The 133,627-nt window shown below is 41.9% G+C and overlaps 7 protein-coding genes across 11 annotated transcripts in view; 3 read left to right on the forward strand and 4 right to left on the reverse strand.

The window, feature by feature from the left end:
• The window catches only part of hps1 (HPS1 biogenesis of lysosomal organelles complex 3 subunit 1), an 8,011-nt gene extending 2,114 nt beyond the window's left edge, over window positions 1-5,897 (reverse strand). For 2 of the 4 annotated variants that reach the window (XM_070978214.1, XM_070978215.1), the window contains exons 1-14: window positions 5,731-5,897; window positions 4,223-4,398; window positions 3,990-4,124; window positions 3,582-3,724; window positions 3,189-3,297; window positions 1,924-2,084; window positions 1,723-1,825; window positions 1,530-1,614; window positions 1,329-1,387; window positions 1,076-1,243; window positions 775-954; window positions 500-576; window positions 269-406; window positions 77-142 (exon numbers count right to left, since the gene is read on the reverse strand). In XM_070978214.1, coding sequence (XP_070834315.1) covers window positions 77-142; window positions 269-406; window positions 500-576; window positions 775-954; window positions 1,076-1,243; window positions 1,329-1,387; window positions 1,530-1,614; window positions 1,723-1,825; window positions 1,924-2,084; window positions 3,189-3,297; window positions 3,582-3,724; window positions 3,990-4,124; window positions 4,223-4,339 — 1,541 coding nt within the window. In that variant the 5' untranslated portion in view covers window positions 4,340-4,398; window positions 5,731-5,897. The remainder of the gene's footprint in view (window positions 1-76; window positions 143-268; window positions 407-499; window positions 577-774; window positions 955-1,075; window positions 1,244-1,328; window positions 1,388-1,529; window positions 1,615-1,722; window positions 1,826-1,923; window positions 2,085-3,188; window positions 3,298-3,581; window positions 3,725-3,989; window positions 4,125-4,222; window positions 4,399-5,730) is intronic. The other 2 variants (XM_070978217.1, XM_070978216.1) reach the window with 2 other exon arrangements.
• Window positions 5,898-10,574: 4,677 nt separating this feature from the next.
• Window positions 10,575-62,639, reverse strand: hpse2 (heparanase 2). The gene is made up of 12 exons (XM_070977986.1): window positions 62,331-62,639; window positions 60,088-60,242; window positions 59,144-59,305; window positions 31,847-32,020; window positions 30,741-30,912; window positions 25,366-25,413; window positions 20,072-20,165; window positions 19,239-19,345; window positions 18,917-19,031; window positions 15,577-15,722; window positions 13,241-13,387; window positions 10,575-10,737 (listed from the first exon to the last, which is right to left on the reverse strand). The coding sequence occupies exons 1-12, from the start codon at window positions 62,609-62,611 to the stop codon at window positions 10,575-10,577; spliced, it is 1,764 nt and encodes a 587-aa protein (XP_070834087.1). The 5' UTR covers window positions 62,612-62,639.
• Window positions 62,640-67,040: 4,401 nt separating this feature from the next.
• Window positions 67,041-81,672, forward strand: cnnm1 (cyclin and CBS domain divalent metal cation transport mediator 1). The gene is made up of 10 exons (XM_070977923.1): window positions 67,041-68,712; window positions 72,129-72,272; window positions 73,457-73,597; window positions 73,804-73,973; window positions 74,212-74,311; window positions 75,604-75,749; window positions 76,233-76,476; window positions 77,801-77,905; window positions 78,748-78,849; window positions 79,311-81,672. The coding sequence occupies exons 1-10, from the start codon at window positions 67,242-67,244 to the stop codon at window positions 79,388-79,390; spliced, it is 2,703 nt and encodes a 900-aa protein (XP_070834024.1). The 5' UTR covers window positions 67,041-67,241; the 3' UTR covers window positions 79,391-81,672.
• A 111-nt stretch (window positions 81,673-81,783) lies between these two features.
• Window positions 81,784-87,166, reverse strand: got1 (glutamic-oxaloacetic transaminase 1, soluble). Its single transcript, XM_070978228.1, has 9 exons — window positions 86,949-87,166; window positions 85,091-85,272; window positions 84,868-84,991; window positions 84,464-84,576; window positions 84,260-84,364; window positions 83,961-84,111; window positions 83,643-83,808; window positions 83,405-83,547; window positions 81,784-83,089 (listed from the first exon to the last, which is right to left on the reverse strand). Exons 1-9 carry the CDS (start codon window positions 87,055-87,057, stop codon window positions 82,950-82,952), a joined length of 1,233 nt encoding a protein of 410 aa, XP_070834329.1. The 5' UTR covers window positions 87,058-87,166; the 3' UTR covers window positions 81,784-82,949.
• An 8,999-nt stretch (window positions 87,167-96,165) lies between these two features.
• On the forward strand, window positions 96,166-103,646 carry nkx2.3 (NK2 homeobox 3). Of its 2 annotated transcripts, XM_070977854.1 has the most exons (3): window positions 96,166-96,614; window positions 102,393-102,641; window positions 103,017-103,646. In XM_070977854.1, exons 1-3 carry the CDS (start codon window positions 96,239-96,241, stop codon window positions 103,547-103,549), a joined length of 1,158 nt encoding a protein of 385 aa, XP_070833955.1. In that variant the 5' UTR covers window positions 96,166-96,238; the 3' UTR covers window positions 103,550-103,646. The 2 variants fall into 2 exon arrangements, with proteins under 2 accessions (XP_070833955.1, XP_070833954.1); XM_070977853.1 differs by lacking the exons at window positions 102,393-102,641; window positions 103,017-103,646 and adding an exon at window positions 97,747-98,387.
• A 13,392-nt stretch (window positions 103,647-117,038) lies between these two features.
• Window positions 117,039-123,629, reverse strand: slc25a28 (solute carrier family 25 member 28). Its single transcript, XM_070977598.1, has 4 exons — window positions 123,107-123,629; window positions 120,358-120,586; window positions 119,445-119,501; window positions 117,039-118,987 (listed from the first exon to the last, which is right to left on the reverse strand). Exons 1-4 carry the CDS (start codon window positions 123,449-123,451, stop codon window positions 118,419-118,421), a joined length of 1,200 nt encoding a protein of 399 aa, XP_070833699.1. The 5' UTR covers window positions 123,452-123,629; the 3' UTR covers window positions 117,039-118,418.
• Window positions 123,630-126,280: 2,651 nt separating this feature from the next.
• Window positions 126,281-133,154, forward strand: pyroxd2 (pyridine nucleotide-disulphide oxidoreductase domain 2). The gene is made up of 16 exons (XM_070977789.1): window positions 126,281-126,427; window positions 126,802-126,821; window positions 126,965-127,058; window positions 127,607-127,680; window positions 127,776-127,931; window positions 128,094-128,247; window positions 128,334-128,395; window positions 128,482-128,579; window positions 128,673-128,814; window positions 128,914-129,048; window positions 129,126-129,198; window positions 130,106-130,259; window positions 131,403-131,554; window positions 131,854-131,960; window positions 132,349-132,469; window positions 132,679-133,154. The coding sequence occupies exons 1-16, from the start codon at window positions 126,304-126,306 to the stop codon at window positions 132,747-132,749; spliced, it is 1,737 nt and encodes a 578-aa protein (XP_070833890.1). The 5' UTR covers window positions 126,281-126,303; the 3' UTR covers window positions 132,750-133,154.
• The last annotated feature ends 473 nt before the right edge of the window (window positions 133,155-133,627 follow it).

Here is a 133,627-nt window from a genome sequence, read left to right on the forward strand (position 1 = left end):
ACTTCATGAAATATACACATTTAGATCAACACAACACGACATCACAGGGAGCAGGATTATTTTGCTGACAGGATATGACACCATGGTGATATTCCTCTTGCTTTTCACCAACAGGAAGTCCTTCCAGTCCATCAGTTTCTCTCTGGGAGAGAGAGAAGTCATGAACAGTGAAGGATGCCGTTGTGTCTTGCAGGTATGTGTGCACTAAAAACTAGTTCAAATAATTGTGTGCAGAAATAGCAAAGATGTTCATCTGACTGATACACACTGCACCATGGACTGGGCTCGCTCCTGCAGACTCGGGGAGAGACGTCGAGGAATGTCAGCTGGTCCAGGGTCGAGAAGAAAACACTGTCGGTATATTCCACACAGCTGGGTCTTCATGTTCTTACACCATGGGATGAGACTGAAACAAAAACAACAGCATAATTGTTGTAAGGATTGTCTGACAGCTTTGCTATGACACATTTTGGCCAGCAGAGGGCGGCAGCAGACTCACTCTTTGTTGAACCCAGGTCCTCCTCTGGCGAAGGCTCGGTTCTTGAACTCTGTCCAGACGTTTTGTAACTGTGCTGACTGGATCACAAGTGAAGGAGCAAAAGCAGATCTCATTTGTCTATTTCATGAAATCGGATTGAAGGAAGGCTGACAGTTCACACAGTATTTTAAAGTAATCTATTCTTAGCTGATGTGTTTTAAAAGGAAATTCTACTCACAATCATTTTCGGTTGTACACTCTGAGTCTGTGCACACAGCATACATAAAAACACATACCTGAATCTCACTGGGCCCCAGAGCTTTAATGAATTTATCCAGTTTGCTGCGGACGTCATGGATAGTCGGCTGGCCTCTGGTAGCAGCAGACCCTTCCTGGCCTTCACTTAAACGCTTCTCCAGCTTGGCGAAGGCCTCCAAAAACTTGTAAACCGACATGGCCACTGCACTCGTGGGAATCTAACAGGGACAGGTATTGATGTTTAAGTGGTTCAACACGGGAGCAAACATGTGCTTAGGTAGTCAATTTGTAGTTAGTTAGTCCAGATAAATGTGTCCAAAAAAACACAACATGACAAACCTTAGTGAGCAGCACCAGTGTGATGCCAGGCCACAGTGGCAGGCAGTACATGGAGTGAGGCATCATGGGATACAGGCCCTCTTTGAGCAAGACCTCCAAGAAAACTCTGCGGGGGGCTGAGGGGTCAGGTGGAGGAACCTCCAGAGTCTGTAAACTGTCCTCTGCCATCTGAAGACATTAATCCACTTGTGAGGTCTCATTCCAGCCAAAACAGTCACTTGATAAAGAATGAGACGCTGAAATGTACTCTCACCTGGATGTCTGGGTCCACAAATTCAAACACCGGAGGACCTCCTCCCACCGGCTTGTCTGCTGACGTAGAAAAATGAAGACAAAGTACAACATACTGTAGCAGTAACAGGAGAAGAATACAGTCTGCAAACACATCACGTTACTGCCCTCTGGTCGTTGATGCTGACCTTTACAATGGAGAGGAGCTTGCTAGACAACCCACCTGAGCTGCTTGAGTCTCTGTCTGTCGGGGAGGGCTCCGGGGTGTAAAAACTTTCAGGACCAGAGCCGGAAGTACTCTCAGCATCCTTCAGAGACGAGCACACAAGATGCACAAAAACAGAAATAAACGATCAGAGACAAGACGACCAAAACGCTGTGGTGGTGTTGTGTGAGCGACTGGCAGCATTTTCTACCTCAGGACCAGCATCATCCAGGTCTACGCTGCTGGGATACATATTCTGTGCCATGATGATGAGGGCCAGGAGGTCTGAGGTGGCGAGCGTGCTTGCATTACGGCTAGAATGAGCAGAGTACAGTATATTTAAATAAGGTCTGCTCACTGACTCACACATCATGAGTAAAAAACAGTGCAAGCTGTGTGTGTTGATCTGTACCTGGAGTAGAAGGCGAGCAGTTTGGTGTGAACCAAGATGAAGGCGTGCAGCACCTCCTCTCCTGCTCTCTCCACACTGCTGTTGAGCTGCTGAACTAAACGGCGCTCCAGGAACTCGATGCACTGCTCACACAGCGTGGGGTGGATCAGCCTCTCCACCGCCTGAGACAGGGAGGAGACCGCAGGGGAGCGTGGATGATGGTTTGAACCGTTTCCATCCTAGCTTGATATAATTTGCCCGTAAACATGCGCGCACTGGCTTTCAAACGTTTCAGACTATGAATTGACCACTGCCTCTAATGAGAAAGAGATCTGAAGGATAGCCTGAGGGGTATGACTCATTGATCTTTGACTGGATATTATGAAATTATAGCCTGAAATTTGTGCTTTCTGCTTAGAATCTGAATAATCCAAAAAAACCATCTCAATGGGACCACGGCTACATTTTTAAGATAACAAATTAAATGTCAAGACTGCATTAAAGTCCTTTCAGATACACAGTTCTACACACATATCCTGTAAAATAATAAAAAAGTGGAGACAGCACACAGAGTAGTACCAATGCCCAATTACAAGGGTTTTCATCATCATCATCATCATCAGCAGCAGCAGCAGCAGCAGCAGCAGCAGCAGTCTTCTAGCTGCTTCTGCCATCTAGTGGTTAAATAATGCCACAGATAGTGGCGCATTGCCAAACAAACAAAACCAAAACAAAAGACACTTAACATAGCAAATATGAATAATGATTCAATAATAATCATAACACAGGAGCTGAACAATGATATTTTGTGCATTATTAGAACATAACATCTCTGGCTTTGCTTTATTGCAGACCTAATGCTGTGGTCCTTTTGATTAAGACTGTTATCATTATTAAAGCTGGTGTTATTGTTGTGGCTGTTGATGGCCGTCCATTCACAGCCCAGTTCTGTTTGAGGTTTCTGTCTGTTAAGAGAAAGTTTTCCTCACTGCAGTTGCCAAGTGGTTGCTCATGGGGAAACTGTTGGGTCTCTGTTGTCTAGAGCGCTCTTGTTGTGATTTGCTGCTACATAAATAAAACTGAATTGAACTGAATTGAATTTATTGCTCACAGGACTCGTGTGGGGATGAAGATATTAGGTTTAATCTGAATCAAAAGTCTGCACTCCACTGTAAAGCTGTGTCTTTTGATATCAACAATTCAGCTGGCGGGTGAAAAATGTTGCGTAATCCAAAGCAAAATTGGCTGAATCTAAAAAAAAAAAAAAAAAACCCAATGCACTGCACCTCCACTAGGAAGCTCTGGTCGTTCTCACGGAGGTGGCTGTAGGTGTCCAGCAGACTCTGGAGATGCTTCCACAGCCTCGCTCTTTGCTCCGTGTCCTGAGGACGCAGCCTGGAAAAAAGAAGCACAGTTCATGTCACCACGCTGCCTTAAAACCCAGCATCAAGAAGTAAAACACACACACACTAACACCATTCAGACCTGGTATTCAAATGGAATCTGTATCCGGATGCATTACAGGGACAATAAAGGAGCTGATCTTGACTTTGTCCGAACAAAGCGAGCAAAGACTACCTCCAGATGTGGGCAGATCCAGTCACATCCTGAAGTGTGAAGCGTGTCTGGACACGGATCACATTTTAATACCAGGTGTGAATGGAGTCACAATGTCTTACTCTTTTCTGAGGAGGTTGCTGCTGAGGGTGACCATGCCAAACAGGACCTCAATCATCTTCTTCATCACATAGATCTTCCTCCTCAGATCATCCTCTCCCTCCTCACCATCTCCATTCACAGCGATGTAGAGACACTCATCGAACTGAGGGGGACACAAAGCGATCTCATTGGCTTGCACTGCCTCGGGCGTGAGAACGAATCGGAAAGCAACACGAAGACGGTTCTATTCAAGGATCTAAAAGGCTGAATGGTCCTCAAACTCGTGTTTGGAGTCGCTGATTGCATCATGTGCTGCAGCAGGACAAAGAATGGTTTGATATCTTAACAGGACTCATGAGACAAACATGACGCTTCACTGTAGGAGAGGCCTGCATGCAGGTCACAGTGCTATGACTGCTGAACAGAACCTGGTGCAGGACGTAGACGTGGTTGTTTTCTGTGGTGAAGGAGGTGTAGCTGTCACCCAGCCTGTCCACCATGGTGCTGCAGGAGATGATGATGGGGGCAAACAGGGTGCTGATGCTGTCCTCGAAGGCTGGAGGCTGAACATTCAGACAAACAAAGGAGGGAATAAAAGATAGAGATTAAGGGTTTTTCTAACAGCTCTGGGACGTCATCTGTTGAACTACTTCCTCCTCACCCCCTGGCCCTCCTCTTGGCTCGCCCCATACTGCTCCTGGATACTCTGCTGAAACTCAGGATCAGTCCAGTGGAAGAGGACCTCTGCGCTCTCACTGGCAATCAGCAAGCACTTCATCTTCCTCCCCTGCTTCGCCGAGCTGTCCTGTTTACTCCAACCGCTCCACGTGCATTATGCTATCAAGAAAAAGGTTAAAAGCATTGAGGCAGAAGACAAAAAGAGTCTGGGGAGCACAGGGAAACTTTTCTTCCCACACTCCACTGTCTTTTGACCTAAAATAAACACTCTCCCAGAGCTGATGTTTTATCAGTGACAACCTCTGGTGAGAGCACAGATAAAAATGAAAGTGAGGTCAGAGGCAAACATGCCAGCAGGGAGGGATGTCAGGACACACAGCTGCACTCCCATTCACAGAAGGCGGCTTGTGTTTGAGAGTGATCGGGTGTTACTGATCAGCCTTCATCTGTTGATAAATGTGGGACTGCGCCTTGTGAACTTACTGCCCTCTGAAATCAGCTGACTGAAAGGCTCAGTTATGCTAATTCTACAATCCTCCACTTAGTCTTAATCTTGTCTAAATGGAGTTTTAGATTAAGTACCTTGCAGATGCTTAAACAATCATCAGAAATACCAGAGTGAAAAATGTCTGGTCTTCTTTCACCATCACAGACAGGCGGAGGAACATGACTGCAGCACTTCCTTAAAATTGCTAACTGTCATCAAAGCTGTACACAGAGAACTCACATAATACCACACTGAAATACACGCTAATAAGTCAAAGTCCTGCCTTGAAAATGTTAAGTAGTAAAAGTATGTGAGCTTATAAAGTATTTGCTATAATAGATGAATCTATTACTGCTGCATTCATGTCGGTGCTGCATTTAAGGCTGTAAATATTTAAGGTTGAACTACTTTTAACCACTTTAGCTAGTTTAATATACAGTAATGCATGAAAATTCAACTTTTCATGAGCTGTCTTCCAATTGTGCCATTTGCATTTTGCTGCTGGAGTGTTTTTAAATAGCTTATTTAGTTTAAGAAGCAGGTGAATTTCCTCAAGTCATAAAGAAACACGTCACTCTTCGGTTTATTATAAATCAACACATTTGGAGATACGTGCTTTTCACTGGGCATGAAGGGTTTGAAAACTGTCATCTGAGAAGCGACAAATCAAACAGTATTCGCCTCTGGTGAAGTACAAGTATCTCAAAGTTGTACTTACTTACATTCCACCACTCATATACAAACTATAAACGTGCAGTGAGACATGACCTGAACCTCTCACAGGCACCATGTCAACACCTCGGCTTTCTCCACAGTCCCATGTGTGACTGTGAGTGTGTAACGCGCGTGAACTTCAGAACAGCTGGATAATTTTCTCATATGACGCTGCTCCGCTCCGAAAATACACCCCGCGTTTTACCTAAAGCCTCCAGTTATTTCCCTCACCAACTTTCTCACTTCCTCGACGCGTACTGACGCTCCGTGCCCACAGCAGACACACTTACCGTCCACGCCACGGCTCACTCTGTTTTCTTCGGCGGATGGTGAGCCCGGCATCTCCGTCTTCAGCTCTCTTCAGTGCCTCTCGCGACTCGCGTCCTTTCCCTCGCGCTTGCTACCGTCCCAGCCCGAGCTGCTTGCTTCCGCGCGACACAACACCGCCCAGTCATGTGACACGAGCAGGGCTTTACGAGCAGGAAGTTCGCGCTGATAGAGCCGTCGAGCTGTCGAGGGGTCGTCTTGTAAGACTGCTCCTGGATAAGTGTTTGCAGGAAGGGGCTGTTCTCCGCTGGAGGAGCCTGGTGATCAGCGAGGCACGAAGAAGTCATGTGCTGCTGCCTGAAGAGAGGCACATGACCGAGACACCGCGTGTACACAATAGTTTGGTATTTGTGGAATGCGCCCTAGTTTGCTATGGAGTGCAAATCTCTCTGGAAAAGTAATCTTTTAGAAAAATGTGTAGAAAAAGTACACAGAACACTTAAAACATGTATTACTATACCTACAGAGGAACAAGAGAAAAAATATAAATAATACAATAATACAGATACTGAGGAGTGAGAATTGGATTGCTTTTACATAAATCTCTATTTTAATAAATACAATTCTGATCAATATAAATAAAGTTAGAATTCAATTATATCTCTTAAAACTTTGCTATAACATATATGGACCTGAATACTTGGCCAACAATAAATAGTCATACAATTATTGACAGATATCTGCTGTTTGTGAAGTCATCTAATAGTAAAATATATTAGACAAGTAAACATAGCACAGGAAAGCATTATGACACTACTATGAGGAAAAATAACAACAAGAAAAAAAAAAACATTACTATTATGAAATTCACAACACACTATGAATTCAATATGGACATAAGACTTAAATGATTGCACACCAGGGAAATTCAACAGAATGAAACAGGAGCAGTACAAATGAGAGTAGAAAGTAGAACAAATAGACAATGAAAGGGATACAAAATAAAATCAATAAAAGATTAAAAAAAAGAAGATATAAAATAAAATCAACTATAGGAGGCTATGCACATTATGCACAAAAGAGCATTATAAATGTTGGCAAAAATATTATATTACCAAAAATACAAGCAGGACTAGCCTCTCATCTTTGCTGCTATGTAAATATTATATATTTTTCATCAGCTTGTCGGACACACACATTACATGTGTGCTGCACATACACAAATAGACACTCAGCAAACATCAGGCTGCTTCTCAGAGAATGTTTTAATGGCTAAAACAAATCTGCGTTGTATCACAATATTCAGCGCAGACTGTGTGCTTGGCTTCTGAGCAGAGCAAAGAACCTCATAGTAACATAAATATTTAGGTTTTATTAACCTTGCTTGGGTCAAAATGAGAGTTCTACGTTGTGGGCCAAAGTGTAATCTAGTCCATCAGTTTTCCGGGGATCCGGCATTCATGGAAGTCTTATTTAAGCTGACTCCTGTATATACAGAGTAAACATCATGAAATCCTCAGTGTATGCTAACAGGGCAAAAGGGGGCCTTGCATGTCTCAGAATGGATCACTGAGTATAAACAGCGTTAAGCAGGCCTGGGTAACAGTTACCTCAGCTAAGGAGGCACTGTCACGCAGAAGTGGCCAGACACAGCGCAGTCCTCCTAAATCACAACACAATTAGATTTTGTCAGAGGAAGTGGCGCTCAGCAGTTGTTATCACAAGGTACAGGTTTATACGAAGCAACGTTTGCCAAACAAAACCATTTCCACGGATTGGCTTGATAAGATCCTGGTTTGAATGTCAGGAAGTTCTCTAAGGCCTCATTGTTCTGGATCGCTTTGGTCAATTATTGTTAATTCATCACTTGCAGGTCAGAGTTACTTACACAACAAACTTTTAATAAGTTACAGCTTCAAACTTGTTATTTAGGTTATGTCTTTCCTGAGCACGCAGGCACATTTTCTGTTTCACACATAATGCTGATCCCATTTTAAAACAAGACTGATTTCAGGTAATTTTCTGGAGAAAGTTGCTGATCTTTCTCTCACTCTGTTTTTCCAGGTTTGCATGCGCTTTAGAAATAAAGCATGTCTGCAAGTTCATCTAAATGTGCATATATGTACGGCCCTCAGAGCATAATAATATTTTCCCCCTCGCAGTAGACCGGGTGTTAACGAGTCTGGTTTGATTCTTACATGTCAACAATGTTGGCCTGTTTGAAATGAACCACACGCAAAAGGAGGCTGTTTCTGAAGCTCGTTTCTGAGGCCAAACATTTCTGTCACTTTCATAAAAGCAAAGCCCATTTCCCACGAAAGGAACTTAAAACAAAAATCTAATTAAAGTGACATGCTTTGGATCACGGCTCCTGAAGGGCCTCCAGTGTTGATGCCTCACTGTCATGAAATTTCAGTGCAGCTCAAGCTTGTCTTGCTTTCTGTAGAAATCAGTGCAGTTTCTTTGTGTGCCACTCCTGTCTGGGAGAATCTGAATGACAGCCATTTTATTTCAAGGTCACACAAGACCTAACCCTTCATCTCCCTTCTGCATGATCCCGCTTGTCTGTGCATCAGCAGACACCAAGCCAGGTCTGGCCAGATTTAATCTGCCTGGACCAAAACTGAGATCTGGAGGTTTAGCCCATCCTGGTCTCATGTTTCCCATCAGCAGCTGCCTCGTGCAAGGACAAGACAGCATCTTCCACTACAAAGACTCGCTCCAGCTGCTTCCACATCTGGGGCCACAGAGTGTTAACAGTATGTGTGTGTATGAGTGAGTGAGTGAGTGAGTGCACTAACAGTAACTTTTATACTCTGGAACCTTTGTTTAAGGATGCTGCTTGAATTTATTGATCTCTGTCAGTGCAAGGATATTTCTGCTCGTCTTTGTCTTCCTGGGCGGGTATAAATCATAGCTTCTCGCCTCTTTGTCTCCCTTTCTCCTCTTGCTACCACATGCAGATCCTCCTTATCCTGAGAACTGTTGTGGAGTCATTGCCCAATGTTGCTCACGTGCAGAGGTAGAAACTACTTACTCACAAGTGAATGCCAACTTGATATCTGAGAAGGAACGCATTCCTTGCTTTAGTGCAGACTGATGGATTTGTAATTTTTAGTGAAGTATATACAGAACAAATACAACTTCTTTGGTATTTATAGGTGTTTATTATCAATGTAAACTTTTTTAATAAAAAATAATATATAGGCACACTTTACATATTAAAATAATGCTCTCCAAAACAAATATGAACATCTCTACATTAACTATAAACACATTCAGAGAAAAGGACAAATATTCCTTATGTTTAGCATGTTCAGGCTCCGAACCTGCTCCTGCTGATCTCCCATCATGTTAAGAGCACAAGACCATGGGAATGTTTTTACTCGCTCTGTGGTTTAGTGATGACAATAACAAGCCCATCTTTAAATAAGATGGTTCAAATGTTACAGAATGTAACTCAAAGAAATGATGTGAAAGATGGGCTATGAACCATAAACCATCTGGTAATTCCTTTTCTTGCAACTCACTGTCACCCTGTTATTCAACGAATACGTTCTTCCAATTATTTGTGATTTTTCTGAAGAGTTGGGACATTAGTACCAGTACCATAACTGACCCTTTTTATAACAGATTACAACAGATATATAAAAACAAAGTATTTAATCATATAAATTAGGTGTATACTTTATGTAAGAAAACATATCAAGCTTAAATTCTTTTCATCACTCTTATGTACAATACATAATCTACTAATAAATGACAGTAAATCTGTACAAAATTATGTAAAATATATAATGTATATTTAGTACAAAAAACGCTAGCAGCATAAGAGGATTACAAAATGTGAGACCACACTGAAGATGGTGAGAATGGTTCAAATACACCTGAAAAATTGTTATTTTAGAAATTTTCAACCTAAAGCAAAACACCGATATTGTGTGGATGCAAGCTATGTGAAATTAAATGTCACAGACGTTGCTCTTCAGCTTGCAAAACTGCACCAGCAACACATCCTGGCTATCGTACTCTGAGACAGATTTTCCCTGTAAGCCCCTTGAATATGGCAAGGGAAGAAACTTTCAGAGGTCAAAATACACTGTCAAACACACTGGACAGACACATCAGTAGCTTTATCAATAGAACACATGCATACACACACAAACACACACAGCACACGGTTAGTCCAAGCATGACCTTGCACACACTCTCTTTGTGGAAAGGATCACGTCAAAATGAAGTTGACTTGTGTATGCTTCAGAAACGCTGCCTGTTCAGGCGTTTCTTTCATCCTTTTTTGTCTGTCCGTCAGTGAAAAATACAGGGGAAAAAAAGACAGTCGGTTTGACAATCCAAGAGAAGACAATATAGCTTAATCAATTCAAAGAACGTACACTTTTGTAATTACAGAAAACACAAACTGGCACAAAACAATCCATGCAAACTGTCCATACAAGTCTTGTAGCATATGAGGAATTCCTGGTGAAAAGAACAGAAAAATGTTCAGTGCAGCCCTTTTTCTGTCTTGGGCAAGTCTTTCTTTGATGGACCAGAGAAGAGAACAAGGAGAGGGCCTGGTTTATTTGTGATTTGGTAGAGTGGTTTAAATGTTATGATTGAAATTACTGCTGAAGAGGCTTTTGTTAAACCAGGGGGTTGTACTGTATTCAAGCCAAAATGTCCATTCTACTGAAGTGACAAAAATCCTAACAAAGCGGTTTTCTGACCTTCCCTTCCTGTTTTTCCTGTAAAAGAAGAAGAAGAAGAAGAAGAAGAAGAAGAAGAAGAAGAAGAAGAAGAAGAAGAAGAAGAAGGTTTGGTAGACTTCTGAGCATCACAGCCATATTTCAGGCATGAAGGGTCAGTGTTATCTTCGGCAGGCGTATGCGTTAATGTTCTTGATGACGTAGAAGCCTATGGTCATGGGAGGCATGGCTATTGTCCGTCCAGCCCTCAGTGTCTTAGGCTTCAACTCCGGGAATGTGTCATTGTCCACCATGAGGAGCTTCTCCCCGTTCAGCTGGACATGTCTGCAAAGAAAACGGGAAAAGCTGACTGCAACATAAAACTGAGAGACGTAGAAACATAATGTGGAGTAAAGATGAGGCGGTTTATGGGTTTTTCACCTCACCAACAAAAGAAAAAAATAATCTGGATCGTCTCACCTTCAGTCTTTAAGGGTTATGATTCTGTCAGTTGTACACTTGGGGGTGCTGTTGTTACAAAATTGCAGGTTCACAGTGGTACAAACCGACTTTGTGAGTGGAACAGGCATCTAGTGAAACTCAACCCATTTCTCAGTCAACTGCACTGAAGTAGTTCAATTTTAAAGTCACCACTCGTGCAGTACGTTACAGAGTTACAGTTAAGTTACAGAACTATGAAAAGTACTAAAACCAGTAAGAATATTTAACAAATAAGGTGACAAGTTTTTCAAGATATTATGTTGATGTACTTTAATTTGCCTTGTTGCTAAAAAATACCTCAGCCTAAGACTCAGATTGCTGTACAACATTTCACACTGTAAAAGTAAAATAAGTTGGGTTCTTGCAAACAGCTAAAAAAAACCCTTTACCTTCCTTTATAATCTGGGGAGGGGTGATTCATTGCAACCCAGTAAGAATAACTGAGAAGAGCTGCTAACCTAAACCTGTTAAACCTCTTGGTAAATGCTCACATGCCTGTTAGCAAAAGATGCAAAATGTTGAACCTTTGTCTACTTTGTCTGCACAGAAGAATGAATGAGTTGCCTCACCTTACAGAGGTTCACAGAGGCTATTAATAGCTTCATTCACTGACTCTTTCTTTCTTTCTTTCTGTATTTAGTGATAGCTTTACCATGACAGAATATTCAAAACAATGTGAAATATTACTGATGAGTAGAGATATACAGTTGTAAGTTAAGGTGCACATTGTCACAGATGGATTGTGGGCTGAATATGACAATAAAATTAGTATGCAATAATTAATAACATTAAAAAAATCCAGGATTAATATAGTATGAAACTTCCTACGTAACAGTCAGCTTGAGTATGACTTTCACATTTTTTTTATTTAAAAATGTGGCTTTTCTCTTTATCAACACAAGATACCATGTAAGTTTATTAACTATCAGCAATTGTGATGTACAACACAATAAATCCGGTTCTAAAGAGAAACTAGCTTACACTCTCATACACCTTTAACACACATCTTTTCAACTTTAAAGTGCTGCTGTTAATAGCAACCCTTTTTACTATTACACTGTAAAGTTCACAATAATATGGAGATTAACGCCACTGGATTGGACATTTTTACATGAACCTCAAATTCAATAAAATATCCAATTAAGCTATGAATCAAACTGAACTGCTTAAAGCTTTCCTTCAACATGCAAGGACCCCAATGAGCACTAAAAAGTCCCACTAGTCAGACAAATTTATAGACATCTGGTGTTGCTAAATTCTTCATAAAAGTACCCCTGCACTGCTGGTGGTTAAGGAAAGCACTTAAGGCCTGAAAAAGGCCCGTCATTAGCTTGCTCTCCTATTAATTGCCTCGCAATCCTGTTCTAACACCTAAAACATCCTCCATCATTATGCTGTTATTGAAGGATCATGCCTGAGTCTCAATTAAGGCCGTATGTAGGTATCGTATAACACAAAGACAAACACGCACAAAGTCCTGGGTCATTAGGCTGTTATTCCAGGATTTCAGGCTTAAGTCTGAGTCAGAATAACAGGGCAGGGGCTTAAAGGAGAGAGGAAGAGACTGAGAGCATAAACCTTTAATTTTAACAGACGTTTTGAGGCACTATGAATTACATTACCTCTTTGTATGAAGCGTAATACATCATAGTTAGTAAAACAGAATTTAGAGGTAAAACGGCTTGAATATAAAAGGTTGTAAGAATCAACTGTTTAAACATCTGTAGACTATAAAAACAGTCTCAAACAAAGAAGGGCATGAACACACTGGCGCTCTTTGAAGGACTCTGGGCTCAGTCTCTTTTCAAACTAAGTTTCAGTAAAGAAGTGAAATATATTATGACAGTCTGAATAAATTCTTAGCCTTAATGACTCACAACAATTCACTTCTTTATTAGCTTTTATTTGTTGAAATATTCTTTACGAGTTTGTTGTTGTCTGTGTGATTTATACGTCCAACACAGACTATCGTTTTTTGCAGGGCCCGTGTTTAACACCCTGTTAAGATTGGAAAACCTCTAAGAATTCAAGACCCATAAAGTTGTTCATGAAATTCTCATTACCCCTATTCATCACCACAATGCCTATTCAGACCTTTGCAAAAATAACTCTGAAAACTGCTTCTTATGTCTTAGAAGGTATTATTTATTCATTTATTTTCAATCCCAGCAATGACCCGACTGGAAGACCTGTGTGGCTGTTCTGGCAACGTGGGTCTCTCACCAGCATGTCGGTCTTGTTTGATCAGCATGAATGACAGGATACCATATTTCCTTATAGATAAACAATTATACGGTTTTGCAGTGTGTGTACAGTATGTGCACGAGTATGAGACAGAGATACTAACTTGGCTCTGAGTCCGTCAGTGCCGTACGGTTGCAGCAGGTACTGATGGACAGTGTTGTTCCGTAACGTCCCCGCCAGCTTGATTTTCTTTCGCGACCGATGAAGGTTGATGATGTAGATCGTTATGGACCCTCTCACGTAGTTATGACTGCCACCATAAAGAACACGATGAACAACATTACATTAATTTAACGCTCCTCTCCACATCTGTTAATAGGGATTTATTATATATTACATTGCCACGTTCAATAAAATTCTCTGTAATTAAAGATGACTACAAAGAAAAGCAAGTCTTTGATACTGCATTTTCATCACATACATATAGTAAGAGCATCAAACCACAACTTCTTGATCTAATCTGGATCAAAAGACTTGCAGAAAAATAATAAAGTAAGATAAAGCCTTCTCAAGATGGGAATTCCATTACACAGCAAGTTGCCCTTTATCATAGCCTAAGACCTATCATCTATATTTAGTATGAACCATAATTAACCACATTTAATTTCTAAAGCCTCTATCATCCCTAAATAGGCTATGTGGTGCAAAAATCTGTTTCTCTTGTACAGTATCCAATATTAAAACCTGTCGCTGTATAGTGCAGGGTTTGATGAAGGGTGTGAACGCAATGGGCAACACATCTTGAGTTACACAGACAACAGTGTTTGAGTCCCTCTCCTGAGAGCAAAGCACTGGGGACACAACTCGATAGGGATACAGGCCAGAGGTAAATAACTAAGCGAGACAGATAAGACAAACATGATAAAATCTAATAAGGGTCCAGATATAAGGACAAAGACAACACAACTGTAGTGAATACCACATGTCAGCCTTGGTGTTCAGGGTCAGAGCTGTGCTAAACAGTCTGGTAGACATCTCTTCCAGTTACCACCTCCAAAATCTCATATCTTTAAAGCAATCTTGGTTTTGGCTGGATATTTATCTTTGTTCTTTTGGACACCGTGTCCTATTTATTTCATTAACCCTGTAAGACTGCCAATATTCTATATATTTACTGAGAGAAATAAAGTAGAGTTCTGTTGATGGGAACGATGTGTGTCTGGTTCTGTGTTAAACTCTTGGAGGCTTGTTTCTGAGAAACGTGGACCATAGCTTCAAGTGATAGATCAGATGGTTAGATGGAGGGAGAGATAATGACCTCTCAGGCCTTTTTCAAACGATGAGCTTCTCAGAGATCCAAACCAGGAACATAAACATGTGTTGATGCTGTTTGATGTTGGAGCATCACTGGAAAGTGAAAAAAAAAATGGCATGCAAACCACTAAAAAGGGGTAAAAGGGCAGTGAAAGTCAAATATCTAATCTGCAAAGACTTTTCAAACCACGGACTGCCTGAACACATTCAGTCTTTGCCGTCTTACACAGTACAGTAAAACCGCTATGACTACAATGGTTCGTCCGCTTACGGGTTGACTGTGTCCAACCACAGAGTTGTAGAAATAACGGCAAGATGGACTCGATTCAAGAGGGGCGGTTTTAATTCTTCACTGGCTGATTGTAGTCCAGACCTGATTGGTATGCTGAGATAACATGGGCATCTTTTTACTACCAAATTCAACAGACATACCCACTGGCTGAGTGACATTACTTGTTGAAAACTATTTCAAATATTTGTGTGCCGTTATGCAACCCCTGGCCAGCCATTGACCGTCTGCTCTGCAGCGCTCCGCTGTTTTTGTAAGAGATGCTCCACCTGTAAATGAGCCCTGTCTAGAGTAAGGCCGTAAGTCTAGCCTGGTGCTGACAGCCACTGGCCTGGGTTAAATGATAACCTTGAACAGGCCATGGTGGCACTCTTTATCTCTTGCCGGCACAGACCGCCTTATTGTCCCTGCCCCTCCCCCTCCCGTACCCCCCTCCAGCCAATCCGAGATGGGATAAAGGCCTTGCACACCTTTCAGCGGCTCTTTGACGGCGGGGAGACATAACCCACACACCTGATAAGTGATACCCGTTAAGTTTTATAGGCTCTGAGCTGTGAATGAACGGGTGTCTGCCGTCTGCTTATTTATGGGGACCCGAATGGGACGGCGAGGGATTTTGTTCTTCTCCACCAGACACTGACCCTCAGGTGTTTGCAGAAGGACGCAAGGAGAAGAAAAAATTAAAACCGCAAGCAGTCTGTTTTCTATCTAAACCTTCAAGGACATTCCCAAAGCATTGTTACACATGGCTGAAAGGCTAAAAGGATGTGTTCTCTGTCATCTGTCAGCCTCAAATAAAAAAAATTCCAGAGCAGTATATAATGTTAATATACACTCTGGCTGAGTTTAAATGCAGGTTACAAACTAATCCAAGGTGGTTCAGCTGTAGCACATACTTGTAGTAGCTGGTACAGTGGGCGTAGATGCGCAGCTTGTCTCGTATGACTCGTCCTGGCTGCGGCTTCCTCTGTAGTCCAGCCACCCGCACAGCTAAAACCCTTGGACCAACCAGACGCTTGAAGATGAGAGAGAACCAGTAATCCTATAAGAGCAACACCACAACACACAGAGACACATTTGGTATCACTTTTATGACAGTAGGAGGTAATTTTACACCATTTACCTAGTTGCTGTTTAAAAATACGATGCAAAAGCAGGCAGGTGTGGAAAGGAAGTTTTGAAGATCTGACATGACTGAAAGCACTTTGCTGTCTTGCCTGTCTTGTCTTTGCTGTCACTTTGTCTTAAATGTGGGTGTAAATATAACAGAAGGGTTACTGAAAGAGATTCTTTATTACAGAAATGTTCCCCTGAAAGGAAATATTGCTAAAATCTCAATTTTCTTTTTTCAGCCATGAAATGTCCTGGTGATCGTAGAAACAGATTAAGTTTCACAAACTGTGAGAATCAAGAACATGCCAGCAAAGCAGCCCGTCTGCCACTGGGTGAAAGAAGAGATTGACTCCATAGAAATGTTGAGTCCAAATATGTCAGCACTTTGACGCTCAACGTGTAGCTGCAGCTGACTGTCCCATGTAACATGTCACATTGTATCTAACAACCACTGACTCGCTTAGATTTGACAGGTCTTAAATATGACATTTTTACAAAATATTATGCTCCATCACGAATTGCTGTTTTCTGTTATCATTGCTGAGTGGTCCACCATACTGTGTCTGACTCTATAGACTACACAGACCCAACACCTCTCCAAGAGACCCAGAACAACATGTGTTCCTCAGGAAGTTCCCATGCAATCCTGCATATGGCAACATTTAAGGGCTTCTTTTTTCCATGCAGGCTTTAACTTAATTTGCTGCCAAGGCATCGAAGAAGCACAGCACAGTATGGAACTGTATAGTGTTGGCCACAGGCAGAGGGATGGGTGGATGAATGTATGGTCAGATATGTGATCTATGATTAACACATAGTGTATAAAACAAAGAACAGTTACGAGTTTGGAGTTTTATTTGTGCAAGATGGCCGGAGTGATGCTGTACTTTTGTTTTGTGTTAAAATTTAAAAAGTAAAAACGAAACCATCAATAAATTGAAATCTGTTAAACTGTCCGCAGGAACTGGCAGGACACAATACTGAATATTTTGGGGAAATATCATCTGAGGTCCTAACTTCTCAGTGGTCAGACTGTCTGCCTGTTTTCCTGTCTAATTGCCTGGTATGTCTCCCTAAATCTCCCTCTCTGGATAGACAGACAGGCAGACAGAAATACAGACATCAACTGGAGGAACAACCATCACTTTGACATCCAAACGAATCATTATACAGACCACGAAATAGAGAGAAAGACAGGCAGGCACAAGTAAACCAACAACATGTCAAGGACATGGACAAGAAAAATAAAACCATACACCAGACACCAATCAAACCTCAGCTGCACAGTTGTGGGAATAAGAGGACAAAAACAAGGAGAATAACGATTAACCTTTAGTGTTTAGCTAAATGGAGCAAATGAGAGTCAGACTGCACGGCTGAGACCCCGTTGATCCCTAAGAAATCCAAAGATCAAAGTATGAGGTTATACTATTACAATGCATCTAACGGGAAGTTCAACATTTCAGTGTTTTTAATTTGACTGTATCCATTAAGAAATTTAACAATCTTCAGCAAGCTTTAATTGGGTTTCCCATAAGATAATAAAAAGATATCAGCCATTAAAAATGAACCAGAAGTAGAAGTCTACCCACAGTACGCAGAGTCATGCAGGTTTGCAAGTCAGAGGGTTCAACATGGGGAGAAGGGGCTGTTAGAGACTGGAGCCTACTGCTTCATCTCCCTCCTCTGTATCTGAGAAATAAATATTCCCTCTGGAGGGAGACAACAGGCATGTGTAAGCAAAACAGGAAAAGAGGGGATAGTTAGGATAGATGAGCAAGACAGAAAAAGGGAGCAGACAAGTGTGGAAAAAGGTGGAGTGGAGTCATTCAGCGGATGGTGGTGGGGGGGGTTTTGACTGGATTCTACCAATGGGGGAGTCATCCTATAGGGGAAGGGGCCAAGTCATAAATTTCCCATGCAGAGGACAGGTTGGCCCTGCAGTGAATTCTCTCAGCAGGTAGGCTGGTGCAGCCTTTAGACATCCAGCCATGTTAAAAGCATTGTGCTCTTAGCGGGAGACCATCATTCCCAGAAAAATAATGGAGACCAAGATGGGAAAAAATGAAGCCATCTTGATAGTTTAATATCTCATAGTTGGAGTGAGGCAGAGGAGAGCGCATGCCAGCTCACGAAAACTAATAAAAGATTGAGTGAAAAATTATTGTCATATTTTGCAGAGGTGATTAGTTCATGAGAACAATAATATCAGCGGTTTAAGTGGTATTTCGGGATTTCCACTACTCATTCGAGCATCTAAAGCAAGAATAAAACAAACTTGAATAATGACAAATGTTCAATTAATGCCTTGATTCCACCATCTTTCTCTTTCACTGTAGAATCAATGATTTACCTTACACCTCCATAATATAAGCCTCTTACCCATGCTCTGCTCCAGCTTAATATAAACCATTTTTATGAACTTAATAAATCTCTTTTATGAACTTGGCTCATGGTAGCCTTTTATCACTCCTTCACACTTCAAAAGAAATGGCCCCAGCAAAATGAAATCAGTTTAATACTAAGACAAGTCCTTCTTTAAAAAGAAGTAAATCACTAAGGAAATATCCCAGGTTCAACTTTTAGTACAATAAAGGAACATTACAAACTCTGAATTTCCAATGATTAATACAGTGTTGAGGACCAAGCTTGTTGTATTTCTGGTCCGTGCATGTTCAGACTAAGCCACAGAGGAACTTGGGATTAGGCAGTTCCATTTCACACACTGTTGCAGGCCGTTTTACTAGCATGTCTGTGTATCAGCATCTCGGGTTGCAGATCTCTCACCGGCCACTGTCCCGGACAGAGAAGCACACAGTTGTGATGGGGGTTGAGGGGAGCAGTGACACTGTCCTGAGTTACTCACAAAAGGCTAAGGTTACATGGCATTTCGCCCCCGCGTCTAACCACTCATCACCACTAAACGCCTTTCATCTCACCTAATAGCTCCCACGGGAAAGAGCGAGAGGTGCCATCGAGGCACTGGGTCTGCTACAGAAAAGGTCCAGAGAGTAACGGGACTGCTCAGGTCAGATCCTTGCTATTATGATGAAGAATTGTGAATGAGATGATACAAACCAACAGCCATTATAACCCTTGTTGATCTGAAACTGAGAGACTTACAGGTAAAGGGTTAAAGTGCTGGTCCACAAGGTGCGTGTATCCGTAGTCAAAGAATGAGTGACGCAAGACAACATCAATCCCCTGCATCGCAGCCATGCCCAGCGTGTTCACCCACCTGGAATACATTCACACAGAAAGAAAAGCATCAGAATTGCAACAGTAGGTGCCTTTGATAAGTGATACATATTGTCAATAAAAAGCATAATGCATTGGAAATAAATTATATTTTCTTAACATATATGAAAGTTATCTTGTGCAGCTGGTTTCAGTTCATTATTATCATTATCTAAAGAACACATCACAGTATGATAATGGTACTTACAGAAAGCCAGCAGCGTATGTGTCAGAGAGATTGCTGATGCCTCCTGCCCACGCCGGCCCCAGTCCACCCAGCCACACCTTCTTACCAGGAGTGTGTGTGTTCACAACCTGCCATGAAAAATCCACAATTAAATTAGCTCTCTGAAAGCTCCATTTGGATTTCACCTTCAATAGATTTTCATTTAAATGTATTTTAAAGACCTGTACAGTAGGATCATATATTTAACTCAAAGTGAAACAGGTTAACTGACAAAAAATTTAGTGACCCTGCAAGCTGATGGAAAGTCATTACAGCTGGCAAAAAAAAAACACTTCTACATATGCAATCTGACTGACATTGGCTGAGAGATAATGCAGAGAAGAATCTCACTCCTGCCACATTTCATTGAATGTTTTAAGTTTTGTTCTTTGCTTCTTTTTCCTTGAGAGACTTTGTTGCTGTTCATCTCAGCAAGTCTGCTACAGCAGATAGCACTGATAACATTCCCTCATGGTGGATACAATCATTTTACCCCGAGGGCTCACTCTTGTGGTTTGCACAAGCAGCTTTATCATGACACAAACTAGCACAGGGTTGATCCATAACTTGGCATTCTCAAAAGAAATGCAAATATATTTCATGATTCAAATGAGATGTTTCTTCATATCCTCCCTCAAGGTGGTTGAAAGTCTAAATTGATAAAAATGAAAGTCACAGGCAAGACCTGAGATATGATCCCTGAAAAACACACCAGATATTATCCTAATCCTGTGTCTACAACACAGCTGTAGAACTGACTTAATGTGGGGCAAATATCATCGTAAATTTCACGACTTTTAGGGAAATTTAAATACCTTGGTGACTTTAGTGATCTGCTCTGTCAGTGTGTCCAACAGGCGAGTTTTTAGAAAGTCCTCCACTTTATTCACTCTGCCATCCATGTAGTAACTGGAATGGAAATGCAAAAAACAAAACAAAAAAATACTGTGAGAGGAACACTGTATACACTTTATAATGTGAGCGACAAACATGAGTTTAAATTACAGCACAGATAGTAAAAATACTCCGAACTGTGTGAGATTCATTGTGATTATTCATCTATCTTAAATCTTAAATGATTTCATATTAAACGTTAAAATGTGTAATTAATATTATAGAATGGTATTACATCACACTCCATGATAGACAGTCAAGAAACACTAAGAAAAGCTAATTTAAGTCAAGTAAAGAAACTAAATTTCTCTCCATATTATATGACATTAAAAAATGTTGTTCAGTTTCTTGCAATAGCAATTTGGCATTTGGCATCATTTGGCAGACACTTTTTTCCAAAGCGTCTTATACATGGATTCACACACCGATGGCGCAGCAGTCATCATCATAATAGTGGAAAATTATGTTTGCAAGTTTTATAACCCAGTGAAGTCATACAAGAGCAAGAGCAACAACGCTGGCTGAGAACTGAAAGCAACATTTCCAAATCATTTGCTGCACATAAGCATCAGAAAACACTGCATGCACAGGAGAAATCTCACCATCATCTGGCACAAAACCTGCAAATTATTTTGTGAAACCATCCACTTGCATTTGGTGGTGCTATTTTCACAGTACCATGGCAGAATAAAATAAATAACAGAAACAGATGTAACACCTGTTAATTAAAGATTTTAAAACGTGTGCCTCACTGCAGAGCAGATCTCTCTTTATAATCTTCTAAAGCAACAAATGCTATCATTAAAATATCAGATCGGCTCAGTTCAGTCCCAGTCAAAGCTCCAAATGCAAAGCTCTTGTGCTTTTCCAAAAACCAGAGAACACTCTGGGAAAGCTACGATGGGCAATTTATAATTGAGGCAATCAAATTACTTAGACAATGCGAGTCATTGGTACATTTCTTCAATAGGTAAATAATAAATGGAGGACAATGCCAAGCAAGAATTGCATTATATTGTGAATAATAAGGACAACATGCATATAGAAGACCATATAACCATAACAACAAATATTCCCAAACAAAGGTCAAACCTCGATTGAACCTGTTATGGAAAAGTTGAAGGAAATGTCAGACGTGAAGAAAACTGCTGAGAAAGAGCTGAATTTTGTTGTTGAAGCAGTGTTGCAATCTAAGCTTAACCCCGTTGAGATTTTTGTCACAGGGTTGGAAAAGTCCCAAGCTCCTGGCCTCAAACTGTAAACAACGCACGGATTAAGTCATAGCTTTACACAAATTATTTGGTTATCCTGTCATCTTTCCAGAGAGCTCCAAATAATTCTTCTGTCCAGATCCCAGGGAGAGAAATTCCAGTTCATATATGGAAACAGAATAAAGCGCACTGCAAGTTATTATAGTTATATCTTGCATTGCAAATCAGCACCACTGGGAATTTTTGACAACAGTCTATAAAAGCATCAGGCAACAAAAGCTTTCTTTACTAAACACTCAAGTTTGGTGGTTCATTAGAGTAAAAACCCCAACAAGAAATTTAATATAAAAGAAAACTGTTCAGGTATTTTGAGCTAGATTGGGGGGGGATGTAGGCTGGAATTCATAAAACTGCTCAGGTCTGAGCTCCATCCAAAGTTTGGCATGACACTTTAGCTACTATTCAGACCAAAATTCAATAACATGCAGAAATTAACAGCGCTGTGTCCGAGTGTTTTCAGACAAAGATCCACTTAGTCAGCTTCTTTTACACAGCTTCCATTGAGTGGCAGCACCGCATCACTAACAAAACTATCCAGCACTCTATTATCACAACATTACAGTACAGACTAAAGCAATACATGTGGTCTAATCAGACAGGCACACACAGAAGCAGAGGTACAAGAACAGAAAAAAATACCAAACTGAAGCTAAAAGTCCTACATTTTAATATTTACTTGAGTATATTTACAGGTAAATGTACTGAAGTGTCAAAAGTACTGAAGAATAATAGTTCCTGTCACATTCATATGGATTTGACTTTAAAACTAGTAAGTACTGCAAAGCTGTAAGTGGAGTAAAATGGAAATATTCAAGTAAAGCATGAATACAGTCTATAATAGTTAACTTGTAGTAACTGCACATGGAGTGTCAAGGAATGGCCATCTGGAGCAGCAGCAGATTTGGGGTGAGAGGAGGGGCAGCAAGTAAGGGGAGGATGTGTTCCTTGATGTGGACCAGCAGGTTATCATGAGATCAATCATTACATCACAGTTGAAGGATATGTAGTTTCCCTCAGGAATGTCATAAATTTACAATCCCTCTGCGATTTTCAGACTAGCAAGGAGGAGATCACAAATCTTTAACATTTCTTTTTTCTCTCCCCTAAGCAATAAATAACCAACATACCATGCTCTCTGGCATGCAATACCAATGTCAATCTGACAAAGAACAAGAAAGATGTGGGTAAAATGTGTCATGCTGGCCCATAACCGTGCAGAAGAGTAAAACCGATGAACATGCATGTTTATAATTCACTTTCAGGCCACGGTGCTTAGTTCGAAAAGTGCTCATTTTCAAAAGCCAAGGGTCATTCAAGTGTACCTTTCAACACTTCAGAATTAAAACAAGTTCAGCGGGGGTTTTTTGATTGCTTGCTTCAAACTCAGATGCTCACACCGGTGATATCCCACTGCTGGAACAATTAGGGCTCACAGTAGGTGCATTGCCATGGGGCATCTTAACAGCAAAATCATAAATTTATCTCACTCACTTTGGCTGCTCGTGCTTTCTCAGCTAGAACTGGCAGCTGCCTGGTCACACACTTAATTCTCTCATCATGAAGCAGCCCCAGTTCCATGAGAGAGAACACGTTCGCTGTTGTTAGGGTTAGAGGGTGCAGGGGTTATAAAAAACATATTTTCCTCACTTACTTCTAACAGTATCCAATCAAGCAGATAGTTCTGTATTTATTTGCCAAGGTCTGAGATATCCATATTTGAGATTAATGCCAACCCCGAAAACAACAGAGATGAAAGGAATTTTGTTTGTGTTGCTCACAACCCTGAAACAAAAATAAGAGCCTACAGCCATGCTAGTAGGTCTGTGAGGCTGTATTGTCATTAGACACAGTGGTAGGCAGCTTCTTAACATGTTCACAATGACAATGCTAGCATGCTGTTTTGCATTTAATGTTTACCATATTCACCATTTTAGTTCACCGTGTCAGTGCACTAGCTTAAAAAAAAAAAGTACAGCTGAGGCTGCTGGGTATGTCATTAGTTTTGCGGGTATTTTGGTCATAACCCGAAATATTGCCCAAACTGACATTTTGACCCGGTGTGGTGAGAAATAATCCTGAATCCTAAAAATGTATCCTGATTATGATGTGAATGTCAGTACAAAATTTAACAGTCATCCATCCAATAGCTGTCAAGACACTTCATCTAAAACCACAAAGTCAACCTCATGGTGGTGCTATAGAGAAAAAGACAGGATGAGCACAGACGATTTCATCCTCTGAGGCCCAAAAATTAATGCAAGAAGTTGTCAGTGAAGGGGTCAATATCCATTACTTTTGCTTGTGTATGACTCATATCTGTATTTGTTCTGGACAGCGAGAACAGAACAGCTCAGATCATATGGAATCTGGTCTTGTCAATTCTGATTTGGGCCAATTTTATATGCAGGTCTGATTGCAGTAAGACCTCAGTCTGAACAGATATACTGGAAATAAACCTTAAAAATATCCAACAGAAACATGTTTTTGCAGAAAAATCGTCCTGGTTACTTTGGATAAATCCTGCTGGTTTATTTTTTATGTTGTGTGAGTACCACAAATGAAATTCTATTCACATTTAACTTTGGTGGGGAGGCAGAAATCTCAAAGACATATACCTCAAAACCTGAGCAAATAAAACACAAAGTCTGCATGGATATATACTGCTAGAGGTAAGTGAGAGACTGTTTTTTCATCATTTGGGTGGACCGACTCGTTTACTCACTTAAGAATTAGATTAAAGTTCTCCGAAATGAAAACACAAAAATAAATGTGCTTCCAGCTTACAAGCATCTCTGGAAAAATGTGAACACCTTTTTCACAAGGTGATAGAAAAATAATGTTGCAGAGCAATGGACAGAGAGAGAGAAAGGGAGAATGACTAAACCTACTGATCATGCCAAAATGAATGAGCAGTAACCGAGAGAAGATGCAGCAAATCTGAAACTACAACACTGTGGAACAAAATGTCAAACATAAAGCAAACAACATATCAATGTTTCGTGATCTGGAGGAACACAAACATGTCACTGCACGACTAACATGTTTCATCACTTCGAGCTCCGACAGAACACGTCTGACTGTAAGCCACAGACAGACAAACTCTAACAAATCCATATGATTCCCTTCACCAGTTTATAATGAGTGCTGCTTTTCCAACCTACTACGCTGGATTCAAAACAACTCGAGACAGCCGCAGGGGAGCAAAACCTGTGTCGTAGACGTGTTAATGACTGGTCTCCACTTTTAATAGTTTGGCTTGTTTTGTAGAGGTCAGAGTTTCTGTCACGCAGCCTGGTTAGACTGGAATCTGGATCTCTGGTGTAAAATGGGCTAATTGACAAAGGGAATGAGCCAGAGCATATGGTTTGATTTTAACAGTGTGGGTGGTGTTTTCCTAAGTCTTACTGACAGCCCTGCCTCCTTCCGTTTCTTCTAATTTCTCCTAATTAGACCTGACCTTCACCTTAATGACCGCTCACGTAGTCACACAGGGTTTGTCTGAGTTTGCTGTAGGCGTGTCTTTTTGTACAAGCTTGACACATGTGTGTAAAGAGATACAGATAAAACGAGGGGGAAAAGATCAAACCACTGATATGTCTGTATGCATTCCTGCAGGATGTGCAATAGACAAATAGCAGGTGTTACTAATTTAACTCACACACTCTCTCTCAGGCTCATTTTCCTGTTGTTCCATTTACAGGAAAAACACACTTCTCCATGTTATGCATCAGGCTCTCTCAGTTATAGTGTTAATAATGGTTATCACTGGCTGCTGCATATGCATAATGTGTTGATAACGGTATAAAAACACAACAAGGTTGGTGCTGCTAGATACAAGGTTAGTTAGCTGTATAGTCCGCTTGCTATTTTAGAAGACTGAAGATTGATTCTGGGTTTTTCTACAGACAAAATAATAAAATAGAAAAAAAGGGTAAAATACCTACTGTTGCCACGTAACTGCATCTACAATAGAGCCAGCATTCTTCATGAACCTGAAGGAAAACAAACAAAGTCATCTTAAACTGAGAGACATTTTCCTTTAAACATGAAGACAATTCTTTCATTATTACAACCTTATTTTCACAGTTGTGGCCATTAATTCAGTTAAATTCAGACTCAGGGTCCAGATAAAAGACACAGAATAAATACCATACGAAAGCACAATAAAAGAGAAAAATATATTTATGTCTTACAAAAAGACAGCTGTACTAGTGTCTCTACAGCTGGGAATGGTTGCATGAAGCACTGAATCTTTTGTCCGATAAAATCAGTAAATCGGCAAATACAGGATAAATGAGATTTCTTACAGTTTGGAAAGTACTGACTCCTGCAGCCACTTGCATTACACCATCTAGGTCTCTTGAGTAATATTCTCACGGCATCATTATAAGCTACTTGAAGACTCTGACTGCTTGCTTTCTTGTAATTTGACCACAAGTCTGCAGCATAGAGTGGGGTCCAATATCCTCTGAACAGACATCTTCACTCCATCTGTGCACACACTAAACTTGCATGAAAGAATGTTTGCTTGCAGCGCTGCCTATAAAAATGATCATCTGTCATTTGTTCTATAACAAAATGTCCAAGATATTTTACTTTAATCATACAGTAGACATCAAGATCATTATCAGACAACCTGAAGTCAGGAAAATTGTCCTCCTTTGTTTAACAAAGACAACACTGACCATGTTTCACACCATACACAGAACATATACATTTTAAAGAGCTGCTGGACACCACAAGAGGATCACAAGATCATCTGCACACAGTGCATAACATGGTTAACTAGAGTATAACCAGTCATGCACCCCGTATTGTAAGCTTTCAGTTGCGTTAACAGACCATCAATATCCATCCATCCATCCATTTTCTATACCGCCTGTCCCTTTCGGGGTTGCGGGGGGGCTGGAGCCTATCCCAGCTGTCATTGGGCGAGAGGCGGGGTACACCCTGGAACATATACACACAAACAACCATTCACACTCACACACAGTCACCAATTAACCTAATGAGCATGTTTTTGGTCTGTGGGAGGAAGCCGGAGTACCCGGAGAGAACCCACGCATGCACGGGAAGAACATGCAAACTTCACACAGAAAGGCCCTGCCCGGGGATCAAACCGGCAACCTTCTTGCTGTGAGACACGCGCACTACCTTCTGCGCCACCGTGCAGCCCCAGACCATCAATATATAGATTAAAAAGAAGACCCCTGACATCACTGTTAACCCTAAATGGGGCTGAGAAGCTATTGCCTCATGTAACTTGCATAGTCTGGTGGGCGTACCAGAGGGCTACAATTGTCACAATGTATTTGGGCACCTCTCTTTGACTCTTTTTAACAAGCAACTTTCTAGTATTAACACCATCAAAAGCTTTGGAAGCATCAACAAAACAGGTCTGAGCTGTATATTTGTTTAAAATTATGTAAACACGTCAGTGCCATGTTTAGCTTTAAAACCAAACTGGCTATCTGTGGAGTCAATAAACTTATTTATTTAATCGAGCAGGACTCTTTCTAGGGTTAGTAGGCTGTTTACTTTACCAGCTTTGTCCTTAATGACTGGCACTAACAAACAAACACTGGCACTAACCAACAAACAAACGAACAAATAACACAGTCTGGCATCGAACCTCAAATCATAAAGCCAGTAAAACAACTAGCAACGAGAGGAGCTATCCTCGCACTGGCAGATTCAAGGTGTTCAGCAGTAATACGGTCTAAACCTCGTGCTTTGATACCAGACAACTTGTGTGTATAGCTTGGTGTGTGTCATGTGTCATAATGACTAGTAAGTCATTGCTCTCAATAATGTCCACCTTATACAAATCACTTCTGACACAGTCGAATAAGATGCTGTCACCATAACTCAGCGATATTGTCTATTCCAGAAATTCCATCTACAATCAGAGACGTTTTACTGTTGTTAAGAACTCTCACTCCTTTCCAGAAATCAAAACCATTGTTAGCAGCTTCTGAGCCATGGACTCATACCCCATGGCTTACTGACTTTTACAAATTAAGCAAATGGCAAACTTCTATTGGGCATTTGTGAGATTGAGATAGTTTGAAAATATCCTTCATCACCCCAAAATTAAGGACACATAAACAAAACTTTGTTTTAAATCGTGTTACATTTTGATTTACAGCTGCACGGCTGAGAACTGGTATTCTACCTCTGGCTATTGAGTTTGGCAGATCCAAAAATAGTCAGGAGGAAAACAAATAATGTGAGCTGTGTGATCTGTGAGTCCCATTTTCGTTTGTACTGCACACATTCTAAAGACTTTTTGTGGCACTCTGGGTCTGACTCATCAACTTGTGGTGTCATGGTTGTATGTACGGCACAATAATAAATACCTGATTTTGAAACAGTTCTATCTGTTAAGATTTTAACAACCAGTATTTTCACTTCACACCAAATGTTTTAGGTAATATGGTGAATCCGAAAGCCACAAAAATGAGAGAAACGCTGAGTTTAAAGCCTGACTAGCTTTGTAAAACAGTAAACATCGCTGTTCCTGCAGGCAGCACAGTTTACTTTCAGTTAGTTGAATACAAACTTCAAACATCTCTTGAGGACACAAGAAATGTTGTGAACCCAGTGTACCTTTTAATGAACTCATCCTGTACACAAATACAACTCAACATGTACACAGTCCCTCCTGCTGTCTGCCTTCCTCGTCCTGAGCTTTTGCATCTATGTGTGTGTGTGTATGTTTCCTAATGTACCTGACCCAAATCACTCCATATTTGGGGGCAGCAGCTTGTCAGACATGTCCAAATGTGTGTCTCTAAACTTTCACCGCTCTGGCTTGTTTAGTCTGTCCAGCTCTGATATTTGGACTGTTGAGTAGCTCAGTGTCTAATTCATCTTACTTCCTGAGAGCAGCAGAGTAGTTGGGCTGTCAAACACAAGAGCCACCCCCTCGTAACAGTGTCAAACACACAAGAATCACCCCGTCGTTAAATGTGTCACCTGTGACCTGCGGATACTCCAGGCTCTCTCCTCTTCATCCTCACTCTCCTCCTCCTCCTCATAACTCCTCTTCCACATCCTCCCTTTCCTTTGAGTCCACTGCTCATTCATCAGTCTGAACTGTACAGTACACATACACACATTGGCTCACACAAAGTCACACCTTTTACTTAGGAGTAAATTCAAGCTGTCAGTACTCGGTGCGATAAACAGCACTTCCTAATGGCTTCGCTGATGTAAGTAGCTCAAGTACACAGTGAAGGGAGAGCCATATCAAATTACTCTTTCTCCTCTATCTACCAACTTCCTGTCAAAATGTGTGCAGGACACTCAGACATTAAACTGTGCATGCACACTCATAATTTTAGCACACATCATTTCAAATTTTGGATTATTTTGGTTAAACAAAATCCTGTTGTCTGGTTATTTAAGAAAGCCAGAGCAGTGTAAAGTCCACCTCTGTCACTTCTAATTGTCTTATTACCTGTGTAGAAGAAATCTCCTAAATCTGTGGTGACAGACTAGAACAGCACTGATTGCAGCTCCCTTTCACCCATGGCCAGGACCAACTCTAACCCATCCACTCAAAAATCATGAAATGTATAGCTCTGTATTCATTCACCAGCTAACAAACACATTAATGAAAGCTTACATCTGCTTACAACTACTGTTATAAACTATTTATGAAATGTTTATATACCGCTTAGAAATGCTAAATATGGGGGTTAGAGCAAGTTTTATTTAAAGTGTTGTCAAGTTTTATGTTTATGATAGTATTAGTCGGTAGGTATTTTGTTATGCAGGAAAAAGAAAAGGCGTCTCCGTAAGGTCACGCTTTACCCAGCTCGTCCGACACTGACAAAGTCATGTATATCCATCCATGTTTGATTTCCAAACTGTGTTTGTTGTACAGGGCCACTGCTGCATCCATTTCAGTCAAGTTTGTTTCCATTTCAACAGACAGAAAACGTCAGAGAGGCTTAACATTTTTGGAAGTGATGAATATGTTTGTGAGATACTGTCATCTATTTGGTTGTAAGGCATTTTTTGCCTTAAAGGAGATTCAACAAGCTAAGACAGGGAGTAACACCAAAAAGTATCCTGAATAATCGACATCCAATATGTGAAGCACAGTAAATCTGAGGATTGTGGTGAGCGTTAGTATTTCCCATATCCTAACATTTTTTCACCTGTGTTTGTTAGTCAGGTTCTCAAGTTCACATTTTATTTTCAGCGCACCAGTAATCCACATTTCGAGAGAACACATACTTGCATTCAGAGCACATTTTGTGGCTCAGGCATCGTACCAATTGTAAACTTCGAACTCGAGGACAGAAGATCTTAAGCTAGTGACGGAGAAGGAAGAAAGAAGTTTGTTTATCTTAGCTCTTGAAGTTTTACGGGTCATATTAGGGGCTTTAATATTTGAACACATAACAAGTCATGTATCTATTGGATTAATGATTCGATACCTTCACCTTTAGACACTGGTCTAAAATCACATTTGGAAAATATACTTAGTTTGATTTTTAACTTTCTTGAGATCGGTAAAGCCATTACAGTTTTTTGGAAATGTTATATTATGGTGGTGTTGTAAACTGTTCTTCATTGTTGGTGTGTACACAAGCTTGAGAGTAACTCTGACACAAAAGAAACTTGGCTGCTCAGCAAAAAAAAAAACTACCAAACTCATATTATGATTTCATGTTGCCAATGTTTGTGCATTTTCTCTCCTGCGTTTCATTTTCCAAAAAACACGTGAAGGCAATCTTTGTTGGCAGGAGGCGTAGACTGCGAAAGCTTTGAAGAAATAGGAGAAAGTAATGCCTATCACCATGTGGCAATAATGTAACTTTGTCAAAGCAAAGTTAATGATCACTCTGACACTATCAGTGCAGAGAGTAAGCTTAATGTCTCTTAAAGCTGGTTTTCATATACTTAGTATACTAGTTATGACCAAAAGTTGCCAATATGGTCTTGCAGTAAAGGTATGACATCACTACCTCGGGGGGCAGGCTGCAGTTGAGAGAGGGCTGAAGCTGGTGGAGCTTCTGGGTAAAACCAGCAGGTGGGACATTGTGCCGTCACATTATCAATCAGATGACACTTTATTTAGGCTGACACAGTCTAACTGGAGCGGAGACCCTGAAACCTGCAGAGTGGAAATCCATAAACACTGAACACTACGACGTGTGTGTGTGTATGTGCGCGTGCATTAAACACAGTAAAAGTCTCAAAGCGCTGCAGCATACTTTCCACTACCTTCCCCCCTTTTCTCCCACCAGGATAACCTAACAAGGACAGGAATCCTGCCCGATCAATGTTTTACATGCTGACTCACCCATCCAGCAGCAGGATGGCGTTCTTCCGGGGTCGTCCTGCATTGGGGCCGTAGAGGTGAGCTCGATGGTAGTAGCGCACAGACTGCAGCAGGGTCCGCAGCTTGGTGTAGTCCTGAGCTAACTGGGTGCTGTTGACCGCACGACCCACCATGCTGCGGTACGCATTAGGCTCTGGGAAGAGGAGATGCAGTACAGTGAGCCAGAGAGATAGAGTTTATACAAGCAACAGTGGGGAAGTGGCAGAGAATCGTTGTTGTTGTAGTCTGATCTTGCTCTCCTAGAGAGTATCCAACAGCCAGTAGAAAAAGGGATAATTGGGCAATTCACAGTAATACAGACAGATGGACTTGGTGTCAGGGGAACGGTCCACGCACACAGGGTGGCCTTGCTGAATCAGTAGAACAAAGAGTGAAGGAAGAAAACAAAACTCTTGCAGGCCCACTGCTGTTTAACCACTCTACTGAAGAGCATTGTGATTATATCTGTTTGTGTTTTAGCTCTCAAATAAAGCTCTCAATTTATCAGTGTCGTGTCTGTGTATGTAGCAGTGTCTGTGCTGTACTCCTGAAAACAATAATGAGAATATTATTCGCAAATTTCACGGGATCACTTTTTAATTCAACCTCAATAAATATGCTCTGTGTCTGCACTGTCACTTTACTTTAAATTATTGCTTTTGCTATGGTTCAAGTCACTAAATTTTTCACATGCTTCAGTCAATGGATTTTGCATGGTGCTTTTAATATTAAGCTCCAATAAAAGTTTCCATTGTGAGCTTTATTAGAGATGAAATGAAATATGAAATGATGTGCAGCAGAGAAACACAGGGCTCTGTGTGCACTGCAGCTCCCCGGGAACACAGATGGTTAGGATGACATGAGGACTAGCAGTTCCTTTCATCCCTGAATGAACCCTCACTGTAACCCTTAAACTGCCCCACTCTCACTTAGCGCTCACTTTCTAAATAACATCTCTGTAAAAGCCGTTCTCTGTATCAGCAACACTTAAGTACAGTGGCTGAGGAAAAGCATACACATAAACACACTTTTTACTGCAGACTATCATGCCATTTAGTAGACAGTATGTGGTGTGCAGCTGCACTGACCGTTGCCCAGCTCCCAGGAGATGTTGTACTTCTTGCCAGCGCCATACTTCAGGAGGCTCAGGGTGGAGGAGGTGTTCCAGGAGTTGTCTGGGTTCCTGTGCAGTGCGTTGAGCCCCAGGATCAGGTGAAGACCAGCACAGTCGGCAAAGTTGTACAGTTTGTCTAAAGACCTGGCTGGGAGAAACCCACAAAGCAGTTGTAACTTTGATTCTTTTACACACCTGGAGTCACACAACTGTATGAACAAGACAGGGGCCATCCATAACTGGAAGTCAATGTTTGCTGCTCTCTGTACCATGACCACCTGTATTGGCAGGTGTAATTGAAGAGAATATTAACAGATATGGTCAATTGACATGACATAAGAGTCATTAAAGTGGAAACAGACTTTTCTCCCTCCATTGTCTCCAAGTGGTAGTATTGTTGGTGCTGCAGTTGCAAAAACAACCTTATTGCTTTCCGTTTTCCTCAGACGACCAGCAACACACTGCATCTGTTTCCAAATTTCCATTACGAAACTATCAACACCACATTGGAAATAAGAGACAAGAAAGAACCGCGTTCAATGAAGATGCAAAGTGAAACTGATGCAAAGTGAAACTAATATACAATAAGGGATATATTGTATTATGAAGTACTCTAGGAGTTCGCAATGCTGAGAAAGAGTAAAAAAGCCAAATGAAAAAGAAATGTCACTGGAAAAACACCGGGTTTTTCCATTTAAACAAACAAGCTCGTTCTCATGTGACTCTTAAAGAAAGGGTGGTTCCTCTCAATTCTTCAACCTCAGTAAATTGTAACATATACATGTAGCACGAGATTACATTTCTCAACAGTAATGTCTATGGAAATTTTGGGTGTACTGTGTTTTGGATAAACTGCAAGCTACCACTGGGATTTATTCTGAAATCAGTTGTAGTGTGCCAGGTACTGACCTTTGTGTTTGTACATGAGTGTCCATCTGTACACATGACAGGAGAGTCTTTAACAACATGCAGTGAGAATCCAGACGGACTGATTTTCCCATCATGGACTCCTGTGGTGGTGCACAGAATCGCTCTGTTCTCCTCCAGCTGACTGTTCACTCACCTTTATGTCTGCTGTCTCCATCTAAACCCGTAATTCTTACCGGGCACTAAAAGAACGAGGCTCTACAGCAGATGTCAGCATATGGTGCGAGTGCCAAAAGTGTTTGTTAAATTCTAATGTGCGACTGCAGACTGCTCCTGGACACCTCAGGCTTTTGTTTTGAAATTTCATCTGTTTGGAGTAATACCATTAACATAAATATTACCCTGAACTCCGACCCTTACTTCCTAGGTTCAACAGGAAACATATGAACATTGTGTGCTGGTCTGGTTATGGGTAGAATTAGTCCACAACTGTGGGTTTGGCACCAGCTGAGCTATATATATATATATATATATATATATATATATATATATATATATATATATATATATATATATATATATATATATATATATATATATATATATATATATATATATATATATATATATATATATATATATATATATATATATATATATATATATATATATATATATACACACACACACACACACACACACACACACACACACACACACACACACACACACACACACACACACAGGCCAAGTTGTTACAAGAATGTGAGAGGTGTGAGGTTCTCTGATATTCTCATATTTAATAAATGGATGTGAGAGATACAAACGTCTGGCCTTCAGTCAGTCAGAACTCATTTGAACACTTAACAATGCTTATGAGGTCACACTTCAACTCATATGCTTTTTTTTTTGTTTTGTTTTGTTTTTTTTCAATCAGCATTTACTGTAAGCCTTCATTTCCAATAGAGCAGCGGTTATGTATAATCCAGGGATCAAATAGAGAGAACAGAACAACTGCTTGTTGCACCTGGCATTAATTCGCTTTCCACAGCAACAGCAGGACAAAGCGTGGAAACAAAAAAAAAATGCTAGCAGTAACAATGGTTTTATTACACGCAGCACTCTTGTGGTGTATTTCTCCTGAGCAAACTGTCTGTTCTCCATCTCATTAATAACCACCAATAATGTTATTATCATAACTGCTATTATCATAACTCCTTCCCTCTGTGGTTAAATCAGAGTGGTGTCTGTTTTCAAGATGAGAGTTGAGGGCAGCAGGACAGAGAAAGTAGCGCCAGATGTGGCTGTCAGGATGAGTGATTCCAGGCCTTTCCTCACCTGAGACCTGAGCAGCAGGCAACCAGCCTTGCTCCAAGACACAGCTAGCAGCCCTGCACACACATCATAAAAGGCATCGTGAGATGCATCAAGCTGCTAAAAATACAGTTTCTCTGCTGGTAGGTCTAAAAGCGGCATGTAAGATCAAATAAATGTCTGCCTGTTTATGTGTCAGTTTACTTCCTGGGGAATTTTACTATTGATTCCACTTAACCAGCAGCAGACAAACTCAAAATTGGTTTTCTTGGGTTCTTGCAGAATGTTGAATGGTGAGGTCAAACCCTGCATTTTGCACTATAGCTTTAGTACTTTGCACTCACTATCTTGTGTTTTTTTTTTTTTTTTGTTTCATGCTTAACAAATATTTTCAAAAGTTTGGACAGAATCTGCAGCATAACATCTTTGCTTGGATTCTTGTCTTTTCCTTTCTTTTTTTTTGGAAATATTCCTCCAGCACAGCTGTGAGTGTTTGTAGGCAGGATGTGGATTTATTTGTTACTATCAATAAAACTTATGACTACAAATACTTTACTTACTACACTTACTTACTTACTTACTTACTTACTAGAATTATTTTTTGTAGTATATGAAATGATTAGTTGATTGATGAATGAAAACTAATCAGAGAGTGGAAACATTGGGAAAATTACACACATTATCAGGTTAAAGCTTGTCAAATGGCAGGTTTTGTAAATTATTATTATTATTACATTATATATTATTATTAGAATTATTTGTTAATTATTATGAATAAAAGCAGATAAATCAATGTAATGAAAATAGTTTAGTTTCAGGCCAAGTAGTAGATGATTTTAATGGTGTATTTACGTGTATTCAGGGGGAGCTGGTACATACTTTAGCTAAGTTAGCCATGAGTTTATTCCCTGGGAACAGTCTATCCTTTGAATGGAAAAGTTAATCCTCAGTTACTACAGTTTCTGTTTCGGTTGCACACATTAACAACAGCTACTAGCCTGAGGAGGATGTATAGCATTACGGGCCAACATAGCCAAGCTCTCGTTCATGGCCTGACAAGAGCCGGGCATCATATGCTTTCTTCCAGAGAGAAAGGGATGCTGGGCAGATCCACCCTCCTGGTGTCAGGAAATCTGCAGATCCCTCAGGCCAAACATGAAAGAGCTCCCATACAGACACGAGAAAGCCCCAAAGCTGCAACTCTGTGATCTCAGTCAGACGAAAGTAATGACATTACCAAGACACTTTGAATGTGTGTGTATGCACGTGCACACATATCGTATGTGTGTTTGTCAGTGAGAGCTGTTATGACTGACTACCACATCTGGGTAAAGCTAAAGAGGAGAAATGCAGCAGGAGGACTCAATGAAATATGATGATAAATGGCAAAATTATTGACAAATATCAGCACTTACTTTTACTGACTATAATTCTCCCAAATGGGAACAATACAAATGATCTACTGTTTGACAAACAGACACTGACACTCAATGAAACCAACATGAAACTGCCTTTACTGCTGCTAGAAGTAACAAATGGTGCTCATCCCTATGACACCAAAAAGTCTCTTTGAGTCAACATTAATATTCAGTTTGCTTTGACAGTTTCTTACATCATGACATGGTTTAAAATGGGACTAAAATTCTCAATTACACACAGCACAATGAAGGCCTGTGTAAGAGGTCAGACTTCACTGTGCTCACTCAGCTACAAACTTCTCTTTTATCTTACAAGCAGTCCAGCCAGAAACAATCGGAACAAGCCCAGAAAACTGTGTGTGCATGCATGTGTGTTCAAGCGCCTGTGTGTGCTTGCGTTGGCGTGCCTTTGTGTGTTTGTGTGTAGCGGAAAGAGCGGGGTCTGGATATTGTCAAGCTGTCTATCTGATAGAAAAGCGAGTTCTGTGAAGCAGAGAGGCCGGCAGCATCAGTCAGTGCTATGCCTCATTTCTGCAGCTCTGCATATTCCTTCAAACACTGAGGTACACACAGGTCGATGTACACTGGGCCTGTATGCACTCACACAAACAGTGTTTGCTGGTTTACATGCCACCCACATGAGCCAGACACCCACCCGAAGTTTCCAGTGAAATAACACTTTTCTCTGTTGCTGCATGTTTTTTTTAGTAAGTTACTGTCAGCTGACAAGTCAGGTGTATTTTTACATGACAGTCTCTTCTGTGCAGTTTTAAACTGTGATTTGTTTTACTTTTAAGATGTAGGAATCACTTCAGCTATATATCCTCAGTAAACAGGCCTGCTTTGGGGAATGTTTTCAGAATGAAAAACCCTGCGGGTCCTGTGCCCTTTGTGTGTCATTCTAAGTTATGAATGTTTCGGTAAAATAATTAGCAATATTAACATCTTTTTTTGTCAGGGATTATATCTTACTTTGTCACTTTCAGTGGTTTCTCCTTGATCTACTGTGGCATGGATTGCACATCATTTGTTCATGCGACAGCCAATTAAGTATGTAAAATGTAAGGGTCCTGTATTCAAGATTTTCTCTTTAAAGTTAAGGTTGGGTGGACAAATGTATCTATAATATAGTTATCAGTGACTGGCTGAGTCTATCGCCGGTTGGCTCTTTTTAGAAAATTTTGTAACTATTTTGCTAATTTAATGGAAAAATAAAAAAGAGCCACTGCTCAGCGACAAAGTCTCTGTAAGTGAGTTAACGCAGTAGCGCAAAGAGGTGAGCAAAGGCAGAGAGAGGCAGTGGGGGTAAACATTGGAGCCAGAATATTTTCACTTCCAACGCTATTACTGCAACCAAACCACAGTTGGTGGTTGTTGGAACAGTGTAAAGAATAACAAAGACAGTTTTGGCGGGTATTATTTTGCTTCTGTCGAGTTTGAAGCTAGACTTAAGTGGAAGAGAAAATTTAATTCAGAAGGTGTGCAGTTGTATTGTTCTGTTTAATACGGAAAACGGGTGTAATGATATTTCATTTCTTGACATTTTGAGAGTTTATTTAATTTATTTATTAGACAAATAAATAAATGTTGTGAACTTGCTGCTTGCGCACATCTGTACAAATCCCCACAGAAAGTGAATTAAGAGATTTATTAAGTGAAAGAGAAATACTGGCTATTTAAATCTAACTTTATAAAATTCATATTTAAATGCTTAAGTATCTTGATTCTGTCAGTTGACAGCAGAGTGCAGGTCTTTATTCATGAGCTGGAATATGTTGGCTATCATCAAAATTTAGCTGGAAGCACAAGTTACATTAATACGTTCCCTGGCATTCATTCAAGCTGGCTTTGTGAAATGGAAATTGGATGCAGCCTACAGCTATGCAGACGGAACAAACATCATGTTTTTACACTTCCTCCATCAAAATCAGATGATTTGTGAAAACAATTCTTGGGCCTCAAAATCTCAGTTTACAAGCGCTGGTGTATTCCTACATTCCCCATCATTTTTGCTTTGAGAGAGAAAATTAGAGGCAGAGCAAAAAATTTTTTCTGTTTTCTGTCTCTGGTTCCATCCAATTCAAAAATAGAATGACTTACTGCCAGACACAGCTTACTGACACAGAAAATGTCAATTTGGACGTTTAGGCTCAAAAAAGTCAGTCTGGAAAACATGCACGCACACGCACACATGCGCACACACACACACACTTGAGCTGAGTTCTGGCTTGCTTTAAAAGCCAAATCAAAACCGAATCCTCAAGAGACATGTGCAGACAGGGTAGAAGGCTGTTTAGAGAAATCAATTCTGAGCCTTTTTTCCTGTTTATGGATACAATGTGTTTTTCCGCATCTAAAGATGCACATGTTGCACTCAAGCTTCCAGAGCTCTAAAAAATGCATTGCAAGTGTCCACATTGCTCCTGAACATGATCTCAAAACACCATAAAATACAGAATATTTCATGTCAGTTTCATTATTTGTGGACAAAAGGAACTGATTCTGAGGTAAACAGACGTGTGCATGAAATGTTGACATGTGTAGTGTAATGGATGTCACTGTTGCCTGTGTAAAGGCAGAGGTGCTTGTAATTTTCTCTGTCAGCTGTAACAACACACATTACATCACCTTGAAGGGTTCAGTCAAACACACACACACACACACACACACACACACACACAAATTAAATTTACATTGTGAACTCAGGAGGGAAAGCACGGTGAAGACGGCTACTCTCAGTCTGTGCATTCATCAAACTGTTCGTAAAATGACAATTGACGATGACAGTATTTAAGGTTTCAACAGATGGATGGAAAAGTAACTTAACATTTCTACTTAACACACACCACGTGCACTCATGCAGTCACAGACAAACAGCATGACCAGTCATGAAAGATTTGGAAGTAAATTGTTAAAATATCCAGAAAAACCAAAGGGCGGCACATTTATCATCAGCTCCTCCATCATGGCTTCAATTTCTCTTCTCTACCAGCTCCACTGATTCGTCTAACAATTCTCTGCCTTCTGTTTCTCATTGGACAAGTTCCTCCACTAACCAGAGCCTCTGTGGCTGCAGAAAAAGACTCGGTGATTGAAGTGAGGTCATCTCAAGACTGACGATTCCAATTTGCGATTTTTTAAAAAGATAGTCAAAAGTTTAAGAGCCGCTAGAGATGCAGTTTGATCATTCATCCATATCGGTCAAAGCCAGACCAGTATACTGTTACGGTCGCTGTATCGAAAGCTATTAAATGCGGTGGCTTGCTATGTTCGCATGGTGTATCTGCGACTTATCCTGACGTTAACTTGACACTGCATGTTAGGGTTGCGCAGAGGGAGAAATGTGGTTCCAATATAGTGTGAGTCTGTGCTGCTCCACCAGTGAGTTGCACAGAACCCATCGCCTCCATGTTTACACACACACACACACACACACACACACACACACACACACACACACACACACACACACACACACACACACACACACACACACACACACACACATCTCCACATGGACTCTTCTTTCATTCAGGGGGGCTCCACTCCGGCAAAACCATTCAGGTCAAACCACTTTTGTATTTTGAAAGAATGCAAGATATGTGGTGGGCACCTGTTTTCAATTCTGTTAGTAGAGGGGGACCAATATGTGTGTGCATGCGCGTGTGTGTGGAAACAAGAGTGTGAGAGAGAGATTACCTCAATCTGTGAATTTGCTGTGACTAGAATTGCGTGTGGCCCTCTTCTGTGCATCCAGTGTAAGGGATGCAGAGCAAGTCGACAGAGCTGGTGAGTAAGATGAGTGGTATGTTAACATATGCTGCTCTTGATGTAAAGTCCATCTACTCTCTGCTAATCTGTGTGCGTGTGCGTGTGTGTGTGTGTGCTCAGGCCTAGGCTGCAGTAGACAACAAATCAAAGACAGAGAAGTGGACAAAATAACATCAATTGCCTTTCATTGGCTTTGGACGACGAAACTCAAACCACTTGTTAGGGGAACAGAGTGTGAGGGAAATGTGTATGGGGTGTGAGTGGTTTTCACATCTGTTTGGCAATGGCTGCTGTCTATCACTCCCTAATGGAAAAAGTGTGCTTTTTAGACACTAATGACCTCACTGTGTTTGGCTGTAAAGAAACAAGGTGTGTGGAAGTATTTGGCTACGTTAAGACTGCAGGCAAATCAGATTCGCTTCTGAAATCAGATCTTTAAGACGGACTGTCCAAACTGTTTTTTTTTGAGTGAGTGATCACATCAAATTTTGTGTGTCCAGACATCATCAGCCTATCTGCATGGATTATTGCTGTCAGAGCACAGAGTTCAGTAAATACATATGCTTGTGACACGGCTTTCCAACGTGGAAGCATGAGATCCATCATCACACCCTCCAAATAATCATACTGTCAAGCTGCGGTGCAGGAGACTGTTGTTCTCTGTGTTTTCCTCCATACTGCTTTGCTAGTGGCTGCATGGATTATGCTCAGCCGCTCTGATGCACTTCGTCACTCTGGATTTTACGTCATCATTGTGCGGCACGTTGGGAGTAAAGCAAAAGACACTTTAAAATCTGAGCGTCCAAAGCATCCAGACTGAAACACATCTGTAGAAATCTGACTGGAGTCACATTTCAAAACACCTCCAATTTTTTTTTTTGCTGCCCAGACTCTCTAAAATCAGTCTGGATGCAATCTGAACAGGCCAGAAACTGGATTTGGACTGACAGTCAGAATAAGGCCTTAGTTTCTTCTCCTTGTCTGTATTGTGGAGCGATCTACAACCCATAGACAACCAAAGGAGAAGGAATTCAACAGCAGTGACTGTGAGCCAGAAGGTTTTATGAATCATCCTGTTGTTAGAAACTGACAGATTGTTTGTCTGTGCCTTGTGAATCCAATTATTGATATGAAGTGTCTTTTGAGACTCATTAGAAATCAGGGCTCTGAAGTTTTGAACTGAGTTCAGAGTGAGCTTTTGGCAGCGGTGGCGGGGGTGGAGGTTGGGATGGGAACAGGGGGTCTGATTTGATAAATGACACATAAATTCGTACAAATAAAAATATTTATTTAATTCAGCATTTCTTAGAGCAGGTGTGCATGTGTGCCTCCTGCTCCGGCTCCCAGGCAGGAGCCGACTCCGATCGTTCACTTCAAAGAGCCATTTCGTTAGTGACCGACACATCACTAATTCCTCTAGCTGGTCCACTGGTATAAAAAATAGCGGTGCAACTTGGTGAGCGTCATCCTGGTAATTTCTCTGCATGAGAAATACAAGGTGTGGCGTGTGAACGTGTGAACAGGTTGAAATACATCTGTCTCACACCCAATGCGTGAGATTTGAGAGCTTTGAGAAATGCACCTTCAAGATTCAAGCCTCTGAGTAGACAGTACTTGTTAGTAATGGTGTTGAAGACAACATGATTTACCGTTTAAACTGAACAAGACTGTTCCCAAGGCTGCACTAATAACTAATACTTTGAATAAGTAATGTATCAAATGACTATTTGTAATGTGAAAGGCATCACTCACAACACCCCAGAGAGTGATCACCAGCTCTGCAAATCCTCTCAGCTCTACAGAGCACACAGCATCTTTCAGCTTTACATCTAAAGATCTGGCTATTTTTAATAGAGAACGAATACTGGATTTCTACTCATCAGGTGGCCAGAAGCACAGTCCATGACTGCGTAAATAGTAAACTGTTTGCTAACACTTTAGGTATGACAACATTTTATATCACAAGGTTAAATCAATGCTGTCAAGTTGTTCCATTTCACTCAAGTGTCAAAAAACAACAAAAGCACCAGTTAATGCAGGTTTTACATTTGCAGGTAAGTTTTTAGCTTTTTGATGTGCTACATGTGAATAGCATTCTGTTCAGTCAGACTACCTTAACCAATCACCGATTAAATGCACCACCCCGTAAGCACACAAAGTGACACAAATCAATCACACCCAAGACTTTCAGTGACCAGTAGGTGCTTGCTAGGTCTGGTTAAATGCTAATATGCTCATGGTGGATCCTCCAGCAGTGACTTCAACATTTGTTACACTGCTGAGGAACTTTTTAATTCAGTGAGGTGTGTTTGGACTTTCTGCTGTTTCTGACTATTCCCGTCACATTTATGTCTGCAGAATGTTTGAAAACTGAGTGCAGCAGGGCAGAGAGGCTGACAGGAGTGGTTATGATATGCATTCAGAATGATCAAGCAAAGATACTGAACCAAAAACAGATTGTTGAGGACTTCACTGCGCACAATGCTCAGAGAATAACCACTGCGTTGCCTAGCAGCGTAGCACTGTGTGTGTGTGTGTGTGTGTGTGTGTGCACGCGCTATGTGGTGTGTAAAAACTGTGCCGCCCTCTTTGCTTTAAAATGTGTGGCTGCAGCTGCTGTGGGAGTGTACACTGTTTGTACATCTGTGTTGTCCGCATTAGTGAAAGTGGCAATTATTTCATTTCTGCAACCTACTTTTGCTTGTTGCATGCACCATGGTGTCCATAGCTCTCTTCATTTTTGTTGGTCATTTTTGGTTTTGGTTTTGTCTGACTTTTCTGGTTAATTAAGGCCGCTGCACGCACTGGTTGTGAAATACAAATGGAATTCATTGTTGGTTTGTTCCACTCGCGCTGTTTGATTTACAATGAAGCCGTAGCCTAAAGGTGTTCTACAATTTAACATAAGCATCATATATTATATCTAAAATTTAACACAGTAACATTTACTCAGAGTACATTTTAACTTACTTACTTCATACTTTAATTTAGCTAAGTCCTTACATAAGTACTTTTACTTGAGTAAAACATATGTAAAACGGCAAGAACATCAAATCATAATCATTCAGCTGCCTAAAGACTACCCCCCTTAAAAGCACACACACAGGAATGGGATTGGGATGGGCCTGGAGTGAAAATATACTCCTATGTCACACTGTACATCTGACGTGTCCACGCTTGTAGAGAAGATGAAGATGTTAGCAACAAACCTGATTTTTGTGTCACGTCACTCACTGCTTACTGGCTGTTAGTGTCACGGTCACTGAATGATGGCAGTTGGTTATATGCAAAGAATTTCTCTGTCTACCTTGACAGAGAAACAATGACGTGCACTTACAGGTCACAGGACATGAACTGGTTTGTATATAGCACATCTGTATGCTGTTAACATGGATGTTAAAGATGAAACTTGTAAAGAGTTTTTAAGATAAATTTTGGGCTTTTTCCTGTGTGGACAGGGGGAGGAAGAGAGGATGATGTGTAGCAAAGGGGCATCATTGTATATTTTTAGCAGTTCTGTGTTCAGAGCATCTCTTTGAACACATAAAACCTGACTATTGGGACACTAATGTTGCTTGTTTTAAGGTGGAGCTGTTAAGGATAGGGCTGTAGGAGCCACGCCTGACATTTTTACAATCAGAGATTAGTAACACTGTCACCTCTAAAGAGGGCGGCTGTAAAGCTTCCACCTCTTATCCAGTTAGCCATCTCGTCACACACCTCTGCTGATGCTGTAATTGAGCTCTGATTGCTGTGTAATTGCAGCGGGCAAATGAGTGAAACAAGAGGGCAGCTAGCCCAGGGCTTTACTGCCCCTGAACCATCAAAGAGTTTGGACTTAAAACAATGTCTGCAGCCCTTCCCACGAAACACCTGCTTAAGCTGCAAACACAGAGCAGATCACTGATTACTCATCTGAAGGGAAACTTTTTGGGCTCTTAACAAATGCCTCTTTTTACACCTTGAAAATCATGTTCAAAAACTGGCAAAGACTGGCAAACCAACGGCAAACAAAACATTTGTTTTGGGGCATTTAGGACATCTGCTACATTCCCAGCTCAGGAGGGTTATCTTTGATCCCAGGCCGTGTGATGGATGAGGGTTATGAAGACCAGATCCCAAGCAGGGCAGCAAAGCAAACACACGGTATCCCAGACTCCCCTTCACCACTAGAATAATCACCATAATCACAGCAATCATCTTCCACTCTCAAACTATATCCACACACATTACTTATGCTTCAGTTAAACTGGAGGTTCTGTCTTCAGCTGAATGAGCAGAGCCAGATTAAACAGTTACAGAATCCCCAGCTTGCATTACAACAGCTTTATAGGTAATTATACATTCATAATATCACATGATGGGAAAAGTTTTTTTAAGAATGCTACTTTTGTAGTGTACTGACCATGTAAGCCATGTGTTATTTTGTCATTTAAACATAATTACTGATAATTAACCAAATCAAATATAATTGAATGAGTGATGGAATAACATTTTATAAATTTATGTCATGATTTTTCTTGGATAATATCTGTACAAATGTCACCAAACCTTTGCCAATGACTTGAAGCCAAGGAAATACTTTTTATACGCGGTCCCTTAACATGTAAAATAGCCAGATTTTCATATTTAAATTTCTTTAAGAATAACTCATATTTCTGATGCCTCTGCATGTAATGAATCCTTGTAAAAGTTTGATCTATCTATGTGAAGTCAGTAAAAACAAAAAAAAAAAAAAAGGAAAAAAATCAGCAGAGTTCCTGCTGGCCAGTGTCGGACAAACACTACAGGGGGCACCTGCCTCAGCCAGGCGGACCATCTGTCTTCCCATAACTCTTAACTTTTAATTCCCATTTGAGCTTCTGCAGCAAACTGTTATGACAAAGCTGGGACTTGAGATGGATTTTCCTGCCGCATATTTGCACAGAAAGAGAACAGGACCTCTTCCAACAAAGCAATCACTTTGACAAATATCACCATAAGTCTCAAAACTGCCTACTTATCAGTCTTGTACCGTCTGTCAAGCACCTAAAGCTGCATTATAACAATCTGAACCCATGTCCACATTTGAAAACGTAGTTTTTTCCACCAGTTGTGTTTTCCATCTTTACTGAGACATGTCTGGCAGAGGTTTGCATGCATGTGAGAATTTGATTTATTTTTTAATTTTGTTTTGGTCAATGAGTTTGTTTAGATGTTTGAGGTTTGAAAAATGGCATTCTGCTTCAGTGCTTTAAGGCTTGCGGTGGTGATTTCAACTGATGCAAAGCCGTACTGTAAGGTTTGTTCAGTTTTACAAATAAATACCAATTCATTTACACCCAATGTGGGAAACCTCAGAAAATACACTGACCTGTCAAATTGCTAGCAAGCTCACACAGTACAGACGAATAAACATTTTCAGCATTTATTTGTTCCATTGATTTGATGTGCACTATTTAGACAGCACTGTATCCATGAGGAACCAATCCAAGCAAAGCAGAGTTGTAGTTCTTCAAATCTCTGACAGGGCCGTTACAAGCAATGCACTCTTGAAAAAAAAAGCAATGAAAAACCTCAATAGAAAGAAAAATATTTTATCATTATGCTGGTTCTGTACTTTCTGTGAATTCTCTCTTTGTTTACATTCTACCACAGTGTGGACCAATCCACACCGAGGGTGGTAAAGTACACTTTCATATTTCAAACTTCTCCTCAGGGTGTTGATGTGATTATCTACATATGAACAATTCTGACATAAGCAAAATCCACAGACTATAAGCTTGAAAAGGACATTTATAAGCCATTTACACCTGCTTTTAAAATATGATCTGTATTGACATACATTATCTGGACAGTAAAAAATCCAATTTTGCCTTTGTGTTTACGTAGAATTGAATAGTTAAATTCTTGAATAGTTTAATGTGTTCTCAATATTCACATTGAGACCAGATCTCTGTCCTTCAGAGCAAAACCTGTGCGAAAGTCATCTGAGGTGGTGGCAAATCAGCCCCAGACTCCCTTAAAAAAAAAAATCACAGAGTGTTGTTGATTAATTTGTCCCCTCTCATAAATCAGGTCATTCATTCCTTCGTATAAAAAATATTGGTTGTTTGTCCAGACATCTTACTGGCTAGATATATTATATCCCTTGTTAACAGCAGATCAACTGCAGAGACGAGTGGAACACACACCATCACACACACAATTATTTCTTACTGTATATAATTCATTTCTCACCCTTATTGGTTTGATTTTCATGCAGTTCTGTTGAATAATGCATCTTTTGGCGCTTTCAAGGCACAGAAAAGCTGTATTATTTGTAATTAGAGGCGTGTCTCTTCTCGCTTGATCTCCAAATATTAGCAATTATGTTGTTTATGTTGGCTAAAAATATGGAAAATATGGCATATTATTTAGCACGAACACCAGCGTGTGGTACAGATTGCATTTACACCTATCTAAGATCCAAATACAATGGAAACAAGACTACCTCCAGATGGTCAGGCAGATCCCATCACATTCTGATCATGGCACATTAACACCTTGCATTAACTTTTTCCTTGTCCAGATAACATGTTTGGATAAAGATCATATTTTAAAAGATGTAAATGGGATCCTAGCAAGTTTGTGAAAGAAGAAAACAGAACTATTTCAGGTGATAATAAGACTATATATACATATATATACAAGCCTGTTTACACAGAATAAGATGTGTTTTAAAGGGTTTCAAGTTGGTGCAGTGAAACTGATTCTTGCTTTAAAGTTTTACTTGTGTGCATGCCAACTCTTTCTTTTCAATGTGTAACTTGTTAAATGTAATATATGTGTATGATAAGAATGATTAACGCCAATTTACAACTTTAGCCAGTGTGCATAAATAAGCAGGAGATATCAGTTGTCCAATAGTGCGACTGCATCACCGGCAGTATCACTTAAGTGTTGAGATGCTAATTTTGATGTGACTGTCTTCATGTCTTTTCTGGACCTGCAGTGGAGGATTTTGCAGGCAGTGCAGTTCAAGGAGAGGAGGAGAGAGCGAGTGTCATCCAGCCAAGGCTATTAGCATTGGGAGTGGGTCAAGCTGGCTGCCACAGACCCCTGGTTTCCTACTCTGCCAGGGGAAAGACCAGGCCAAGCCCAGCCAGCCAAACATCTGCTCCTGGTTAGAGGTGTTGGCTCCTGCCACTCACAGCAGAGGTTCAAAACCTCAGGGAAAGGTTTCACTTGGCCTCCTCTTGCCTGGGCCACTGCAAGCAGTCCTGTACACTCCCTAAGGGAATGCAAGTCTGAGGAAAATACCACCGAAAATTCAATTCCAATTTTCCTTTCCGTGCTCCACTTCCCTGACCGAGGCAAATTTCATTACACACTTATGGACTCATAAAATTCCTTCAATAACATAGCGGAGTGTCTTGCAGAGCAAAGTTCCTTCAGAATTAAACAGCTTTGGAGCAAATGGGCTTGGAGGGCAACCAGCTATAAGAGGTGAAGTGCCTCAACCCATGAGAGCCAGGCAGACTCCACTCCAGTTCTTTCTTTCTTTCTTTCTTTCTTTCTTCCCTCGCCTTTTCTTTCCTTTTTTCCTTCTTTCTTTATTTCTTTACGGCACATAAACAGCTTCATATTACAGTTAAGATATAAATTCAATATGTTTTAAATGTGTTGCACGGCTGAAGTGATGAAAGCCCATAAAATAGTTTACATATTTTCTCTGTCATCTTGTAACCATACATCAACCAGCATCTAATAAAATGTCCAAATAAAAACCCAAGGCACCAATTACTGGATACTTAAGCCAATTAACAAAAACAGAAACAAAGACAGACTTTGGCAAGTAAGAAACAAAACAATTTGGTCACACATCTAACATTAAGCTTCCATTACCTCTCTAATGAGCCAATAAACTTTTCAGAGGTGACTGATCTTAAGATGTAGCCAAACCGCTATCTGTTGTTGGTCTCAGTAAAAGTAGGTTACCATCCTAACAGCCAAGCCTGAACTGGCTTCCATATGTGTCCGGCCAAGTTTCTAGCATACTTTTTAAGATTTACAAACAAACAAATATCTCCGCTCTGACAGAGATTTGGGTTCTGACCTAAAGACTCTCTCAAAGCTCTGTCTGACCAAAAAACACATCATGCTGCTCTCACTTCAGTTTACAACATTTTTATAACCAAAAACTGTGTAAACAAAAAGCCACACTGCAATCCATTACTACCTAAAGCTGTTCGGTAATCAGTATCTTTTACAACAAACGCAACAAGTCTGCTATGAAGTTTCCATTTAAGATTTTACATTTCAGCTGTTTCCTGGAACTCTGGATTATGTTGTTAGGACACTGCAGTTGTTTGTTAGTTGGCTATTTTTTTGAGTCTGCACTGAATCATTGTTTTGGAAGGTAGCTGGGCACCTGTAGGGTTGAAGTTTCTCAAAGGAAACGTGGTATCAGGTCATTGCCTGGATTTGTACACAGATGGGTTAGCGGTTTGATGTTGGGGGTGAGCTAGAAAGACAATCCTGCTGATGAAGCCTACAGCTAATGAGATTTACAGTATCTTTCCCTCTTATGCATGTTAGCAATGTTCTTCCTCTACAGCTGTGCATGATGTTGCATATTCATGTTGTATGGCAGGAATTTGAGAGAATAAATGTGTTCACTTTCCAAGCTGAGAGAATGTACAACCTTGATCACAAAAAAGTTGGGACGCTGTGTAAAACGTAAATTAAAACAGAATGAATTGTGTTTATAGGAAACAGTTTTAAGTGTTTTTAAGTGTTCCTGAGTCCATGTGGTCCTTTATACCTTTATACCAGTCATTCTCAAATGGTGGGTCATGACCCACAAGTGGGTCACAGACCCATTTTCAGTGGGTCGCAGGCCTTTGCCTAGGCAAAAAACAATTGTTAAGAAAAAAATCCTCTTTTTTTTAAAGGGGATTTTTTTATGCAATGGAGTACCGTCTATTCGTGTTGAGGCTTGGGTCGCGGCTTGTTATTAAGGGGTGATGGTGAGTCCTGAAGCCAGACCAGTTGAGAACCACTGCTTTATACATTCATGTGTGAACCTCACTCCATCCTTGCTTTTGAACGACTGAGCCTTTCGAGGAAGCCCCCTTCAGACCTAATCATAATACTATCACCTGTTATCAATTAACCTGTTAACCTGTGGAATGGAATGATTATTTTGGGGTATTTCAAGACCTTAGGGTGAAACAACAGATACAAGCGGACAAGAACATCTCCTCGTAAGTGATGTGTGTCATGCTCATGATGCTCATTTTACCTTTTTTACTTTCATTTGTTTTTAACAAGTAACAGAAGGATGCTTTCAGAGCTCTTTAGACAGCATGTTACACAGCTAATTAGGAGGTAGCTTCTTCACATATCCCTCAGGGGCACATACATGTCCTCGTTTCATGTGTGGGTCAGAGGTCAGTCACAGCTGGGAGTGATGCCTCTGGAGCAGGTAAAGCTTTAGTCTCTTTCTCAACTTTCTTTCTCTTTCCCGAACCCTTCAACAAGGGAGAACACGTTTTATCAATTACTGACTTTTTTCTTTGTTGAATGAACATAGAAAACAATGTGACAGTTGTTTAATACTTTTTTATTATCAAAATCAGATTGTAAATTTGATATAAAATGCAACTGAGCATTATTTTTATCCACTGAATTATAAATACATCAGAAACAATAAAAGCATAGTTACATTTAGAAATATGCACTTTTTGATGGCACAGACAATATGAAACATGCATTGTTCTGCTTTCCATCCGAAAGTGTCAGAGGTAACCAGAAATTTGCGCAAATTTAGAAATTTTAGTGTCTTGTCAAGGGTCTTTGGAACCATCCTTTTCATTTAAGGTGTTTTCTTAAGAGAGCCCTGAAGATGTTATTTGTGCTCTGAGGCTGTTGGAGAGTCTAACAAGTATGAAGCTACTGAACCCTAGGGCCTTACAGATTTGCTCAACCTTGAAGCCAAAGTTTTACACCACAGGTGTCGGCTGGGTCAACGGGTCTACACCGCCAGAGCTGTCTTAAATGGTAAAAAGATCGGTTCAGAGAAAAACTGAAAACACTTTTTGTTGGTCTCATATGAGGAAAAATGTTTTATTCATCTTTATATTTTGTTCTTTGCTCTCTTATACCTTCTCTCGTTTCCATCTGTCTGTTGCCGGTATTTAATTTCTCACGCCTTCCATCCCCCTTTCCTCCCTCTCTCTTAATCGAACTTTGTTCCCTCTCCCTCTTGTTTTCTCATTTTGAGGGTGGAGAGCTGCACTGTGAATCTCCCACTCAGCAGGACACCATGGAGTGATAGATGGCCCCTGACAAGGTCCAACACAATCCAACCAGCCATATGCTCCGAGTGAAAAAAAAAGAAGAAGAATTAAAGAGGATTCACAAGTGGCCAGAAGAGAAACATGCCAAACTCTTACGCAAGCAACACTTTCTGGAGTTTACAATGATATACGGGGGGCTTTGACACTTTGAGAGATTAATGTCCCGGGGCTGGAGTATGAACACTGGCTGGCATTTTCTCAGTTAAGTAGGCAAACACACACATTCAGGGGAATGATTTAAAAGAGAAGAAAAAGACGAATAATTCAAACTATGATAGAAAACTTAAGTGAAGCTACCATGTTGGATACAAACTAAATGAAGAACAGATTTTGGTGAAGAAAAGAGGCGCACGTCTCGATAATGTTAAGCTCGGAAGCCGGTCAGGCTCACATACTGTTTGTGACCGCGCAAATATGCGCATGATAAAATGTCATTTGTGCAACATTGTGTTTCTTTCTAAACAAACATGCTGTTGCAAATTGGCATTATATAAACTTTATTTCTCTGAGACCGGGTTACAAGAAAAGCTCCAGGAGTGCAGAGAAAAAGTTGTGAAGTTATAAGTGAAGTTATATATGAAGATATATCAAAGAATTTTGTTGTGCTCAAAATCAACTGAACTCTTCTGATCTTTACTGAAGATGACTCAACTACACTGTGTTCTCGCACTACAAGGAAAAGGAGACTCTTTCCATGAACACACACACCCACATGCAGAAATGCCTGCAAACACTTGTGACACTAATGACTGTGTTAAATTTCATTGTATGCAGTTGAAAGAAGAAACATTAGCGCAACATTCTTAAACAGCAGATCAAATCACCTCCCTAAACAGTGTTTACAGCTTCATAGCCCCTTACTAGCCCCTAGTTGCAGTACAAGCTTCACACAGAATGAGCACTATGGGCAGGCACACAAACACACACGTAGGGCAATCTCATAAATAACGGATGACAGCCTGAGAGTCAAATTAAGGAAATAAAATGTGTCTCGCTGGTAATGAAGGAGGCATGTTTCCCCTCAGGATAACAACTTCATCTGGAGTCATACAGAGCTGACACTCACACACACACGGCACATACAGCACATACAGCGCGCGCACACACACACACGCACACGCGCGCACACACACGCACACACACACACACACACACACACACACACACACACACACACACACACACACACACACACACACACACACACACACACACACACACACACACACACACACACACACACACTCTCAAGAGGTACCGGCATTCCTCCTACAGGTTCATCCCATTGGTACGAACTGGATCAGAGCAGTCAATAACCCAGTGCCATGATTTGAAATTTGACACAAAACGTATGTTTTCTAGAGTTCTGGGGAAAATGTGGAGGTTGGATGTCATGCCAAACAATCATAGGAGAGGAAGGACTGCTTTCAAACACTTTCCATGCATCAGGCTATTAAAATGACATTCGTTTGCAGGTTGCTGGCACTTGTCTCAGGGCATATTGCAAACACATGGAATTACATGTTATGTCCATCCGTGATTTAAACACTCGAGGTATTCTTCCGATCAAGGAAAAAAAAGACACTTCTGGATCTGTGCAGACCATGTGGAAGGAGTAAAGACAAAAAGAGTTTCATGCTGAGCTTACATAACGGCTCATAATTGTAAACTGACAGGTAAGGCTGAAAAAAACAGTGTGTAATGAATTAAGCGGAACACACATCAAATTTAGTAAGGTCATGTAATTTTCTGTGTATTCACGTTCTGACAGAGGCCCTCTGTCTGATGACTCTACTCCATGTTACACTGTAAAAAGCCTCCACATGGAAACTGTAGCAGTCACAATGGTGTGCCGCAGGGCATAATTCTGGGTCCAAACTTTCCACTGTGCGCATGAACATGACTAATCAAATCATTCAAGGCATTGAAAGAATGATTCATATTAGAGATGTGCTCAAAAAAGAACATGACTTTAAACACACACGCAGGGGACAAAGGCAGCTAACTAAATCCTTGAAAACCACAAATGTAGGACACTAAAACTTAGAGCAGGGAAATTTAGCTGCACAGACTGTTGAGAAAAAACACAAATGAGCATGCCTTGTTTTACAGATATCAGTAAATGAGGTACAATTTAAGTCAGTACGTTGATATAGTGCAGAACATTGCCTCAGCTGTCCAAATGATGAAGTTCTCCATGATTTAATGTTCAAATTGATTAACTTGGTTACACTAAGACTTTGACTCCAACGGCCAGACACAGACAGTCTTCTGGTGCAACCAACACATGCCAAGATTTCAATTTGCTGTGCCTGGTTCATGCCAGCAGCATTGCTAGCCATTTTCACTGAACTCCCAGGTCTGGTTTTAATATATCATCATCATCAGTGTGTCCATGGTTGGCATCATTGACTCTAATGCCACAAACAATTTGCCATGAAACCCTGAAACCAAACTGAACAGAATTCAAATCCACTTTGCAATGGAAGGCGACTGAGTTTGTTTTTAAAAAAAGTCATGCAGATTTAAAGTTGGTATTTTCATGGATTCCTTAAGAATTCAGTTTGCTAAGACATAATTTATATCAACAATCTTTGTATGTATCTGGCCACAGGCTATTAGCATATCTGTTCTGCTTACTGTGTTTTTCATGTTCTCATTCTCTCTTTGTCAAATATTAATAAGTAGAAGCAAAAATGTCATCAAGTGTCAAAAAGCTCTAAGACTTTACTTGTATTTCAAGTGCCAGAAGCAGTAGCTTTCTTTCATTCGACAAATTAAAAAAACACTATTCTATAATCCACAGTCCGTTCAAACATTGTTCAGTTAAAACAAATTTGTTTCATTCATCACTAAATTATAGAAGTAAAGGGAATTTGAGCTGAAATTGATAAAAAAAAAAAAAAAAGATTAAAATGCTAGTTTGTGAGGTGAGTGATTAATACAAAACCACTGTTTGAGATCACTACATTGATCTGATGATGTTCCAACACTTAATTTAAAAAACATGGATACTCCATTTACAGCAGATTTATGAGTTTTTGACTCCTCTCAATTGTTGGCTGTACCACACAGCAGAGTTCCAGGTACTTGTCTTTAAATAGCACAGTAAAGCAAACAGCCGGGCAAGCTGTTATGTGTAAAAACATACACACAACCTTCTTTGCTTTATACCGGCCCTTTCCAAGATCCACAGTGCTCATATTCAATAATATCATTATAAATGTCAACAAATCAAAGCAGGTTATTTTCATCCCCTCACCGTCACAACAACTGGCTGCACTGCAGTGTTTCAGTGTGAAACTTGGCAGGAGAACCTCCCATACATCTGCATTCAGCAGAAAGCTGGAGATAGACCTGGTGCTGGGGCAGCTGCAACACCAAAACCTAAATGCTTCACATTTTACATCTTGTATATGAGTGTGTGCACATATTCACTGAGCGAATTTTAAACAAAGAGATAACGCAGACATTGGAGAAACAATTCTACTTCATCCTTAGCAAAGAGGTTTAAACACTAAGGGAAGAGTGGATAAAAGGCGAGGAGGAGTCATATAGCAGAACTAATAGGATGGATGGAATATGTTTCCCACTGTTGCAAGAAAACATGTTTTGATTTTCAAATGAGTAAAAACAGAAAGTTGTAACTAGAGGCCCTCTGACTATAGACAGCTGTGCAAGTTTGTTTTCATGAAAACATTTTCGAGCCATTCACAGATGTTCAATAGATTCTCCTTTCTGTGCATGTGCCTAATGTTTGTCTTTCTACATTTTTATCCTCCTGCCTTCTTTGCGGGTCCGTTTAAAAACTCATCATGTTTTTTGTCAGTGCCATGACTCAACAGTGACATGACATAACTGAGCCAAAGCAACTGTAAAATACTGAAACGTGTTCTGTTTAGTTGCACCATCAAAATATGCAAGTACACATACTGTAGTTTTAACAAGATAGAGTGCAGAGTGAAGTGTAGCCCAGAAAGCGCTAACCATCCTCCAAAGCAGCTAACTAGGATGCTACAAGCGTCGTAGGAATGTAAACAATTGCTGGTTTAATTTTCTAAATTGGCATCTCAATCCTCTTTGTTATTTTCCATTTTGCTTAGTCAGATTTGTATCCCAAGTCCAGGTAAGATAAGGAAATAGTTCAGAGATGCACAAATTAAATCTTCCTCCATTCTCCTCTCCACAGTAACTCAACACTGGATAATTCTGCAAAGGCTACGTTCAGTGACGGTGTCCAACAGCAACATTTCTAAAATTACTGCTTTCTACAACATCTGCACAAGACAACCAAGGTACTGCATGGCTATGTTTGAGAAAGACTGTGGACATGCCAAATGAACTATGCTTAAAGCAATGGAAACCATTGGTTAAGGTTCGGGAAAGATTGCATTAATAGTTAATAAAAAGGTGAAAGTTAATTGCAGGTCTGTGACAACATGTCTCCTGTGTAAAGCTCAGACATGGTGCACGCCCGTCCACTGCCCATTGTGAGCTGCAGATTCGTCCACCATGGAAATACCACCTCCGGACAACGGCAGAATGTGCATCATGGAGGCCAGGCCAGCACGCTCGGGGTCAAAGCTCAATTTACTTCAGCTTTGACTGCAAACATGGTGGAAAGTCAGGGCAGGCTGGCTGGTGCAGCTGCTCAGGGGTGCATAGCCGCAACCTCAGATGAAAGTAATAGCCTTGCTCTGTAGCACTTGCACGTTTGTTGTGAGAGCAGGGTTACATTAGTATTGCTTCACACTTTTCTATATTGTTGCTCCTCTCATGTTTCCTGTCTATGGAGCCCTGTAGCTCTCAATGAGAGGCTTCTAGCTGTGACTGCTGAATCTCTGTGTCAGATCAAAGGGAGAGGCTCAGGTATTAGTGTCTCATGTACTCTCAGCAGTGTTTACTTAAACCTAACAACTGATTAGACACTGTAAACATTTGTGTCACCTGATACTCCCCATGTGAGATCAGACTAAGAAAGAGAGAAAGAGGAGAGTCCAAATCATGATGTCAGGCTGCGTGCCATCTGCCTGATCGTGAAGCCAACTTTTGACTCATCTCACATTAAAATAAGGCCTTTTAATGTGATGCCTTGAACCAAAACCTAGGATATATCAATAAAACTAAAACCTCATGGATAACATAGCGTCAAATCAGCCACATGCGGCCAATTTGTTTGCTTTGTTTCACTATTTATTAAAACTTACAACACACGGGCACAAAGGTTATGTTGTGCTCTCATTTCTGCAGAGGAGGAATCAATTGATTTAAAGCGTTCATGGATGGAAGTCTCAAGATGTTTCAGCTTTTCTATCTTACCCTGTTTTCATTCCCCACTTAGCAAATGTAGACCTCAGCAAAGTTTACAATAGTCCCATCATCATGACTGATGGTGATGATGCCCATAACAATGAGCTGAAGCTGAAGTTCAGACTCTTGCGGTGCCCTTGTACTTTTTAGATTTATTTACGTTTGTGTTTTACAGCATGTGTGTTTTTCTCTCTGTGAAACTGGCTCTGAATCCTGCTCATCTCCCATCTAGGTTATTGCTTTCCTGAGGAGATGTCCTACTTAGCCCCTCCATCTCATCCAGATGGCTAAAATAACTTGTCCAACAGCAACATTACTTCAGTGTCCAAGTTGTGATTCAACCAATTAAAAATCCCAAATAAAGCCTTGCAGCTAGAAGGCACTGATTTCTGCTAATCTTGGTCTTTTTGTATTTATCATAACAAAAAGAATTATTTATTTTTTTCCTTATTTGTAAGCTTGCTTGTACTAATACAGACTAAGTATGAGTTATTATTTTTTTCCTTATTGTCCAAGGAACTTCAAATGTTAGATGTGATTATATCATGTATGATTTTCTGTTGTGCACAATGTTTCCTCTTGAAAGTCAAGGAAAACAGTGAAAGAGAAATCCTTCCAGCAGAAAAAGCAAAACAAGTTTCCTATTCACTGCCTCATGAGCAGCTGCAGACCTTATAACTTAAAACATCCTATGTTTGACTCTTGCTTCTCCAGTTTCCCAGCTTTGGGAAGATTTTCTTCTCGTCTGTGTTTGCAAATATTGATAGGCCGGCCTTAGACGACAAAAATAACACGGTATAGGAATTCCTGAATTGAGGTGTGTTTATCCTTTGAGCCTGAAACATGCGGACGAGGCCACTGAGGTCACAAGTTGAACGGACTGACTGCCTCATTCTCAGAGGTGCCAAATAAACATAGGACTTTCACATGAAGTCACAATATACACAGCTAAACTAACAGTAAACATGAGCGAGAAAATGAGGGAGAGGTGTTAAGCTGTGGAGAAGAAGGAACAGAGGAACGGAAGAGAGGACTGAAGACATGATCCCTGATGGAAGGATATACTCCAGCAGAGAGACATGAGATGACGCTGACTGTGACCTTGTCTGAGCTCAGGGTATTTTCTCTACTTAATTCCCCTGCTGGATGCTTGTCTGCATGCATGGGTGTGTGTGTTAGCTCAGAGCGGCCCCATTATTGATAGCTCTAACAAGCCTAGGTCAAAGGTCAGACAGCGGTGAGTGGAAAAGGATGGAGCAAGACTGTTAAAGGTCCTTTAAACACCACCTGCCTTCACACACACACACGCGCACGCACACAGACACACACACACACACGCGCGCGCACACACACACACACACACACACACACACACACACACACACACACACACACACACACACACACACACACACACACACACAGTGAATCTTGGATGATTGTTACCAGACCATATTTAAACACATCCCCAGTGCCTCTGTGGCCATGTTACTCTCTGCCACAGGACAGAGAGGTCTCTGCACAGATTCTAGCTTAGACAACGAGCTGAGTTTAATAATGACACCATAACACAAACACGTTGCCACTTTCTGGACCTTTTAGTGTCACCAATGCTTAACTCTTTGCACCAAACAGGGAAACAGGAGCCCCATCTTCACAAACAGTCTTTGAAATACATCGGCCAGACTTCTGAACACCTCTTCCCAGGGGCTGACCTGCAGCTTAGGTCTGTGCTTGGGAGAATGAGAGCCTCTGTGAGAACATGTCACAGCAAATCATTTTTAGGTAAATAAAGTCCTACTGTTTGGCTTCATTACTCAGTCCCTACCCACCAGTCTGATAATAACAATGGCACCTGCACAAAAACAGTATGGCGCCGCTCTCTGTCTCTCAACTCCACTTCAACTAGTTAACAAGAAACATCACACAAGAGACAAACTTCTCCATAGGGGCCAAATAAATCAGTGACCTGTTGCAAAGATGTCTAGCATGTGGGAAACATTCAGTGGTTATTCATTACCACCTGAGGCTTTAGTGCATCAATATTTCAACTGATATTTCATCACACGGCCAACTGTAAAATCAGTGTTAATATTTAGATTCAAATTTTATGTATTTAACAAGAAAGTGTACAGTCCGCACCAAGGTAGAATAAGCTTAAAGGAGCTGTGCATATTTTATCATCAGCAAATCATTTTTCTTGACTAATGTCACTGAGAAGACTGGCATCCTCTGCAGGCCTCCATGCTGCAGCAGAGCAAAGCGTGCAGCAGTAAAATCCCTTCTGTGACAAGAACAGGCTTGGGGGCAAGGGGACGAATATATCGGCTGAGTCCACTGCTGCCTCTGAAGGATGAGCGACAGCCGCTGGTCAGCAACATACTCTTGTTCAGCGAGCTAACCCAGAAGCACAGAGAGGCCGCCAAAGCAGAGCGGCAACGCAGAGAGCAGCATGTTAGAGGCAGTTTTATTTTGTTTCGGTCAAGTTTGAATGAAGTGTGTTTTACGATGAGTTAACACGCAAACAGTCTTAGTTGGGTCAAACTGAGAAACAGAAGGTGACGGTTGTATTTTTCTGTTCTGTTCTGTCTGGGACTTGGTTACTGTAGTACTGAAAAACTTAAATCTGGTGTGATAGTCACATAATGTAATTTTCTATACTTGTCTGACTGTTCCTGCTGCATTACATATACAATGCATGGCACTACTTGTCAGGCCATCATATCCACTCTACAGCACTGTACTATATTTACATAAGACTGATGAAAATTGCAAAAGTCTGTTGTAGACACTTGAAAATGATGGGCCTACGTGGACCATCCTTCAGTCTCTGCGGTAACAAGATTAAAGAGCGCATACATAATGCCCTTCAACACTGTAAAATTAATGACATTACACCATATTGCGTAACTCCTGGAACGAACTTATGAATTCACCCCTCACACAAGCAGGTCCAAATTCTTCTATGTATTTATCTACTTTGATGAATGCAACAAGGTCATGTTTTATCTGTTGCACTTGAGACTATTTGAAAATATGCAGCCGATACATGTTCTTCATATATGGATCTATCAGTCAGACAGTAACACACAGAGGGTCTCTATGTTCCAAGGAAGCAAGACCTTTTGAATTGATGGAAAACACATTGCAGAACCACTCGTGTGAAGCCACTGGTTCTGTGTGTACAATGACCAAACATATAAGTGACACATTTAAATTTGTTCACTTGAGGAAGATCCTTTGTTTAATCTAATTTATCAATGTCTTTTCAAAGCACATGGCCAAATACGTCATATTTCTCAGTGAACATGTGGTCATGTACATCTAAACTTTTTAACTATTTAAAGGATTTGTAAAAACAAGATCAATGTATTTTCTTAATTGGGTTGTGGGTCAATTCCCAAGTCCACAGTGATTTTTCCAGGAGCTCTTTGGCTTTCAAGAATCACTTTCTGGGTGGTTTTCTGTTTTGGAATAAACACCCTGCCCACCCAAAAAAACAATGCCCCATTTATTGTCTTGCCAAGATGTTGAAGAGGGTAGGAAGTATGCATGAGTCTGTGTGAGCAGGCAGCAGAGCAATCAACATTTGCAGTAGCATTATCACTCTAATGATGCTCAGGGGTTAAACTTTTTGTACTTTTCTAGTCCTTTATTTTCTTACATCTTAAATTTAGTCTCCAAGCTTCAAAGTACTTTCTCTATTAGGTCTACCTTTACAAATCAAATAACTTTTAATTTGGACTTCTTTGGCCTGTAAAACCACAAAAAGTGTGTTAACTGATCCTCTCTGACTTCTCTCTGTCTTTGTATGCAACTCGCTGCCGGGCTCAGGTTTATGAACGATTCCAAAAACAGCAGTCAGAAAAATCCCTCATTTACTTTCTTCTCCAGCAGTTCCTCATTTCCATCCCAGTCAATCACAGATAAGAAAATCAGCCCACCCAAAATCAGGACTCCAGACTTCTGCGGTCAGGTTGAGTTAACCAGTGAAAACGTCAGAGCTCTGTTTACTAGTCTGTGCCGCTGCACCCCTCCATCCATCTCCACATTCCTCCTTTACAAATTACATTTGTCATTCTGAAAGCTGATGGTTTCCATTGGCATGCTTTGAAACTTGTGTGAGTGTATGCGCACATACGCATGTGCATGAATGTGTGTGACCTACAGGACCTACAAGTCGAGACAATGCGATGTGAACAAACACAACATGTTAGGACATCAGCATTCGCCAAAACAAGACAGATTTTTGTGTGTGTGATCTCCTACCTGTTATTGTAATGTTGCTGTAAATGTTGGACAGTTGCTCTTTCAGCAGGACGAGCTGTGTGGTGGCGGCCTTCTCCCGCTGCAGCTCCAGCATTATGTCAGGATGGCTGGCCAGTTTGCAGCCCTTCTGTTTGTCCAGTGCGATGTCACTGCGCACTATATCTGCAAGACGGCACAGATGGAAGAAATGAGTATTGCATTAACATTTTTGTTGGGGTGGATTTGAACAATATCCTTCTTATGTTACTATTCTCACAAGTTAAAAAAAAAACAAAAAAACAAAAAAAAAACACCTGTTGAGACCTTTAAGGTTGTCATTTTTAACACACGTTTGTGTCTTCTTTTGACACATTTTTTTTTTAAATATATGCTGTTCAAAACTAACACAACATCCTTAGTGTCCTTCAGTATCTTTTATTAGCTCCTAGCTAAAACTAATGCAGGCAGACTAATACAAGAGCCCTGCGTTTTGCCCTAAATTTATGAATGTTATAATTTTCCGGTTTTGCTGTTTATGAAGGTTTTAATTCGTAATTTGAGGTGCAATTAACTTGTAGCCTATTGTGTTACACTAAGAGGCGTTTCTAATATTCCGTGCACCACATTTAGTGAGGGCTGAAGCCTCTCTGAAACAGTTTTATGAAAAACTGAACATTGTTACCTTCGGTAACAATCCAAGGTAGGATTCATGGAGGGCGACCTCAGTGTTAACTAGGTAAACTAGGGGTATTTTACAGAGAGAGCGGTGTGAAATAAATAACAACCTAACTTAACATTCGAAAGAAAGATAATTTTGCATTACATTGTTTTTAATGTGTGTGACTGTTCACACAAAGAGGAAAAACACGCACAGGCCGAGTACAGACGCCTACGCATTTTCTAAACAGCGCGTCAAAACTACACATTGAGCAAAGCAGAGGAAGACAAACGACGTGTCTTGTCACCGTCTTCGTAGTTCTTCAGATAGTAGTCCGGTCCCGGCCCTCTGAATTTGGCGAGGTTCTTCTGGTTGTTGAACTGCAGGAAGTCCGTCCGCTTTCCGCCAAAACGCAGGAAGGCAGGTGACAGGCCGCGCGCCAGGGTCACGAGCCGCCTGGAGCTGTGGACACACAGGACAGAATGACACTCACGTGACAAAGCAGCGCGTTATTAAAATGTTGTCTGTGTTTGTAGCTTCACTTCATAATCACGGCCATGTGTAGGAGGAGCAGAGACCTTTTGGGAAAGCGAAAAGTCATTTATTTTTGTTTCAATCTCAGTTCCTACTTACTTCAGACCTGCGGTCCAAAACGTGAAAAAATAGCCTATGAGTTAAATACAAAATAAGTCATTTCCCTTTGCTGTGGCTGCTAAAGCACCGCAAGCTTATCATAAAACTTCTGTCCATTTTTATCTTTAACATCAGGCCCAAGAAACAGGCAACGACTCCACCATCATCTGTCATCCGATGGAGAAAGCATAAGGAAGCAGCAGGTTAGCGTGACCTGAACGAACACACACGTAACGTTTAGACTGTGAGCGGGTTTACGCTCCACTGATAAGAATGTCAAGGTTATTATTTAGAAAGGCCTACAGGTATGAAAAATTCAGGAGTTTTCACACATATTTAGCATAATAATAAGTTGCTACTTTCATTTTCAGCCGTCACAGACTTCTGCTAACAAAGTGTCTTTATTTTGGGGTGAAAGTGAAAACATAGAATTATCACTGACAACAAATAGCTATAATCTTAAAAATGTATTATTATTATTATTTCATATATATAGACACACACACGCACGCACGCACGCACACACACACACACACACACACACACACACACACACACACACACACACACACACACACACACACACTTTTGATTTTCATATGCAACATGAAAAAATAGCTATTAAGCTGTATGTGACATTAAAAATGTTAATATTTTGTGAATATGTAGTTTTATTGGTTCCAAAAACAATGCAAGTCTTTCATGTAGTTTTATTTCGTTGTAAATCACTGATTTTTTTCATTTCAGCCGACGTGGCGCGCCCCAAAAAATGACGGAAGATGCATGAAGTGACGGCCGGCAGGCCTGCAGACTACAGTACAGAGCGCCTGGTGTTTAGGGTATTTCATCCTAATGATCAACCATTACTCAATTTATAGTTGATGAAGGTAAATGTATACAATATATTAATTATAAGAAGATTGGGCAATGAACAACAAACCCAGAACAAAGTTGTAAAAGGAGGTATGTGATGTGGTGGAATGTAAAATGTTTCCATGCATTTACAGTATAGTAAAATAATAAAATGGTTTTGCATTCGCCTTCTTTTATTATGAGGGAATGAATGGCACACAGATGAAGGAAATACTTTGTTAGTAAAAGGTTTCCAGTTTGTGGAGAACGTACTGGACAAAATGATGTCATGTTTTCCTTCATAGAACATCTTCTGGATCATAATCTGTGACAATGACACACTGGGATCTGGAAGCTGAACTAAACAATGTGACGGAGAAATATTTTCTGATAAATCCCATCCAGGACGTGATAAGTCCTTAGTCTGGTCTGTGTTGTGAGCTAAAAAGTTTAGTATGAATGTGGAATTTTTGTTTTGAATTTTGAAAGTGTCATGATTCATGGTCAAACCATGCACCAGTGAAGCGGGGTCTAGTCTCAAAATACGCGTCTGTGGCGACATTTTGATTGTTCTGAGGTGAAAAGTCACAGAAGTGAATGAAAGTCAGTCAGTTTTTTCCACTGTGCATTTCAAAAAATATTGAAACAACATGGGTGGCATTGGACCCAAGTGGAGTTGATTTTTTAGCTGTTTTACAAAGAAAAATAAAACTTCAAAACAACTTTAATGACTTGGACACTTTGCATAGCAGTCTAGACGCTAAGTGTACATAATAGAGCGTAAACTGTAACAGCAATAATCACGAAACGGATCGCCTTTGAACCATTCGATCACTCTCGACTTTATTAAATTATCTGGTAGGTTTGGTCTTTGCCAGATTGGATGGAAACCATTCAGTTATGTGGAGCACTGGACCACTGAGTGAGGAAGAAACGTGCTGGCTCACTCTATGGCAATTCAGGCAACGTGGCTGCGTGCGTAATGAATAAAAGAACCAGCAAACATTTTGGAGGCGGACACGGACACAGATCGATGTTGTCGGTGAGCAGGAAAGTTCTTGGTACCTCAGAAAGTCCAGCCAGCCGTCTTTGATGATCGAGGGGTCCAGCTGCAAAGAAAGGAAGTTGTCGTTGAGGACTCTGGTCGGACTGCGGGTGTTGACATCCAGGAGAATCAGCGTCCTCTCCATGAAGCCCGGTCGTTTCCCACCGGTCGCAGGTCTCTGATATGTCGAGGAGGAATGAGAAGAGTAGGAGGAAGAAAGCACCGACTGCACCACCAAAGTAGCCAAAGATGCCAGCCACAGGGAGGAACATGGGAATACGCAAGGTGAGGATTTGGGCATCTTCTTAGTTAGGAGAGCAGGAGAATCAGTGCGCGTAATGAGGCTTATAGGTGAGAAGAAGAAGAAAAAATAATAAGCAAACTGCTGCCGCGAAGTTCGATGGTGGTTCTTTACCTCGTTCTCATCGATCTGGATCTGTCTTCCTGTCTAGTTGTCTCACCCCCTCTGCCCCCCGCCCCTCTGAGTATTTTTGGGAGCTGCTCACAAGAGCGCACGCCCCGAACCAGCCTTCCCGGTTGTGGGAGCCAGAAGCTGGAGGGAGGAGAGGGGGCAGCACCGCCCCTCTAAGGTTCTCTGAGGTATGAATACAAACTGCTCAAAAGTAGTTTTCTCAGCTCATGTGGCCAACAGCAGTTTCTAGCAGTAACTGGAATTTCCCCTTGCGGGACTAATAAAGGAATATTGAATTGAATTGAATTGAATTGAATTGAATTGAATTGAATTGAATTGAATTGAATTGAATTGAATTGAATTGAATTGAATTGAATTGAATTGAATTGAATTGAGTTTCGTCTGAGGAGGTGAGGACGCGTTGTCATGTAGATACCGAAGATATAGTCGCGTTTTCTGATGAAATGAACATCAATTTTTTTCTTAACTCGTGTGTAAAATAGTATAACCATCTGAATATAACTCTATTGAAAACCAATCAGAGTAGCTGCGCATGTTTAGATGTTATTAGGTTATTATGATGATAAAGAAGAGGCTTTCTTTCTTAATAAAATGAGTGACCCACTTTGGCTGATGAGCCGATTCATTTTATTAAGTTAGAAATCTATAATTCGTGGAAAGATTTTTATGTAGGAAAAACAGGATTATGAGGAAAAAAGCCTACGATGCACAATGCGCTCCTATGAACAAAACGAACTGCAGAACATGTTTGCAGTGCATTTAAGGGCGGCGCAAAGGCCTGTCCGGGGATGTAGTTAAAACCCACCTAAACTCAGATTTACCCACCATACATTCATCATATGGGCATAAACTCAAATGCACATCTTACTCAGAAAAGATCTCTAACTAAAGGCCATCATTCCCAGCTGCCTCACACTGTAAATTAAATGTTCCAACAGAAAATTGAAGTTGTTGGATCTACAAGAATCTCAGGGCTGCACAGCCCAAGAGGACAAAAGCTCAAAGCTGCTTCAAAATAAGCAAAGATGCAATCCTGTCAACAGGATATTTCATGTCCCTGTGTACTGTAGAGGCTCCAGTTCGTTTGACAAACAACTGATTGATTGCACATTTTTCAAGACCGATGACGTTTGAAGATGGCCACATGAACTGTTTGGTTCTTTTTCAAAAACATTCAAAGCCAGTTTTGGGTTTTAAGCTCCTACACATGGAGCTCACCTATAAACTCTTTATGTGACTTGTCTCTCCAGATGTTCTTGGAGCACATGTGAGCGAGAAACACACCAAAGTGTACTCTTGCGATTTCTCCAGGGCGCAGTCTCATCGGGAGGCCAGTGTAGCAAGAAGTGGTCGTTTAAGGTCACTGCTGTCTCACATATGAGCAGAAAATTGACCTAATCCATTTTATCCGGTCTACAAAACCTATTCACGAATGCATTACGCCGCAAAATAATCCAAGGTGTTAATGTTTCAGGTTTTACACACGAACGTTGCCATTAAACGCATCATAGAATCCAACAGGCCGTATTTTGCAATGACACATCAGTAAAAATGATGCTGTTAATTCTTCAACAAAACGTGAAAAGGCAGCTCAGGGCCACCCCGAGTGCCACATACACTTTAGAAACACTGATGAGACACAAAGATGAATCTTGCATGTGTCTGAGACTTCAGCAGTATATTTTCTTCCATGTACCAGATCAGCAGAAAACCAAGAGCATAAACCGGTTTGTGTTGCTTCATGTTGTCATTTTGGCAAGATAGAAATCACATTTGACTTAGTTACAATATAATCCAGGTTTTTGTTTTCAGTAGAAAGGTATTTAACTTTTATATATTTATACAGGCTAGACCTACGAGCTCTTGAATGATCTTTTACATATTAAAGTGCGCAATGGGACATCTGGCATGTCGCTTATAGTTTTTGGGGTTGTTTTTCTAAGAAACGTAAAAAGAAACTTAACCCTAACGAAACATCAATATATCGTCATAATATTTGAAAAGGAGATTACATGTCTGTGAGATTACGGAGTTAGTGTGTTGAGAGCATTTCCATTAAGAACTCTTTGTATTGTTTCGCTGTGGATGTCCCACCAGCTTCATAAGGATGATCCGTTTCAGTGACCGACGGAGGAACTGTTGCAATCAAAGATTTGAATTGTTTTTGGACAGAGTCCCAGATTCTGCACACACAGCAGAATATTGCAAAAAGTTGTTTTAGAGGTATTATTTTAGGTTCAGGCAATGATTTAGTCCAACGGCACATTTTGAACAAAAGCATTTCATTGAACGAAAATCTTCTTATTTATGTGAAACATGTTCAGTTGGTAAACACAATGAATTATCGACTCTTATAAATACAGCAGTTCTTCTATCATGTCCCTTAAATTTAAGGTGGACTTTCAGCACTAATATACAGGGTAAAATACTCTTTAGGGAGCTCTTGGCCTCTCCTGCTTCTATTATATGCCAACTTCATAACATTTTATTTAGCAAAAGACTTGTTATCAGTGTTGATCAAATTTAGCATTTATTCTGTAATCACGTTCGGGATGCCCACGCATATTCTTTGCAAATATATTATAGAGTTTGGACGCTATAATTATACCATAATTGCGGCAGTGTGTATGGGGATATCCATTGTCTCATCACTACCAATAACAGAAGATTTTATTACGTTATTAATTTAATACATTACGTAATTGTAGTACAATATCCTATAGGGGTTTTAAAAACATTCTAAGGGGAGATAGGTTTAAAGAATCGGACAGAAATGTTCTTTTGAGCATCATGACTGATTTTCGTTGGGAAATTTTTGACTGATTGATTTATTGACTTCCTGAAAGTTTTATTTTGCCGCCTCAGTTATTATTATTACCATCGAATAAGTGCAACATGTCCACAGAAATAATGTGAAATGTGAGTGAAAGTGCCGGTTTTATTTTTTAAGAATAAATTATCTGGGAGTTTTAAAATTTTATTTTTATATATATGTATTTTTTAACATTTTTAATCTGAAAAGAAATTCATCAGATCATCAAGGAATTTGTCCGAAGGTTGAGTTATCTGACATGTCAGAATCGGATGGAGAAGTTGATGCAGGCAAATCCTTATTTCACCCGTGGTCCTCGGAACCCAGACTGCTCTGTTCATGTGTGCAAAGCCCCCCTTTTTCCCCCAAATGTTATGGTGGACGTGTGGCTGACGGAGAGCAGACAGAGTGTTTAAGTGTTTAAGACTTGGCGGTGCTCTGTTCTCACCTTCAGTTTCCCATCTCGTAAATCCGACAGGCTGTGGTCATCGAACTGTGCTGCATGAGGACTTCGCTGCATATTCCTGAGCGGCTGATCCATGTGCGGTAAATCACAGTGATAATCATAATAATAACAGTAAGAATAATCCTAATGATAACAATTATAGTAATAACCTATTCTCCCGTTGCGACATCAATGTGTTTGCAATAGACAACAGCTTACTTTTGCTGTCTTTGTTTTACTGAATTAATATTTCATCTTCTTAATATCGACATTTATGCTTTATCAGTGGTAGTCACATCAACAGGTCGGTCTGTATGTATAATATATTGCATGAAGAGATATAAACGTTTTGCGTGAGAGCCCATTTTTTAAAGCTGCAGTATCAAAATGTGTTCCTCTTAAATGTGTTGACAGATTACAACACTTGTTCTGATTATTAAAAGATTTCAATTCAACTAGAATTCTGAAAATAAAACAGTTTTTTAATGACAAAGAAATGAAGGTACACACATGATCCTGTGTGTTACTTAAGTTTATTGTCTGCTAAACCACATGTAGACTCCAGCATGACTCAGAAAAGGCTGCTCTGAAACAGGTGATAATGCTGCCATCTACTGGAGACATCAACACAGCAAATAAACGTAACAAATAAATATGGAAAGATGTTAGTTCAGTAATATTTGCGGACTCCCAATCTAATATTGCCTTTGTCCCTTAAGATCGGCGATATATGACCTAAATTGTTTGTGTCGAGTCTCTAAATAATGTATGTCTGTATTTTTCCCTTTATTTTAATTTCTGCTGTGGTCTTAGTGGAATATCCGTCTAATAGTGAGCCCATTGATGGTTTTCTATAGTTGTAAGTGTTGTTGGAACCCTTGTGTGTCACATTAATCATTCATGATTGGGCATGTCCTGTCTTCTATTTTTAGAAAGTGGCAGACAGCAAATAAGATAGGGCTACGTCACGGTCTGTCATATTTAAGCACTCTAGTGCCCCCCTCCTCTCTCTCTCTCTCTCTCTCTCTCTCTCTCTCTCTCTCTCTCTCTCTCTCTCTCTCTCTCTCTCTCTCTCTCTCTCTCTCTCTCTCTGTGTGTGTGTGTGTGTGTGTGTGTGTGTGTGTGTGTGTGTGTGTGTGTGTGTGTGTGTGTGTGTATGACATACCATCCTCTTCTTCATGGATATGGCCACCCAGCTGCTCCATCCATCCCATCCGCACACCACGTGACCCAGTTCTCCCATGTCCTTTAGTAGTTCATTCAGCATGATGGCTGCGGATGCTGCGGATGCTCTCTGCAGCATCCTGCACCCACACCGGTTCTCTCTCCTGTTTCTCACCGTCACCCTCTCCTCTCTGCCGGCCCCGACAGCAGCGCTGCTCGGCGTCCGGCCAGAAGACACTCAGAGCGGAGAGCTGTCCGTGCAGGATGGGATACTGAGGGCGACCGAGGGGACCCGCTTCATGCTGAGGGTTTACTACACCGCATCCCCAGCTACGGAGCATCCCAACCGCCTAAACATCAGCGGCAGACCTGACGCCGCTCCTGCCGCTCCGTGGATCGCGTTTATAGAGGAACCAGGCGGGGACAGCGTGGACGCTGAGAGTCTGCACCGGTCCACAGGGAATCCATGCGAAGAGGAGAATGCCCGGAGCTCTGATATCGAGTTGCTTGGCTCTTTCAGATCCACCTCAAGTCAGAACTCAGTTTTGGTGGAGCTGCTCGCCAAAGACCTGCGCAGAGGCGAGTTGATCAAATACTACTCCATGTGCGCGTTCGATGGAGTGAAATGGGAGCATTTCAGCACCAAAGACTTCTGGCTGGCGGTTGTGGAGAGACCTCCAGAGGCAGATGTTTGGCTCCAGGCAGGTGTCTCGGTGCTCTTGTTGGGGTTGTCTGCGCTCTGCAGCGGTCTGAACATCAGCATGCTGGCTCTGGACCCCGTGGAGCTGCGGGTCCTGCAGAACAGTGGCACAGAAAAGGAGCAGAAATACGCACGGAAAATAGAGTCGGTGCGTAAACATGGAAACTACATCCTGTGCACTGTGGTGCTGGGCAACGTGCTCACAAATACCTGCTTCGTGGTGTGGATGTGCCAAATTTTAGGAATGACTGCGCTCTCAACTGCCTCGTGCACTTTGGGGATATTCTTTATTGGCGAAATTTTACCTCACTCCGTGGCGTCCAGGCACAGTCTCGCCATCGCTTCCAAGACCCTCTGCGCGACCCGGCTGCTAATGCTGATGTTTTTCCCCATCGCCTACCCAGTCTCCAAGATTCTGGACATCATGCTGCACCAAGAGATCAGCAACTTCTACACCAGGGAGAAGTTGGTGGCCATGCTGCGGGTCACAGACCCGTACCACGACCTGGTCAAAGAGGAGCTCAACATCATCCAGGGAGCCCTGGAGCTGAGGACCAAGACCGTGGAGGACGTGCTGACCCCGCTGTCAGACTGCTACATGTTGTCCTCGGACGCCGTGCTGGACTTCTGCACCATGTCGGACGTGATGCAGAGCGGTTTCACCCGGATCCCGGTCTACGAGAACGAGAGGTCCAACATTGTGGACATCCTGTTTGTCAAAGACTTAGCCTTCGTGGATCCTGACGACTGCACTCCCCTGAAAACAATTACTCAGTTCTACAAGCATCCCATGCACTGCGTGTTCAGTGACACCAAGCTGGATGTGATGCTGGAGGAATTCAAGAGAGGTAACATGTCCAGAACTTCTGAGTAACTCATGAGTTAGAAGCTGAGTTTTTAAGTATGTGAGGCGCCATATGTACTGTATGTATTGGCCCAGTCTCAAGGCTACCTCCTGCCATCAAGGGGCTAAATGCCTTTTGAAGTGACTGTGTACTTAGAAACAAAGTTTGTAGTGCAAGAGTCAGTGTATACATTAGTCCATTGGCTCACAGTGGGCCTGCCAGTGAAGCCCTTTGATCCCCAGCGCAGTGAGAGCCATATGTGAAATCTGATACAGTGTCACACAGTGAGTGTGGTTCAGCTAGAGGTTAGAGGCTAACAGCGACTAGAAAGGGGTTATCTTAAGAATGTATGTTGTAAAAGTCATTTTCCCATGACAAAAACACTGTGAACTTTATCTGCCCCTGCCCCCCCCCCCCCTTTTTTTCCCTCTCTGTATTATTACATGTGTATCAGTTATCAGATGAACGCTTTAATGTAATGTTGAACTGTTTAAAATGGGATTTATCAGGAGTGGAGGCATTTGCCTTCCCTGGAATGGCATAGGATGTAATGAATATTATCTCTATCTCTCTCTGACTCACACCTCTTTTGTCTGATAAGCATCTTTGCTGGTAAGTGCATTCCCAGTATTACAGCACTCCGTCTCTCACACACATGCAGCGATAGCATCTCTTCACTGCAGAGCGAAAGTGTGTCGCTTCTCCTGAGGGAGTTTTGATCATAGCTGGATATGATTGTGAATCGATGCTCTGTGGCGAACAGCTCAAGCTGCTCCCCTGACAGTGTCACAAGGTAAAATTGAGATACATGAGAGGCCACTGGAACGACTGTTATGTAAGGACTTCATTGAGATTTACTTATGTTGTGAGGATTAAGATGTAAATCTGTTTCATTGACAAACAGAGCTCAATAGATGTTGATTGGAGGCAGCAGTTGTCCAATCAGAATGTGAGAAGGGGACACAGTGGTGGCAGCATCATGGATTAGATCGGCATTTACAGGTCAAGAGGTCCATCTCTTGATTTTGAACAGGATTATTATTATCTCTAAGGTCAGGTGAAATGGTGAAGTTCACCTTTAGATTGTCTGTGTGCACCTAATTGTCAGCCCGCTGTGACTTTGAAGCCTCTTGCACTCTGTAGGTCATCGCCATCCAAGCCTGCAGAGCAACCATGAAAAATTTAGCTTCAACCTTTCCCTTCCTCTCTCACCTCCTTCCTATTTTGCTCGGATGGATTAAAGGCTCCTGCTGTTCAGGAAGCCTGGCTGGAAGCTGTGAGGATGTCTCACTGAGAAGGGTGACGAGCTGGGGTGAGGCCTGAGAAAAGGATGGAAATGTCAGATATACTGTGCAGTGGAAAATGCATGCATGTTTTAGCTTCCATACTGCAAGCTATGTTCTTTACTTCATGCATTTGTGCTTTCATGGCATGAAAGTTTAATGAGCAACACTGCTGCAAGCCTTTTAATTTACTGGGGTCTGATATTCCATCGATGGTTGAAGCAGTATTCAGATAATTTTGTTAATTAAAAGTAGCAATAACCCACTAAAAAAATGCAAGTAAAAGCATTTTACATTTAATAAAAGTACAGAAATATAATGTACTTAAAAATGTACTTAAGCTATCAAAGTTGTCCCTGTCAGTGTTATTATAAACCAATAATGGGTGCTAGATGTACAATCGTAATCTGAACAGTAAGTAGTAATTATGGGAGTTAAATAAATGTGGTGTAGGAAAAATGTAATGTAGAGGAGTAGAAGTATAAAGTTGTATAAAATAAAGTACCTGAAAAGTTTATTTAAGTACAGTATTTGAGTAAACGTGGTCAGTTACTTTCCACCACTTCAGACAATTCTGCTAAATAAACCATTTCAATGCACTGAACGATACACAACATAGCCAATATGTTTTTTAATAAACTAAATGTGTGCATGTGTGTAAAACACGGGAAAAACTGCCACAGAGATATAAACGATGCATTATTTCCTTCAATGGTACTGCAGTACTGATGGTACTGGCTGTAATGTTTGTAGAAAACCCAGAGAGCAAATATACACATCATGCACAGTCATATGCAAACACATTATGCCTGATCTAAAATAACACATAGACTGCAGGAGCCTGCGAAACTGGCGGAGCAGAAACATTTGCAAAAGGGACATCCATGGCAGACCCAGTTTCGCCTCAGGCGTGTGTGTCTGCGTGTGTGGGTCTGGTGAGTGTGTGTGTCGTTCTGCAAGAGTATTATGTAACATAATGAATGATGTAATGCAGTGTGCGGGCACATCAGCAGCTGATGGCAAAATCCACCTCTGACTCACCTGAGCTCTTCAGACAAGCTGACCTGCACAACCTCGCCATCTCAGCCAATCTCACACAGCCAGAGGCTCATGATTGGAGATGGCTGCCTGTCAGTCAGTCTGGATTTTTTTTTTTTTTTTTCTTGTTGCAGTGGATTAAAGCATTTGATCCATTTTATCCCTTGGCAGTGATCCCCTAAATCGGCCCATCTCATATGAGCCACTGATTTTGTTCGACGAGGTTGGAGATTGTCAAAAGCCGTGTTCTAGTGACATCATAAATTTGGTTAGATAACTTATTTAGGCACCAACTGACTTATGTGTTGACGTAAAACGAACCATGGCGGATGACGATAAAGCAAAAGACATGAAGTGTAGCTGCTGATTTTCTAAAATTTGTGTTTTTGGTGGATTGAAAATGAAAATAACTCGCTCATGCTGTTTGTTAATGTGTTCATGGTCATTTCCCTGCTGTTCTCTCCTTGTGGCGGCTTTAACTTCGTGTCACATTTGCTTTACTGACTCGCTCTGGAGATGCTGCTGGCGAGCCGTGTCATTGTATCAGGCAGGCTTGTCCTGTTCCACCAAATGCTTACTGAGTGGGAGGCACTGGGTCTGCTCATGTGATGTGTGTATGTGTGGTGTGTATGTATGTGTGTTGACAGAGGTAGCAGCAGCACGGGCAGTTTCGTCAGCAGATGCAGGCATCCCCAGACTGATTGCGTAATTCAGTGTTTACGTAAGGGCCAAGTCTCCCCAACTGTCAAAATGTCTCCAGACTAATCCCGCAATGCCCACTTATTGTCTCGTCTGGGTCTCACGCACACATATACACACACACACACATACAGACACACACGGGGCAGTCCTGACGCTGAAATCATTTCATCCTCATGCTGCTGAGATACATCTCTCCTGTGTGTTTATGGTCTCTCAGCCCCAGTTGGTGTATTAATGCTGATTTTCATCATGACTACACAGATCCAGTTGGAGGCTGTTGACTTGTGTTATTTTTATCCTGTGACGTTGCCCCTCAGCCCATTGCATGAGCAGTTTTTAAGCATAAAGTCATACTTGGGAAGCATTTGAACTCCTTTTCCTCTCTGGTGAATGCAGGCAAGTCCCACCTGGCTGTGGTGCAGAGGGTGAACAGCGAAGGGGAGGGAGACCCCTTCTATGAAGTGATGGGCATCGTCACCCTGGAGGATGTCATAGAGGAGATCATCAAGTCTGAGATTGTGGATGAGACAGACCTGTACAGTACGTATGACACATAAACACGGTGATTATGAAGATGAGTTGGCTGTGAATCAATTTTATTAGATTTCCAGCTCCCACACATAATAGATTTTCTCTTGGTTTGTCACAGCTGCTGACAGAGTTTGTTCAACTCTGTGGTCCACAGCATCACTGGAAAATGCTCAATTCAGCACCACATACAGAAATATTAAGGGATGCAAAAAGGAGCGTTTTTGCATTAATAGTCCATAGTAATTTCCTTTCTTCCACCATCTCCTGCCCTCATTGTCTCATTAAACTATTGATCCCCCCTTTGCTCCCCTCCTGTTCACAGCTGCTTGCGGATGCATAATTAAATAATGTCAATAAATGGCCCAGTCTCACAGATAATCACCATAATCCGCTCATCTTTAATTGGCTGGAAAGGCTCTCCGCAGAGATGAATTCAAACGCCAAACTCCAGTCATTTCACATCTAATCTTTTCACTCTCGAAATTCCACGAGAGAGAAAAAACCTTTTATTGTGCGCTTCCACAAAAACTCTTCTCCCTGAAGAAATGAATATTAAAGTGAAGTGTGCTACAATTTTAATTACATGCAGTGTGAGTGAGGAAGTCTCTGTCATGGGTGCATTTGTGTGGGTGTTCATAAACTCTTGTTTTTTGTGTGTGTGTCTGCGTGTGCATAATTATGTGTGTGTGTATATATAGCACAGGGGAGCTAATCTCTCCTGACTTAGGACTTCAGGCATTTATAGCGCCAGCTGTTCCTGCTGCAGCTATGATGTATTTAATGGAATATAATGTATTAATGCTTCTTGCATCTGCCGAGAATAAGTCAATTTATCAATCAGAGGTGTGCTTATGCTGCACTGGATAATCTCCAGCTATCTGCAGCTGTAGATAAATGTATTAACAGAAATTGTCTACAAATCCATCTGTTGCATTTATTAGCATGCATCATATAAAGCTGCATCAACTAATGAGGTCAGTGGCACTTCTAAGTAGTTGCTAATTCCTTGTAGTGCCAACAAAACTACTGGATTTAGGTGGAATATCTAGTGAGGCAAGACCCCAAAATGGCAAAGATCAGGGAAAGAGTAACACATTTCTTCTCCTCAGCTATTCTCAGAACATATATAAAACCTGATATCTGAACTGTGTACTGTGCACTTTAGACGATTCCCAACCTGTGTGTGTTCATAGCTGATAATCGGAACAAAAGACGAGTATCCAACCATGAGAGGAAACAGCAGGATTTCTCCATCTTCAAACTGGCAGAAAATGAGCTGAAGGTGAAGATGTCGCCCCAGTTGCTGCTTGCAACACACCGCTTCTTGGCTACAGGTAGCACTGCATGTGTGTTTCTGCATGTGTGCGCGTACTATATGCAGAGTCTTTGTTTGGGTATATTTTTGGGTGAACACAATGGGTTGCAGGATAAATCAAGGACATGTGACAGTGAGCACGGTGTTCTTTCTTTGACTCTGCTGTGTTTTCTTGTGTGTGTGTCTGCGTGGCTGTGTGTGTGTCTATATGCATCTATCTTGTAGAGGTGGAGCCTTTCAGGCCGTGTCATCTGTCAGAGAAGATCTTGCTGCGTCTCATCAAACATCCCAGCGTTGTGCAAGAACTCAAGTTCAACCCTAAGAACAAACACGCGCCTCAACACTACCTCTTCCAGAGAAACAAACCCGTCGACTACTTTGTGCTCGTTCTGCAGGTAAACTCAGCTGCTTTTTAAGCCAGATATGTATTTTTAATAATACCAGTGACACCAAGGCGTGTGAATTATGAAACCAAGCAGTAATCACTTCTGTACTTAATTTTGCTATAATTACTGTGTTTTGCTGGATCTTTCCAGCATGGAAGGCTCCATTAGATGAGTAATCAATTCAGTGTCACACCATGAGCAAAGAGCTCACATCTAATGCATGCAAATGGCTGTGTTGTCGTTGCAGGGACGGGTGGAGGTAGAGATAGGAAAGGAGGCTCTCCGCTTCGAAAATGGAGCATTTTCCTATTATGGCATGCCAGCACTCATCCCACCCCTGCCTATCGGTAAGTAAGTGCACACATGGAGCATTGTAGATCAATGTTTTCAGGACTCACAATGAGGGTGATGGCAATGATGATGAAGCAGCAGCAAGAGTTTAGCAGTAATAATGGTAAAATCAGTGCAGTGCCGGCGGTGGACCTGTTTTTTGCTGTCTGTATAGCGTCAGCCTGCAAGAGCAGCAGCAGCAGCTGTGGGAAGTAAGTAATTAAAAGAAGTGATTTCAGAGAATTTCCCAGCGGAAGGACATGACCTGTACAGGATTATATGAAATCCAGCTAAGACTGCAGAACAGGCAGAAAGCCTCTCTCTCTCCCTGTGTTTCTTGTACTGGTTGTGTGCATGTGTTGCATGTGTGATGTTCAGGGTGAGCTTTAAGCAACTTGGAAGACCCCATTAAATATCTGAAAATCCCGTCTCAGGACATTACAGAATCCAGAGTTTTCTGTTAAGCAGCTACAGATGTATCCCATCTCAAAAGAGCATTTTTATTTATTTTTTTACTTGCTGTCTCTCTGAGTCATTGCTCTTTAATGGAAGCATTTCTTGCCACTCAGCTAGACAGTGCTAACCTCAGAACTATGCAGAATATAGGCGAATGGAAAGGACCTGCATTAAAAAAATACACACAAAATACTTCTATCTCTTATCATCTCATTACACACACACACACACACACACACACACACACACACACACACACACACACACACACACACACACACACACACACATATATGAAGTAAAATATATATAGATGAAGTAAAACATAAAACATCGTGCAAGTATGGTGCCATACAGAGTGAAATCATGTTTCTTAGGTATAGTCAATAGTGGGTCTGTGAAGGAGCTGTTTGCGATTGAATGTGACATTTATTTTCTAAATAAACGGGGCGAAGAGTGATGACTTCAACTGCCTAGGGTGGCCAGTAGTGGGGGCTGACACTATATAAACCCTGGACCCTGTAACACCTTTGGCTTGCACTGAACTCAGAAATACAATATGGCTGTTTTCCTTAATAACTGAAAATTTGACAGTTTGGGGATTTTGGAGGTAGGAGAAGACAAAGGCAGAGCTGCAGTGCATGTAACTATAGTCAAAGTTCAGCAAGAACAAGCAGGTTTGCATTAGTGTACAGTGAGGAGGCCATAGCTGAAAATATCTGCTTTACTCCCAAAATGAAATAACATAATTAAAGAGCATTTTTAAAGATTTGGGTGTGTGAAGTCTTTTCATAGCATGATGTATGTATGAACTATACAACTAAAAGTTTGTTTTTTCTCCTGTTCTGCTCAGGTCAGAGGTACAGTTCCCGCGGCAGTGGTCTGAACCAATCAGATTTATTACTGAGCGGAGGCAGTGTGGGTCAGCTCACTGTAGGAGGAGGGGTCTACTTACCAGACTACTCAGTCCGACAGCTCACAGACCTGCAGATCATCAAGGTGACCAACATAAATGCCTGCACACACAGCACTGAAACATGTGAAAAAAAAACCCTGTTATTATAAACTAAATTAAATGTATAATTTCCTGCACACTGAGGGCAGAAAAATGCAAGCCTGAGCCAACAACTGCACTTTTAAGCTCCCTCCATTTAATCTTGAAAATTCTCAAGAATACACTCTTCCTCTGCTGCAGCGTTTGCCTTTGATATGTCCTAATCCCTGATTCTGACTGAACACAGACATCCTGTCTCTCCCTCTCCTCTCCATTCACTCTCTTTCCTTTAATCACTGGGGATAATTGAGCTCCATTTCAACCATTTCAGCCTTAAATGTTGGATGTGCCCTCTCGTTTCACCTCTCCTCCACTTACAGTCCATGTTCCCTCCTGTCCACCTGCACTGGGGTCAGGGGGCCGTAAAGGCAGCCATGTATGCACACGCAGATCTCTGATGCTAATACTGGCTTTCTTTGTCCAAACAGATCACCAGGAACCACTACCAGAACGCCCTAACGGCCACCAGGATGGACAGTTCCCCTCAGACCCCAGATCCGGTGGACCCTGATGCTAAAGGGAGGCCTCCGGTCCCAGAGGCCCGCTCACACAGCATCGCCCTCCCCCTCACACACACACACACTCGACTGGGGCTGGCACGCCTTGCACATCTCCATCCCCACGGTGGCCTTCGCAACACCTGCCAGCTCAATGAGAGAAACCGCATCGTTCGTGAGTAGTATAGATTGTGTAAAACCATTTGTCAATTAATCAATTAAATGAATCCTCTACAATACTGTTAATCAGTCAATAGTGGTTAATTTCCATTTCCACCTTCTAAAATGTTTGCTGCTTTTTTCACCAACTGGAAAATATTTTTTCAAATCAGATTCATTAATTACTAATAAAAACAGATTTATGTACCAGTGTAGATCAATAGAGGTCAATCTAACATGAAGTCTGACACAAAATAGAACAGGCTTTATCAACATATATAACAATTAGCATCATCTTTCATAATTATTTCCTGTCTTAGTTTGGACTTCTCATGTCCTTCTCACCTTGGTCAGATGTCTGCATGTGGGATGAAAATCTTATACTACCTTCCTCATCTCCTCATCCACATCCATTTATTTCCTCCATCAGCCCTGTGCTCAGGCATGAAGCGTGAGGCATAATTTCCCGTGCCCACATTTAGTTATATAAAATGCTGATGATTCTGCTTTTGCACTCACTGTTTCTCTGCGTGGATAAGAGCAACACAAAATCCCTGAAATGTAAATGATGATCTGGCTCCTCGAGGCTCAGTATGAATTTATGATTCTCTGAGCTGGTGGAGATTTCTTTTGAAGGAAAAGAAAGCAGAGGTTCAAAGGATCAAACACACTGATTGGAGTGCTTTGTGGGCTAAGGGCCAAAAACCTGCCTGAGAGCAGCAATACATGATTCATGTAACTGTCTGACACTCTGGCTGGTCGGGAGCAACATGAAAATGAATGATCTGAAGGCCAGTGGGTCCGGTGATAATACATTTTGTAAAAAGACATACCAGTTTGAATAATGTTACACCGTATTTACTATTTTTATCAGGAAAGAATCCTAAACGTCAAACACCCACAGTGACTCGCTCACAAAACTGGTGCAAATGTGGCATCAGCCAATGTGCACTGGTTTCAAGGCTTAAAGGATTTCCCACATACCATCTGTCTTGTGCTGTGTGTAACACGCCACCCAGTTTGTGTGTGCGTTAGTGTCATTAAGAAAAATCACTGGGCAGACGGTTCTGTTGGTTGTCAATAAAAGATTCCAGTTATATACCGCCAGGTTTTACTGTACCTTCAGTCACAACAACAGTAAAGTCCCCCCGACTGGTTAGAGCTCATCTTGTGCTGGAATTTAAATCGCATACTTTTAACCCTTAATGGGTCACCGGCATCATAACTTAAAACTAAAGCAAGCTCTCTACCTCCCTCTATCAGCGGAGCTACAAGCAGCTGCTGTCACATCGCTTTTTGCAGTCGTTTTAGGGCTGACTGGTCTGATTCTCTCCTCACAGGCAGTAAATCTGATGGGCAGAGGAGTCCCAACGATACCGTGTTCCTCCGCATGGAAGAGATTCCCTACATCAATGAGGACCGACCAGAAAATTATAGAGAGGATGGTGAGTGCTGCATCCTGGAAACAGGCTTATGAATCTTGTCTGCCAAATTACATAATGTACAGAAAGTTTTTTTTTTCCTTACTTTTTTCTTTGTTGTTTTTGTTTTATATGATTTTACCCATTAAGTGCTTGAAATACAACATTTGAAATAAAAATACATTCGTTTCCATTCATTGTCTATGCACTTCTAACCCTAACCCACACCAGTGGTAAATGAGGCTAAAACATTTTCAGTGTTTTCTGGCAGCAAATTATATCAAAAAAATTCACATCAAGAATCAAAGGATTTTATTTAAAGTAAAACTGTGCAAGTTTTAAAAAAAGAAATAACACATTCGTCCTCTTACAAATGAACAGCTTAGTTCACATGCAATAAATCACACCTTTTCTCACTTCAGTGCATTCAGGAGTTTTGCTGCTATAGCTTTAACTGGTCTGCTATGGTGGCTAATGTTAGCAGCTAATATTAGCAAACTTTAGGTAGCTATTGTAACTCACATTGCAGAATTTAGGACTGTTCTCTTCTTTCGCTACCGTTACACTATATCCAGTGTCGTATGTCAATAGTTTTACTACTGAAATACCTCACCAGGAGATATGTTGTTATATGTTGTTTGTGACCCCATTGTCAGTTAGTTGTCCTAATAATAATGTCTTGAAACAACTGACTGAAGCCAATCGACGCCATTCTTTTTAAAGTCTATATGATGTGCAGCTTTTGCCACCTGCAGTGGAATCTTATTTTATAGGCTGTGTATCTACATACCACTGTAGGTCTGGGGGTTATTATCTGCTCTATCACCTCCATCTCATTCTCTCGTCTCTTACACTTCCTCCCTCAGATGTGCCTACAGAGTCTCAGCCGTCCACCTCTCCCTTCATCAGCTCCCTGTCTCTGTCCAGCTCGGAGGAGAACATTGGAAAGAAGCTATTGCGTAAATTGAGTGAGTGAGCCATTTTGTCACGGACACAGATGCGACAGCACACCCACACATACCGTCAGACGTGCGCAAACTTTTCTGTCAGACACAGGAACAGCGCCGGGTGTATCTTAGCAACAGGTGATGTGTCTGGTCCCTCGCTGCAACCTACTCCTTCCTGCAGAGCAGAGCAGAGCAGAGCAGAGCAGAGCAGAGCAGAGTCTCCAGATGCAATTGTCCCTATTGGCTCAGATACTATATGACTCATTTACTTTTATTTATTCACTGGAGGCTGTAGCTGTGCTGCTTGGTGCAGCTGATGTTATTTCAGTGAATGGTGAATGTGAGGTAGTTTCAAAACAATCTTATGGAAGTTGCTTCTGCTCACAGTAGTGCAAAAGCAAAGGCAGCAGCCACAGTTTCAGGCAGGTACCTGAACGAGTGATTATCAACCTGAATGTCAGCCTGTTCTCCTCTGTTTCTAGGTAACAAGAGGAGGAAAAAGTCTCGGGATGGAGAAAAGTGTTTGGAGGAGGGCTCAGAACAACTGCCAGTGACGAGCTAGCACAGTGACACCGAGGAAGAGGGGCAAAGCACATGCTATCTTCCTCTTTATTATTCACTGGTTTTCCTTACTAAACAGCCACCCCCCCATTAACTCCCTCCGTGCTCCAACACAACTCTCACAGGAGACTGAGCCATCTTATCTGTCGTAGCCACCAGTAATACTCAGGTCCCCACTTGCACACTCTGTCACACCTCTGCCTGACTTCATACCTTTAAAGTGACTATACATAAGTGGGACGGATCTGGAAAAAAAAAAAAAAAAAAAAAAAAAAAGCCTGATTGGACAAATCTAAACATTGTAGTATTGGATTTATCCAGCCTTACACAGGACTGCACTGGTCACAGCAGGTTTTCACCATGTTTTGTAGTAAAGAGGGCAAATCTTGACCAGGTTACCTTTTTATAGTAGCTCTATCCATAATGTTAACATTAAATCATGACATTTAAGCCATAATGTGATGCTGAAAAGGTAGCATAGCTTGGAATTACCTAACAGACTTCAGCACTACTTCATCTGGACTCAAAGTCCTGAGATAATATCTGAGCCAGCTTTGACCTTTAAATGAACAAAGAATACATATTTATTCTAGATTTGTTATTAGGAGGCAGTTTCCACATGCTGAAAAAGTTGTTTGCGCAGGGAACTGTCCTAATGTTGCCATAAAGGTGCCGCCTACTGCCAACACAGCCCGACACACGAAGCCACCAGACAAGAGCACAATTTTTACACTATTTTAAAACGCAGTTATGAAAAAGCCATAAATTAATTCCCAGCTTGAAGGACTACTTACTGTATACACTGACCTCTCAGCAAGTCAATTTTGAAGATACCCGTGCTGGAAATAACATTTTTTTTATGGGAGTGTCTAAATTACCAAAAGTGAATTGACGATAGCAACATAAATCACCGTACAGACTGCATCCTTCCTACATAAACGCATGTGTCTTACATACAGTCTGTTTGGTGCATCTCTTCCCATTAAAACATCCCCTTCTCTCTGTAGCTTTATGGACACAATTTCAATGTTTCTATCAAAAACACCTTTTTTCTTGATGTTATCACATTTGAAAAGAAAAAAAAAAATCATCATCCTGTTGTTTGATTGCATTCAGTAGAACACTTAGCAATCAGCTTCATACCATTAGCAACGGCGACCACTTTTATGTGTACAGTCCATCTCTCATAGTCACTAAAGCTGCGTACACCGATTAAAAATAAGCTAGGGGTTTTGGATCTTTGGGGTCTATGGATCCAAATGGGTATAATGAGTATTCTTGAGGAAGAGTAGTTGCTACTTGCATGTTTGTTTATGCTGCTTTTGCTGTAGAATTATCCTCTGTAGAAGCCCTGTGTTTCCATATGCATGCTTAAGGGATGCATGAATAGGATGATACCAATCTGCAGTAAATTCTCCCCACAGAGGTGCAGTATGTGACTTATTGAAATCTTAAGCGACTGTAGATTTTAAAATGAACCAACAGCCTGAAGTTTTGACTGCTAAAGTTGAGAAAAAAGCTATATGTATGATGAATACTGAAGTACAACAAAGAAACACAGAACAGCAAAGCTTTCATTAAAGGCAGTTTTCATGTTTTAACTGTTGTTATCAAGACACAAGAGGGCATCAAAAGGGGTTAAAGGTCATTGCATCTACTGAAGAGGGTGAAGGAGGCCAAAGAATGCTGCTCACTGAAGGAAAATTTAAAGCCATTGTTCCAGAAATCAGCTGTTGTGCAATAATGATTTGATCCTTTTTAGTGGTAGCTGCAGTTCAGGTTGGACTAAGCTGAGCTGCATTGTGACATCTTGGCAGGTCCCCTGCTCCACAGAACAGAGAGAGAACGAGATATGAAAGAGGAAAGCAATATGACGCACGCTGACGCCAAGCCACCGCCTCCTTTCAAACACACACACACGGTGGTGTTTGGGGACACTCGCTCATAGAATTCATTCTGCTTGGTGAGGCTATGGAAGTACAAAGGATACTGCGCTGCTAAGCTGTTCGCATTGACCCTTCTCTGTGCACAGAACATGCAACGGGAAGTCTTTTGATCTGACAGCTGACTCTTAGCCAGAGGATTTGTCTGAATCAGAACTGCTCTCAGCTGACGCCTTTGAGAGATTTTGCAGTTGGTTAACACTGTTTTATATTTCGTTTGGGATAAAAAGGTACATTTTTTAATGTGAAATTCAGATGATTATATAAGTTACCCAAAGATATCAAGAGACAGACCATGTGATCTACACAAGGGATACTTAAATAAACTTACTAAACTATTATTCTTGTCTCTTTTCTGTGGTCACTCATTTTAAATGTGAAGGTTGTTGCCTGAACACAAACCTTTATCTCCTATATATTAAAACCATATCAAGAGTGAACAATACAAACACACAGTTTATAGTTCTTTATTAGAGAAGTTAATTCATGTCAGACTGTTGGGTTAGGACATGTTCAGCTTGAGTTTGTTTGCTTAACAGTATGAGTGTTTCAGTGACGTGCTGTGCACAGTGATACGACAAACTGGTTGATCATTAGTGTTTGTGCCACTGACATGAGTCTTACATAATAGTACAGTAGTGCTACGAGCAGATGATGGCTGTGCAAACTCAACCTTCACTTGGTAGATGCCTGACAGAGCCAGGAACATCACAAAATTCAGCTGAAAGCAGAAAGCAGAGATCACTCTGAAGTCACCACACCCGTTTGGATGGTTCAGTGTCACTTGTGCTCCATTAAAACAGATTAAAAGTGAGGTAATTAGCACAACCCCTTTGGGCAGAAGACAGGATCATTAATAAATTACAAAGTTCAAGTTAAAAATATCTTCCTGAGAACACTCACGTCTTGTTCACATTGCATCCTATGAAAAACAACAATACTGCTACTTCATTCATGATAAGAGGTGGTAAACATTCTAATTACAGCTGCGTTCAGGTTGGTCATGTTAATATTATTCAAGTGCTCTGTTCATCATAATACTGCCAGCTAAATAAAATTGTAAATGTGTTATTAACGCTTGGAATGGATGAGTCATAACAGTGTGACACGAAGCATTTTTAGCCATCAGAGTCAGCACTGCTGAGGTAATTGTAACACAGTCACAGATGTACTAACCCTCTTAAAGGTCCTGGTAATGACGTATACAGTAATTGTACACTACATGTAGTCAGTCAGTAATATCACACTAAGTACACACTGTAAGCAGGGTTAGGGTTAGGGTTAACACAAAGAAAACGGGGAAAATTATAAACAATTACATAAAAGAATTATTCTCCTATCTGCTGTCTTCTTACTGGGAGTTAGATGAGTATCTTTATCATCTTTGTGCATTCAGATAGGTCCAGGATGTGTTTGCCTTGCTTAGCACACTGAGGAGGAGGAGGAGGAGGAGGAGGAGGAGGAGGAGGGAACACATGGCCAGTGAGATGAGGGTCGGCCATACATTTGTGCAAATGAAAGTTTGCTCCAGGAAATCTGCAGGACACATTTCTCTGGAAGCAGGAGGCTCGGGGCCGGGCAGGAAGAAGAGCTGGGAACTGTGGGTAGTGGAGTCATCTACTGGACCATGGTGACGGCCTCGTGGATGGACTCGGCCACGTAGTCTATGTTCTTGGTGGTCAAACCGCACATGTTGATGCGACCACTGGCCATCAAGTAGATGTGTTTCTCCTTCACCATATATTCCACTTGTTTGGCTGCAGGAAATACAGCAGAGCCACCTTTAACTTGTCACTGATTGTTAATGTGATGAAAAAATCCTGAAATCTTTAAGTATTGCACAGTGAATTTATGGCTGAGCTGAGAAGTGTGGAACCTAGATGCATCCTGGAATTTCTTAGTAATTCTATGGGTTTGGATTTCAAAGCCTTGGTGATTACATCCTTGAATTGAAATAATGTTTACAGGCACCAGAACTCCCCCCAGCAACAGCGATACTGTTGTTTGTCTGTGTAAATGCTAAATATACTGATTTCTATGTGCGTGTGTCTGTGTACAGTCTTTGTACTCACGATTGAGGCCTGTGAAGCTGAACATGCCGATCTGCTCTGTGATGTGGTCCCAGGTCCCTGGTGTCCCCAGAGCTTGGAGCTTAGCTTTCAGCTGAGCCCTCATCATCAAGACCCTGTCAGCCATGGTCTTGACATTGTCCTTCCTAGAGTCAAAGCATAACTTCGCATCAGAAAACACATTCGTTTCATGACTGCTGTACCTCAAGCACTGCATTGAGCGGGGACACTTTGCGCTGACCATTCAGTGAAGAGCTCCGGTGTGGTCAGAGTGATGGCGACAATGCGAGCTCCCTGAGATGGTGGATTAGACCAAGTGGTCCGGACAATCTTTTCCATCTGGGACATAAGCCGCTTCAGGTTGTCTGCATCACGAGCCACGACGGTCAAGTTGCCCACACGCTCATCTGATGGTGGAAGCACATGTCAAATCTGAAACAACATTATAGCTATTACTCTACTTACATGTAGATGGCAACACTGACACATCTACTGCTGCTGTGCTAACCCTAACCCCCACTAAGAGATGTACAACTCAGTGCACCCAGGGGTCACTCACTGTAGAGGCCAAAGTTCTTGGAGAATGACTGGGCGCAGAACATTTCAAAGCCCATGGAGACAAAGTAGCGGACCGCCCAGGCATCTTTCTCCAGACTGCCTGAGGCGAAACCCTGATAAGCCGAGTCAAAGAACACAAACAGCTTCCTCCTCTGGAAAAGAGCAGGATAAAAGATCAAACGATGGGATAAAAGTTGAGCATGCTTAAACTGACACTTACTATAGTGGTGATACAGTACTTGAGACAACGGTACAGACAATGTGTTGGTTTGTATTTGTGTGCATGTGTGTGTATAATACCATCATAATGTCAGCGATCTGCTTCCATTGCTCCTGTGTGGGGTCTGTGCCAGTTGGATTATGGGCACAGGCATGCAGGACAAAGATAGAGTGCTGTGGACAATTCTGCAGGAAACACGGAGAAGAAGAAGGAGAACTGTAAACTCCCTGTGAAGATGACTGATGACTTAAACTGTAGCAGAGTCTCTATCCCACACTGCTTACCTCCAAATCACCAAGGAAACCAGCCAAATCAAGGCCCCTCTTCTCTGCGTCCCAGTACTTGTATGGACGGACATCCTCAAAGCCAGCACTGGCGAAAACAGCATTGTGATTTTCTGAACACAGAGCATAAGAAAAAGACCAGTGTTCTTGTTTATTGTTTACATTTCCTCTAGAAACAAGGGTGAACATTGTTTATTTAATGCTTCTCACACAAGAACTGATAACAAATCAAGATCACCGACAGGATTTGAGGATTAACAGAAGACTCTACTGATATCCAGAGTCTATAGTCTGTCGTGAGTCTATAGAACTGTCTGTGAAAGACTCAGAGGTCAAAGTCCTGGAATGAGAAGCAGGTTCATTCACACTTTGTACTGTGTGTGTGTGTGTGTGTGTGTGTGTACCCCAGGTAGGCGCAGACACATAGACGGGTGTTTTGGTGTTGTTGTTTCCATTGTAGAAACGCCTGAGAAACTCTGCGCCCATCTTCAAAGCACCTGTACCACCCAGACACTGGACAGCGCCCACCTGGCAGCGACAGAAACAGACACTTAGTGTAAATGTTAACAGATTAAAAACCAACACATAGTATAGTAAACACATATTATGCTCTCTCACTACACTAACCCTGTTCTCCTGGATGGCAGGACTGTCATCTCCCAGTGCGATCTTGGAGGCCGAGGATCTGAACTCAGGCAGGCCCAGGATGGGCAGGTACTCGTGGTTTAGCCTGTCATCATGCACAATGATCTTTTCCACCTTTTTCACCACTGGTAAAACCCATGGCTGGCCTTCATCTGTCCGGTAGGCTGCAAGGAATAGTTGAAGGAAAGCAAGGTTATCCAAAAAAGTGGAGGGAAGAGTAAGACCTTGATATATTTCCTAATGACTTTGAATATTAAGCAATGTTGCTATTAAACTGGGTCAAAGAACAGGGATGTAGGAGTAATCCCAGAAAGATCACTTCAGAGATACTGTGACAGACATGCCCTTTCACCTGTGAGGCCTCAACCAGGTGAACTCCATGATGCAAACCTGATAAGGACTAAAGTAAACAATGGCTGATTTACTTTCAGAACAGAGACTATTTACTTCCTCTGCAACTCACTAATAAGTCTCAGACTACATATCATCCACATTTATCTTTTTCATCCACTGACATGAACGGCACGATATATGTGGAAATGTGAATAGTCAATCCCTAACTAATTTTTTTATTACTATTTTCATTAATTATTATTCTGCTGATTGTTTTCTACATTGATTGATTGATCACTCATTCTAGAAAATGTCCAATAGTGAAAGGTGCAGCTCCCACGTTCCTGAAACCCCAAAAATATTCAATTCAATATCAAATAAGATGAAGGAAAGCAGCAAATCCTCACAGCTGAGAGGCTGGAACTACTTGAAAAAATGCTTAAACGATTAGTGGATTATCAAAATAGCTGCTGATTGGTCTAATGGTCTATTTGTTTTAGCTGTAGATCTGACCTTTAATGTACTAGACACTGTGTGGCCTACATTTCCCAGCTGCACAATGGGAAGGGGATTATGAGGCCTCAGCTCCTGTACTAATCATGAGACTCAGGTAGCTTCATCCTGCCATGCAGTGCCATTAACACGCTGCTGCAGCACAGCTAAGCAATGTCTCTCCCACTGCTCCTTTGCAATGCAAGCAGCAAGGATTACTACTTTTAATAAGATTAACACTGAAAACGGTTGTACTGACGACTGAAATGTGCCATTTGCTTGCTTTTGGATAGAAGCAGGGCTAAGCCATGCATTTTTAAACTGCTGAGAATATCTTGTAACAGGAGGGAACATTAATCCAACGTAGTCCACAGAGTAAGAAGTTATTGTGCAGAGTAACAGCAGGAGGGAGAGAGAGTGGAAACCAGAGAGGACAGGGACGGACATGACTGTGCAACGCCATTACATAACAATGATCCACTATCAACAGAGATGCAATCATCAGCTGGTGTGGACTAACTGAACAGCGAGACACATGGACTGATCGATCAGTGGCATTTGCTCTCAACAGGTTCTGATGAAAGAGTGAGTGTCGCCTTCACAACGACCATGTCAATCGGAAAGTAACCTTAAATAATGTCATTATAACATCCAACACAGCTGTACTGACATTCATCCACAATAACCAGATATCGCTGCGTTACAGGTGCTGCTTGCAGAGGAAAAAACTGAACTTTACTGAAAGTCCACCAGCCTGACCACAAGTTTATGCCATCAGAGCTGTCAAACTTAGTGCTCATTTTTATTCTGAATACTGTCTTAATTGGGTTAACAGCTGTAAGAATTTCGGAAATTCCGAAACAGGTCACATTTTATGGGTTTAAGAATTCGTAGCAACAGTAATCACCATCTAGCTAGCTGGCTAGCCAGGTTAGTTAACCTGGAACAGCCAAGCTAGTTGCTCCAGGCGAACATCATAACTGGCTGTCGTTCAGACTTATTGTGGACAACTTACCTCCAACTCCGAGGTTCACCTTCTTGGGAAATTGGTCGTTGGTGAAATCCTGCGTTAGCTTGAAAACAGCTACGGGAGCTGCTTGGGGGACTTCAGAAAACACCGACATAGCTGATGTATATTTCACTGGAACCGTGGAAACAAGTCAGCTACAACCAGCTCTGCTAAGACAGAAGACTTCACCTTCAACTTGGATTTGGAGGATGTAAAGTGGGAGTGAGCGGAACCAATAGAAATATAGATGTATCTGCCAAACCAATCCCAGCACTGATCCCGGTCGGGTCAAAGGTCACAAAAACACATGCGCAGGCGCTGCTGTCCAATGAGGAGCTCAGTAGAATGATTGACAAATAGTACGACAAATGTGAGGCGTTGTTAGTGGAGGGTCAGGATTTTGTTGCTATAAAGGATTTCGCCACAAGATGGAGCCACAGCCTTGCTAAAGATTGTATTCGGAGCACTGACGAGATTTAGTGATGGCATGAGTTTGTTGTGCACGGTGTTATGTCTCCATTTATTGATAAAATAACGCACACAGAAGGTCAAATGACTCACAGGCAATCAACAGTGCAAGCTCTGTTTATGAAGGCGAGGGCGAATCACTCTAAATATCCATTTGAATCCTGACTGAACACACAGGTTATTTAGGCTGGACGCTCTTTGAGTGAGCGCATGTTAGGCTGTGTGAATGAGCATGTACAAGGATTTCCATCTGTTCTGTCCTGAAGGCCTCGGCCGAGCCGTGGTGTAAACACGCCGGCTCCTCTGTGCTCTCCCCACAGCTGTCTGCAGGAGCTGAAGTGGTTGATAAATGAGGGCCACTCCAGCCTGCTCTCCCCTACCACGAGCCTGACTTCGTTGGAAAGCTTTGTGGCCTCGCTGGAAGCAGGCCTCGGTGCTGGCTCTTAATGTTTCTGTCTGGTAAAGAAAGAGCTGTTGCATGGTTTGACCTAGTTTGAGTAGTTAAACTCACTGATGGTGAAATACATTAAGACACTACCACCCTCTTATAATACTCAGTACTGTAGGCCTACAGTTTTGAGGTACGTGTACTTGACTTGGCTATTTGACATTTAATCTTCTTCATGAAGTTAGTTACTATAGACAAGATACTATATTTTACATACAGACATATGACTTAAATCTAAATCAAACACATACATAGAAGCATGCTTTTATGACTTCATGACTAGTTTGGAAGCCAGTCTGCGTCTGGTACGCAACGACCTTTTGTATGTGTGATGTGGAACTTGGAGTCTCCAGCACGCACACATTAACTGAGAATTGACTTTTCAGGGAAGCAGCAGACCCCTTGCGTCCAGCAGTTAAACATTTGAAATGAACAAAATTTGCAGAGTGATTAATAGGTTATAGATTTTTCAATGAGGGAGAATCAATGCAATTTTAAGAATTTATTTAAAGAATTTATTAATAGGAAATTGAATTATTTTGTGGAAAAAACACATTAGGCCCAAATAAGTATTTGTATATGTCTTAAAACATGTCTGGAGAGGATCTTTAATGTTTTATAGATCAGGTAAAAGTCCATGTTTGCTCTTTATATTTCTGTCAGGTAAAGAGGAGGCTGCTGGATGGACTGACCACATTTGTGTATTTAAAGCTGCACCAATCATTTCTATACTAATAGTGGGTCAAATGATAACATGTAATGTGAAACTAGTCACTTAAATCTGCAGTTCCCCTCAGCTGTCCTTTGTTTTCGTGCCTTTCAGCTCTCTCTCTCTCTCTCTCTCTCTCTCTCTTTTTAACAGCCCATAACTTTACTGTCTTGGTTCAGTCTAAACAGCAGCTAAGGAGGCAGATAAGCTATTATTTTTCAGAGACCAGCAGACCAAAAAGATAGTAAATATTGGATTTAGGGTTGTCAGGTGAGCAGAAAACTCAACTTCAAACAAATACTGTGCTGCTCCATGTCTGCTGAGTGTGTAAATAGGCAACTGAAATTCTGTTATAAGGTGATAATATACCAATGTTGTGTTTGCATCTTGTTCTATTGCCCCCAAATGCCCCCCAAAATAAATAAATTAGTGATAGTGGAACACATCCAAGGTGAACAAACCATTAAATACACTGCATAGGGACATTTTTTTAGACTGTAAAAAGTCCATTTGATTCATAATTTTACAGTTGTTAATGATAAAGGTACAAAGGCACGGCGGGATCAGGACCGAACACAGCCTAAGAAGACCAATGGAGGCCAGTTTGATGAGAGGGAAAATGATGCAGAGGTGATTTACAACGGATTCGACCAGAACTCTGACTCCTGGGACAATGAAGACATGGCCGGCCGGGACAGGGGAGGCGCAAAATAGGAGACGAGACAGAGGACGGTTGGTCATCAGCAGCTGGAAATGCAGCATGTCAAACAGGAATATTTTCACATCTAATTGAGAGAACCAAACCAGAGTTGGTGATTGTTTTAACAGTCTGAAGACAAGATGGTTTTGGTGAGTTTCTGTCAAAGTTTGACTACAGCACTTTTATGACACTTTGCACGTTTATTTTGTGGTAAAGTGGTAGTAGAAGACAGGACGGGCTGGGGCTAGCTGGTTAGCATGCTATGTCCAATGCCCAACGTGTCTTCACACTGCAATATTCTTTTACAAAAGGGTACAATTAATCTATATAATAATAATATCAGTTATCACAGAACATTGAGTTGCTATTTTCCCCTCCTGTTTTGTACCAGATGTTACGCACTTTCCTCATACCTGGTACCACCCCCACTCATCTCCTCGCTTCACTTTGACAGTAGATGTTTTCATTCTTTCCGACCAGGTGAGGGTGTCTCCTATGTTAGCTATCACTGTCAGCCCTGCAATTATGGGATTTGAGCTCCCAGAACAAGGCTCGGGGGCCCATGGCAGGGTTTGGTGCGAACGTACCGGGGAGGCCGCAGGACAACGGTCTGGGCTGTGATGTGAAGTGTGAGTCAGAGCAAAGAGTGACAGGAGCAGCCTCTGGCAAGACAGTGCCCACAGGGGGAGTGTGTCACATCCAGATCAATGAGTTAGTCAGTCAAACATTCACAGGCACCCTCTTTGCATTTCCTTGACATTGATATGTGGAACATTTATTTTGGCTTCTAGCAGCGTAATGCCTATTTGAAAAAATAAAATAAAATAAAAAAAAATAGCACTAACAACGTTTCTTCTCTCACCCTGTTTTCATTTCGCATGCAGGTTAACACTGTTGCTGTAGGACACTGACACTAAAACACACAAAGGCACACATTCAGGCACAAGACAGTCACATTCCAGCTGTGGTCTCACTGAAACACAAACAGGAGCGTGTGCACACACACTGCAGCGCATTCCAAGGGGGATGCTGCAGCGTTGCTCACATGTTGCAATGGCCTCTGTCTCTGGGTCAGAGAGCTGTGCTGAGTGACCACCTTTTTAGCTTCCCGCCTTGTTTGTTTTCCAAAGACAGTGTCATCAATTCTCTAACAAGAGACTAGACACAGCAACAACACAGAGCGCAGGACCTCCCTGTTGCTCCCTGTGTAGTCCAGTGACTGATGGAGCATGCATGCAATAACAACATTCTGACTCGTGTATTTGTGTGTCTGTCCGTGCAAGTTTGTATGTGTGTATGCGCATGCCTTTGTGATATCAGGACATGAAATCTGTTTTGTTTTTTTGTTTTTTTCTGGTGCATGCAAACATTACTCTTTGCTCTCTATGTACATCTAACGAAAGAGATAAGTGCACATGCACCTGAAATTGCGTTAGTGTCACAGTGGTGACCACATTTTTCCGTAGCTCAAGAAAACGTAAAAGATAAAGTCACTAAATGTGCCACTCGCATAAATAAAGGAATAGTTCAACATTCTGCAAAATACTTTTTGCTCATTTTCTTGCTACACATTGGAAGATCAAAACCGCTCTCATATCTGTATAATAAATATAGAGCTACGCAGTCAGTAGCTAATTAGCTTAGCTTAGCACAAACACTGGGAGCAGAGGGAAACATTAGCCTGGCTGTAGCCTTATATTTACCTTGCAGACATGAGAGTAATCTTCTCATCTACCTCTTGGCAAGGAAGTGAATCAGTGAATGTCCTAAAATGTAGAACAAAGTTAAATAATAATAATAATAATTATAATAATAATAATAATAAACTTTAATAAACTTTTCTCAAAGTTAGAACTTGCTTTAAAGTAAAACAATGCAGCAAAACAGAATAATTATCAGCTTTTCCTTGAAACAATTTTTAAGAAACTGTGTAATGTAAGTATTTATAAGTGGGAACTATTCACATATTTGATCTGACATTTGACTTTGATCATAACTTGTGACAAGTATGATAATATCTATAAAGGCCTGCTAATGTCCACATCGCTCACTGTTTTTCACTGATATGGCCTTTACCCCATAAGTCTGGGTGGAACGTCAAACACAAGGTCTACAGTGTGCTTTTCTAATTGATTGATGTTGTCTTTTGGCCAGCTCAGGCTCTCCAGACCTCAGCTTTACACAAATATGCATGCAAAGAAACAAAGACAGGAAGTGGAAGACTCACGTCTGGATATTACTGACTGCTTATTTTTGTGTGTGTGTGCATAAAGCAAACAGCCACAAAAATGATAGGTGAGAGGAGACATGGTGATGTCATGGTCACTAATGATGCGATATTTCATTAATCCACGTGGGGAGATCATCTGATTTCATTCGCCCATTCACAGAGAAGTGGGGCTGGGATCAAAGTCATCCAGTTGAAGGACAGTTTCCCTGTTCTTTACACTGACATTCAGTCTGAACTACAGCATTACCAACAACCAGCGCTATCAACAACCAAGACACTGAAACGGCATTGCTCAGTATTTTAGAAACTAATTATTTACAAAAATTGAACTTTTCTCATAAGGAGAAAGAGTTTTGCCAAAACAAACCATCACTTTGATAATGATACCACACGGTCGCTGGAGAGACTGTAGTGTTTTTCTCTCAAGGATGTTTACCTCTCGAAGTCAGGATGCATGCGTGCTGTTATTTTACAGCAACATTGTCTTTCCCAAGAGAGCCATTACTGCCTGAACAAGTTAGAGAAAGTCCCTCCAGGAGCAAGCTGAACTCGATTCAACCTTTTGATATTTTTAATATTCTTTTTTCGCTGGCTCTGGCCAAGTAGGACAGAACATACGAGCAGCTAGAGGGAACATTGGAGGGCCCACACATCCTATTCAGAGAAAGCCCACCTCCCTGCAGTGTCTTTATCTACATGGCCCGTGTGGCAGCGGAGAGGATAAGCATATTTAGGTTGCATGTTTCCTCCCAAGCTCCATTCCCAACACCGTAGATCACAGACATTACAGCCCTTACATCCCCCCGTAAGCCCTCGTATATACAAACACACACCTGCTGGGGCAAGGCCGTCTGGGAGAGAATTACAGCAAGCTAATTTATGAGACCCAAGGGAGGGCAAAGGGCAGGGGACCCAGACTGGCCTGACCTCACTTCCTCCTTTCATGGTCTCCAAGTAAGACCCTTGATACACAGAGCACGGCTTTGGTTCTCAAACACATCACCCTCTCACAGTCTTTCAAACAAACTTCCTAATTAGGGTATAATTTTCCTAAGGTTAACACAATGAGCCCTGAGGGACTGTTGCAACATGCACAACATGGCCTAAGGCCTGCCACTGGTGAATATTTGGCACATTTGGAGCCGAAGGTAAGTGGGTGAGAACAGGGTTTTGCTAAAAATCGGGCCTCGGGCCTCGCCTCTGGCCTCCTCATTTCCTCCAGTGAGAAGGCGCTGTCATCCGTCACTCGGGCCCAGGCAGGGGCACAATAGCACAGTCTGGGTCCTGGCTACTGACACCGTCACATGGGCTGCTGATAAGACTCACCTTCCGGGACACAGAAGAGCTGAGCCGTTACTGACACACAACAGTTTGGTCCTATGCCATTCGTACGGATGACCATGAATCAAAAGGAAAGAACATTATGAGCTGCGCGAGGGAAGCACGCTCTGAATGTAGATGTGTTTTTCAGTGTACCATGTCTCATCATTTCCATATTGCAACATGCTCTCCTGATGAAAGGCTCCGGGGAAAAGCTCACACCCTTTATTAGACCTCTTATAGTCAATCACATCACTCACACAACATGGAAAACAGGTCATGCAGACACACTTGAGCTAATCTGTTTTCCTAATTTTACAATCTATTGTTGTTACCGGCTTATCATGAGCACGGCACGACCAATGAACAGCCATGCTTCAATTTCCTCATCACACACGGAGGCTGTTACAGTAACACCTGTAAACAACCAGCTCCTTTGCAGGCAGATGTTAAGTGCTCCTCTACAAAGCTCTGTCAAGTCATAACACACATGCTTTCTTTCAGTGTACACACATACGCTGCTCAAGGCCTGCTCAGTGCACCCACACACACGAGGTGTTGATGCTTTCTTTACACAGAGTTTACTGCTGCCATAAAACCATCAGATACAAATCGCCTCTCAGCTTTACAGAGGCAGAGTCCACGAGGAAGATAATTGCAGTCATTACCAAGCCATCAAACTTCCACCCTGTGTTCAGGGATCTGCTGTCTTTGGAGAGCATTCGGCCACACATCTCTGCTTTTGTGGGCCTGCAATCGCTGATATACACCTGCCACTCTGCAGAGGAGACACTGCTGCAACAGGCCTGCCACTGATATGGAGAGAAGAGGGTGAACAAGAAGAAACATGTTGGGCTCTGCCTGGCATGCCACCAACTTTAAAGAACTCAGCAGAGAGTGACTCCAGAGGAAGGGCTGAAGTTTGACTGCTGCAGAGCTGGAAAGCAGCTGGTTCTTTTTCGTTTTCTCTCTGTTTTCTGTCCAACAAAAAGAGCTCAGAGCTCCGCAGCCCGTCCGTGCTGACCTCCGTCGTAGGCCCGACCGCGCCTTTCTTATCGCGATGGTTCTGAAATGAAGATGATGTATCGGAGGGTCGCGCTCAGCACCGAGCAGCTCTTTGACACTCTGTGGGAGTCTGGGTTTTGTTACAGGCAGGAAACAGACTCTTCCGCTCCGTAAACACGCTTCTCTGCTCGGCCACTTTTAGGCTCCCGGTGGCACGCGAGGGCCGCTGGTGGTGGTCAGTCCACGACTGGCGAGGCGGTGCGCGCGTGCGTGCGTGCGTGTTGAGTGTTGAGGAGCTAATTACGCCATTAGCGCGCTAACCTGCGCCTCTGACCCGTGACCGCAGTGGCCTTTGAGGTCTTTAAAGCATGATAGTGTGAACAGCGTCGCATTTTGATACTGCAAGTTTTTTTTTTTCCCTGTCAGTTTGCATTTAAAGCTCTTTGGCCTTAAAATCTCCAATTAAGTCATTTCGCCATGATGAGACGCGCATTCGTTTGTGTTTGGTCTATTGTCTCTGAATCGTTGCGCATGATAAACAGGAGTGGGTGAATATTTGGGAGACAAACTGAGAAGATTTAATGCCTTATGAGCTAGCACATTCCACTCAGTTCCTCCTAAATCCCACCTAACTCGTGCAAAATCACCCCCGGCAGTGTGAAAATGACCAGTGGTTGTTCTTTTATGTACATTTGAGGAACAGCTTTAAATTAATGCAGGCTGTTCCAGCAACGAACTCATCTGACCATCCAACATCTGCATTCATTTTTGCGGGGGGCGCATTTGGAATTGCCAAAACATTGCGCACACTCAAGGCGATTTTCTCCTAAGACCTAATTCCTCTGCTTTCCCACTCCACTTAAATGGCCCATTTTAAAGACATGGAAGACTCCAGGAGAGGGGAAGACGCTGCCCTAATCTAAACAGCGCCTTGCTGATGGTGCAGCGGATGAGATTATGTCGGCATGCCCTCCTTTTCTTTCCACACGGTTTAGGAGCAATGGGCCTTCAGACCCTGGCGCCTGCACTTGGCCACAGATAGGCGGAGAGGTGTCCCGTTTCAGCATGTCTGTCCTTTGGCACAAAGGTATAATTAAAGAGAGGTTTCACTTGGATTTTGTGTTTATTGAATAAAGCAACACATGTTGGGAATACTGGGCATCTGCGAACTTGAATTTATGTCAGTGAAGTTATATATGCGCAACGCCAAGAACATTTTCTGAAAAAGTAACAATTTCAGGTGTCATTATTATTATTATTATTATTATTATTATTATTATTATTATTATTATCGTCAGCAGCAGCAGTAGTAGTAGTAGTAGTAGTAGTAGTAGTAGTAGTAGTAGTAGTAGCAGTAATAATATTATTAATAAGTAATTTTGTTTAGAATAGTTTACAGAATTAGAATTTTTATACAGCGACTTTTCGTTACTTGTGTTATTTGCCGCACATGAAAAGGGTCATTTCAACTAAGCAAACTGTCCTTTAATATATTACCCAGGGGCTTTTTTTTTTTTTTTTTTTTTTTTCGGAAATACTGACCTAAAGTCAAGGGAAAGCATCATCGTGGCCAAATTTTAGTGGAAAAAATCTTAACTTTCTCAAATTAGAGAGACATAAATAAACAAAAGAGCATTTAAATATTCTTCATGCCTCCTTGGGTTGCCAGTGTTTATCTTATTTCCCACTGTTGCGACATATTATCTTATCCTTGTGTAGCCGAGACAGGAAACGAAGATATGTCTAATCTTAAAGCCACCGTAGTGATGATGTGAAGAACTGTGAAGTCGTGGGACTTCAGCAGAGAATGGGAGATAATAAATGCTTTTCAAGTTGCCGGATAAACGCAACCAATTTCTTTGATGTCACACCAAATTAAGGATTTTGCTGTATAAATGTTTTAATTACACGAAGTGAAAGGGCTTTTGATGCCTGTTTTCTGTTGTAAAAACAAAAAGCACGTAATAAAAAATTAAAAAAAATTCTTACCTTGAACAGTCTGAGGGGAGTCGGTGTCGCTGACATTATTTCATAAATAAGGCCTATATGTCTTCCAGACACCCACACACGGACAGAGAGAGTCCCTCCCCCCGCCTCAGGACGTCACTGAAAGGGAGAGGACAGCATCCTGGCTGACCCAGCTCTTAGATAGCTGAATTCAGCCAACCAAACAGGATCGACCTCTCTCTTTCTCTCTCAGCCCTCCAGCCATAGACACACCGCCGCAGGAGAGGGATGTCACAGCTGAGAGAACGCCACTCCACCGTAGTCTGCATGAAAAGCAAGCAGCGCGCGGCCGTTCTTCACGCTTACGCACGGGGTATTTGCTTCCTTTACGCGCCGTCCGGAGACAAATTGGTCCTATTTCGGGCCTGCTGACTGTTTGTTATCTGTGATCTCACTGCTGGAGGTAATAATGCTTCCCAGCCCGCTTATGACTTCTTCCACCACGCCTTTTTCTGTGAAGGACATTCTGAAGTTAGAGTTGCAGCAACAATCCCAGCAGCACCAGCTCCAGTTCATCTCCTGCTTCGGTCTCTCTGGCGCGCTGTCACAGCCGGGAGCGCTCCGCTCTCACTCACCGCCCTCCTGCATGTTAGCCGGTAGGGACAGTCCGAGTCCCGGCAGCTCCGGCGTCTCGGAGAGCGAGGACAGGATGTCTTACCTCAGCACGCTGACGGTGCAGGAGCGGCTGGCTGAGTCCGGTCTGCCGGTGGAGATGTTTGGCAACCCGGCGCAGAACCACTCCGCAGACCTCCGACTGGAGAGCGAGCAGGAGCACCGAGATAGCAGTGAGTACACAGTCTAATATGTTCATCCAAAAGTGAGTGAGGATGATGGTGATGATCTCTGTCGTTTTTATTGATGAGAAGTAATAGCATGAACGAAGAGACAAGTAAATCAGAATCACGAGTAAAAAAACCAAAACAAAACAACAACAACAGCAGCATCAATTTGACTTAAACAGATAGTTCTGGAGAAATAGAGGGAAGTGAGAAGATACTCGCTTATTAATACATAAATGACTATTAAACGTTCACCGATTATACACAGATGGAATAAGTCCTCAATGCCCCACTGGAGGGATTTTTGCTAATAACATAATTACATAATAACATATATATGCTATGTTTAATTGCTTATTTTTGTGAAATGATGGCCTCATAATTTAGAACGAAAATCCAATATATAGCAAGTGCTACACCTTGCACAATGAACGCCCATAGGAAAAGAACTTTTCCATGCTTTTCATCAGCAGATACTTAACTGCTGTGCATGAAACCTGGGGACATTTAAGCGTTGTTTACATCTGCTGTTACATCTGATTTATTTATTTCAAACAGTCGATATGAATCCCTGAAGAGAAATGCGCAAAAGCACCAAACATAATGGCTGATTCACAGTTTCGTTGATGTGCATTTAATCGGCAGAAATCTGATTTATTTAGCTCAACTTTCATTTTCAGGATCAGAGGAACAGATTGTTTGTTAGTTTAAATTCACTGACAAATAATTTAGCACTTTTTTCTCCTGTTTACTTTCATTAATCCTTTTTGAAAGCACATTTTTGATTTATTTCTTAATAAATACTTACAAAAATGCTGGTAGAGCAATTTCCAATCTAGTACACTTTCACTTTTTTAAAAGATTTTAAATAATTGAATGTTTAAAGATCAATATCGTGGGAAAATCAATTATTGGGCTATTTGAAAAACAATCCACAACAAAATAGTTTTCTATGGGAAAATGTTTCGCGACAACATTTTGAGATCATTTAGAATTTTACATTAATTCATTCATGTGGATATGAGTGTGAAGGGATTACCACATAATGAAGAGTTAGTTAAACATGTCAAAAATACTACATAGCCAACAAGTCTGGTTTTCGCTTCGATGTACACTTAAACGTGACTTCTCCACGCAGAGAGCTGCGGAGCGTTGCGCGGCGAGTGTGAGGATCCGGACTCTGCGAAGCCCGCCACCAAGCAGCAGAGGACCAGGAGGAAACCCCGCGTCCTCTTCTCCCAGGCTCAGGTATTCGAGCTGGAGCGGCGCTTCAAGCAGCAGCGTTACCTGTCCGCCCCGGAGAGAGAGCACCTGGCCAGCACCCTGAAACTCACCTCCACTCAGGTCAAGATCTGGTTCCAGAACAGGAGGTACAAATGCAAGAGGCAGCGGCAAGACAAGACTCTGGAGATGGCAGGTCATCATCACCACCACCACCCACCGCCGCCGCCCAGGAGGGTGGCTGTGCCGGTGCTGGTCCGGGACGGGAGGCCATGTCTGACTGGATCCCAAAACTATAACACTTCTTACACAGTCGGAGCTCCAAACCCGTACAGCTACAATGGCTATCCAGCCTACAGCTACAACAACTCGATGTACACTAACACCTACTCTTGTACTTATTCTAGCTTACCTCCTCTGCCGCCCAGTAGCACCACAGCTAATGCTTTTATGAACATGAATTTGGGGAACCTTGGGGCACAGACGCAAAGCCAGGCGCCCCAAGGACCAGTCGTCACACCCTGCCAAGGAACCCTGCAGGGCATCCGGGCATGGTAGCGCAGTCTTTACGCACAGCTGGGAGAGACTTCTCTGGGATGGCTGAACGGACTCAAGCATGTCGACCTGATCAGCTAATGCAACGAAAGCAGGGTTGAATGTCAGTAACACGTTAGAGAAAGTATAGGCCAGTTTGCTGTAACTCGAAGCAGGCCTATGAGGAAACCTTGAACCGCTGACTGAGTTACAAGCCATATTTGGTATGCGCATTTTTCTCTGAGCCGCAATGTTTAGAAAACTTCTTCAACCTGCTGTTGGCTAATTAATTGTAGGAAGATCTATAGTGGTTCAAAGTGGACGTGCGACAAAAAATACAGGGAAATTGTATGGGCATTTTCATATAAACACACGTTTCTACGCATAAGGCATCATAAATGTATTAATGGCCTAACTAGGCCCATTCAATGAAATTGAATTGAATTGAAAATTGATTGAATTTCAAATTCGTTGAAAGAACGTAAACAGTATGGACCACAACTGCCAGATAATGCAGTCTTATAAAGTATAATGCTTATTTTTTCTTTTTTGGCCAGTAGTCTTTGTACTTAAAACTAAGTGAGAGAGACTGAACATTGACCTGTATGACCTGAATAAAACGGTGCTTCTGCGTAACAGAGCTGAAGCTACAATATCGATGAAGATGATCACTGATGATGAAATTAAATCATATATCAACAGAATGACGCAAGTGGCTGTATTGTGCTGTGCTTTGTGTGTGCGTGCGTGTGTGTGTGTGCGCGCGTGCGTGCGTGTTAATTTGTTATCTTATTAAAACACACGGAACTAAAACAAATACCGTAGACATCCTTGAGAAAATGTGCGTTTTTAGCCGTGGGATGTTTCTGACGTTGTTTGGGCGCGTGATTGCATTCCAACATTCATATGAAACTGGGCAGGAAATAAATGAATTAATGTTGAGTTTATTACTCAAACTTACATGTGCAGTTTCTCAACCTCTCAAATCGTCTCTCAAGCCATGCAACTATTTTTTTTTCCTGTGAGAAAGCTTGTGGTAGACTTTGGTCTGAGACGAGAACCAGAAACAGAGAGAATTTAGAGGCGAGCGAATGTCCGGTCAGGATCCAGAGATGGACATTAACCAGACAGCCGGCATCCTCGGGACCCACAGGGCGAATAAACTCACAGAACTTTGGATAATAAATAGTGTTGGAAAGTGTCTCTTCGTTGATGCGTGACATTGAAATATGTATAATTCCCAAATCAATAAAAAAGTCCATATATGCTACTATGGTGCTGTTGCTGCTAACAATAATAACAACAATAATAATAATTGTACATGATCATCATATACAAAATAGACCCCCCCCCCCCCCCCCCCCCCCCCCCACACACACACACACACACACACACAAACACCGTTGATTGGAGATGGACTTAAACAAACACCTTCACCTCCGAGGCACGCAGACACTATTAATGGAGATGAATGGCAACGTAAACAGGGTGTTTGTCTCCTCTGATAGCCTCACCGGCCACTTCCCCTGGCTACTGCACTGCCGGTAGGACATACCTGGTGTCAGCTTTAAGTGCTGCAGAGTCACTAGTGTAAATAGAGCTGGCGACAGGACGGCGATGCCTGAGGACGCGGCCTGGCCACGGCTGCTCTGACAGGCGCTGCGATCGCTATCTTGTGCTTCCAAAGATAGCAGCTCGGCTCATGGCTGCGTTAGGCGTGGAGTTTCCCAAAACAAAGTCTCCAATGGCAACCACTCAAGGAGCTCACAGAAGAACCAGGGCCCGAACACAGAGAAGAAGAAAAGGTGCGCGGAGAAGCTGGAGTAAAGGTTCTTCCATTAGGTGGCTCTTCGAGCGTCGTCCCGGCCGCCAGCATGGCATCAGATGGATGTGGAAAAGTTTTTCAGGACCGTAAAATCAAGTGTCTCCTTCTATATTATGACATTTAATTAATTGGAAATTAAACAAAATGATATTTTAATTACAGGCTGCTGGCATATTCTAGATAAATTTGGAGTGGTCTAAGGATAGAAAGAGCAATGCAGCACAGACTAAAACCCTCTGAGATAAAGTCGTTTTTTTGCGCTATATAAATAAATCTGACTTGACTTGACTTGACTTGACTGTGGAAGCCAGTTGAGGCGTCACAAAATCAACATTTGAACATGAAACAGCTGACAGAAAGGTAATTCTTATCTCACACGGATCATCATCAAGCCACACAACATATTTTCATCAGTTTCTTCCATTTTTACCTTCAGTAATTGATGTAATTGCTTTCTGTAGAAATTAAGTGAATGCACGTGCAGGCTTGAGTGTATTTGGGACGCAGATTACGCATGTTGCTTGTGAGTGAGTGAATGAATGAAGGAAAGGCTGCTTCACTCAGAAATTATAATTAGCATTTATTGATGAGCCAATGAGCTGAATTAAAACGTTACTTTTGTTATTGTGGTGATGACATGTCGTGTTTTTGACACATTAAGTGTGCCAGAGCTCCCATGTTTCCAATCCGGACATGTTGTGACACTCTGGAGCTGATTTGCGCTGTGTGGCAATCTGAAAGATTTCTCTGTTTAGTCAGAGGAACAAAACAAAACAACACAGAGGAGGCAGATCACTGCGTCTGTCATCACGTCTCTTCGACGTAGGGTAGGCCCAGTGATTGTGTAATATGTGCGTGTGTCTGTGAGAGAGAAAAGGGTGTGTGTGTGTGTGTGTGTGTGTGTGTGTGTGTGTGTGTGTGTGTGTGTGTGTAACATAGTTGGCATCTTTTCTTTTTACGCGCCTTCTAACTTTGGAAACGATGCATCATGACCACACGGCGGCGCTAGTCACCTGTTTGAGCAACGAGACTGGAGGTCCTCCACGCTAAAACATTCAGTCTACGGTTAAAGTTATTTATTCAATGATATTCTTCTCATGGGTTTTGTTAAAAGAAGTAGAATAAAAAAAAGTTATGGATAAAGGCATCCAAAATCTCCTACAGTTTTACGCAGAAATTTGAAGAACTGCTTAAACCCACATTTATGAGAGATAAGATGCTGCTTTATTAATCCCACAGCGGAGAAATCTGCAGTGTTACAGCAGCAAAGAAGACAGTGTAATAGCAACAAGAATCAGTAAAAATAAAAATGAAAAAAGGTACAATAATATAAAAATATATAGTAAGTAGTAAAAATATAATAAATATGTAAAAATATATTACATTATGATTTTTGTTCAGATTTAACGATGAATTTAAATAATCTACATATTTTACATTTGAATTGTCATGTAAGTGGAAGCTGAAGGCAAACTTGTATAATAGTTGGACCTTACAAGTGAGGCGTAGTTCTGTGAAAGCATTTAAAACCACAGAGGCTGAGCTGCGTATTACGCACGGCTGGCGAACTGCACGCATCAGACTTTCCTCATATTTTCTAAAAATAATGAATACTGGGTAAACTCACGGTGGCTGAAACAGGTCTATTTTGTAAGAGTAGTTGGTAACATCCACTCCGAGTCTGTAACTCGCGTCTGATATACAGTAAAGGTAATATTTAAAATACTCTGCAGGGTCTAATTACTCTCCTCGTCTCCACATAATTTACACAAGCATTGACAAATGTAGCTATTAAAATTTGTAATAATTGCTTGCGTTTGTAACGTCAGTTAATAAAATCAGCTGACCAAGCCTCGTCCTCAGTTAAAGCGCACAGCTCAGAGACCAGCATGGAGCTGGGCGGTGCGAAGGAGGGACCGGGCGGAGAAAACAGCCTATCAAAGGTTAACTAGAGCTGCTGCAGCTGAGAATTTTGTAATAGACTTGACAGTTCGAGATGAAGGCTCTTCATTAGCAGACCGGGCTTAGTTCACCACAATTAAACTAGAGCAATTAAAGAGGCTGTAAAGATCGAACCGCTGAGGATTTGCTTTCGAGGGGCTGATCTCTTGATGCCTCCAGATAAATCGCTTGCGACAGTGCAGGAAATATCAATGCGCTTATTTTAACCATGACATTACGTTTTTCGTCCTTCTCAATCAAAGACATTCTCACCGGACGCGATGTTCGGGGAAAGCCCGATGCCAGGAGTACAGAGGAGCCCCGCGCACCGAAACGCAACATCTGCAGAGGGCAGGGTGGTACGAGAATGTCTGATCTGTCGCATCGAGGCGCGGATAAGAACTGCCTCCACTCAGAGACACTTCCTGCTGGTCTCACTGTGTCTGCCGGAATCCCCGGATCTGATACCTACAGCGAGGAGTTCACTGGAGAGGAGACTGAGCACGGAGGAGGTGAGCACTGGTCGGCAGTTGTTTGAAATTTAGGTTGTGTTTGCACAAACTGGGACCTTGAAAGAAGACAAAAATTTATGTGATTGAAGAAAAACACTTGAAATAGAATTTTGTTGCGGAACAGAATTAATTTGTCTCAGTCCAATGACATGTTCATCTCACCTTTTGGAAATAAAGTACGGTTTTAATCAGCATGTTGGGATGTTTTCACCAGTATTTACAGGGGGCATGCTTATTTATTTGTTACTTATTTGCCTCAATTAAAAAAAATAAAATAATGGCAGATATGTTAAGGACATATTTGTCACAGAATAGTTCCACTTTAGGTTATGAAAATGCCATTTTAATCGCTGAATAATCAAAAATCTTTCTTAGGCCCTGCAGACCAGCATCCACAGTGTGAGGAGCGGGATGAACGGCAGAGGAAGGAGGCCGAGGAGGAGGAGGGGGAAGAATATCACCACAGCGAGGAGAGGGTCAGCTGTTCATCCGATGAGCGACAGTGCAGGCCCGGTACCAAGAAGCGCTCCAGGGCGGCCTTCTCTCACGCACAGGTCTACGAGCTGGAGCGCCGCTTCAGCGCGCAGCGGTACCTTTCAGGCCCTGAAAGGGCCGATCTGGCAGAAGCGCTGAAACTCACAGAGACCCAGGTGAAAATCTGGTTTCAGAACCGGAGATATAAAACCAAACGGCGCCAGATGTCGGCCGAGCTGGCGGCGTACGGCCCACCAAAGAAAGTAGCAGTAAAAGTGCTGGTGAGGGACAATCAAACGCAGTACCATCAGGCGAATGGAGTACACGTCCCAGTGGGTGTGCCACTGTATCAGGCCTACCAGTACTACCCCTACCTGCACCACTGCTGCCAGCCGTGGAGCATGAACAGTGTGCCGTGTGGGGGAATGCTCTGAAGCCCTCCAGAGAGTATGACTTGAACAAGTGCCAACTCAAGGTGTCAAAAGCTGTCTGTACAGTCAGAGGGTGACACCATCCTTTATGCTGTCAAACTGACTGAGACTGTACAGTTTTATTTTCTATTATTCTTTTTTTTTCCTTATAACAAGAAGCCTGTTTACTTTTTATCTTTTTTTTTTTTCTTACAGCAAAACGATATTGGAGTTTGACCTGCTATTTAGGGTCCATGCCATGCAAATGTCTCTCCCCATGACGAGCTACATTTAGAGATATTCAGAAATATTTAAACGTTAGCCTGCAGTGAAGATTGGTGTGGGCATTTTTTATGGGGTATTTGATTAGACTATTACTGTGTGAAGAGATCTTTAGCATTTAAGACCGAGATTTGAGTGTGGTTCTAATTTTGTAACGATTTACATGAAAAACAAAATTTTACTCTAAATACTGTTGACTTTGTCACACTTTTTTCTGATCCGTTGGGTAGTAATCTTATCATTTATCTAATTTATTTAATATTTTATTTAGGCCTATCTTTTTTAAAGACAAAACTTCAAAGGGACTTTTTTTGGGGGGGGGGCAGAAAAGGGGAGAGTCATGTATATCTTGTGTTTGCTGAGGAGGATAGGCTGACATATGGAGCAGAGAAAGGTCTTCTCATTTTCAACCCCTGATTTTTACATTTCAACATTCCCTTTTGGGATTAGTTTTTGGAAAAATCAAAGTCACAAATGCTGGTTATAGTGTGCACAGTGGGTTATAAAGGTACATTTTGCAGAAGACAGTGAACTTGTCTCTGTTTCAGGATTTATCACACTACACATTATTTCTACCAAAGCAACTTCCTCCACTTTCTGCTGCATGTCAACAGGTTCCACATGAAATATTAACAATGCTGGAGAGGGTGCTACAATTTTATCTAAATGATGTCCTAAAACTAAGCACACTTAACAACAAACGATGCTCCGTTAGCACAATTAAATAAAATTTGCCCATTTACACAAATACTTGAAATAACCCCAGTGTCTCTGAAAAGATGTAGCTGTATTTATTAGTTATTTACAAAATGTGTAAATACACTAAATCAGGTAGCGACTCGCTTTTAGTCCACAGCAGTGACTCTTGACTTGGTGCCTCAAGAGTCCATTTGATGATGTATACGTTGCTTTTTGTCCTTCATCATTCACGACTGCCAGAAACAGTCCGTTTTCAGCTACCAGACAGAGCAGAAAGGAATCCTGAATTTATACAAACCCAACAAGAGAAAGTAGCTTATCTGGAAGTATGAGTAGCATGACCGAGTCTCTGACATTTTTAGTAGGTATTTATTTCATTTATGGGACATTTTTATTGAGCATGAAACTCAACATAACACCTGGAAGAATACATTCTTTATGTGAGCTTTATGGACCTTTAGTAACCTTTTGGACAGTGTGTCTGTGTGTATCTAACAGATTAAGATGCAGTCTGGCTGCACAGACAGCAGGAAAATATAACTCTCTGCTTTTAAGAAACGCATTCGTGGAAAGGGATACAGTGTATAATATCCATCTCAGCAAATTGAGTTTAGTTTTCTTTTTACTTTGATAAGGGACAAAAGTGACAAATTTTACTGACTCAACCAAACGTTTTTTTAAAGGGTGATTATTTAGTATGTGTGTAAAAAGTCATGCGTAGGCCTACTCTGTTCTACTGTGTGCTCCATGAGTCAGAGAGGGTCAATAGACCGTGGAGATGTTGCACCACGCAGCCGGGCTGCACAAGACAGCACACATTAATCATGCCTCACTCAAAAGACTACACCCTCATCACTGAGGAATATACACAACGGCCACACTTGATAGGGAAATAAAAACATATTTCCAAAATGAGGTGACTGGTGCTTTGGCTCAGCCCTTAACTGACTGCACTTAGCAGCGTTAACAGCGTTAACCGTCAGAATTGCGTGGTATTAATGGAGCCTGCAGGCGGCTGGGGAGGGCACAGAGAACACACTGTCGTCCTAACTGATGTATTACAGATAAGCAGATAAAAGAAGTTTTCTTGGAACCAGAAATGTAAAAAATGGATGTATTGACATGTTCAGTGACATCACGCTGACACTACACAGTGAATTATTTGTCTTCAGTGAGGTCACGCCCTGTCTATCAAAGCCTGTCGAATATTCCTATATTACAACATTAAAGAGGGTGTGTCAAAGAACTGTGATGTAAAATAGGTACTTCAAGTTCCCTTTTCCCTGCTGCTTTGGCACAGATGATCTTCTCGTGCCACACTTTGGCACCAGCCCAAACCTCATTTATCTCTTATATCATAACACCACTTCAAGCTATCCTCAGCGGTTGACACAACAGGTTTCTGGGAGGGAGAAATAACGTATCTCCTCTTGACTGTCTGACTGTAGCTCAGCGGGGCACCATGAAGTCTAATTATGTTCATTTTCACATGCAGGGTGTATTTGTGACTCCAGACTTAGACGACTAACACTATGCAGGAGAAAAGGTCACGGTGTTGCAGTGCGGCTCCCAGGTATGCCACTTTGTATGTGCTCTGATTATTCACATTGTGCTGGTGAATAGCTGCTTTAGTCATTGCTGTCTTCCGTGACAAGATAAGATTTTGTGTTTTTCTGCAACCAGTCTGTGATGTCACACTGCTGTCAGTTTCCTTTCAGACGAAGTCGGACACCGAGGAGAGTGAGTGACAGGATGCTTTTAATGGCTATGGATGTTCACCCATAAGTGTGGTTACACAGATTGTTTTTGTCACTTCACTTTCATCTGACAGAGGGAACCCCCCTCATCTTCATTTAAAGGATAATTCTGGCTTGGTGTGAATAAGGTCTTATTTTCATGTTTAGGCTATTATTTTGATTTTGTGACAAAATTTCCACCCACACATTTAATTGTACAATGACATTGCTGCAACAAAGTGTAACTGGGCAAGAAGAAGATGACAGATGTCAGATATTAAGCAAACATCTTAGTCATATAACCTTAACCAGTTTATGTGAAGATAAATGCATTTATCCCTTGTTACATAGGAAAATTGTGTGCATGCACAGCTATGGCAAGTGCGGCAGGTCAAAGTTGAACCAGGATGTTTCCCACAGATGGTTTCATTAATAATTTTACCTTTGTTTTCTCTTCCAAATACATTTTGTGAATATGTTTGTTTAAAACCTATGTGATTGTCTGATAGATTTCTTCCCCTGTTGGACATCTTTGCTACATTTCCAGATTCCAGAAACGGTTGTTCCAGGCTCTACTGAGCCATCAAACATTACTGTATGTCTAAATATGTAACGTCAAAGTATGTAAACATTTTGAGTTGTGCTTTATTAGTGTGCCTCCCCATGAATAGCCTCATAAAGCAGAAAGAGAGAGAATGAGAGGAGACAGATAGCAGCGCAGAAGAACATGTTCGTCTGCCTCTTCAAACAATCAGCAGCAGCTTCCACAACTCAACAAAGCATTAAAGGGCAGATTTAATAAGACTTATTAATGCCAGTGGAAACAGGTAATTTCCTGTTGTCTTTTATATCAGTGCAGATTTTTGAGCTGAGAGGAATGCGTTGAGGGTGGGGCTGAGTAACAGTGAGCAACACAGGAATGACAGTCCTCACCTAATCCATGCTTGGCTGCACTTTTAAGATACAGATCTATTGACGGAGAATTCTCACAGGGCTCCTGAGCAGCAATTACACATGCATTTCTGATGCGCCTATTGTAGCGAGAATCATTTTCTCAAGAGCCTTGTTGGTTTAAACAATATCATCGTCTCTTAACGGCTGCTGGCACTGAGACTGCTGCGATTATGAACAGATATATAGATGACACAAAGCGGGACTGGGACAGGTTTTTCTCCCAAAATGATTCATGCCCAGCCAATTGTTGATTGTGCTATCAGAAGCAATTATAACGAACACTAACTGTTTTGCTTTGGGGGAAAAGATGGAGCAGCGGTGTGTGTTTTGCTGCTGCTAATGCACTGACATGGGGCAGGACTCAGGAAGGCTGGGGGTCACGGTTAATACCTCTGTTTAAAGACAGACCTGCTTCCCTTTGACCTGAACGCTTTCTCTCACAAACACACACGCACGCACGCACACACACGCCGCAAATAATCCCACCCAGAGGACTCTTCAGGCTTGTTCCAAAAACTATTAGCAGATAGCATCAGTGCATGTAGGAATGTAAACATTTACAGTAAAGCTATAGGACATCAGCTCCCCCTGGGGCAGACACATCCATCACAGCAGCTACATCAGCACTCAGAAGTCCCCCTGGTTTCAAGAGGATTTAAGACATCATACCTTTGTGCACAATTTCATATAATCAGCCCACATTGTTCTGTTTGATGTGTTGGTAAGTTCAAAGTTACTGATGATTTCTATAAAAAATTGAAATTGTTTTATAAAAGCTGGTTCAAACATCTCTTGCTCAGATGTTTGGGGCTGAGTGCAGTATAGCAGCCAGCAGTTATTGGTTGTAACATTGTGCATGTATAGAAATGCAGTGATCCCAGGCCTGGGTTTGTCAGAGCAGGAGCAGGGGTCATGAAGAGGATTAGAAAGGAACAGAGAGATGAGCCCACCCAGGACTTAGAAAGAACAGGCTCATTTGGAAGCAGCACAGGTCCAGTCCACATGCTGTGTGTGTTTATGTGAGTTGTGTGTACCCATTCGAAGCAGATACAGGATGTTCAGGGATGAGAGTCTGGGAGGCAGGTTAAGACAAAGCACGAAGGTAAAGCACAGGAGGGAGTGGAAAGCAAGACTAAAAAGACACCATATATCTCCTTTCCAGACATCTTATATCTGTATTTATGTAAATTCATGTAAATATATGTGTATTCTGAATTTGATGCCAGCAATACGTTTCAAACAAGTTGGGACAGAAGCAACAAAAGACTGGAACATTTCACAGGTAAACAGGTTCATTGGTAACAGGTGATAGCATCATGATTGGGTGTTAAAGGGGCATCTTTGATAGGTTCAGTCATTCACAAGCAAGGATGGAGCGAAGTTCACCGCTTTGTGAACTCATGATTGGATGAAGGATATTACTACATGGGCTCAGGAAGACTTTGGAAAACTGTTGTCAGTAATGGAATGAAACAATTTCTGGAATCACGGTTGTAAAACACACAATGAATGTTGAGTTTAATATACGGGAAACCATACAAGGCCATGAAAAGGTTGCATGAAGTGTGTCTGTATGCATCTGTAGCGTGTCTATCAGTTGTTGACGGTGAGTGTGTGTTGAGCTCCTCTGTCCATAGATGGACAGGAAGTCTTCCAAGCTGCTACATTTCCTTCCTCTGACTCCTCTCCGCTCTCATGTCTCCCACACACATGCTCAGACAGACACAGACTCCTCCAGAGCCGGCCGGAGGAATCCAAATGTTTTAATTAGCCCTGATAAGCTGAGACAAGGAGAGCATTGAGCAGCTCTGACACACAGACGTCTCCTATCAGTGAGCTGATAAAGGAACTACTCAGGCCCACTTATGGCCTCTCAGACTTCCCTCCTCCCTTTGCTGGTCTCTCTCCGCATCTCCACCGAGAGGGATCCTCATCCCTGCTGTGTGAAGCAGAGAGTGCTAAAGTATCTTAAAACCTTTCTGAGGTCATCTTGTTGTCCTTTAAAGCTGCCCTCCTCTCACCTGCTGCAAATTCAACCCATGTTGTTTTTTGTTTTGTTTTCTCTCTTGCATCAGTGCAACAGTTTTGCTCCCAATCTTAGCTGAGCCCGTGTAGTAATCTCCTTTATACAATCATGTGTTCACAAAGTGGTGAACTTCACTCCATCCTTGCTTGTGAATGGCTGAGGATTTTCAGGATGCCCCTTTCATACCCAATCATGATACTATCACCTGTTGCCAATGAACCTTACAGGTGTTTTTCGAGCATTCCACAACTTTCTCAGTCTTTGGTTGCTCCTGTCCAAACTGGTTTGAAATATGTTGCTGCATCAAAGTACTATGTCGCTCGCTGGCCTGGGAACGCCTTGGGATCCCCCCGGAAGAGCCAGAGGAAGTGTCCGGGGAGAGGGAGGTTTGGGCGTCCCTGCTCGAACTGCTGCCCCCGCGACCCGGCCCCGGATGAAGCGGGAGAAGATGGATGGATGGATGGATGGATGGATGGATGGATGGATGGATGGATGGATGGATGGATGGATGGATGGATGGATGGATGGATGGATGGATGGATCAAAGTACATATTTACATTCAATGAAGCTGATGAGGTCAAACATTAAATATATTGTCTTTGTACTGTTTCCATTTAAGTATATTTCAAAAAGGATTACCAAATGATCAAATTCTGTTTTTTATATGTTTTTTACACAACGTCCCAACTTCTCAGGGTCAGAGTTGAATATTTCACTGGGCTACAGACTGAGGGCAAAAATACGTCCTTACCTTGAACTATTCCTGTATCTACGGAGGTCTAAAGACACACACAAGCCTCAAGTCTGATACACACTGCGAGATACAGTGTAAATTAGACCAATCGTCCCTGAAGCTGTCTGCCAGAGCAAAACATTTTTGGACATGTGCTGATAAATTCAGGATATGTCCAAAAACCCTCTGACACATTCTCAACTGGACTGTCAGCAACTTTCCACAAAGCCAGCAAGCAAATTCAAAGATTAGCAATATGAGTAAAAAGAATGGCTTCAATATACATCATTACTGATAATACCTGTCACAGATAAGTGTGCAATGAATGAGTTGCTATGATATTTTTCAGTGAATCAATGAATGGCTTGTGGTTTTCACCAGACCAGTTTGTGCTGACTGGAGCTCGAAGGCATAACAGCTAAGCTTATTTGACAGGAGGGGAAGACAGCTTTCTTTTCAAGATCAAGTTCAAAGGGCAGGAGGCCTGTTTCTTCCTCAGTGTCCCTGACTGCACCTGTGTTGCTTCAAGACACACACACACACACACACACACACACACACACACACACACACACACACACACACACACACACACAGATGCAAGCAATCCTGTCCACACCACTGACAGACTTGAGTTTTCATCTCATACTGTGTGTGTCATTGCATTTGCACACGTGCTGGACGTGCACTGAGGCTGTATGTGTGTCTGAAGTGTTTGCAAGTAGATTTCATGACCTCGCTTGCCTTTTAGAGGAATTTGTCACAACATTTGAGACAGAGGGAAGGGCAGAGGAGAGAAAGTGCTGGACACCTGCAGTCACCCGTAACAATGCTGCAGTTCATCACACCCTGCCAAGGCTTCACTCCTGAAGGCCCAAGGGATGATAAGTGTGTGTGTTTTTGAGTGTATGTGTGCATATCTGCATGTGTCTTTGGCTTTGATCATGAAAGCAGTGCGGCAGGTTAAGTTTTCAATGGGGAATCCTTCCTTAGGCAACAAATGCAGGTGAAATATTCCCTCTTAAAGTTGAAATTTTGCACAAAGCCTCCCTAATCGCTTTTTTACCTAGTTTTCTTTTTCATCCTCACACTTTGGCTTTGTCTGCTCTTATGAAAATATCAGTTTCCCTGCTGTAAAAGTATTATAACCCCTCTCTCCCCTTCTCCGTATTCCGGCCCATTAGCAATGGCATTTTACCGTAAACACTTGGATTTATCGAGGAGCTGCCTATTCAAAGCAAGTCTTGCATGCAATTCTTCTATAGCACGAGAAGTGAGAAGGATCCTGTTTCAAATTCACACTCACGCCACAGCCACACACACCATTTCCATGTTTTCCTGCATCACATAAATGCTCGTAATAAAAACAGCTGTTTTCTCTTCTGTTGCAGCTTCCTCTGCACTGAGGAATTGCTGGGTGTGTGAGTCTGTGTATTTGTGTTAGTGATCATCTTGTATCCTTGGTGGTGGTGATGGGAAGAATTCCTCCTCCTCGACTTATTCTCTTAAGTGATGACAGGAGCCGTATCTCCCCCGCATCCCAATTCTCCACAGCACAGCACTATGGGAGACATTCAAGCCACAACTGGCACAGTAGGCTGATAATCTTTGTTATTTCGGTAGATTGACCCTCATCTGGAATTCACATTTTGCTACGCTTCATAATTCAGTCTGACGGTGCCACCTTTGGAGTCATGTCAAAGTTAACAATGAATAAACAGATCATGAAGCCAGGAGCCATTTGTGCTACATCTTCTACAAGTTCTGTGCGTAAAATGCCCCGAGTTAAGGGCGGATTTCCATATCTATACAGTGGTGGTAAAAACTATGAACTCACTGCTATAACACTCACACAGCACTGCTTTACTAATATCAAACGGGATGCTATGTTACCACAAGTCATTACTAGCTAGCAAGTCAGAGGGCTAGAACTGTCCTGAGGGATGGCTAACTTTAGCTGGTACTAGCAAACTATCCTGCGAAGCAAAATATGCCTGCTTTTCTGAAAGGCAATTAGGTGTGTATTACTAACTGCATTCCATTTTTACAAAAAGGGATTAATGCTCTGCTCACCACTTATCATAACATATCATTACGCTGTTTATCTCCTCCAGCACTGATGGCCAACAGAGTGAGAGATGTATGTGTGTACAGGTGCGGAGGCTACCTGCTGTCAGCTTTAAGCAGGAAGAAACCATTCCCATAAGGAAAGGGGGTGTGTCACTTTTTGATATGGGTATGACCCGATGACATAATTAGAAGATTATGATTAGAACTACAAAAATTATAGTAATAAAAAGAGATAAAATAAGATAAGAAATACTTGAAATTGAGACATCAAAAATCTGGTGAGGCATGCACTCCTTGGTGATCCATCCATCCACCAAACCTTCCTCTATTTGTGGATTTTCTTGCTCTTTATACTGCCTCACTTTGCTCTGAGCATCTCATATTGGCACAGATGTGTAAAGAGACGCTGAGGGTTACCTTGTGCGTCTGTATGAGAGGCTGAGGGGCGTGAAAATGCAGTGCTATCTGACGCCCTTCGCAGTGAGACTGGGCTGGGGTGTCAGGGGCCCACAGCTCATTTTTACCCCTCGGCCCTCAAGCAGGTTGATCTGGCTCTGAGCAAGGGCATGGCTCCAAGATAATATTTTAGCATCACTCCAGTTGAAGAAAAACACACTTTTCTGAGAATACAGTTAATATCACATTGCATAAATGCAGTTAGCACTTTGCTAGTGGTCAATAATGGAAACATGAACCAGAATGAAAATTGCAGATAACATCTCAAATATGGTTATGCTGTCTGCAGATTGTTGTACAACATCAAGTTTAACAGAATGCCAGTAAAGAACAAAATCTAAACAAATCACCTCAGCTAGAAATGTGCGTGACATCTCAAATTTATGCACCAAAAAGCTTGTTTGCGCTGCTGCTCTTCACTAGAGCCTCTCTACTTTAGACTCTGGTCTCCCCTCTTCTCTTGGCTTCTCTCCTCTCCTCCCCTCAAACCCGCTGTATCTGTCCATGAGTGGGAGAGACTGCAGCCAAAGGGATTGCAACAACAGCTCCTTTATCCAGCAGCACCCCCAAGGAGCGTGAGATCACAAACTGTATGTGTCTGTGTGTATCCCAGTGAGTTAGACAAAGAGCCTGTAATCACACCTCATCCATTAGCTGCTGGCAAAGATGGAATAAAGAGGACATTACGATGTAATCCTGTAACACTCTGTAATTCATGCTGAGTGGTCCAGTCATGATTTGGCTTTATATATGGAGAGAGATCTGACAAGAGACGCAACAAAAGAGCCATAAATATGTAGAGAGTGAGAGAAGGCGAGCAACTGAGGGAGAGTTGTTGTAGAGGACCCGAGTCCTTCAGGCCTTCACATTCCTAAGTACCCTTCAAGTGTGTGTGTGTGTGTGTGTGTGTGTGTGTGTGTGAGAGAAATACACCCTTCCACAGGTGCTTGCTGTGAGGGGCTTGGACTGGAGGCTTCAGTTTCCAAAACATGGGCTTACACCAACACACAAGGGAGTGTATGCATGTGTGTGTCTGCCGGTCCTTCTTCAACTCAAAAGGGTCTTTTCCACCAGAAAAGATATATGCAGTGTGTGTGTGTGTGTGTGTGTGTGTGTGTGTGTGTGTGTGTGTGTGTGTGTGTGTGTGTGTGTGTGTGTGTGATTATCTAAATAGTCAGACAAGATGGCCTTGAAGTAGTGATAATATTCAGTCGAGAAGAGAAATTGTTTCAGGTTAGTTCAGAGAGCAGAAGCCACTGATCCACACTATATACACACCCACTGGGCAAACACCTCAGGGTAATTATGACTGACAGCATAAAGTGTGCCACTCTGACAGCAATAGCTCTATGCTCTCTGTCATGTCTGTGTATCTATTTCAAATGACCAATTGTAAAGTAAATGTTGTTGCTGTGACAACATCATTACTCATCATCATAATGGCATACCGCTATTAAGACACATGAGAGTCGAAGTGCATGATGTTTCATCTTTAAATGACTCATCAGACTAGTCAAACCCTTTTAAAATGAGGTTCATTTACAGCAGCTCAAACTTCAGGCAAACTTCCTGCTTTAAAATAAGTTTACAGAGAGATGAAGAAAGAAGAAGAAGGCAGTGATAATGGTAATGCTGTAACATTTGCAGGAAAAGCTGAGCTACAAAATACATGAGACATGTTGACCTGCAGCAGGACAAGCACTGCTGATACTAATAACATTAATGATGGCTCAGCTCCAATCAAGTGCCCCAGCCACTTTATATCAGGGCTCTGGAGGTGGCACATTGAAGTGGAAAGCAGCCATTATTTGTGTTATTATTTATACCTGTGCTTTCCCTGCAACAATTTGTTAAAACATCCATGTGACTCAGAACAACTGAAATAAGAAAATGTGTTGGCATCCACAGAAAGCCATCTACAGCTCCCCTGGAAGAGTTCATATATGTTAAGGCAGGAAGTGGACCTGTGTGTACAGTGTCACACATAATTCTCAGAGTAAAGACTGAGGCTACGATTACGCTTAGTGAAAACACATATGTTTTCATGCGGTTTGGCCTCTCGTTTACACGCAAATGGAGGGGTTTTTTTTTTCACAGAAAACGATAATTTTTAAAAACTACGGCCAAAGTGGAGATTTCTGAAAACGCCGCTTATGTGTTGGCGTGTAAACAGGGTTAAACGGCATTTTAGGTTCTGAAACATCACAACATCCATCCATCCATCCATCCATTTTCTATGCTGCTTATCCCTTTCGGGGTCGCGGGGGGGCCGGAGCCTATCTCGGCTGTCAACGGGCGGGAGGCGGGGTACACCCTGGACTGGTCGCCAGCTGGTCGCAGGGCAACATATACAGACATACAACCATTCACACTCACACTCACACCTAGGGGCAATTTTACAGTCACCAATTAACCTAGTGAGCATGTTTTTGGTCTGTGGGAGGAAGCCGGAGCGCCCGGAGAGAACCCACGCATGCACGGGAAGAACATGCAAACTTCACACAGAAAGGCCTGACCTGGGAACATCACAACATGCGACTGAAAATACTTAATGTCATGTGAGCAATCTATGTTTACACTCGCGCCCATAGGTTTGGCATAGTTATGATGCGCTTGACAGCGTATTTATCTGGGTTCATGTAAACGACAACATTTTTGAAAACGGAGGGGCCAAAGTATCCGTTTTCCAAAATACCCTGCTACGTGTAAACGTAGGCTGAACTTCCATCCTCAAGCTCTGCTGCTTGACACCTTTCAAAGAAACACAGAAATCTGAAAGTCTAGTGATGAGAAGCCATTGATTATTGTCATTCATGCAAGAGAAGAGGAAGCCCATACAACAAACTTCAAACTACTGAGACGTGTCTCTGAGTATTTCTGCTCTGACACTGCCTGTCTCTGCAGATTACTCAGACTACACACACACACACACACACACACACACACACACACACACACACACACACACACACATACACTCCCTCTTACACAAACAGTGAGAAGGAAAAGAGGAAAGTGACCCGACTAAATAGGTTACTCCTCTCAGACTGCTGAGATTTAGAGCAGACACACTCAGTCACACTCTCCCACACACACAGACAGACAGGAGCAGACTGAACTCAGCTTTGTAACACATCTATTTTCTACTGGTTGATGTCCCTCTGGATCTTTACCACAGTATTTCGGCACATGCGCCGTTTCAACCCATCACAGTCCTACTCATGTAAAGCATGTCAGTCAGTCTCTCACGAGGGTCATCGTCAGAGAGGCAGTGGACAAGCTCTAGCTGGCTGAGCAGCAGTGGAGGAAAGAGACGAGCACACACACACACACACACACACACACACACACACACACACACACACACACACCATTCTAACAGCACAAACTACAACAGGCCACACATACAGTATGAATGTATGTAGAGACAGAGGGTGAGAGAGAGAGCGAGCGACAGAGACGGTTCATTAACACTCCCTGTTTGAACAGGTGTCTGCCTGACAAGCATGGGTGTGAGTGTGTGAGTGTGTGTGTGTCTGAGTCTGATTATGTGGAGGCTGTCACTCCTCACTGTGATCTGCAAAAGCATGAAACCAGCATCTCTGGAACTGATGTGTCCACAGATGCTAACTACAGGATTTTAGTGTTTGTGGAGTCTGTTTCATATTTCTCCCGTCAAAAGACTGTGTGCCGCTGTTCCAACCCACAGCACAGTAATCACAACAATAATTTAAACCATTCTGCATTACTGTTTAAGATTTTTTTATATATTAATCTACAACATGATGCTGTGGACTTCATAGAGTGACAGGTAATAGAGGGACATGCATGCAAACATCATGTCTCTGTCATTCCTCACATCACATAACTTTTCCTACAGCATGGATTTATGAAAATGGATCATGACAGTTGACGGTACTCTCAGTTTTTGTAAGAAAAATCTAATCTCACAGATCTCTTGGGAATGCACACATCCAGGACCCTCTGTATCACATATTCTGCTGCAATTTTGACCAAGAGCACGATCACTAGTCCTAAAGGTATAGAAGCCTGTTGGCTCCAGATGTCATGGCAGAAGGATGACAAGCAAGGATAGAACTGTATGCTGGGATAACAATCCCAGCATACAGTCTACCTCCCAGTTCCACACCAACTGCCAATTTATCAAAGTTTATTTTTATCACGCATCATTTGCTGAATTCCGAGGTTCACTCACCTCCAGCTGTTTGTACGCAGGCTGCATCTACGAGTTCAAATTGTGTTTTCAGTCTTGAGGGTCAAAGTTGAAATCTGCACCTGTGTTCAAGACTAAACAACTGTACCTGCCTCAAACTAAAAATAAATACCTGAAAACACACACAGAAACTCGCCGTGTGTTTCTGGCAGTACAGATGTAGCTAATGGTGCTGCCTCATTTTCATTCATTGGTTTCTACTGAGCGGGAAACAAAAGACTTCAGATCTTTCACACACACTCAAATTAACTTGCTTTTGTGGTTAGAACAGGCGACAAGCTTCGATTCAGAAACATTTAGGGAAATCAAAAGAGGGCTCCCATCATTTATGAGCAGTGAGTCGAGCTGCACCGCTCAGTCTTTATTCAATGAGTGCAATTCAGTGTCGGAAACAATCAGACATCAATCAATAAGAATGACAGCTTCCACTTATGTGTACTTGATGGGGGCACAGATACATATCTTGTGGGATACTGAACTCCTTGATATTCTGAGTTAAATTCTTTTGGGCACAATGCAGTGTAGACATCCTTTTTTTTGCCGAATGCAGATATTAAAACTAAGTAGTTCACGAGCTGAAAATAGGCTGACAGCTGCAATGAATGCACAGATATGGCCATCTTAATGCTGTCCTGGTCTGCTCCACCAAACAGGTACACAAGGCATTAATGGTGAGTATTTGGACGATCCAAAACAAACAAATGGATGGGGGAAAAAAAAAAGTTCAGAGTAATGTATTCGTTGGAAAGAAAATACCATTTAAGGATTCAAAGTTATTAAAAACAAACACACATTTTAGATACCTCAGAGCTACTGTAAAGTGGAATTTTTCAATCCAATTACTCGACAGAGACCAATGTTAAGCATCATATTACTACAGTTTATTGCCAACAGTAAAGGAACCCCGGATCTGATCTGTTGTATTAATTATAGTATCAGACTACATTTTAAATGACACCGTTCAATTAATCAAGATATTAAAAATGGTCTGAGATTCTGCTCTCAATTATTTGACTTGCCATGTTGGCAGGGCTCCCTTACACCTCTGCAAGGGTATCTGGGTACTGACCCACGCCAGGAAATCAGTGTGTTTGCTTTGATTATAAATGGCTGAGTACTTTTAAATTGGATCATTTTGGATGAAGAACTTAATGCCTGTGTGTAGCCCAAACTAGACACCACAATTACATTGTCCTGGAATACTGGGAAATGTCTGTTGTTAGATATATAAAAGAAAATGTTTTATTCATAAATCCAAAAAGGGGAAAAGAAAATGTGGTTCTAGGACAGCAAAACCTCAGAAACCACAACAGTTAACAAAGTAACACTACTGCCCTCTGCTGACTACCTTTCCGACTCAAAACTTGTGCACTCTTCATATTTATCCTCAGCTTAGACAAACACAGTCGTCACTAGAACGGCTTTAAAAAAATCTCCAGATCGACTAGTTCTATGATACTGTGTAAAACGTTTTCTGCTAGAAGAATGAAACAAAATTCAAAACCTAGTCTTGAAATAGTGTAGCAGGAATAAAACTACTCAATCTGTCTCTGAAGGTGTCTTTCTTATCTACTATGTCTGAAAGAGGTGGGACAACTGAGGTGGGCTGTAGTTAGATACTATGTGCGTATTGACTTCATCTTCTCCTCACAGGGAGGGCAGAGAAATATGAGAGGAAATTAAACCACAGAGACATCTACATCTAAGCCTCCATGTGCTGCGCTCTCCTCTTGTTGTGCTGGTGCTTGGTGAGTCCATACTTGAAGAACTCATAGACCGACCAGCTGATGGCTGTGGAGGGCATCTGGTAGATGACCCTCGCTTGGACTCCCTTGAAGAAGCCCTGCAGGCCGCCTAGCCTGTAAACTGTCCGGAAGGCATGGGCCAGGCCTGAGATCTGTCTGTGGGCTCCTTGGCCTTGGCCCTGGCCGGGGCCTTGGCCAGAGGACAGGGAGCCGAGGGTTAGAGACTCCTGGGTGTTGAGCAGGGTCTTGCAGACGTCCAGAGGCGTGGTGGCCGCGGCCGCGATGGCTCCGGCCAAAGCTCCGGACAACATGTGGGACGAGGGATTATATTGTCTGTGGGGGTTGAGCAGCTCCTGAAGATACTCATAGGTCATGAAGTGGAGCGCCTGGAAGGGCACGTTCATGGTGAGCTGGGTGGTGTAGCTGCGGTAGAATGCAGCAGGGCCCTCTTTCTGCCACACGGCGCGGATACAGTCCAACACGCCGCGGTAGGGTGACTTATACATCTGCATGCGCTGCTTCACAACTAGGGACACATGGGTGGATGTATCGATGGAGGAGAAGGCCAAATGAGTCCAGGGTTGGCGGTGCAAAGGGGACAAAAATAGAAAAAGAACATAAGAAATTGTAAAGCTGTCCTTAAAGCACATTTAGCTTCAATAAAAACAGAGAGATGTAGTGGGTCATGTTAATGGTGTTTGTTCAGACAGCTGCACCCCAACTAACAGCTGCACATGAGGACTCTGACCAGTGTCCTTCTACTGACATGTTTGGGCAGGTGGACCAGAAGCAGCTGTGAAAGTCAATGTGAGACTGCAGGGTTAAGGCCAGCGTGTGAAGATGGCTGTCCCAGGCGTTGCACCTGTATGTTTCTTCACTGAAATGTATGTATAGTAAACTATTATTCTAAGATAGAAAATGCCTTAATACCTAATTCTGGTGTCAAAGACATATGGCTTTACACTGTAAAATGTTGGCCTTACCTTCAGCTGGGTTCATGACTGCATCATGAAGCAGTGTGGCCACACACCCAGCTGTTCCTGAAACAAACAAACCTCAGAAATGAATACACATTGAGCTAATCATGGAGAATACACAATGAAAATAGAGGAGACAGCAACAGAGAGGCACGGACTGAGAAGGACAAAGCATTTTGATCATGTCATGGCCTCCAATGCCTTGTACCTAAAAGCTGCTGATGTCATGCTCAAAACAATATATCATCATAGCAGGATTGGCGCATATTCAGCAAAACTGCACAGGTGTAAACTAGAGATCACGCCTGACCAAATTCAGGAGGCCAAACCTGAGCAAAGAGAGCCACCTAGTGGACAAAGCAGTCCACTGCTCCTCTCAAGGGGCTATAAACCAAACCCATATGCTTGAAAAGACAGGACCAACAGAGGAGTGCAGAAAAGATGGGAGAAAGAGGACTTACCCAGCCTCCCACTAAACTGCAAAACAAGGAGGAGAGAGAGTAAGGAGAACAAGGAATAAGGAAATGATTGACTTTCAGAGCAAAGTTTTCAAATTGAATCTCTATTTTGTAGGAGAGGTGCTGAACTTGACCCAAATAAGCCAAATGGTTTAACTTTCCTTAAAGCCAGGGACAGAAGGACAGCTGAACCTGACACTTTCTTGCAGCGCAACTGTAACTATGAAAAACCAATTTGATGGCCTGTCAGGGGTTTTGAGGAGTGGTCAGGGCATGTATATACCTGGATTAGGCAGAGTCAACAGTTTTCAAGAGATCACACTAATGTTGCCTGTCATTAGGGTTGGATTTGGACAACTCCTGAATATTAAGACCTAAATTATGGTTATTTCAAAGTTAAGATAGCGATCTGTACATTTATATGTCACTGTTAATGTGTGTATATGTATGTTTTATGGTACCATTAGCCAAATGACTGTTAGCCCCTGGGTGAATGACATCACTTAGAGTCTTTTTGAGTTTCTCATAGCAGGCAAAATAGAGGGCATGGGCAGGTCCCGCCCCAAGTGCTGTTGCATTCAGCCCTCTCATTGGCCGCCAGACTCCCTCTGTGGTGACGATTCGGCGAAGAGCATCCATCACATTCCTGTAGCGGGCTGCGGGGTCGGGCTGGAGGCTCTGCATTCGTGTCTGGAAAAGAGGAGAAAATGGACAACTCAAAATCAACACTGTGCTCCTTTCCTGCCCAACAAGGCGAGGTATTAGTTTAGTTATATGTCCAATGAATTTGACCTGCACCTGCACTAAAAATAGAATGGAATGCATAATTTACATCTTACCATATGTCTGCCTAATACAGCAAAGAGTCTTGAGCAGCCTGCAGTGTGAATAAGGGGTCAAATAAGGGAAATGAGGTGTCCAACATTGTGTGTGCGTTGTGTTGGTGTACATGCATAATTGAATAGAAGGAAGTGTGGAGTTACAAGCTCCAAGGTCACAAGGGGACATAAGCTGACTTCCTGTAAGCCTCTTTTCCCACTGACCCTGAAGCACACCTTTCTCTTTTCCTTTTAACATGTGCACACCGAGATAAATCATAGATTAAATAAATATTATTTAAAGGCCAAGTGCAAGGGATCAGTGTTTCAGTCACCTGCTTTTTGATATTTAGAGAAGGTCACCCAAGGACGGACTGGGTGAGTGGGTCTGTTTCTGGGGAACTAACAGCGACATAATTCCTGGATACCACACTTCCAGCTGAATGGACAAACTTACAACCCACTGTGTATGCGCATGTAGTGCTCTTGCAAAGCATAAACATGGCCTCAAGTCAGTCTATACTGCAGCTGTGGAAAGCAGGGCCCAAAGAGAGTTAGCCAACAGTGGTATGCATCAACTTAATTCACACCTGGCAAGCAAGCCTATTGCACAGCTCCTGCGTAGATAATGAAAAAAGACTGTAATATGAATACTGGCTCCCTTATTCATTCATTCATTCATGCCTCATACAACCACATGCATGAACACCGTGCACGTTACAGCTCCGGGTTCAGTGTATTTATCTATAGAATGTTTGCACATTTAGAGAGAGGTGACCTTTGTACTGGTTGCAAACACTGTGTTGACCACTCTTTAAACACTGAAAATGTCAGGGTTTCTCTCATTGACTGATTCAGTTTAACTGAAATTCCATTCATGTGCACTGTGTAGTATTCACTGACAGACCTACAAATGCAACAAGCTTTTTTAAATCCACAAGCAATTACCAGGATTTAGGATACATTAAGGGTGAACGACTGAGGCTATTCTACACTATAATTACACAGCAATCTCTTAAGTGAAGAGCTCATCGCACAGGAGGGAAAGTCTTTATCTGGTAGAGGGGGAAATCTTTAAATAGGAAACCTATAAATAAAAAAAAGTAATGAGTTAGATGAATCACTAATATTTTTCAGCTTCCTGAAAATAGCTAAATGTGTGGCTGTTTCTTTAACGCAGACTTAATTCTGCTGAGTCACAATGCCCTAAATCTCCTGTGGCTTGCTTGGAAAGATGCTGAGATCAAGTAGCGGTGTGGCAGACAATCTGCACAGGAAAAGGCTCTGTAAACATCGGTCTTGTCCAGGTGTGGGGCTGGACCAGCTAAAACAGAGTGAGACTACAGGTGGAAGAGACATGGATGAAGCATTGACGTATGAATAGCTTTTCAATCTGACATGGACAGCTGACTGTAGGCTCATCATCACTTGCCCCATCTCTCTAACCCTGTTGCCTGTGTTGTACAATGAGCACAACTGCATGGCCATATCTAACTGACCTCTTGGGGCAATGGTTCATGCCTCTTTAACTATGTTTAAATTTAAAAGAAAGTAAACTACCTCATACAGAACACAGACCACATGATAAGAACTGACCCAGTGGAGCTGAATGACTCACATGTGATGATCAGAAGACCTTTTCAAACAGTTAGTTATGGTGTGTGAAGCAGCAGGCCTGTTGTCACACTTTGAAAAACTACCAAACTGTGTGCTGGGAAAGAAGCAACAGATGCTCCACTGCGGATGCAAAGCGTCAATTTGTGTAGTTCAATGCATGTGTCTTGTAATAACAGTGGCAACAGGACGTAAGTTACGAAACGAAACCTACAACCAAGCCTTTGCTTTTATAAACAGCGAGCATAGCTTTGGTTTATCTCGAACTGTTGTTGCTGTTGGCTCTGATAACTAATTCCTCGTATTAGCTAACGCTACTTGAATTACATAACTAATTTGTTAACTGTCCGATTTACTGTCACGTGAAATTTACACATTAACTTTACTTACGTAACATTATCAGTTGAGGATTTGACAGCCGCTCGATTTAACGGTTCTAGTAGTTTTACGCAAAGTGACCAAATGGACTCCTCTGTCCGACCCTGCTGAAGGTTGTCATAACAACTAGCTATTAGCCAACGTAATGGCGTTAACTTATAACAGCATGCTAACAAGTTAGCTAACAGGGATGAGGAACGCTAACTGAGCCGACTGACCTTGTCCTCAGCCGTCAGCTCTGCAGCGTGTTTTGGTTAGCCAGCGAGCTAATAAGCTATGCTAACAAAACATGTTAGCTACGAGAATAGTATCAACAATACCCAACAACGAGCGGGGTGTGAAAGCACAAAACATTCAGGAGATGTGGTGGGTATGCTGGTGAGCTAATGAGCTAAACTACCTTGACACAGTCGATGGGGAACATGAGGCAGTGCTCCATGATCCCGGCCACGGCTCCAGCCAACATGTGGGTGCTAGTGGAGGCTCCCTGTGGCAAACCCTCATAGTCTGGTTCAGAGTCCTCTGTTTGTGCACCTTGTGCATTACGGATAAACCCAACATTCTGTAGCTCCGTTTCTCCTCCGATCCGGGGTGCCAGGCTCCCCACGATACTTTCCGAAACTCCCCAGAATCTGCCCCCCAGCCATCGAACTTCTGCACCGGCAGATGCGCCAGCAACCCCGGGATCATTGCCTGTAGTCTCCGCTGTCACCCGACGCCTCCTCACAAATCCATCTGCTTCCATGAGAAACCAGGTAATACGTTAAGTCTTTAGGGAAGCAGGCACGGTGTCTTCTGGGTGGTATTAGTCCTAATGTATTACATTCCCTTGGAGTGGTTTCACAGCTCCTAGCCTGCTACACCATTCCCTCCCCGCCCAGACGCTTCTCAACCACAGCCAAGCAAGGGAGGCCGTGGCGGACAAACACACACCAAGCCGCCCCACAGGCCGCGATATGGAAGTAATCTCTGATTGGTTACTGCAGCCATGTCCCTCTCACGCGACTGGGTGACAGACATGCCACTCACGATTGTTGGTGAAAGCTTCAAACCCTGTCATGCGGCACTTCTCATGGGGTTTAGGGCTACACCTCAAGCGCGTCTGTGAAAGCTATCAAAGACACACACCTAGGTCGCTGTAGGTCATTCTGAAAGACATCTTTGAAACTGTTGAAGTGACGTAAGAGCGTAAGATTGTTGCATACATACAATGTGCGTTCAGTTTAATTTGTTTGCACCTGACTTATTGCTGCTTTGTGAACTACAGCTCTTACCCTTTGCATATCTCTGTAACTCACCTTTGCAGTTTACATAGTGGAGCCTGACAAAAATTCAACTGATGAATGTGCAGATCAAAATCAAGCAAAGCAACTAAATAACATCAGCTGTGGTGTTGGTTTATGTAAATTTCCACCTGTGATGCAGACCACTGATTTTCATTGTTCTCTCACTTTGTTTTTCCCTATCAGTGATATACTTAGAAGGCCTATTGTAACTGGTTAGTTTATTTGCTTACCCTGTCACTGCTGCAAACTTCAAATGTGCAGTATACATATACATACCATGGCAATATTTTGTTCAGAATAAGGAAAATTAGTATGACAGTTGAGGCACCTCAAGGTATTTTTTATACATTTTATTAAAAGATAAGAAAAAAAAGATCAAAATTTCAGCAGACTTGCATTCCAAAATTTAAATGGCAAAAACAGCTTAATTTATATTTTAAACCACATTTGCATGCACAATTTTCCAGAATTTTTTCCAAAACCAAAAGATATTCAACTTTATCAATTTACTCATATGACAAAGGACACGTTTTCAAAACTGCAAATTAGTTGAATTTTTGCCTGATACACGACTTAATCAATTTATCAATTTTCAGAATTGTTGGCAGTTAATTTCCTGGCAATTATAGAACAGATTGATAGACTAATTGTTTCAACATCACAATTGAATACATCACTCACTCTCCATAGTGCATTTCTATATTGAAGTTCATTTTGTTTGTCCCACTGAGCCAAATGACACCTCCCGTTCACTAACATTACTCATCTTAGTAAAAACTAAGTGTACACTACACCTTTTATGATCTGCTATGAAACTGTAGCTTGTATCTCATAATTCTGAATGCTGGCAGCTGTAAGACAAACATCTCCAGGCCTAACATCCTCACCAGTGAACCTCTTGCCTGGAGGAAAAGAAGCACATATTTTTCAGAAAATGAGGTAATTGTGTTTTGGTTCGGCACTGTTATGACATAATTGAATTTTCTCCTTTATTGCCTGGGAGAGCCTTCAAGGGCTGTAGTGTTGAATTTCTGCCGACAAAGGGGAATGAAGTGTTAATTTCTGCTTACAAGAACAAAATCTCCTGCATCTGATCTAGTTATGGTTGATTGGCTGTTGTCCGCAGACCTTCCTTAAAGGAAAACCAAGCAGACAGCATATCAGGATCATTTCTCTTCCCTGAAACTAATGCTACTCTAATACACCAAGGGAGAGGCATGTCAGGTCTAGCGGGAAACTCTAGATCACCATAACACCTCATTTCATTCAGAGTGCACAATCTATAAAAGCCTCAGGAATTATTTTACACTGTCTAAGCAAAACATAGTGTAAAATCTACAATATATAGGCAAGATGAGAAGATAATGTGGTTATATTCTGCTGCGTTTGGTTGTTTTTGTCCCAATTAACACACTTCCTTCCATAGATCCCCATAGACAATCTCTTTCTCTGGCCCTGTCTACTCCTTGGACCGCTGCTTAGGCCAACAGACGATCTATGGCCTCTTATCTTATTGATGCATGGTAAGTGAACACTAGGCCAAAGTGACATCTTCAACTGCAGCTCTAAGAAAGCAGTCTAAGAGCTCATCTTCAACCTCTTAAGGCAGGCCCTTACTGTGAAATGACTTGAGCACAAATCCTAACCAGCTAAGACAGGATGGACGTCTTGAACTGTACTGTTTGATTATTATACAATTTCATTAACTTTGTGTTAAAAAAAAAAAAAAAAAAAAACCTTTGCAAAGTCTCAAGTGCTCTGTGGAGCGAGTATTTTCACATGTAAACATACAGGTCACATTGTATTAGGACATTTGCAGAAATTTTTATATTTCTCATGCGCAACAAGCAAATTTGATGTGGAATGAAGGAATGAGTGTGGACATACCTTACCCTGCACAATATGCATGAGCTGCCTGTGGAAAGCCATGACACAGGGCTTTGGATCTGAAATAAATGGAACAACTGCGCCACCAAGTGGAAAGCTTGATAATGACGGGCTGATTTTTCACACGTGAAATCTTAAAGTATCTGCGTAATTTGGATGTCTTGTCGACTTGCAGCATCGCAGGTGTTGATGCCTCGTGAGTGAGCTCCAAAATGTGTACCTGCTTCTAAACTAAATCTACATTTTATCTACACATACACTCAAACATACTAAACAATAAACACCCCCCTGCATGAATCCATATCCTGCCCCTCGACCCTCTGCGAGGGTGGTGGCCTTGTGGAAACCCGGATCTACTTTACGCGGTTCTAGGCGAAAAGAGGAAGGACAGGAGTGACGTGCAATACTGCCCCACACTCCTACTATGGCTGCAGCAGTGTGGACAGACCGAGGGCGGAAGGCTGTGTCTGTTTTGGGGACAGTGACCAGATCCACATCCAGTCACTCCGTGTTAAAACCCCAGTATGACGCGCTGGTCATCGGAGGAGGTGAGGTCTGGGAAAAGCGCAGAGCGCACTGGAGCTCTGCTGCAGGGAGACAAGCCGCGCCGCACTGAGCGGTATTTACGCAGTGTTTCAGCTAAGTTTGCAGAAGTAGCTAATGAGTGAGGATTTCTCTCCCACTTACTAAAACTCATTCCCTCTCCCGAGAGAAGTGAGCTGGCTCCGTCTCTCTCTGCGTTTAAGTGTTTTTGCAAGATCACACTTTTATGTGAATTGTTCAACTTTGGACTCATTCGGTTTGGCTGTAAAATGTACTGGAGAGCAGCTTGAACAACTGTCACAATGAAGCAGAGTTTAAAGAAATGTCTAAGGGGATTTCCATTCTCAGGCAAACTGACATATTTCACATTTCATTGCAGGGCACAATGGACTGGTTTCAGTAAGTTCATGCACCCTCAGCATTCAGTCAGTAAAGCATGGTTCAATGACAGGGTAAAGGTGATGCAAAGGTGGAGTGTGTGTGTGTGTGTGTGTGTGTGTGTGTGTGTGTGTGTGTGTGTGTGTGTGTGTGTGTGTGTGTAGGCTGCCTATCTTCAGAAGGGAGGACTAAAGACAGCAGTGCTTGAGCGCAGACATGTGCTGGGAGGAGCTGCTGTTTCTGAGGAAATCTTCCCTGGTAAGATGGCCTCTGGCTGGGATACAATCCTGGAGAAATCCAGGTCACAAAGGGTCAGTTCAAAACCAAATTAACGAACACATTTTGCTGCTTACCCCTAGTGTTATCTCAATGTACCGACACTGGAACTAACTCCCTGACTAACAAATAGTACATTTGAAAATGTAATAACAATAGCTGCTACACACACACACACACACACACACACACACACACACACACACACACACACACACACACACACACACACTAAACAACAACAACAATGACATCTGTTTGCATGGCTTGACACCACTAGTGGTAAGCGGAGAAATGTGGTTCTCTGTAATTCGGGTAAACTGACTCTTGAGTAGTGCAGAAGGTTTAATTTTTAAGCAAATGTGCTTTGAGGGATTAATGTTCAGTTAACACTATCACATACACAGTTTTGTAATTTTTACTTTTATTATAACTTCAGACACTGTATTAACATATGTTGTATCAAGTCATAGTTAAATGACAAGTGCTTTATTTTGTCCTTGTTAGAATAACAATACTCTCATGTGCAGGTTTCCACTTCTCCAGGTGCTCCTATTTGCTCAGTTTATTAAGACCCCACATATATGCAGACTTGGAGCTCAAGGTAAACATGGCACAGTTGTAAAGTATATTAATTCTGCTCATTATAGTGATTTGTCTTGTTTGCTGCATTTAGCATTTTTATTCATATATCTTCAGAAACACGGGCTGAAGGTGTATATGAGGGACCCCCATGCTTTCACCCCCTTGTTGGAGGATGGGGTGAGAGGTGCCCCACCAAGGTCTCTCACCCTGGGCTCAGATGTGGCCATGAACCAGAAGGAGATTGCCAAGTTCTCGCAGAAGGATGCTAAGGTGATTTACGCGTTATGGTAGCAATGGTAAATGCTTGACTGTATTGTGTGCGTGAATCTGCATTTTACACACCAGTGCAGGTGTATTCAAGCACATAAAAAGTTCTGCACTGTCAATAATTTAGATCCCACCTCCTTCACCCACTCTTTGACATGTACCCAGGCTTTCCCAGAATTTGTTGCACACCTTGAGAAGCTAGCCGAGGCCATCCACCCTCTTCTGGATGCTCCTCCTGTAGACATTCCAGGTGTTACAGCTGGATCACTGAGGAAGAGGCTGGCTGCAGCTAAAACTCTGACGCCTATTGTCAGATGCGGTGCGTTTAAGCATGCATGCTTGGGAAATAAACTTGTGTTTTCTGCAGTAACTGAATTTTGATGAGTTATGTTTTTGAATTTAAAGGTCTAAAACTGGGCACAAACATTCCAGACTTTTATGAGATTATAACCGCACCAATAATGAAGGTTTGTTATAGTTTACACACAAAGTTTGGCATCAGTTGCTGTTTTCTGTTGACTGCAGCATGACCAGCTCACGCTTTTTGTCGTAGATCCTGAATCGGTGGTTTGAGTCTGAGCCACTGAATGCAACGCTGGCTACGGATGCTGTGATAGGGGCCATGACCAGTCCAAGTAATCCTGGCAGTGGGTGAGCACACAAACACTCCTAACCGCAGGCTTATCTGCAGTGAATTAAACCCGGACCTCTCAGAAACACAGATTTCATGGCCTTGCCTTGAAGGTATGTGCTCTTGCACCATGTGATGGGAGAGCTGGAGAAGGAGAAGGGAGCATGGGGTTATGTGGAGGGAGGCATGGGAGGCGTGTCCAAGGCTATTGCTAGCTCTGCTCGATCCCATGGTGTCGACATTTTCACTGAGAAGGTGAGTAAGTATATCAATGCAGTTTATACTGTTTCATTTTGCTTTATTCTACCGTCTGTATTTTGCTCTTTATGCACATACAACGTGTATCCTTGGCAGGATGTGGGACAGGTCCTGGTTGGTTCAGATGGTGCTGCTAAGGGAGTGGTGCTGAAGGACGGCACAGAGATACAAAGTAAAGTTGTTTTATCAAATGCCACCCCATATGTTACCTTCAAGAACCTCACGCCACAGGTAAGAAAAGATGAACGCCACATGTCACCATGGCACCAGACAATATGATTGATTCTGACTTTATGTTTTCACCGTAGGCCGCCCTCTCTCCAGAGTTCATCAAAGCCGTAGATCAGATTGACTACACCTCACCTGTTACCAAGATAAATGGTAAATCTGCTCTGTCTCTGCTCATCACAAATCATGATCTTATTGAAAGCTAATTGCATCAGCTGGTACTAGCTGTTTTCATGCTGAAACTAAGGATGGATATTATCAAGCTTTTCCTCTTTAAAGCTGCCTTGGAGAATGATAATGTTCTGTGTCACAGTAAGCCTCAAAAGCAGCAGAATTGCAAAACCACTTAGGCTGCTGGCTGTGTGGCTCATTGTCTTATCTTTGTGCAAGCGTTGTTTCTCCAGCTGTATGTTTAAGACATTTAGGTGAAGCCTTGCATTATTTAGTCATACGTAGGCTGTTTCATTTCTGTTCTTACACTACTTACACACTCTGAAAGCTGCAAAGAAGTGCGGTGGTGTTAGACAATAAGGCCCAAACAGATGTAGTGTATCAGGAGGGATCAGCTCATACTCCCCCCACTGTGAGTGCTGTATTCTGTCACAGTGTAAGATTATGTCACTGCCTAAGATCTTTGTACTCTAAACACAAGTTTTAAAGTTTGGGGTATTATAAAACTGTAAAGCACATGCAGCTAAGAAGATGTTTAGTGTTTTTCAGCTCCCTGTATGGTACCATTTGTAGGTCCTGCTTGTTAATTACAGCACAGCCTAAGCTGTAGGTCTTTATTATTAAGGAAGTCATTACACCTAACTGATCTTTTAAAGTGTGTTGCTTCTTAGACTTAATGATTGTCTACTCTGTTTCATAGAGATTAACAGTCTTAGCTTGGTGAAGGAATTCAGCTGTGGTGTACAACGTGACGCGTGCACTGAGAGTTGCCTTTATTGTATTTCACATGTTTCGTCAACTGAAACTTTGCTGAATCAAACATTGCATTACGATGATACATAGTCTTAGAGCAAACACTCATTTCATGGCATTTTCTTTGTTTTTACAGTGGCAGTGGACAAGTTACCAAACTTCCTAGCATCTCCCACACCAGATGGTAAACCCGGACCCCACCATCAATGCTCCATTCATCTTAACTGTGAAAGTGTGGGGTTACTGGAGACTGCATACAAAGAGGCCATGAATGGACGTCCCTCAGCAAGGTGCATAGCTCTTCACACTCCTTCATAAGTGAGACACACCTAACGCTTTCTTTTATTTCCTCACATAAGTTTCAACAACTTACATTCAGCAAAGTTGTACATAAGACCAAGTCATACTGAGTGATTTTAACCTACAGTTAACTGTCAAACAAATAATTGCAGTTAACAATTTAATAGTCAGTCATTTATGTCACTATAAAGCAGAAAATATATTCTCATATTTGTTCTTGACATTGAAATGTTGTGCTCAGGTAGACAGTTTTTTTTCCTCAGCCAGCTGAGGGAAACACACCTAATTCACTTTCTATCTGTTGCAACATTTCCAACATTAGCCAGGTTCCCATCCATATGTAGCACAAATTCTAACTGTCTTTACAGAAAATCGGCAAAGGAAAATGCAAAGTAATGCGCATTTCCATCGCCACCATTATGTGAATATTAAAAATGAACAGTTGGTGGCACTAATTCTCCACTCACTCACTCTCCATTAAACCTCGGCAGAAGAAGGGTGTGCAATCATGATGTCATTAAAAGAGCACCAGTCAAACCTGAAACGGTGGAAAACGATTGGCAAGAGTGATGGAAAGATTTCTGTTTTATCCAGCTGTTTTTATACAAATGAAAGGAAACGATTGTAATGATTCTGATCTGCTTTGCTCAAATGATTGTGATCAGGCAGTTATCTAATGATTATGACAGGCTATGTGTTTATTATTTCAGATTAGAGATTAACTTTGCGTATGTTGTCCCTTAAAATGTCTTTTCATGTCATGTATGTTTCTTAAAAGTGTAATAGTATGTGCCTCGTAGTAGATGTTTTCTCCACGCATGTCTATGTCAACAGAATTCAGGCTGGGTTATAATGTCCGCATATCCTTATCTCATAGATAAGGCTTAGCCTTGAATGAACAGGCTTCTGTCCTGTGCTGTTTGTACATGGCTTTGTTTGCTTGCAGACAGCTGACCATGTGATCTTGAATTAAAAACTCCATCAGGTGCCAGTTTTATACATTTTTGAATATTCAGTTGGTTTCTTAGCTCCCAAAATGTCTCTTCTATTCTTTTATCCCTGATTTTTGTCAATAACTCACTCAGCGGTCATTCCCCACCATCTTCCCTCATCATGCTGGTCTACTTTTGTAGGCCCATGCTGGAGATGACAATCCCCTCAGTGTTGGATCCTACTCTGGCTCCCCCTGGCTGCCACGTGGTGTCACTGTTCACCCAATTCACCCCCTACCACATAGAAGGCAGGGAGTGGACAGACCAGGACAGAGAGGCCTTCGCAGACACTGGTAACACACAGTGATTAAGGACTTTTTGTAGCTTCACATGTGCCAAAAGTGAACAATGCTACTTAATCTATGCACACAAGTTCTAGCATGGTATAGTTTGAAGGGAAAATGTTTATTTTAGAATAAGATATCCACCTTTTGAAAACAGGAATTCACTTAGAAATGATAGTGTTTGTCGGATATAATCTGGGTATTTTTTTCAAAATGGATGAACAATGTTTAAACAAATGCTTCTCTCCAAATGTACACTGATTAACCTGTTTTAGCGATAAAAAGCATGTGTTTGTCTGACTCTTTAGCGTTTGACTGGGTGGAACAATACGCCCCTGGGTTCAAAAAGTCGGTTGTGGGCAGGGACATTCTGGCCCCAGCTGACTTGGAGAGGATCTTTGGGCTCACTGGAGGGGTAGGCAACATTCTGCAGACACTGTAGAACTGAGCAGCAATTTGAATGCTGATACACATCTAACTTGCATGACACAATCGACTGTTCACCGGACGAGGAAGTAGTTTGCGTCCTCTGGAGTGCTCTGGCGTTCTCTTCTCTGCTCAGATGCGCACCTGTTGTATAAGCAGTTAATGGTTACAGACAGTTTTACCACTGTCACAGAATCAAAGTTCACATCAGCTGTGTAAAGTGACACCAAACCAGTGAATTATATTCGTTCTGTTTATTGTGTCAGAGTTTATGGGGCAATCCTTCAACAAATGGAAGTCTACTTTTCCCATAATAATTTAATTATATCAAGAAATAAAAGAAAGGTAAACATATGAGTCTTGTTTTTTTTTTACAGAATATCTTCCATGGATCGATGTCACTAGACCAGCTCTACCTAGCACGACCTTTGCCCTCTCTCTCAAACTACCGCTCACCAATTAAAGGGCTATATCTCTGTGGCAGCGGCTGTCATCCAGGTTTGCTTTTAATGCTTAATCCTCAGCTGAACATTGAATGCCAAGTGTGGCTGTATATTGTGTGTAGTGTAAGTGTAATCACTTCTTTTATATTGTCTGGTGTTAGAAAAGCACATGAACCTTTGGACTCACTGCTGATGATAAAGAAATGGAGTCACTTGGGGATGTCAGGTGGATTCCCCACACAATTTTTCTTCTTATTTTTTTAGGCGGTGGTGTGATGGGTTCTCCCGGCTGGAACGCAGCGCTCACTGTCATGGCTGACCTGAAAGGACACTGAAGCATTTGACAGCAGTGTGTGGTTCACGCATCAATGTTCAACCCCTCTTTTGATTGATTCATGTAAATTTGTCTGATTTTGAGCCACAATAACAGTATTATGTTGTAGGGTATCTGAAAAGAAACGAAAGAGGCTAAATGTTAACAGCTCTCGGGATGTAAGAGGCGAGGAGAGACTCAATAAAAGAGGCTTCCAGGCTCTTTATAAGCCGTCCAGGGAAAAACTGAATATCACTCCTAATATTAAACACTAGTGCAATATTTCGTCTTGTGACACTACTTACTAGAGCACATCACAACATTAATGTTGAGGACAAATGAAGAAAGAATAACTTTTTAATGATGGAAATGACACACAATGGGACTTTTGATAAGTTCATATGAATAAATTCAAATGAATTGAGGCAAATGTGTTGTTTTCTTTAAAGTGTACATGCTGATTAGTGGTGTGTTATTATGCTGTGTGGGATTGATGGGACACTTAGGCATGTCCAAACTATTCCACAAAGGGTCGAGTGGCTGAAGGTTTTCTTTCCAACCAAGCAGCAGCACACCAGACTTGACTCATTTCATCAGCTGATCTCAGTCTTCAGACAGCTGATTGGTCAGACTGCATCCTCTTGATTGGTTGGAGGAAAAACCTGCAGCCACATGGCCCTTTGTGGAATAGTTTGGACATGCCTGCCAGGGAGTGTTTCACAGCAGATATTTTGACTTGTCGTGGTAGGAAAACACAGGTGTTACTAACAACATCAACAATAGCTTTGTTCTATTCAAGTATTAGCAAGAGTTAATTAATTCAGGTTAACTAATTCAAGCAAGAGTCAGAATCCTGAACTTGAAGCAGCTAAAAAGAATGCAACCATTATTCATTTTATT

The sequence above is a fragment of the Chaetodon trifascialis genome, chromosome 13 (genome assembly GCF_039877785.1).
Source record: "Chaetodon trifascialis isolate fChaTrf1 chromosome 13, fChaTrf1.hap1, whole genome shotgun sequence".
NCBI lineage: Eukaryota > Metazoa > Chordata > Actinopteri > Chaetodontiformes > Chaetodontidae > Chaetodon > Chaetodon trifascialis.

Excerpts from the sequence above, each read along its gene's own strand:
- hpse2 (XM_070977986.1), bottom strand. The coding sequence starts at position 62,611 with ATGCCCAAATCCTCACCTTGCGTATTCCCATGTTCCTCCCTGTGGCTG. Across the intron at positions 59,306-60,087 it reads TCTGAAGAACTACGAAGACG|ATATAGTGCGCAGTGACATC; the intron begins GTGACAAGACAC and ends GCCGTCTTGCAG. Across the intron at positions 19,032-19,238 it reads ACATACGCTGCTGGCTTTCT|GTGGGTGAACACGCTGGGCA; the intron begins GTAAGTACCATT and ends AATGTATTCCAG.
- cnnm1 (XM_070977923.1), top strand. The coding sequence starts at position 67,242 with ATGTCCTTTAGTAGTTCATTCAGCATGATGGCTGCGGATGCTGCGGAT. Across the intron at positions 73,598-73,803 it reads ACACCGCTTCTTGGCTACAG|AGGTGGAGCCTTTCAGGCCG; the intron begins GTAGCACTGCAT and ends TCTATCTTGTAG. Across the intron at positions 74,312-75,603 it reads CATCCCACCCCTGCCTATCG|GTCAGAGGTACAGTTCCCGC; the intron begins GTAAGTAAGTGC and ends TGTTCTGCTCAG.
- got1 (XM_070978228.1), bottom strand. The coding sequence starts at position 87,057 with ATGTCGGTGTTTTCTGAAGTCCCCCAAGCAGCTCCCGTAGCTGTTTTC. Across the intron at positions 84,112-84,259 it reads AGATCGCTGACATTATGATG|AGGAGGAAGCTGTTTGTGTT; the intron begins GTATTATACACA and ends GCTCTTTTCCAG. Across the intron at positions 83,548-83,642 it reads CCGGAGCTCTTCACTGAATG|GAAGGACAATGTCAAGACCA; the intron begins GTCAGCGCAAAG and ends CTTTGACTCTAG.
- nkx2.3 (XM_070977854.1), top strand. The coding sequence starts at position 96,239 with ATGCTTCCCAGCCCGCTTATGACTTCTTCCACCACGCCTTTTTCTGTG. Across the intron at positions 96,615-102,392 it reads GCAGGAGCACCGAGATAGCA|ACATTCTCACCGGACGCGAT; the intron begins GTGAGTACACAG and ends TCTCAATCAAAG. Across the intron at positions 102,642-103,016 it reads GGAGACTGAGCACGGAGGAG|GCCCTGCAGACCAGCATCCA; the intron begins GTGAGCACTGGT and ends AATCTTTCTTAG.
- slc25a28 (XM_070977598.1), bottom strand. The coding sequence starts at position 123,451 with ATGGAAGCAGATGGATTTGTGAGGAGGCGTCGGGTGACAGCGGAGACT. Across the intron at positions 120,587-123,106 it reads TCCCCATCGACTGTGTCAAG|ACACGAATGCAGAGCCTCCA; the intron begins GTAGTTTAGCTC and ends CCTCTTTTCCAG. Across the intron at positions 118,988-119,444 it reads AGTCATGAACCCAGCTGAAG|TTGTGAAGCAGCGCATGCAG; the intron begins GTAAGGCCAACA and ends ATGTGTCCCTAG.
- pyroxd2 (XM_070977789.1), top strand. The coding sequence starts at position 126,304 with ATGGCTGCAGCAGTGTGGACAGACCGAGGGCGGAAGGCTGTGTCTGTT. Across the intron at positions 128,248-128,333 it reads GACGCCTATTGTCAGATGCG|GTCTAAAACTGGGCACAAAC; the intron begins GTGCGTTTAAGC and ends TTGAATTTAAAG. Across the intron at positions 129,199-130,105 it reads ACCTGTTACCAAGATAAATG|TGGCAGTGGACAAGTTACCA; the intron begins GTAAATCTGCTC and ends TTGTTTTTACAG.